Here is a 129593-nt window from a genome sequence, read left to right as displayed (position 1 = left end):
TAGGGTAAACAGGAGCTCACTTACCATTTTCTTCCCTATTTCAACTTGTGTTCCTAATCTGATTTTTGTAGTGCTGTTTTTGATAGGTTGGACTCTTGTATCCCTTTGTGTAAAGACAGATGCAAAACATGAGTTAAATAGTTCTGCTTTCTCCCTGTTGCTTGTCACCTTCTTGCCACTTTCTCCCAGCAATGGACCAATTGTTTCCTCAAGTTTTTTCTTGTTTTTAACATGTTGGAAGAAGCTTTTTTTGTTATTTTTTACTTTTGTGGCAAGCCTTTCTTCATTGTGAGGCTTAGCTTTCCTCACTTCATCTTTACATGCTCGGGCTATTTGCTGATATTCTGCCTTAGTTATGTGTCCCCCCCCCCCTTTCCACTTTTTATACTTATCTTTTTTGTCTTTCAATTTGTCAGAGAGTTCTTTATGCAGACATGCTGGTTTTCTTTGTGAGCTGTTATTTTTATTCTTCATTGGTATTGTGCTAGACTGGGCTTTTGTAATCTCATTTTTCAAAATTTCCCAAGCTTCTTGAGTTGTTTTCCCCTTGAGGATTCTCATCCATGGAATTTTTCCCAAGCTCTCTCTAAGTTTATTAAAATTAGCTTTCTTAAAAGTCTAAGACTCTAGTTTCACTTTGTTCTACTACTTGCGTTTGCATAATGTTGAATTTCAATATTGCATGGTCACTTGCCCCCAGGGTCCCTGTGGCTTCAACACCTTCTATCATTTCCTCTCTGTTAGTGGGAATTAAGTCCAATGTGGCCGATCCCCTTGTTCCTTCTCTACTTTTTGGGAAACAAAGTTGTCTGCTAGGTTTGTTAGGAACCTGTTGGATCTTCCACTTGGTGCAGAGTTTGTTTCCCAGTTGATGTCAGGGTAATTAAAATCCCCCACTACTATTGTGGTGTCCTTCCTACATACCTTAGTTAGCTGACTAGCAAAAAGTTCATCTACTTCCTCTGCTTGGTTGGGTGGCCTGTAGTATAGACGAATGGCAATGTCATTTCCCCCCAAACCTTTAATATTGACCCAAATGCATTCAAGATAGTTCTCATCATTGTTGTGCTCTATTTCTGTAGAGAGGTAATTATTTCGTATATATAGTGCAACTCCACCTCCTCTTTTATTTGGTCTATTTCTTTTAAATAATTTTAATCCTTCTAGCTATATCCCACCAAGTTTCTGTAATGGCAACAATATCATATCTGCCCTCTTTTTCTTGAACTTTTAATTTGCCCTGTTTATTCCTCATATTCTGTGCATTGGTGTATAGATACTTGAGTCCCTTTTGATTGACCCTGTGTTTACTGTCTACATAACCTGTGTTATGCCTGACTGCCCCTATTTTCTTGCCACCTGTATGATTCATGCACATGGTATTGCACTCACTATTAAATGCTTGGTTTTGCTTGACAGCGGGAGTGATAATCTTACCCGCACAAACATCTGTGTTACATTCACTGATAACCCTATGAATTTTAGATTGCTGAGGACAGAAATGTTCTGTATCAATTAATTCTCTGTCCCCGCTATTCAGTTTAAATGTTTATCCAGAAAATCTGTGAATTTAATGCCAAGTAACTCAGTCCCTTTCTTGGATGTGTGCAAACCATCTCTTTTGTACAGTTTTTCATTGGACCAGCTGAAGACATCATGACTAATAAAACCAAAGCCTTCCCTTTTACACCACTCCCTTAGCCACACATTAAACTCTGCTACACACTGGCCCTTCCCTTTTTGTTCCTTATATACTGGTAAAACCTCTGAAAAGATAAGCCTACAACCTATACTACTAAGTTCATACCCCAAGCTCTGGAAATCATTCTTCACAGAAAGTACATCATTTGTGCCAAGATGTATAATAGCATCAACATCACAGTCCTTACTTGCATTCTTGACTATCTTAAGAATACGCCTCTTGTCTCTGCTGGCAGTAGCACCTGGCAGACACCTGACCTCTTTTAAAATCTCCATATCCTTTCCTAAATTTACATCCCTTATGAATGAATCACCAACCAGAAGGTGACTTCTCTTTTTGCATACCTTGCTCTTCTTGTGCGACTGATGTATGATACCTGGTTCCCCATTTTGCCTTTCTGAAGTAAGTTCTTCATTTTGGACCATGATCCCCTGCTTATTTGAGTCATCATTATCACAACTACCTTGACCTGTCTCTTTAGTGTCCCCATTAGGGTCAGCAAGGGGGCTATACCTGTTACGCTGGGTCACAGCAAAAACTTTGTGTTTATGGTTCACAGCTCTTACCCTGCCAGATCCCATGGTAGTCCAGACTGCTCTTCTCCTGCGGGATCTTTGCGGGGGGGGGGGCTGATAGCATGGCATCTCCGTAGAGTGGAATGGTCAAATTGGACACCTAATTTCTGCTTGGAGAGCACAGATTAGAGTTTCTAGATAGATAATCTGTCTATGTAGACTAGTAGTTTATTTACAAAGGGGACAGTATCCAAATTTGAAAAGAGTACTGCGAAAGACAGGTGCAAGACAGCTATTATATTGAACTAAACCGGTCATTTTTAAATAAATAAAATCACAATTTCAAGCGCACTAATCCAGAATGTATTATTACTATTTTGGTTTATCAACATATGATTCTCGCACTGTTAGGCGCGCTGGACACTACCTACTCCTCTTTTTCTCTCTGCTTCCTCCCTTCCAGTCAGCAGCTCCAATCACCAGCTACAGGAAAGTTCAAATGACATAAATTGTTTCAACTTCTACCCTCAAAATGACACTATAGGCAGTGGTGAGATTCAAAAATTTTAGCAACTGGTTCTCTTCCGGGTCGCTGGGTGGGCATAGCTATGGTGGGTTTGGCCTACTCAGCCTCTTGCACCATGGCGAGGGGCGTTTTTGCCCTTCCTAGGCTCCAGAGCCTTTCCTCGAGCCTTCAGGAGCGCAAGAAGATCCTCCCCACCCCAGGCTCTGGAGGCCTTCTGGAAGCTGGAAATGGACCCATTTCCAGACTTCCAGAACTTCTGGGAGGCCTGTTTTAGCCTTCCCAGAACCTCCGCACAGGCCCTGCATTTACCTGGCATCCAAAATGGGATGCATGGAGACTCCTGGGAGATGTGGGGTGGGGCGGGGCCAGCCAGTCCTTGCAACTACTGTAAAATTAGCATCTGGTTTGCCCAAACCAGTCCGAACCGGCAGAATCCCACCTCTGGCTATAGGGCACTTCACACCAGAACAACTAGACACAAGGATTCCATCATTTTTCTAAACAACTAATTCCCACAATACTGTCAAACTATTTACTAAGATTGTATTACTATTATTCTTCTCATCCTTCCTAATCCCTATCTCTTCCCACTTATGACTATAACCATGTTGTTTGTATCTTTACAATTTATGTTGTTTTATGTGTTTCCTAGTATGATTTGATTGCTTATTAGTAACCTATGACTATCACTAATTGTTGTACCTTATGCTTCTTGATGAATGCATTTTATTTTTCTTTATGTAAACTGAAAGCATAATCAATAAAAACAAATTTCTTGTGTGTCCAATCACACTTGGCCAATAAAGAATTCTGTTCCGTTCTATTCTATTCTAAATATTAAAGTAAAGGAAAATGTAAAGACAAGTTAATAAATTGATGTATAATATAATTATTAATTATATAACTGAACTAAATATGATAGGATGATATTAAATAGTGTTACACTATTGATGAAGAAGTATGACATATTAAGACCCATGAAAAAGGGTAATTTATAATGTCTAATAAAAAGCAAAGTAGTGCCATATGGCAACAGCGGAATTCAATACATTCTAAGCATTCAGTCTAGATTTCATTCTGGACAGGAGGCTGAACTAAGAGTTCATTTCTAAGGATCTGTGATACTAAAAATTGAGGTATGTCAGTGTTTGTTTGTGTGTTTGTTTTTCTTAGTACCATCGCTGGATTTTGGTCATTTGAACATATGTATTCAACATTTATTTATTAAGTACAGTACTGTTTCCTTCTAATCACAGCCCAGGACCGAGGTAGACTTAAATCACTCTTAAATGATCATTTAATTATCTTTCAAAGTTACAAAAGCCTTGTAAAAAATGACTTAGGACACATCCTCAAAGTTACAACCATTGCACCATCCCTTTGGTCATATGATTGCAATCTGGGCACTAGGCTCACATTTACGATATTTGCAATATCATGAGGTTATATGATCATAATTTGCAACCTTACGAGACAGTTTTCCGCCAGGCAGTCAATTGGAGAAGCTGGATTTATTTAACAACTGTGGTGATTCACTTACTGACCATAGTAAAAGAGTCTGATCACATTATGACTTGCTTAATGATCATATTGCCTGGAAACTGAAATTCTGGGAGCATCTGTATTACATTGGAGATGAGACAAGGTAACTGATAGCAGGTAGAAGAACAATAGTCTTACTGACCATGTCATACAGATGGAAGTTCATCCATTCCTTCTGGCCATGCATCAATTTTATCCACAAAAATCAACTCCATGATGTCTCTCCACTCTGACAAGGAGACAGAGAAATGATGGTGCATGTGTCATGATGTGAGATACAATAACTGCATGGTGAGCTGCCATTTTTGACAACATCAGAGTTTACTCTGGATACTACTGGCCTCATCTGCTGCCATTCTGCTGTGCTCTCCTAAAGCAGTTAAATGGTGAAATGCTACCGGTTCGGGCCGGTTCACCCGAACTGGTAGCAAAATGCCAGCTGTTCGCCTGAACCAGTAGTAAAAAAAAATGCTACTGGTTCAGGCAAACCGGTTTTTCCGACAATCAACTGTGCTGCATGATTTATATTAGCTAGAAAGCAGGATTTCCTGCTTTCCAGTTAATCTAAATCACGTGACAGAGCGGATTTCCCCACCCCCTCACTATTTGCTTACTCGCATACGCTCAGTAGCAAGCTCTGCCCACCCTCCCAGATGTCATTTTGACACTCTGCGCATGCACAGAAGGTCCTGCACATGCATAGAGTACGCATGAACTCACATTGCTACTGAACTGGTAGCAAAGGTAAGTGGATTTCATCCATGACCATCACTACTCCAGGCCCATCAGGCTTGTATTAGTCTGTTCAGCCAGCAGTATTGTCAGGGTTTTAACTTTAAGCCCCTTCTCAGTTTTTCACAAGGTTAAAATAGCATAGAAGTTGAATTGTCTAACAGTGAAAAATGTAGGCTGAGAGAGTAAAACAGTGGAACACCTAACCCTCTGCCTCTCCTTGCCCGCTTGGCACAGAGGAATCTGGAAATCAGCATTTATTGATTTTTATATAAGGGAAGAGAAGGAAGGAGAGAGAAAACCCTAAGTAAAAGAAAATGTTGCTTGTACAGTAACTCAACTCTTTTCACGACTCCAATGTTCTTCTTAAAGCATTATTCAGTGCCACACGGGTGGCCTTGAGCTCTGGAGGAAAGGCAACTAATCAGTCTAACAAATAATAAATACTGTATCCTCTATGTCCATGTAACTCTCACACTGGGCTACAATAGAATGAGCTGCAAGACACATATTCCTTAGATTGAAACCCAGCCTTTGATCAAGAGCTCAAGGCTGCCTATAAAGCATTCCCTGCCCCTTTTTTCCCCACAACAACCTTCTGAGAAAGACCGGGTTGAAAGAGAGTGTCTGGTCCAAAATCACCCAAGGAGGTTCTTTAGCTGGAGATGAATTAGAGGCTGGGTCTCCCTGTTCTGGGTCCAGCATCTTCATCACTGCACTCCACTGGCAGTTGGCTAGAAGTACGGCAGCAGCCCGAAGTCAGTCATGGAGCTTACATGACTGATAGTAGATTACACTACAGTGGCTCTATCAGCATCCTCTACCTTTTAAAAATTAAACCTATTTATTTTTCTTATTTGTTTTTATTTGTATCCCAAAAACTTGTCTTATGCAAAACCCAGCCAGTGTGCTATTGCATTAGCTATGGAGGACTAGAGACTAATCATTCATTTTAGTTAGTTTGGTTTAGTTCTAGTCTATAAAGCTTATGTCATAATATATTCACCATAATATCATTATTGAATCCTCATGCAAACTATACAGTTCTATATAATTCGTATCCTTTGTCTTGCCTTTGTGAAGTTTATAATGCTAATTAGTATAATTGTTAATTTGGATTAAGCATGTCGCATGAATCTAGTCACTAGATCTGAAGATGCCAACATATCTTTTAATCAATAAATAAGGACTTGCCTAGTTGTCAATCTGTATTTTTATTTAATTATACCCACTTTTCTGAAATTATTAGCAGTACCAATGAAGCATATGCATGCTTTAATATAACTAAAGATCTGAATGCCAGGACATGAATATACCGTATAAATAAAACCATACTTTTATTTTACATTAAAATAAAAATTAAAGAATGTGACATCATATATATATATATATATATACAAGTAGTCCTAGACTTACAACCACAATTGAGCCCCAAATTTTTGTTACTACGTGAAAAGTTTGTTAAGTGAATTTGGGTCCATTTTACAACTTTTCATGCCACAGTTGTTTAGTGAATCACTGCAGTTGTTAAGTTAGTAACACAATTGTTAAATGAATCTGGCTTCTCCATTGACTTTGCTTGTAACAAGGTCCCAAAAGGTGCTCACATGACCCTGGGACATAGCAACTGTCATAAATATGAGTCAGTTGCCAAACATATGAATTTTAATCACGTGACCATAGGGATGTTATAATGGTTGCAAGTGTGAAAAATGGTCCTGTAAATTTTTCAGTACCAATGTAACTTTGAGCAATCACTAAATGAATTGTTGTAAGTTGAGGATTGCCTGTATATCATGCATACATACTCAACACTCATAATACTTACCGTTTAAAAAGCCAATGTTTGTACCAAATATTAATCTTCAAAGTTCCCAAATATTTGCTCCTGAAATGCATCTCCATCATCTCGGCTTACAGTGAGGAAAATTATTGGAGAGACAATAAATAGCTTGGAGAAAAATCTTGTCTCTGCCAAAGCTTTCCTTTGTGTTAGATTTGCCCAGAAAGTGTGAAAAAAGTACTTCCATTTTGCACGTAATATATTCACTTCCTCCTGTTGAGGCCAACAAAAGGATATATTTTTTAAAAGAGAAAAGGAGAAAAAATGTAAGGCTTTCCCCCACCCTGTTTTATTGTATTATAAAGATAACAGTACATTATATTTCCAGTGGCATTTAAACAATGTTGATTGGGGATTATAAACACTGCTGTTTAGCAATGTTAAAGAAAGAAAAAAAAGGAAACGTGAAGTCAAAATTTTAATATTGTTAAGCATGAGCTTTCTAAAGTTGGATGTGGCATTGATAAACAACTGCAAAATACATTACTTATTATTTAATAAAGCTTTCTATCTTAAGCTTAACAGTTAATACTAAAGTCTCCACTATATTGTTACATATTGTTGTTTATGCATATATAAAAAAAATAAAAAATAAACAGAAGAAAAAATATTAAGCTATTTGGTTTCTAATTTCCCCATGCTACCTTTATCAGTTTTTGATGTCTATAGCAGGGCTCTCCAACCTTGGCAACTTTAAGACTTGTGGACTTCAACTCCCAGAAAGCTTTGCTGGCTGAGGCATTCTGGCAGCTGAAGTCCACAAGTCTTAAAGTTACCAAGATTGGAGACCCCTTCCATATATATGTATGTATGTATGTATGTATGTATGTATGTATGTATGTATGTATGTATGTTGTGTGTGTGTGTGTGTGTGTGTGTGTGTGTTGTATTTGTGCTGATAAATAAATAAAGGGAGACTAGTATAGATCTATTTCAAGCTATTTAGCTCTCATCAGCTAGCCATACCCTTACTGGGATTCGAACCTGGACTGTATTACATATTAGGCAGATGTGTTAACCACTAAGCCACAAGGTTCTCCTCCCTTATCAGCTGAGCCAGGGAAATAGGTATGTATTTAGTGTCACAACCCCTGGTATGCCCAAATATGGGAAGACGTCTACTGCTTCCATTCTCTGTCTATCGGCTCGTCACAAGAGACCATCCAGACAGAAACCCAATAATTGTATTTATCAGCACAAATACAACACAAATGTAACAAAGGCAACAGTAAAAATATTGGGTTTCTGTCTGGATGGTCTCTTGTGACGAGCCGATAGACAGAGAATGGAAGCAGTAGACTTCCTCCCATATTTGGGCATACCAGGGGTTGTGACACTAAATACATACACACACACACACACACACACACACACACATATTTGTTATATTTGTGCTGATAAATAAATAAATCTATCTATCTATCTATCTATATCTATCTATATCTATATCTATATCTATATCTATATCTATATCTATATCTATATCTATATCTATATCTCTATCTCTATCTCTACCTCTATATCTATCTATATCTATATCTATATCTATATCTATATCTATATCTATATCTATATCTATATCTATATCTATATCTATATCTATATCTATATCTATCTATCTATCTATCTATCTATCTATCTATCTATCTATCTATCTATCTATCTATATATATATGGCAGGGGTCTCCAATCTTGGTAACTTTAAGACTATATATATATATGCCTATAGAAAGCAAATTGTGTCAATATTTCTTCCTATTAGGTAGAATCTCTATAATTAAAATAAATCTTGCCAAAGATACTGTTTTTATTTCTGAATTTCCTGATATTGACCACTGACATTCTATTTAAATAATGGCAAAAGGACATTTGTAAATTCATACGGCAAGAAAAAAAAAACCCAAGGTTAGATGCAAACTATTGCAAGATGCTAAAGAGGAAGTTTAGACTTACCAGATTTGAAAGAGTCAGTAACTCTCTAAAACAAGGGACTACTTGACTTAAAGGGCCATGAACTAAAATTTGGATGGCATGCCTTCTTATGCTGTGTGACAAGGTTAAAACGAATGTTGATTTTAAGAATACTTTTGTTAGGCTTGTCATCCTAGGGGCCTGGAATAAATGTAAAATGGATCTCTATGAAGGTACCTCTTTGGGTGTGACCTCAGGAAGTTTCTGTTAGAAAAGAAATTATGACGAGGCCAAATCACTGGGCTGATGGTCAAATAATATTTTTTAATCAAGGAGAACCTCCTCTCAAGTCCAAAGAAGAGTTAAGTCAGAAGGACATGTCTATTATTGATTTATTTACTTAAAATTGAAAGAAAGATTCAAACTACCATACACAAAAATTTATGATTTTATAAAAAAATGAATTTGAAATTATATTTTGTGGTAATGATTCACATGTTATTGTGAAGGTTTATAAATTGTTCCTGAAACTGAATTTGGAGAATGAATTTGGAGAGTGAAAGAATTTTGAGGACAATGTTTGAACAGTTGGAAAACATATGGATGAACAATCTAAAATTTATATTGAATATAATCTCCAAAAAACTTTTATAAAATAAAATAAAATGTACCATTGATATTTAACACCTGATATTGTAAAAGGATATATATAATAATATATAAAGGTATTTCAAATGTATATTGGAAATGTAAAAAAAGAATAGGTCCATTTTTGATGGACCTGTGACAATGCAAAGATGTACAAGGTAAGATTCATCTTTTAATACAGAGCAGTTTCAAAATAAATATATCTATTTTATATAAATATGTAAATAAATGAATATATAAAAAATAAAATAAATAAAAAATAAAAACCAAGCCAACACCTTTTTTTAGGTTTAAGGGACAACTTGAACAAAATGGAACTTTGTTGTTATTTATGTTGACGGCAGTGAGAATTGCTCTATGTGCAAAAATTGAAAGATACATTAATTCCCATATTGGAAGAATGTCTGGATAAACTGGTAGAACTAGCAGAAATGACCAAATCAACTACTTTATTGAAGCAGTTTAATCTTTTCTTAAGAAAAAAAAGAATACATCCAATTTATTTTCTACTTGGAAATAAGCAGATGAAAATGTAACCTTGACTTTGGGATTTGCTAGTTAGATAGGTTTATTATTATAGAAATGACTAGTATGTATTAAATATGCAAAAGTAAAATGTTGAGGCTGTATTATTATTATTATTATTAGTGGTTAATCTTTGGTGAATTTCACCGTCTTTGGGGCTGGTTGCTAGCTCAACAGCTCGAGTTCTAACCAAGGACCTAGGAACTGTTAACGTCGGAGGATATAAGCTGTTCCAAGTGGGTTTTTTTTGTAGAATCAGAATGTTCAAGTGCTATAAATTTAGAATTTCCTATTATTGCATGGTTAATCTTTGGTGATCTGGTGCATTTGGGCTGTCAATCTTTTGTGCACACTTGTAAGTGCCTTTAACCAGAAGCCATATATCACATCTGGTCCAGGTGCACTCCAGTTCTTCACTTTTCTTGACTGTCTTTGCACCATTTCTTCTTTTATTTTCACACCTTCCATTTTATGCACTTTAATAGAATCCTCAATCTGTTTGATCCATTTTGCATTTATGTTGTGGTTCTTGTTGTTTTCCCACAAATTCTTCCAGAATTTCAGAGCTTTCTCTTTTCCTATTATTATTATTATTATTATTATTATTATTATTATCATCATCATCATCATCATCATCATCATCATCATCATCATCATCATCATCATGATGTGGTTAATCTTTGGTGAGATTCACAGTCTTTGGGGCTGGTTGGTAGCTCAACAGCTCGAGTCCTAACCAAGGATCTAGGAACTGTTAAGGTAATGTCGGAGGATATAAGCTGTTCCAAGTAGGGTGGTTTTTTGTAGAATCAGAATGTTCAAGTCTGATAAATTTAAAATTTCCAAATAGCGAGGTAGCTCTTTAGGTATTGCTCCAAGGGCTCCAATTACAATCAGGACAACACATGATTTTTTTCCCCACAGTCACTCCACTTCAATTTGCAAGTCCCGGTACTTTGTGATTTTTTTTCTTGCTGTTTATCTTCAATTCATGCATCTCCAGGTATTGCAATGTCAATGAACCATACTTTTTTCTTTTTGACTATTGTTATGTCAGATGTGTTGTGGGCCAAGTGCCTGTCAGTCTGGATTCTGAAGTCCCACAAGATCTTGCCTTTTTCATTCTCTAAAACCTTCTGAACCTGATGTTCCCAGTGGTTTTTGCTGTACTCAAATCCAAACTTTTGGCACAATTTCCAGTGAATGATCTCAGCAGCGCGGTCATGGCGTTGTAGGTAGTCAGTTTGTGAAATTTTGCTGCACCCACTGATCAAGTGGTCGACTGTCTCGTCTTTCTCACTACAGAGACAACATTTGCAGGCACTGTATGTGACATGCGCGTGCGCGGAAGCGCCAACAGCTTTAAAACACAGTAAGGAGCTCCGGTGGACAGACGGGCCCTCCAGAGCACTGAACCGGAACGGTAGCCGGTGCTCCAGCCATGCTCTGGTATGCCCGTACTGAGGCGTACCACCTGCAACCCACCACTGCATTCCGTGTAGTGTTTGTAGTATTGTATATATGGAAACCATTCTTTCTTGAATTTGGTTAAACATCTGTTGTGAATATATACTGTTAATTTTGCTATTGCTGTATATATTTCAAGGTACGTTCTCAATCAGATACCAAAAGTATTATAACTGTCTTCTAATGTTGAGCAAAATGTATTCTCACTGCTGTGAGCATGTATATCAGGAAATTATATTTGTTACTGTTGCATTATGGCATAATTCTTAGTAAAATAAGTTGTGAATTTATTTCAAATTTAATTTCCAAATTTTTCTGCATTGTACTATAAGATTTGGATATACTGTGTATATATCTTTCTAGTACTTTTGCGGAAGTGGGAGTTAAGCATTTACCACATGTGATAAAATGTTCCTTCTCTTTCATACCATTTCCAACATTCATTAGTATAAGATTTATGCATCCTGAACATTATTCACAGAATTATATGGTATATCATCTGTAAAATGTTTGGTACTAATTTTCTTTTAGGTCACAGCTTGGAGTAAATTTTATGGATTTGATTTGTAATTCTCCCCATAGTTCTGCCATAGCTGTTCTTTTAAACCTTTGCATCCATTTTATCATGAAGTTATTTATATGTCCCATTTCTATGTCACACCTATGTAGGAATTTTATATGAACCCTAGCACATGGCATGAGTTTTAAATAAGCATTTCAAATTCTGTCATTTTTCTGTCATGATGCCCTAGGGACCTTCATTCTTAAAATGGGATTTTATTCTTCCACAAATTTGTAGATATACCAGTATCAGACGTGATATATTCCAGCTTGTCCTAAAACAATTCTTGACTACATCTTTAATCTTTTCAGTGATTCTGAGTGGGCCATAATTTCATATAACAGTTTCTGGTTTTTTTTTTCTTTCTGGAAATGGCAAAATTCATCCTTTCTCATTCCTAGCAAGGGAATCTGAAATTCCTGTTTCCATATATGCACCAGTACTATACTTTCTAACCCTCCTTAAATAATCATCATCCGTTGTTGTTGTTGATGATGATGATGATAATGATGCCTTATAAAAGACAGTCTTTTAATCCCTTAACAAAATGTATCATGCTGCAGATTTAGAAGAATTAGGTTCTTGTGCCCATCCAAAAGGTGTTTTTCAGTCAGAACTGAAAAAGCTTCTTAGATGAGAAGCGAAACACCTTAAAGGAAAAACAAAGAAAGTCCAGTTGCCTTTTGAAAAAGCAGCTTTGGGATATCCATGAACTGGATGACTGACAATCTCCATAGGTATTCTTATCAATATCTCCATATCAATTCAAGATGTTTGGCATACGACTCCAGAAGATTTAAGCAACTGGTTGTAAAGGAGATACTCTTCAAAGGATCCCGAACACAGGCCTTAAATGATTCAATGAAGGAGGAGGGGGGACTGTCTATCTTAGACAGGTTAAGACAATGAAAGGTCAGGCAACTATTTTCATCATTAGATTGCTTTTGTTCTTTCCCCACCAGACCTTCTGTAGAAATGACTCATTTGGGTGCTGAAATGTACACAAATTGTGGGTGCGTCTCCAAAAAGTTCTTCACTTATGCAAGTCATGTAGGGGGGAAAAATAGCTGTGGTAACTACTGTCCTCACAAATAACATTCAGAGAAGAGCTTCTTACTCAAAAGAATTGGGTTTAAAAGAATTGGGTTTTAGTATGCCTTCCATTCTCTCACTCAGATCAAGTCTCTAACAATATTAAGATATTTTGAACAAGCATTTACCTTGAATAAAGGGATTATAAATATATTTCAAGCATAATACGAGACCTGAAAAAATGTGGTTCCATTCTGGAACAACTCTGAGAGATCAAAACAATGCTTGAATAATACAGGACATTATTTTAAGACTTCTTGCAAAATGAATAGCCTGTCCTACTAGGAAAGCTGCCCCTGCTTTCCATAAGGATAGATTTGAATCTTATAATCATCTCACAAGTCATATAGTCCCTTAGTTCAGACAATGGAACTTGGCAACAAGCCAGCCTCCAGATTAAAAAAAAAACCTAAAACCTACCGACACAGACCTACATTTTGTGATTGGAGATCTGTCACCCAATCCAATATGTATTCACCATTCTGCTCCAGCTGCAGTTCCGTGATCACTGAGCATGACAGTTTACAGAATTAAACATGATGTTTAGTTAGTCAGTTATAAAGTACTTTTTTTTTTAAAAAAAAAAAAAGAGGAAGTAACGGAGTTATAAAGCAACCTGTAGATCCAGTTGCTGAAAATGGGGCTTTTTGCCAGTTTGAGCAGGAAATCCCTTGAAATCTGTAACAGGGACTCTTAAGCGGATTGAACATCGTTTAAAACAAAAACCGACCGGCTGGGAGTGAAAATCTTTGGAGGTGACATTAAAAATATTAAAGGCAAACTCCGCAGAATGAACGGCTGCTCGTGCTTTGTCTTTTATCCTTTTTTTAAAAAAAAACTACAGTAATGACGTGCATCTAAATAGCTGGAGAAAAGGGGTTGCTAAGCTAATCCAAAACCTATTAGAGTAAAACGGTTCGACTTCTTCGCGCTGACAACTACAGTTGTTGCAGCTGCGCGCGCGATCTCTCTCTCTCTCTCTCTCTCTCTCTCTCACGCACGCACACACACACACACGAATATATCACACACACACACACACACACACACACACACACACACACACACGAGTATATATATCTACATACGCGTACATACCCCCGTCTGCTCTACGCCCTCCGTTACCATGATCCGTCTATATTTAGGTCAGCGAGCCTCTCCTGCCCCCGTCTCTTAAGGAGGAATGTAGCGGGTCAGAAGTACACCCAGGGCGCAGTCAAAGACACTAATCCACCTTTATTAGAAAAGAGAAAGAGAGAAGGGGTCGCAGATTTCCTTCTGCTTTCTGGAAGCGAGTGAAAAGGTCCAACAGCGAGGAGGAGGAAAAAATGATGCAGTCTCTATTTGGCATCGCAGGGTATTCTGTTTCCCTAGAGTTGAGGCCAGAATAAGAATAGCACAAAGCGAATTAGCCATTTAGTAATGCTTCCAGACTGTAGTGAGGTGTAAGAAAAGTAGGCAGGCACTTCCCAGTATTATTGAGATCAGCCAATATGGTTCAGTGGGGATGGCAGAGACATGGAAAGAAGGATATAGACTAGAGGGAGGAAGTAGCACCACCAGGTTTTTTTTTAATCCAATGGGACCAGTTCTCAGCACAATCAGGGCAGGTTAGGAGACCTGAATATCTCTTATCAGCTGTCAGAGCACCCTCCCCATTAATTTACTTTATTATGATTGTTTTGTAGGAATGATGAAGGTTGTGAATTAAGGGGAAACAGCTCTATACCATGGAAGATCAAGGGTATAAATTAACTGGGAAATGTTGAGAATTATTCATCCAATTTATCTAGATAACATAGCATTCACCAGTAGCCATGGAAGGAGTTATAGTTGCTCAATTAACTCTGCTATTGTATTGTATTGTATTATATTGTATTTGATTGGATTTGATTGGATTATAGTCTAATACATCTGGACAGCAATGAACTGGGAGGAGCTGAGATGAAGTATGGAAGCTGAGTACCAACCTTTTGCCTTTCTGATGGATTGTGTTACAGTTTTCCCTGTCTCCAGCTTTATTACTAAAGATAATCCCATTTGAACTGAATTAGTTCACTTTTGAAATGTTTCCATATCAATGTAGCTGAGACCAAAGGTTCAATCAACCAACCAACCAACCAACCAACCAACCAACCAACCAACCAACCAACCAACCAACCAACCAAAATAGAGCTGGAAAAGACATAGGAGGTCTTCTGATCCAACTCCCTGCCCAAGCAGGAGACCCTATACCAGGGGTCTCCAACCTTGGCAACTTTACGACTTCTGGACTTCTGGGAGTTGAAGTCCACAAGTCATAAAGTTGCCAAGGTTGGAGACCCCTGCCCTGCACCATTTCTAACAAGGAGTGTCCGGTCTATTCTTAAAAACCTGCAGTGATGAAACACCCACAGTCCCACACCTTTTGAAGGCTAGTTCAACTGGTTGAATGTTTGTAGGTCTCAAAATCCTTTTCCCCTACTCTCCTTGTCTATGGTCTATGTTTCCTAGCTTCAGCTCCTACCTCTGCTCAACTGGATTTGAACCAACTATGACTGGTGCCAATATTGGAAATAAAAATGGGGGCTAGTTGATCATTCTGAATGTGACTATGGGAACATCCTGCAAACTTCAGAAGGTTTCCTGGATTCCTGCATGAAACACATCATCTTGAGGGCACTGCTGTCCAAGGGCTAAACAATCTAGATATCCGTAGCCATCCCAGTAACCGCTCATACATTATTTTATTTTATTCATAATTTTGTTCATCACTCATATTGTTTTTAAAATAACCCACTGCTCTGATGTTTTATGATGCTCATTTTATTTGCTGTTTTTGTGGATTATATGTGTTAATGTGATATTCTGTTATGGAGAGGGAGGGAGGGAGGGAGGGAGGGAGGGAGGGAGGGAGAGAGAGAGAGAGAGAGAGAGAGAGAGAGAGAGAGAGAGAGAGAGAGAGAGAGAGAGGGAGAGAGATCTTGCCTTGGTTTAGCAGCTTCATAGTTTTTGCGCCACCTAACTTTCTACTATACTCTCCCCAACCATGGTATGTGTATGATAAGTCTCACACAGCCTATTGTGCAAGAAAACAGGGTTTAAAAAAAGAAAGGCATTTTGAAGCACTTCTTTCTTGCTCAAAAACATTGAGTTGTATAGCTAATAAAATCAGCTCCTTCCTGCTTTGGGGGGAATACATTAATCTTATAAGGGGGTGAATAGAAATAGATTTTCTTTTTTAAAGGAAGAAGATGAAAGATAATAATCTTCTTTAACTCTACAGTTACATGCAGGACAACCAAAGCTGAATGAAATAAAAATATAGCCCAACCTACTTCACAGGGTTGCTGAGGTGGGATAAATATGAAAAGGAAAGAGTATAATAATATGTTTGCTAGCTTGTATTGTTTATAAAAATAATAAAGGTGGGATATCAGTAAATAAGACTGTTAAAAACACAAACAGCATTTTAAAGAAGATTCTAGCACAGACATATATCGGACTTCAGGCTCTGAGCAAATCACAAGATCATGCTAGTTTGTTCTTCTTTAGAACTAGCTTGGATCATAGTTCCACATTATAGAAAAAGACACAGTGATTGGATTAGATTGAATTGAAGAGACAATACTAGACATCCCAGAAACAATCAATTAGTTTTAAACAGAAAGAAAGAAAGAAAGAAAGAAAGAAAGAAAGAAAGAAAGAAAGAAAGAAAGAAACTTTAGTATAGTTCTTAGCTAATGGCTTCCTAATGCCTCTAGATTAGAAAACAGATCTTTAAGATGCATATTATCCTATATTGATTTGTTACCTATGGGAGACTGAAAAATCCTTCCATCAAATTCCAGTTTTAATCAGAAGTTGAGGAAAAGCTTAACTCTTCCATCCACCTCATCACAAACCTTACTTTTTTTAAAAAAATGAATTCTGCCTTTGTTTTTGTTTTTTTAAGATAAAAGCTCTTCCTTTCTAAGAGAAATGGGAAATTTCAGGCAATCTGACTTCATACATGACATACAGGACATACAACTGTCCCTTGTGCTGACATAAATTTTATTTCTGAAATGTGGAGTGTGTGTAGAAACTGTGATAAATCTTCATGTCAGAGAGGGTGCAATGGGAGGTTGGCTGTCCATGCAAAACTGCCTCACTCTGTTAAAATTTTCCTCCTGTAAAACACAAGAAAGTCAGCATTAGGGCAGATCTGTAGTGGAGCCAGAGATCCCCTTCCCACAATCCATGGTTGCAATCCAATGAATCACTGTCTGCATCAGCCTATAAAAACATATTTCTTCATCCAGCATTCAAGACCAAACTAGTTGTCCCTCTTTGTACAGATATTACAGGAGATAATTTAAGAGTACCATCTGTAGAATTATTTCTAGGCTTGGTTGAAACACAGGCCAGGTTTGTACTACATGAAATGGGTAATATGGCCTAGAGCAGGGCTGTCAAACTCCTGGCCCATGGACCGGATGCGTCATGCACTGACCAAAGGGGGGAGGGGAGTCCCAATATGTCACGTGATGCCACTGTAACACATGAATCTGACAGCCCTGGTCTAGATGAACTCCATCACTGTCTTTCTATGTATGCATCAAGCTATTCCAATACTTCATAATGGAGTTTATTGGTCTGGGCATTGCATATTGTTGAAAAACAACTGTGGGTATAATCCAGGTTTGTACCCAACATACTCCTAGTTCATCCTTACACCCAGAACAGACCAAGCACCCAAACCATTCAGTTCATTTAGCAAAAAAAAGTACAGTTTAATGTTCTCAGTAAACACCATAGCAATAAATTGCTACAGTGGAATGAAAGCCAGACTAAAGCAGGGAGAGAAGGACAGGAAAAACAATGGGAAGTTTATACGATGTATTGGTTGTTAGATCGGGTAATGGAAAGGCACACTCAGGCTAAAAGCAACAATAGCTCTTTATTGTAATAGAACAAGTATGTACAATCCAGTGAAGGTTCAGTCTGACAGCAGCCCTTTTATAGGGAGCTGTCAGACCCTTCGACCAATGAGATTGAACCTCTGTTCTGAGGACCTTGGTGGAAATCATTGTAGCAGTTGCTAGCATCTAACACCCCTCCCCTCTTAGATGGAATCATCCTACTGGTAACATAATCATGCAGGTAGGCAGGCTTTTTGGTAGCTCTGCCTGACCTGCGCAGTTTATTCGGAGGGTGTTCTTCGGAACAGGTCGGATGGACCTGTTTGCTCTGCAGCTTCACTTGGTGGAAGCTCCTGGAACCTAGAGCCGGTTTGCTTGGAGGACGCTGAGCTCCTGCAACACAAGTAGCTAAGTATCCCAGTGTATTCGGGTTTGAGTTGGCTGTGGAAGGAGTGACTTCGTGCTCCTTTTGGGTAGGGCTTTGGCTAACTCGAGCAGGAGTTACCTCTGGCTGCCTAAGAGTGGAGTTGGAGAGGCAGCCATGGAGTTGGTCATCGTGCCTTCTCCAATTCCATCCGTCCTCGAGCTCTACAAGATAAGAGCGAGGTCTGGTGATGCCTATCACTGTGGCAGGAATCCACAGTTCCCCTGGCGTAGTTGTGAAACTGAATCCCCTACGATAAAATTCTGAATTTTGCTTGTGGAGTCTGGGGGTGATGCGGCAGAATAGTTTGGGTGTAGTCGGTCTAAGTGGGAACTTAGCCGGAGACCCATGAGAAACTCGGAGGGGCTTATCCCTGTAGTGGCACTTGGCGTGCTGTGTTGAATTAGAAGATAATGGTCAACCCGTATTTGCCAATCTCCTGGGCCCATCCTCGATAGAGCCTCTTTTGCAGATCTCACCATTCTCTCCGCCTGACCATTGGAGGCCGGATGGAATGGCGCGACCAGGGCATGTGTGATTCTCTGTGCTGCTAAGAAGGTCTTGAATTGCATGGCCGTAAATTGGGGCTCGTTGTCAGAGACCAGGACATTGGGCAGGCCACATCGGGCAGGCCATGTGTGGAGAAAAGTCTCCATAGTACCTTGATGACTGCCTCTGCCGTAGTGGAGGTCATGAGGACTACCTCTAACCATTTTGAGTAGGCATCCACAACTACTAGGAATGTCTGGCCATGAATGGGGCCAGCAAAATCAATGTGCACCCTAGACCACGGTGCTTGAGGACGCTCCCACTCCTTAGCGGGCGTTTCTGGGGGAGTTGGTCTGGACTCCTGGCATGGTGTGCAGGTAGCCACAAATTCTTCCATATCCCTGTCCATGTTAGGTCAAAGACTTCATCCTGACAATTCTAGGATGCCCTATGTGTAAAGTCTCTAATAATGCAATGCGCAGTTTGGGTGGAACAATGATCTGGTCCCCCCACAGCAAATAGCCATTAATAACAGACAATTTATCTCTCTTACAATAATACATTTTGAAATCATACTCAACAGGCCCCTTGGGCCCCCCTCCATACCCAGTTCAAAATTTGTTTGATGGTGGAGTCTTTTGCAGAGTGGCGGGCAACGTCACTAGATGAGACAGGACCAGTCTCCAAGCAGTCAATAAGAAGGCCTGGCATCTCAGGGGTAGGGTCTGCAAGAAGTTCTGGCAGCAGGCAGCAACTCAAGGCGTTGGCATGCCCCAAAGTGGAGTCTGGTCAGTGGACAAGACAATAGGTGTTAGGCTGCTAGGAAAATAGTCTATCTGGCCATCTGCGGTGATAATGACTCAGGTCGGTCCCCAGCCAGCAAGCCCAGTAGCAGTTTGTGGTCCGTAATTAGTTCAAAATCACAGCTATAGAGGTACTCATGGAAACTTTTTGCACCAGCCACTGCAGCCAAAGCCTCATGGCCCAGCTGGCTGTAGTTCTACTCGGCAGCGGACAAGGTTCTTGAGTAGTAGATTATGGAAGCCTTGGTTCCATTGGGCATGGTTGAGGACAGCTTCAGCGCCAAACAGAGAATCATCACAAGTCAACACCAGTGGCAGGGTCTGGCAGTACTGCACCAGGAACGTGTCTGCTGGCAGAAGTCTTTTTACCACTGCAAATGTGGCTGCCTCGGCTCTGCCCCAGGACCACTTCATGTTCTTTGCCAGGAGACAATGTAAGGGCTCAGCAATGGTGGCTTTCTGTTTAAGAAAGATGCTGTAGAAATTAAGGAGCCCGAAGAACACCTGCAGCTCCGTTTGATTGCAAGGTGTAGGGGCATCCTAGATTGCTTTAATTTTTTTAGTGGTTGGGTGAGTCCCAGAGCCGTCTGTTGGGTACCCTAAGAATTCAACCCTTGGCACGTTAATTTGGCATTTTCCTTTTTTGAGACGGAGACCTTTGTCTCGAATTCTGGTCAAAACAGTTCATAAATGTTTGAAAAGTTGCGCCTTGTTTGCAGCCGATACCAAGATGTTATCAAAATAGGGGACGACTCCTGGAATCCCCTGCAAAAGCCGTTCCATGATGCTTTGGAACAGTCCAGGAGTGATACTAACTCCAAATTGCACGCGGTTACATTTGAATGCACCACTGTGCATCACAATGGTTTGAGCCTCCGCCGTAGCGCCATCTACAGCCAATTGTTGGTATGTCTGCACCATGTCCAATTTAGCGAATACTTTGCCGGGCCTAAAGAATGTAATAAATGCTGTACAATGGGTACAGCGTAAGCGCTTTGTTGTAATGCTTTATTGATTGTGCATTTGTGGTCAGCGCAGATTCGGACAGACATGTCAGATTTGACAGGTGTCACTATAGAGGTCACCCAGCATGTGTGATCAACCGGCTCTACGATTCCCTGGACTACGATCTTGTCAATTTCCAGATCAATTTTGGGGCAGAGAGCAAAAAGTACTCTCTTGGTTTTTTTCCTTATGGGGGCTATGTTGGGGTCCAAATTAAAAGAGATTGGATTCTCCACATACTTACCCAGACCAGTGCCGAAGATGTCCTCGAACTCCTTAAAAATTGCTTCAGTGCTCTTGTCTTTCTTTTTTTTACTAAAAGTTTTTTTTTCAAAACAGACACAACACAAAAAATCCTCTTTCTTTACATACTGTAGAAAGTGTATCAGTTGGTTTAAAAAAATTTTCATGCATTTCTTTCAGTCACATGGAGAGTCATAAATGAGGACTGTGACCTTCAGCTTTTTTGGCCGCCTTGTGTGGACTTGGCTGATTGAGATGTGGTGGCTGACTCTGGTGTCGCCCTCTGAGCACCGTGGTGGCAGCTGCCATGCCCCTTAGTTGGGACTCTGCTGGCAGTTAGGTCAGCTTCTGGGCTGCCAGGTCATCGTGCGGTGCTCGCTTCTGCAAACCTTTGCGATGTGCCCCTTTCACTCGCAGCGCTGGCAGATAGCATCGCGGAAATGGCAAGACGATCTGGCATGGTCTCCTCTGCAGCTTGCGCAAGGTGGGAAATGTGGTTCGAATTTGCGGGCCACCTTGGCACGGCTACTGTGCATGCGGCAGCTGTCACCTTCATCTTTTGAGCTCTCAGCCTTTGCAGCCTTGCGATGTATGCGTGCACTTTTTTGTGTGTCTTGTGGAGTGCTTTGGTGCTGCAGGGTTTCTGTAGACTTAACGGACAATTTGGATGCCCTGCCTTCGTCCAAGGCAATTTGTAGAGTGAGGTTAGATTTGGCAAGTAACCTCCTGTAAATTAATGTCCCGCATACCGCATATGATGCGGTCTAGTATAAGTTCATCTAGGTCACGGAACGTGCAGTACGCTGCAGCTTTCCTTAGTGCCGCAACGTACTCATTGATCAATTCACCTTCTTTCTGATTACAAATATTAAATTCATGCCGGCGGACGTGCTTAGACATCTTGGGAGCATAGTGTGTCCTCAGCGTCTGTTGGAGCACTGACCAAGCAACTGATTGTAGCAGCATTGGCTCAGATAGTTCTTTGGCTGTTTGAAACACTTCCTGTCCACAGTAACCAAGGAACATGTTCTTCTTGCAGCCTTCAGAAAGGCCCATGAGGTCGTTGGCTTCGAGGAAGCAGTCGAACCTCAGCATATACGAGTCCCAGTGCTCGGTGACTGGGTCATATAGAGTCGGTGGGGCATGCATGGCCACTTTGTGTTCTGTGGGCGTTTTGAGTTTGCTGCTCAAAAATGGCTGCTCGAAGCCGCACTGAGCTCTGGGCTGGATTTACTTGCTGGATTGCTACGCTCTTTTTGGTTTGCCTAGTTGCCTTCCAATCCCACCCTTGTTGCCAGTGTTAAATCGGGTAATGGAAAGGCACACTTAAACTAAGGGCAACAACAGCTCTTTAGTGTAACAGGCCAAGTATGTACAATCCAGCAAAGGTTCAGTCTGACAGCAGCCCTTTTATAGGGAGCTGTCAGACCCTTGGACCAATGAGATTAAACCTCTGTTCCCACTGGAACAGAGGACCTTGGTGGAAACCATTATAACAGTTGCTAGTATCTAACATTGGTATCTTTATATATCAAAAAGGGAAAACCTTTCAGGCTTGAAAAAACATCGTGGATAATTTTCATGGATCGTCCCAATGAGAGAAGCATTTGGTGTTACTGGTCTTAAGTCTTTCCCCCATATATAACAGCAGCAGAAAAGAGATGTAAAGTAGGACATTTTTGTCTCTTCTGCCCCATTAAAGAAACAATCTGGTGAATAGGGGTGATGTCTCTAATACATATTATGTAACCACAGCAATTAAGTTTTATTCACCTGGGTTTCAGTTTTAGCTTATTTTGTGAATCTAGCCATTGGGAAAATATGTTCTGATAATCTATGAAAAGAACAAAAACTTCACTGTTTAACATTTTATAAGAAGAGGAGAATAGAGAGGGGAAAGGAAGGGAGGGGAGAAAAAGGGAAAGGGAAAGGGAGAGAAGGAAGGAAGGAAGGAAGGAAGGAAGGAAGGAAGGAAGGAAGGAAGGAAGGAAGGAAGGAAGGAAGGAGGGAAGACATTTATAGCCAAGTACCAATCTACTTTCATATCAGTTAGTTATTATTTTTTCATGATTGCCTTGTCCTTTATTTTCTTTCTAGCACAATATTCAAAATTCTCTGGAGGCTCTGTCACCCTACTTCTAAATATATTGGACCTACAATAAAGCAATATATTAAAAAACTGACTGTTTGGAAGCATATCTAATTCTCTCTCATATAGGTAGAGAAAATACTCCAAGCTGCTTAAAAGAAAAAGAAGCAGGATGGTCTTGTTTCTTGAATGCACATAAAACCTGTATCATTCGTATTTTATTTTAATTGCATCTCATGAAATATTTGAATATTCCTCTGTCCCTGTTTTATTTTTGCTGCTCTATCTACTTTAAAAATAAAATAAGTTGGAGAAAGAGCAATCAGGATTCCTTAAAGCAATTGATTTTGGAGGAAGAATTTCAGCAAGATACAAGCTGAGGTCTAACTGCCCCCTCCCTCCAAAAACTAGATGAGAAAATAAATTAGTATTGGCTATTATCTCCATAGGGTGCATGTGAATGACTGCAGGACTGAAAATCTTGCATTATTGTGTTTCTACTGTTGTTTCTTAAATATATTGCGGTAACGCAGAATATTAGACCCTGGACAAACTGTTTCATTTCCACTTTTCTGATGGGTTATGATTACGTTTGTTTTCAATCACATGAACTCAAAAGGGAACAGTATAGAAAGCATAGAGGCCTGAATTTTAACGAGTTTGAAGGACAGTCTCAAATATTTCTCAAGAACTTAGAGAATGATAGAGATGGGCACAAGTTAGATACCTTCTGGGAAACTAAAAGGCAATGTTTTCATTTATATCCAAATGGCTACTCATAATCAAGGTGAATGCAAGTATTCTCAGACCAATTTCCAAGAATTTCACCAGTATTTTCTTTAGGAAAAATAGAAGAAAAGAAGCTGATTTCCTTTCCCATCAAATTGAATGAGAATTAAAGGCGGGGGAGGAGGAAGAGGAGAAGAAGGAGGGATGATAGTTATGATGATGAAGATGATTGATATATGTCTGCAAATATTAAATGTCCATTACTAACTACCAGGACAGAAAAAACAAGATATGAGCTCTGACATACGTATACTGGTGTATAATAGGGTATCTGTTATGATGTCACAATGTACCATATATTTTGACATTTGCCCCTCCTTCCTCTCCCTACTCTTCTGATACCTCTGGACACATGCTATGCATGATATAGGGTTCTTATATGATGCTTTATGTAAACGTATGTACTGATCTTTTTTTTAACCAAAACTATGCAGGAAAACTGTCTGCAGAAATCTTCAGAGATAATCCAACAATTATATAAATGTTGTGTGTGTGTGTGTGTGTGTGTGTGTGTTGTGTGCAGGCAAATGCTCCTCTCTGCTGCCTAAAGGGGATACCGCTTAGGTGGTATATTAAAAATGGGTATTTGAATTACAGAGCTTTGAGGGAAGGAAGGAGTTTGCATGAGCAGCAAAGCAGAAATTTCACTGTTGAGTGGGCGCAAAATGCTGGCAGCTACAAGCAAGAGTTGAGAAAGAAGAAAGAATTTTCCTCATGCTTTCTAAATTGAGACATACTCCTAAACCACTGGTCAGAAAGGAAAGACTTGAAAGGTGGATGACAGGCCCAAAGTGAGATAGTATCAATTTGTCCATGTTGCTCTTAGTCATGTTTGCAATGGCAGCATTGCAATTCCTTTTCCACTATCCTCACCCACATTTGCTGAACCAGCAAAATTTGGAATTCCTGTACAGAACTCATTGTTGTCTTCCAAGCATGAGTTATTAAATAATGCGTTTAAGATTGTCTTTTTGCCTTCCATGTTATGAGAAGTGGCTTTCTAGGCCAACAGAACATCAGATACAGAAAGTTAAAGAACAGCATTGTTAGAGGGCAGTGACCATAAACTCAACTATGGATGGGGCCCACCCAAGGTATGTCTCAGTATGTGAAACAAACCCAGAGACTGTTGATTTTTTTCCCCCGAGATAATAAAATGAATCAGAGTTGCAGCAGTATTTGGAGTTTCTAGCACATGTCCATCTAATATGTCATTAGTCAAACAAAGAAAAAGATTTCACTGATGTACATGGCAGTCAGAAGACAGTGCTGCTTCATAAACATTTTGGCACGCCCTGTTGAGATCCTGAACCCAGGCAAATTACCCAGATAACAACATCAAAAATATCAAGGTGGTAGGAAGGACTGTGAAGTTGAAAACACTAGGCAGGAGAAAGCCATTTCTTTCATGTTGCCAAGCAAACTTTAGGCTCATAGTGTGGAGTCCTATATTTCCATAGTTTGGAGTCCACATAATTCTTTCTGATAATACACATCTTCCTAGCATTTATAGATAGGCAGTGTAAATAAAAACCTGTTGTGCATACCCTGTAATGCAATTTAACACATGAAACAACACTACCCTCCCTCAGAAAGAAAAGAGGGGGAGGGGGTTGCATAATCACCCATCCATTTATAAATGCTTTTGCAGTCATTGCATTGCAGCCCTCTGTTCCCTCCCCAAAATTAATTATGACCCAAAAGATATCCTGCAGTAAATATGATGATGGGGTTTAAGTCATAGTGACTAATCAGAAAAGGAATCTTAGGTCTTGTGGTATATTGTTTAATAAAAATTTGCAGCAATCGTTTTTTTTAAAGGAAAGGTCCTATGGCAGAAAAGGAATTGGAATGAAAGTGACAATAATGCATCAATATTTGGAATGTTGCATACATTCCTAACCACCACTTTTTCAAAAGGGAAATACTGAGCTGAAAAAGAAGTAGAAAATAGCTTGAATAACACCCCACTAATAAAAATTGCAATACATGCTTTAACCATTTGAGTTTAGAAAAAAGGCAAATAGAAGTGGCTGTGATACCAGGATATAAAATTCTATACTATATAATGTGGAGAAACATTGTGGAAGTGCTTGATTATATTACTTGTTCTAGTGCACATTTTTTGCTTTTCCCATCAGGTCACACTGGTAAAATAGGCTTTGTACAGGCAACATGTCCAAGAGATTTATGAAGACTAGGAACTATTAACTGAAAAAAAAGGTTAGTTCAGGGTCTTCCAGATGCAACCCAATTCATTGCCCTGAGAGTTGTAATTTTAATGCTGTCAATGGAACTCTTTTGGGGTTATATTTCAAAAAGCTTCAGTGATTTAACAACGCTCCAAAACCTAAAATACATTCGCCTCCCACTGTCTTGGAAAACTCACCGTTATTTGGGGATTCCTTTCCGCCTGAATCTACAGGGTTAGGAGCAGAATGAGTTTGGTTTGGAGAGGAGCATGATTATTTGAACAGAAGCTTTCCTGTTTCCCAGGACTGGGGTAAGTGGGATTTTTGTGGTAAAGGAACAACTGCAACTATTAATAACTTGATGAATAATTAATTGTAGGCCGCTGCCGTTTATCTTGGCCCTTTCATCTTGACATCCCACTCAAGCTGTCTCAGCATATTCTTTTGTATCAACTGTTCAATCTGAATACCTTTCACGGTTGCTCCTTGGAATGTTTTGGAAAATACAAGTAGTCCTTGACTTACAACCGTTCATTTAGTAATGATTGAAAGTTACAGAAACAATGAAAAAAGTGACTATTTTTCACACTTATAGCCATTCCAGCAACCCCATGATTATGCAATCAAATGGTAGATGATTGGCAACTGGTTCATATTTATCACCATTGCTGTATCCCAAGGTCATGTGATCCCTTTTGCAACCTTCTGACAAGCAAAGTCAATTGGGAAACCAGATTCACTTAATAATCAGATTACTAACTAATCAACTGCAGTGATTCACTTAACAACTGTGGCAAGAAATGTCGTAAAATGGGGCAAAACTCACTTAAATGCCTCAACAACATAAATGTTGGGCTCAATTGTGGTCATAAGTCAAGGACTACCTGTAACATAATTTATCTTGGATTTCTTAATTATACCTTATTCTAATATTTTCACCTCCAACTGTCACAAATATAGACTAAAGTTAATAGCTTGGGGTGTGTGTGTGTGTGTATGTGTGTGTGTGTGCGCGCGCGCATGGAGAGAGAGAGAAATGTGTGCATTTATGTGTACTGTATATGTCTATGTGTTTAGAAAGAGAGTAATCTCTCTCTGTGTATTTGTGTGTGTGTGTAATTGTTGGGATATTAATCATGGAAATCAGGGACAGTTTGATACAATTTAAAAAGAGAAAACCTAGAATTAGCTGTCTCAGAAAATCTTGGCATGATGCAGTCATGTTCATGAACTTTGCCCGTTCTACTTCATTCCCATATCCACTGCAGTTATCTGCCCTTTATTACAACGTTAGATGTATCCTGGGGCAATGCCTGTACCTGAAGTAGACGATGACTTTCTTTCTTATATTTTTTTCCTGCTTCCAACCTAAGTTCTAGAAAAATATTTTAAAAACCATAGGTTTTGCATTATGCCCTGTGATTTTTACACATGCCACATAATATTAAAAGGGACGGCGAGGGTTCAGTAGATAGGTTGAAAGATGTAATTTTACTCAATATATTTTTGTGACTCAGAATAAACTTCTCCGCAGAATACTTTATCTCACCTAATATACCAGGAATAGCAAGTATGTCTTGTGTCTCCTTTTTATTCTTCCCTGTAGCTGTAGAGCAGCAGTTCTTAAACATTATGATCTCAGAACCCTTTTAGATACTTAAAAATGGTTGATGGCCCCAAACAGCTTTTGTTTATGTTAGTTATATCCACTGATATTTATTAGCAATTAAAACAGAGAAGTTTTAATATATTTCTTTATTTGACTTTGCAGAAACCTGAAAGGGTTTTGGGGACCCCTTCCTTTTGTCCACATTTTGAGAAGAACTGCTTTAGGGAATAGAGAGTAACAGAGTGACAGAAGTAGGATTCCTAGAAGAGCCTGTTTAACAGATCTTCTCTAGGATTTCATCTCTGTGTTCAAATCAGAGAGGGGCAATAAAACCTCAGTGAGGAACTTATACAACATGGGAGAAGTTAGGTTAGGTCCAGAGAAGATTTGGGCTATTTCAGGTCATTATATAATTAGTTAAGGGCATTTATATAATTAGTTAAGTCAGTGTCCCTGCCTTTTAAAGCATACTGTGTGGGCGAACCCATCATAAATGTTTCCTTGGCGCCATTGCATTTTTTGAACATTTTAAATATCTCTCGTTAAAGAGAACAAAATGGAACTGAACCCAAACTACAGAGAGCAGCAAGGTCAGACCACTTCTCTGGGCTTCAGACAATGGAGTTCACACCTCAAATGCATGACCTATTACCATGATGGTGAACCTATAGCACATGTGCCACAGGTGACATGTGGAGCCATATTTGCTGGTACGCCAGCAGGCAGCTCTGGCATGCATGTGCATGCCAGCCAGCTGGTTTTCAGCCTTCCGGAGGAGTTGTGCATGCATGCGTGGGGAGGGGGGCATGTGCATGTGCAAGTGGGCGGGGAGGATTGAATTAGTGTGGGCATGCATGCACACACAATAGCGCGCACACACACAACTTTGGCACGCCATAAGAAAAAGGTTCACCATCACTGACCTATTACAATCCCCGTTCAAAGAACTCATCATACAAGAGCCACTATAGGGGGCAGTGGCTCTGCAGGAAAATTATGCATTTGGAAAGCCTCTAAAACGATAAAGGCAAATGTGTCACAAAAGTTTGTGTGAGATGCCAGTGTTTTCCAACATCCAACAGGGCAGAAAGAGCAGTGTTCTCACACAGCCTCTGGAGCCTTTGAATATTAGTTTGTTTTATTCATATTTTATTTTTATAATTACTTGACGTATTTTATATAATACACAGCACCACAAATAATTGGAGTGTATTGTTTTAAAATAAAGGTGAATATAAAGAATTGTTTCTTTTTTGTTCCTGGGGGAGGGGCACTGATATGCCAAAGTGTCAAGTTAGGCATTTTCCACATTTCTGACACATCAAGCTCACAGGGTTTACTGTAGTTTCTCTAAACCCAGTTACAGCCAGTGGATTTTGAGAACACCTCTTTCTAAATTATAAAACAAGCACCTGGGAGTGATTGCGAGATGGTTTAAAAGCTGACAAATACGTTTTCTTTTTAAAAAAATATATCTGAAATAATCGTATCGGTGGCTAGAAACACTTGAATTTGAATTTAGCCCCACATTAGCGCTATTCAAAGGACACATTTATAAAGGCATTTGATGACCTCACAGCTGGGTAGTTCTGGCAACTGATGGGTACCCATCTTAAGATGGCCAAATTGAAAAACATGAATTTAATGTACTATGTAAGCCCAGAAAAGGGACTAATTCAGTAGCTAAGTTGAATGTGTTATATTATTACAGTCTCAAGACTCTTCCTCACTACAACATGAATGTGCATTCCTTCAGTCCTTGGTGTGGCAGAAAACTCCACCAGAATATTTTCCCCCACTTCTGTTCAATTTCCTGGGCAAGTCCTTGCAATTTTCTTGACAAAGTTTTTTCAGGAGTGGTTTGCCATTGCCTCCTTCCTAGGGCTGAGAGAAGGTAACTGGCCCAAGGTCACCTAGTTGGCTTTGTGCCTCAGTGTGAACTAGAATTCATAGTCTCCTGGTTTCTAGCCTAAGCTTTAACCAGTATGCCACACTGGCTCTCACCTGTAAAATTAGTGTTGTCCTAACAGCTAAGCTCTAATCTGCTTCCCTAATGAGGCTTGAAGGGTACCTGTCATTACAGCTTAGTTGCAGAACCATACAAATATAGAGACTGGTGGATTCTTTAACTTAGAATTATTTCCTATGTGTTTTCACCTGCAGTGGAAACAACACAACCAAACATTTAATAAGTGTGACTAATCATCAGCATGGAGATATTCTGCATTGGTAACTTGTAGAATAGAATAGAATAAAATGGAATAGAATAGAATAGAATGGAATGGAATGGAATGAAATGGAATAGAATAGAATAGAATAGAATAGAATTCTTTATTGGCCAAGTGTGATTGGACACACAAGGAATTTGTCTTGGTGCATATGCTCTCAGTGTACACAAAAGAAAAGAGTCAAATGGTACAACTCTTAATGATAGTCATAGGGTACAAATATGTACTCAGTCTATTTCCAAACATGAGACCAGTAGTCTTCTGAAAAGCCAATAAAGCTGTGTCCAAATAACCTGGTTAAAAAGCTAATGAGCAGTAGGAGTGTTGCAGTGAAAAACTTGAAGGGATGCATTAAAAAAGCATCCTTCTGCTTCAGCTTGGGTCTGTGTTCTGAGACATTGACAAGTCACCTAGGCTACTTTGCTTGCAGGTATACAGTACTGATCTTGCAGAAGACCAATATAGTAGACGCATGTACAGAAATAGCCTGAGTATCAATCACAAGGACAGAGGAAAGTTCTTCCTTTGAACGCGAGTCAGGAATCTGATGTTTTCTGCAGCTCATGGAACAATGTACCCAGTGACTTAAAGGAGAAGGGGGTGACTGTCTGCAACAAACCATAGTTAGTCATTGGGAGCTGGGCAGATCCCTGGCCCCTGATTTTATCATCACCTGTCTTGTCAGTGAGACAATACAGAATGTTTGCATGACTGAACTTGTGTCAGGAGAAAAGAAGGGAGGAGGGGGAGAACAGAACTCCTAAAGATGAACATAAGCTGCCACCGCAGTGGATTGAAAATGAAACAAAGGCCAGGACATGAAAGTACATTCTGTAAAATTGGCTGGTAGGACATTAGGATAAGCAGTTCAAATTCAAACTGAATTTGAATTTAGTTGAGCTTAATTTATCCTACCACTTTTAGTCAGCTTACTATAATTTTGACTAACTCAGTATCTAAGCAAGCACTTAAAAGGTATTTGTATATGTTGACTATATTAATTTTTTTGCCCCGTGCCACTGAGTTCTCCAAACAGAAGAACATTTTCTAATGCAAAGGGGCTCCTTCATCATTTGGCTGTATTATCACTTGCAAGAAAGATAGTGTAGGCGACTTTTCATTAATCCTGCAATAATTTCCACTTTGTTCATACTATCTTAGGAAGATCAGATGGAACGTAAGAGGACCCTCAATTTCTTTAATTTGCCCCTTGCAAGTTAGTGGACATAGAATGGAGTGGCATGACCCAACATCTCAAAAAGCCTTGAGTCGCCATTACTAGGCCTCTTTGCATGTTGGAAGTCTTCCAGCTCATGATGAAATCAAGAGCAATCCTTGGCGTTTCTTTAGTTTCTTCAAATAGTGATATTTTCATGGCACAGTTCTGCTGAAAGCTCCATGGAGATTTAATTTATGTGGTTTTTTTTGTTTTTTGTTTTGTTTTTAAGAAAAATCTGTCTTTGTCACAGATGGTTGAGTGATTGTATGTGAACAATGTGTCCTCTTTTTGAGAGAACCTGGATGGTGGGTTGAAGCTGGGATGACTGCATTTGTCCCCCCTTCCCGCTGTTCACTGGAAATGTAAACAGTACAAACCTCCATTCCCATCCAGGCATGTCAGCTTATATTGTGCTGCATCACCATTTCCTTTGGAATGGAAAGGAAGAAGCTGTTCTGTGACAATAAATTCTGTCTGCAGATTTTTAACAGGAAAAAAAAATTGCTTTTTGTAGGATAGATGCAACCTGTTTTTTCTAGTGGTGTTTTGAAGGTTGAAACCTAAATAACATTAATTACAATAGTAGCTACAAAAAAAAAAGCTTTTGGAGAAGTTATGTTCTTTGTAATGGCATTTTATTCTTTTAAAGGTAATTCTTCCCCCTTCTTTCCAACTTAGTTTTTAAAACTTGGACACGGTTTCAAGGAAGCAAGGGTGAAGTATGAGGTTATGTACAGGTAGTCCTCAACTTAACAACAGTTTGTTTAGTGACTGTTTGAAGTCACAGTGGCACTGAAAAAATGATTTATGACCATTTTTCACACAACTGTTGCAGCATTTCCTATGGTTATGATATTTACATTCAGAAGCTTGGCAACTGGTTCATATTTATGACGGTTGCAGTGTCCCAGAGTCATCTGATCATCTTTCCTGAGCTTTTGACCAGCAAAATCCCTGGGGAATCCTGATTCACTTAACCACTAATTTAACAGTTGCAGTGATTCACTTAATAGCAATAGCACTTAGACTTATATACCACTTCATAGTGCTTTATAGTCTTCTCTAAGCGGTTTACAGAGTTAGCATATTGCCCCCAACAATCTGGGTCCTCATTTTACCCATCTCGGAAGGATGGAAGGCTGAGTCAACCTTGAGCCAGTGAGATCCGAACGGCCAAATTGCAAGCAGCTGGCAGTCAACAGAAGTAGCCTGCAGTACTGCACTGTAACTACTGCACCACCTCGGCTCTTCTTAACTACAAGAAAAGTCATAAAATGAGACAAAACTCAGTCAACAAATTTCTCACCTAGCAAAATAAATTTTGGAACCAATTGTGTAAGTTGAGGACTACCTGTATTCTTTGTAATTCAGGTGATGATTTGAACAAATCCAGAATAGTTGCTGCTAATATTGGAAACTGTGTAAATATGGCCAAACAGCCCGGCTACTTTCTTGGGCAATAATATGGAAATACTTTGCTATTGTTTTCTACAGTCTAGCCTGACATTTTTTAAATTTCATTACAGTTTCCAATCTAAATATTAACCAGTCTGACTTCTTTAGCTTTTTCAAGGGCAGCCAGGGCTGCATAGATGCAGGCACTTGGTGTAAAAAGTTCAAACCAAGAAACAGCTTCATATAAGGAGTAAAAGCTGATGCCCTTTGAATTTTCTGAAAAGCCATTCCCTGCTGGTGATAAATTATGTTGCATTAAAAAGCCCTGGAAAAGTAATTTTGTGCTTAGTGGATGTGCAAAAAAGCTAAAAAAAAATCGCATTCAAATATATACAATGATTCGGAAGTTTTTAAAATTCTTCCTCTTTGGACTTAGAATAAACATTTGAAAAAAGAGTATGGAACTTTGTTTTTATGTATGATAATCACAGCGGGATTACTATATGCACAAAATGGAAAGATTTGGCAATACCTACAATGGAGGATTGGTTAAGCTGAAACAACTAAATCGACTTGTTTGATTAAAGATACATTTATTGGTGACTTGAAAACCCTTATGGATGTTCTGTGTATACAGAGAGAAATAAACTTATGGTTCACAGTTTGATCGGCTACATTATAGAGAGAAGAAAGTTGTGATATAACTTTAGAGAAAAAAATAAATTTATAATTTACTTATATCTGCTGTAAAGAGGATCAGAAGCCAATTTATATATTTTTCTTTCTTTCTCACACTTCAGCTTCTTCTTTGATTTTTTTTTCTTCCTATATTCATTTGTATTAGTTTTTACCTTTGTTTTTAAAACTTTCAATAAAAGCTGTACATATAAAAAGAAGTAACTGTTTGCTATCTGTCTGTCATTGGGTTATGAATTGGACCAAAACCCCAACAAAGCAAGAGAGGATTTTGTTCTCACAGACTTTCCACATTTTTATGCACTTGTTATAGCCACATGTACCACATGATTATCTCAGCATGAGATAATGAGATGTCACAAGCACATATTTCAAAAAAGGCATATGTTTTTCATTTCTAGATAACTTTATAGCTCCTTTGCTTCCTGCAGAATATGAAGGACTAAATGCTGGTTCATAAAGTTTGGGTTTTAATTTCTGAGTAGGCATAGTGTTTATTGTTATTTTAAAAACAGAACTATGTTCTGTATCTGAAAAGCCTGGGATTGGAGCAATCCAATGTTCTAGCGACACTTAGGTTGGTTGGCAGTGTCTGCCCCAAGGAACAGCAATCCCTTTGAAATCTAACCAACATTGATCCTCGGGTGCTCATAAAACCTTTGAGAGTTGGCTTTTCCAGCACACTCTGAATGGGTTATGATACAGCTCCCTCATATAAAAAGAAGTCCTCAGCTTATGACCACAACTGAGCCCAAAATTTCTGTTGCTAAGTGAGTCATTTGTTAAGTGAATTTTGCCCTGTTTTATAACCTTTCCTGCCACGGTTGTTAAGTGACTTACAGCAGGTGTTAAGTCAATAACATGGTTGTTAAGTAAATCTGGCTTCCCCATTGACTTTGCTTGCCAGTACAAAAGGCGATCATATGACCCCAGGACACTGAAGCTGTTATAAAGGCATGCCAGTTGCCAAACAGTTGAATTTTGATCATGCGACTATGGGGATGGTCATAAGTGTGAAAAACTATCAGAAGCCACCTTTTTCATTGCTGTTGTAATTTAGAAGGGTCACTAAAGTAAATGAACTGTTGTAAATCAAGGATAACCTGTATACAGGAGGATATTGCATTACATTTGAAATGTTATAATTGGTTTCATTTTTATCCTTGATGTGCTTAGTAATTTTTTTTTTATCATAAGACATTTTAAAATTTATTTACATTTGAAATCCACTCAATATTTCATCACTTCATCTTTCTTATAAAGTATATTTAATATTGTGGATGTTGCTGATATTAGCATTTATGCTGCTACAACACTGAATAAAAAAAAAGAAATAAAAATTAAAATAGAAAATAAAATGTTCTAAGGCCAACTATTGGTATGTTCATTTTGGTTTTAAAGTTTGATTTTTTTTTAAAAAAGCAATATTTTCCTAGTTTTCATTTCAACTCTGTCTGAAAATACCACTATAGAAAATATATCAGGAGATAAATGTCAGTGAAAACAGAGTCTCACACCCCTAGTCTTTTCAAACTATGCTGGAAACCAGTCATCATGTAATTGTAATCAGCAAGATCTTGCTCTTAAATCTTATCCCCCCTTTTTACTGCAAATCCCACGGTGGGTGGAAGAGAAGGGGAGCTGTTATGAATCACAGCTGACTCAACTCTTTGATGCCACTCTTTCCTACCACATCCTGAAATGTTTCTCCTTGTAGCAGTCCTATTACTCTGGAAGATATAGAGGTGAAATCTCCTTCAGCCAAATTGGACTCCTAGAGAAGACAGTGGTGAAACAGCCAGTTTGATGGCAGAGGTAGGTGGATATCTTTTCTGAACCTTCATTCAACATCATTCTAATTCAGACCTGGATTAATACACACAAATCCTAACTCATATTGCAGATTTGGAAGCTTCATGGAGAAACAACCTATTGATGACCTACACACCTACTGACTTACTGATCACCTACAATCCAGAACTGAACATTCAGCCAGGTGAGAATGATTGTGATCACGGGTCCAAGAAATGGAATTTTGAGTTAAAAATAACATAGGATTTTTTCTTGAAAAATACAGACAATTAGATATTAATGCCCTTCTGTATTTCATGCTTCCCTCTCCCGGATTCAGAATGTTTTGTAGGTTTTGTGGAGAAGGAAACTTACCCTTCTGCACTCAGAATGTGTTTGCTTGATGAAGATCCAGAGTTGTCAGTTCCATGAACTAGTACAGGAAGTATCAAGACTTTGGAAGCTGATTTTGTCCATTTAGCTCATGACTCTCTTAAGCAGCCTTGGCCAACGTTGGGTCCACAAGTTGTGATGAAACTACAAATTCCAAGATTTCCAGCCAGCAAAGCCTCCCCAATGTTCTGATTACCAGATATGTCAGATGACAGCTATGGAAGTTGGAATCCAGTGCTTAATGATCACCACTGTTAGCAAAGATGAACAACAATGAGAGGTAATCATTTTCCAGCGTCCCAGAAGAGAACTGGTCTCTGGAAATTCCTCAATAGTTGAATTTGTAGCCAAGATTATTCCTTCTGTTAAACATTAGTAGAAACTAATATGATAAGACAAATCCACCCGCCATTAAGGATTTTTTTTCAGGCTTTTTATCTTCCTCGTGGTTTCTACTAATGTTTGGCACCACTAGGTCATGATAGTTGGAGTTTACTGGAAAACACACACAAATCCTGCACTCTACTAGTTGCTGGCTAATTTTGTAGATAAAATAACTGAGAGGAGTTAGAAGGTCAGTGATATTGGAGCTACTGACACAGCCCATCATTTTTGCTTTACCAGTCTTTCACCTGTACAATCTTTTAAAGTAGATTAGGTGGGGATATGAAAATGTTACACATTGCACTATAAAGCTGTGGTTTATAAGCTACTATAGCTGGATCCAAATCGCAATATTCTAAGGCTAACCCTAATGTATCATTGAACAGTGTCCCTCCAGGTGCCTTTGGATAATTATAACAGCAATGAAGACAGAAATTACATTGCATCAATAGTGGCTGGATGATGCTAGAAGACTGAGACATTAGTAGGAAAATGATGAAATCTAGAACCAAACCACAGAGCCTATTTTAGCTGGACAACTAATAAATCAATCAGATTTTGTGATATGTAAGTCTCGCTAGTGACAGGCCACATTTCACCTACTGAGTGACACTTATTGAATGACACCTACTGAATGACATACATTTAGGCAAGAAAAACCAAATGCACAGGAATAGAATATGTGATACCTGGCTCAAAGGTAGTAACTGCGAGAGGGATGTTGGAGTCCTAGTGGACAATCTCTTAAAGACGAGTCAACAGCGTGCTGCATCTGCTAGAAAAGCCAATGCAATCCTAGGCTGAATTAATAGAGGGATAGAATGAAGATCATGTGAAGTGTTAATACTACTTTATAATGATTTGGAATATTGCATCCAGGTTTGATTACCACAATATAGAAGATGTTGAGACTCTAGAAAGAGTGCAGAGAAGAGCAACAAAGATGATTAGGAGACTGGAGGATAAAACATACAAAGAACAGTTGCAGTAATTGGGTACAGCTTAATGAAAAGAAGGAATAGAGGTGATATGATAGCATGTTCCAATATCTTAGGGTTGCCACAAAGAAAAGAAGGTCAACCTATTTGCCAAAGCATTTGAAGGCAGAACAAGAAGCAATGGATGGAAACTAATCAAAGAGAGAACCAACCTAGAAGTAAGGATAAGTTAGAACAATTAATCACTGGAATGACTTGCCTCCAGAAGTTGTGCGTGCTCTAACATATTTTTAGGTTTTTAAGAAGAAATTGGATAACCATTTGTCTGAAATATTATAGGATTTCCTGCTTGAGCACAGGATTGGACTAGAAGACCTCTAAGGTCCCTTCTAACTCTGTTATTCTGAGCTTCATCTATTCCATTGCTACAAAGAATACTCATAAGCCTGATCAGCAGCCATGGCTTGGAGAAAAGATAAGGTATTTTCCCCCAAGGGTGCTTTTTTAAGAAGCAACTGGACTTTCTGGTTTTCCTTTGAAGATGTTTCGGTTCTCATACAAGAAATGTCTTCAGCTCTGGATTCTTGACGCTTCTTGGATGAAAAGCGAAATGACTTCAAAGAAAAAACAAGAAAGTCCAGTTGCCTCTTGAAAAAGAACCTTTGGGACACCCATGACTTAGATGACTAAGAATATCCATAGGCAGTAAGGTTTTTGAGTTTGCTGTTTCACCAGATTTTGTTAGTGGGTAGGGCTAAAGTAGGGAGAGCTTAAATGATTTGTCCACAGCTTAAAATAAAAGGGCTATTTTAAAAAAATTCTCCTCAGTCCAAGAAAATGTTAGAAATTGGGCAAAGGGCTTCTGAATTCTGTCATCAGGATAATTCTCTGAAAAATGGACAGAATAAGACCAAAATTGAGGTATGCATGGTGATGATTGTGGATGGAAAAAGCCAGCAAAAGAAAGTTCAAATATGAAAACAAATCAGATCAGGATGTAGACAATGGAAAAATAAATAAATAAAAATCCTTTCCTGTATCTTTATAGGCTGGAAAGAATACCAGAAATCATTCCTAATTAACAGAGCCCACAAATTTTAAATGTTGAGTTCCAGAATTCAGAATAAGGTCTTTATTCCCTTTGATATGGAAAAAGTAAAACATCTCTAGATGCTTCTTCTGTCGTATGTCTTCAGATTCCTTGTACAATTAGTTACATTGAGACTAGTAGTAGCAGAAGAGACTGCAGTAAAAGCATCAGTGGTTTTCACTTCCTCTTTCAGAGTTCCTGTTTAATGCAAGAATTTATTAGGATGGTGAAACATTAGGGCTTAACTCACTTTGAATGTCCTTTTTTAAAGGCAGTTTCCCTCAGAATACTACTTTATGGATTGGTTGAAAAACAAATGCCATCACTGCAAATTCATCTGAGGATAACAAAGTCATAGCTTCTACTGTTTAAAAGGTGCAGGTTGGAAGAAGCTAACTTTAGGCTGCTGCTTTGATTGCCTCTCCCACTCACCCTTCTGCTTTTTGAATAGGTTTTGATGTAAACAAAGAATCTCAGTTGAAAGGAAAGTGTGGTAATAAAGTGAAAGTGAACTTTGCTAAAAGGAAAGAATGGGATATATAATGGAGGAATATAATTTGAAATCTTTAGATTGAAAAGAAATTTTCCAAGTTATGAAAGCTGTATTTGCTACCCTTTCAATTTTCACATCCATTAGCATCAGGGTAAATTTTCTGAACTTCAGATTTCAGGATTCAAACTGAGGATTTGAAAGAGCTTCCGGTCATATGCAGAGGATTTCCCCTTTGTTACAGGAGTCATCTAGAAGCATCACACCGCCTCCACATTTCCAGAAATTCTAGCCTTTTCCTGGGATGAAAATAATTCGCAATCATGAGTTCCTCCACAAGATCTCTTGTTGGAATGATTGAAGGAAATGTTTGAACTGAGGAGCACAATGAAGAAGCTAGAATAAGATTTTTTTTCTGGCATGTATGCATGAAGGAAACCATAAACATAAAAAGGAAGTCTGCCTCCTGCTCCTCAGGGTCCTGGTGCTCCCCCTTTTCATCTTCCTTCCCTGTCTCTCTCTCTTTACCCTTCCTTTCCTCCCAAACCTAGGCTCAAGAACAGGATATGACCTTGGATGAGCTAAGGCTCAAAATATCTTCTTGATGTTCGGTCCTTCTTTGAGCCTCAGTAAGTATTTTCTTTACTTGCTTGTCTCAACAGAGACCCAAAGGCCATAGCCATGTGTCAAGCAGAGTGGCAACAAAGCACATGGTATTCAGCTTGTGAAGAGGGTGTGCCTAACCAAGAAGCTTAACCTACATGTGATCCCTGAAAGTAATGCATTAATGCCTTCCCTCCTCCCCTTCTAAAGCAGCCTCTTTTGCAACTAGGATGTTCCCCTGATGTGGCCAGTTACTTATGTCTATCTATGGATTTCATTCTCCACATGCATGATGATAAATGGGTGTGATCTATAGGAGGACTGACAGATATGAAACATTTGTGGTTAGGCAGGAACTCCCAGAAAGAGCATAACATGAAAACTTTTGAGGAAACCAAGCACTTTGTCAGTGCAACCAATATGCATTTGTTAATGTATTTGTAATGGAGGTACAGCAAGTCCAATAAGGTTGGGTTCATATTAAGTTCACAATGTTAACTTTTTTTTTTTACAACTTATAATGGCTTAGCTCAAATAGAATGTTTAGCCATTATGGGAAAGTTCATTTATCACACTAAGCAAAAGGCCGCCTTATGGATGCAGTGTTAGGAAATTGGCAAACTAAATTCGCTACTGAATAATATGCGAAAGGGCAATGAAGTGGAAAGGGTGCAAAACCTAGCATATGGCCAATCAGATAACCTAGGGAACTAAACAGAGCTGGTTCAGGTTACCATTCAGATGGGAATCTGTTTGGAAAGATCAGGACTACAGGTTAGATTAGGGAGTTGAAAAGCTACCCTGAAAGAAGCCATTGCTAAACTACTAGAAATCTGTATCCATGTAAGGCAATTTTACTTACACTGCATTAGTTCAAAGGCTGTCTTTTCCTCATTTTGTATCATTGTTCACCGATGACACATTTCAGCTGAAAAAAAGAAGCTGTGGATTCTTCTAAATGGTTACGAGGACTAATTTAGATCTTATATGTAATTTCTGTAATATTAGTAATATTCCCAGGAAAGTGTAAAAGTAGATGTAATCCAGCTATACTTATAACAAGCCAAAAATGAGCACCATGTCTCCAGCCTAAATTCGCAATAAAAAAAATATCATGGCAGTGATCAGTGCTTTTCAAATTTGGCAAGTTTCAGATGTGTTAACTTCAATTCTCAGAATTTCTTGGTTTGGGAATTCTGTCAGTTGAAGTCCACATATCATAAAGTTCCTGAGATTGAAAAACTCTGCTACATATACTAAGGAAATCAAAAGAATATTGGTAGTAGCTCTTCCAAAACATACTATGTATGCTTCAATGTAATTGGAAAATGTATAGCCACAAAAAATCTTAAATACACTGTTAATAAAAAATACTACATTAAAAAAGGACATTATCCATGTTTGTTTGCTAAGGTTTCTTTTGTAAATACCTATTGCCATATGAACATCCTTGTGATTATTCTGCTTTGCGGTCTCTGTACTAGGAAATGAATAATTTTAGAATGGTCATCTGGTTGTAGCCTTTAGGAGTAAAATAAAAGAACTTCATCGATGGTATCACTTCATCACAAAAATTGATGATAGGCCAGCAGCAGTCCTCTTTGTTGCCATCTTACAGGTTTGTTGATGAGAATTAATGAACGACTCTATGAATTAATTAATGAATCAATAATCAAAATGTTAGAAAGCAATTAAGGTGCTGTTCAGAAGTTTATAGATAATACTACATTTTTCTCATAGGTTTGGGCCTTTCCTCATTTTCCCCTGACTATGGCAAATACATGGTATCTTGGTAACTGTTTTTAATGCCATATCATCATAATATTATCTTCATTTTATACTCACTACCAGCTACACTGGCATCTCTTCAGTTAGAGTCATGTTCAGTTACTCCAGATTTAAAACAGAATTTTCCTATTTTCCCAATATAATTTTTGCCATAGATATGTTCTGACAAAGATACGTTCTGCTTCAGATATGCCCCTTCCCATCTAATTCCTAGGAAATCCCTTCCATGACAGGTAGTCTTGGATTATAAAAGAGAATGGACAATGCTTATCTAGCACTTTTCTAATAGTTTGCAAGTTCTGAATTGGCTCTTATAAATATAGGTTTAGTGGTCTTTTTCAAGCAAGCTAGTCCCAACATATATAAGTTGATTAAAACTAAAAAAAAGGAGCCATATTTTGTGTTGTTTTGTTCATTTTGTTACTGTTGGATCAGTTTCAGCTTTCCATTGTTTTTGCCAGAGAGAAATTGTACACAACTATACTGTTTTTATTATTTTGGGGATAGATTTTGCTTTATCTACATGATTTTTGGCAGGGATAGAGGCTATAGTGATAACTAATTTCGCTGTATTTAAGTACAATGACAATAAAGATTATACTTATACTTATAATCTTGTAATTACTATGTGCAGGTCAGCCACTATTCTGTGTGCCACATAGCCATCTAATGATGTCTCCCCCCCATGCTGCTAGCAATGAAGTCAGAATTGAACTCACTGCCAGCAACACTAGTTGAGAACAGAGCTTGTTCATTATCATTGCGTCCTGCTTCATTTGGGGCTCCATTTTTTGTGCTACCTCTTACACTATTTTTACATGAATTTACCACTCTTTCAGAAGTGTACTAGATTCATGGTTAGCCTGACTAGTAGGTCACACATTAAGATGTGAGTTTGAACTAAACAGGTTCACTTGGGGTGCACAGCTTGCTTCATCATATTCACTTCTCCATATCAGTCTTGTAGGTCAAACACTTGACAGCTGGCTAAATGTATTGTTCTCAGCACTCACTTACATATGCCTCACCCTACCCCACTTTACATTAAGGTTAAATCAGTACAAGGGTGGATGCATCATGTCAGTTATGCACTACGTATGACAAAATCAGCACCTCTAGTTGAAAAAAAAACTTTTAGGAATCCCATTGCCAGTCACTCTTGACAGGTTGGAACCTAGATAATCTCTTGGCCTGATTCTGTTTTTATTCCTAATTCAGAACATGTTCATTTCACTATCAATCATAATTATTCCTGAAAGCACAGGATATTGTACTGAATGCTTTTGCTTCATATTTTAATATGGAAAATTCTAATTTATAGCTTCATTAACAATAATATTTTGAATAACTGCTAAGGATTATCAGACCATCCTACTGTACATTTTCTTTTATCAAATGAAGAAATTGAGCAAATGCTAGTTTATGCATACAGACTAACAATGACACCAGGAAAAGATTTGTAATTTATTTTCTGGAGTTCTCAATGCAGAAAGTATTGTTGAGGTAGGTGATATTCATTCTGTGTGCCCATATTCAGCAGTAGCATCAATGTTCAGGCCTTTCCTGTTTTATAAACTTAGAACCTTCTCATTGGAGTTAAATATACTGACTGGATTTTTTTTTTCTATAAGCATAGTCATAAAACACTTTCCACTCCACCCCCACTCCCCATATATTCCATTTGTAAGCTCACTTACAATACTTAAATGCTCTGTATTTAAGTATAATCTTTATTGTCATTGCACTTAAATACAACAAAATTGGTTATTTATCCAAGCACACTTTGTAATAGTGTAAAGAGAGCATAAACAATTACATTTGGCCAAGACAAAGATGCTAGTAAAATACACAGACATGGTTGCAATGCCTTTATAAGAGTCAAAAAAGATTTTACTAGAAAATAGTAGTGGTTATTTATGTACTTCTTTTTTTCATAGGCCCAAATAAATTCATTGTGTTGGGCAGAGGTTTTGGCTATGTTCAGTTAACATGTTGGCAGCTGCTTTGCACAACTTAAGTGTATTGTGGGACCCAGCAAATGGATTATTCATGTCTATCCAGATTAAAAGGACTGTATGAATATAAACAATCTTTGTGGACCTTTTGGGTGTTCAACCTTTTGGCTTCCGTAGGCCACATTGGGTGAAGAGGAATTGTCTTGTGCCAGATATATAACATAGTTAACCTATGCAAATCACATCATAATAAATTTCTGATCTCGTGGGGCCACATTATTAGCTGTCCAAGGCTGCATGAACCCCATGGGCCAAGGGTTAGACACTCCCTGTGGAAGGGTTAGATAGTGTCCCCTTTCTACAGATTCAATAAGACAACTCAGCCTTAAAATGGAGGTGAATCCCCCAACAGCATCAGTGTCACCACCCGCGATTCGGAGACAACACTGCCCCCAAAGAGCTGGAAAATATCAGGGTGGGCCAATGTCTGGGAAGAGGCGTCCACGGCTAATCCAATTTTGGAGCAAGGACACGTGAGGTGGGTGCATATGTGTGCGTAGACACGAGGGCTTAAACCGCTCCCCCCCCCACAACGCCAGTAAGGCGTGAAACAGACGACACGCGGAAGGGATTGGATTACATTGTCATGATTATTATTATTTTTTAATTATTCATCGGCGAGGTAAATCCAAAAGCTGGCGTTAGCCGAGGTTCCCTCCCCACCGCGTCTCTTCCTTCCTCTTAACAATTGGATTGATGGACTCATTTTCGCTTATTCGGTAAAGAGAAAGCAACGGGGGGTTGGGGGGGCGGAGAAAAAGAGAGGAAGAACGCGTCGCTGCCCTTTTTTTTTTTTGGCTTCCTTTCCTGCCATAGCAGAAAACGAGGGAGGTGCAAGGAGTGTGATCACTTTAAGACCCAGAGGGGTTTTTTTTCCTCCTCTTTCTCTTCATTTCCCCCTTCTGCTCTCCCCCCACCCTCCACTTTTTTTTTTTAAGGAGCGACAGGCTGTGGCGTTTGCAGAAGGGTTTGGTCTCCGTCATCGCGCTGCAAAAAGCGAGCGAGCGAAAGCGACAAGGAGGGAGAGGAAGAGGAGGCGGAGGAGGGAGGGGGATGAAGGGGAGGTGTAACACATCCGACGAGCCGGCTGCAATGGGCCTCAGCTAATCCAGACCCTTCGGAGGACCTGCCTTCCCGCTGCCACCGCCGTGTGTCAGAAGCTCCTTGGATTCGGTTCTCCCCGCCGCCCCCGCCGCCGGTTGACCACATTTTTTTCCTTGACACACAATGAGCGCCGCCTGGTAGAGGAGAAGCGGCGTGCCGTGCTGCCTTGCCCCTTTCGGGTTCTCGCGATGTGATTCTATTGCGGCTGCTGGAGGTGAAGGAGGAAGAGGAGGCAGCGTGGCCCCGGGGGGAGGAGGAAGCCTGAGGCTATGTGGTGTCAGCGACACCAGAAGATTTGGTGAACCATGATGAAGACTGAGTCCCATAATACTTCTGGCGGCAGCGGCAGCAGCAGCAGTGGGGGCAGCAGCACCACCGGTGGCAATGGGGCTGGAGGCAGCCTGAGGAGTGCCTCGCCTCACCGGAATGCCTACGAAGCTGGCATCCAAGCTCTGAAAGCCTCCAAGGATGCCTTGGGCCAAGCTGACAGTGAGGAGGCCAAGAAAGCCAGGAACAAGAAATATGGGTCCAATGTCCATCGGATCAAAAATATGTTCCTGCAAATGGGCACTGCGCCGCCACCAGGGGAGGGAGCAGTTGATCTGGCCAAGATGAAGGAGAAGCCGGTCCGGTTGTCCTTGCCCCGGGCCAGCAGCCTGAACGAGAATGTAGACCATAGTGCATTGCTGAAACTGGGCACCAGCGTATCCGAGAGGGTGAGCCGGTTTGACTCCAAAACAGATAAGCCATTGTCCAAGCTCCAGGAGACACGGAAGATCTTCGAGAGAAGTCTCCAGGAGAAGGAGACCACCAACAAACTGCTTCTGAGGAAAGAGAGAGCTGGCTTCCAAGACCGGAAGTTGGATGTGGTGGTGAGGTTCAACGGCAGCACAGAATCCCTGGACAAGCTAGACACAGAGGCTGTGTCTCCCACTGTAAGCCAACTCAGTGCTGTCTTTGAGAAAGCTGACCTGAGGAATAACCTCCATAAAGCCCCTGGCAAAGTTGGGCCCCTCAACTCCAAAATTGTTAGCAAAAGGTCCAGGGTTTTCCTCCAGGCTCCAGAAGGAGGTGCCAAGGTGGAAAACAGGAATAGTGATGGGGCTGCGCCCCAAGTGAGAGCAAGGTTGCCCGAGACTGACAAAGCCCAAAACAAGCTGGTGCCCGGGGGTTCAGTAGCAGCAAAGCCAGGAGATAAAGACTCTAACATGGGGCTACGTCCTCAGAAGGTCCAAGAAGTGCGCAAGATCAAGCCTGTGGAAGTGGAAGAGAGTGGAGACTCTGAACAGGAGTTTGAGGCAGCTGAGGTGGCAGTGGCGGCAGCAGCAGTGGCAGATGAGAACAGCAAGGCCTCTAAGGGTTCTGACCCTCTCAGGGCAGAGGTGATTCAGGCTGAGGTCACAGTGCATGCGGCCTTGGAAAATGGCCAGCTGGGGGGTGAAAGATACCTAGAAACTCCAGGCCCATTGGCAGACACTTACTGTGAGGAAGTGGCCAAGGCTGAGGGACCAGAGGAGAATGACCTGGGTGATGAGTCTAAGAAGGAGGACTTCTCTGAGGCTGACCTGGTGGACATTAGTGCCTACAGTGGACTGGGGGAGGATTCGGGAGGGAGTGGGCTGGATGAAGACGAGGATGGTGATGGACTGTATGCACCGGAATCTAGCTGTGTCGAGATCCCTGGGCTGTCAGAAGAGGATGAAGCTGCCCCTAATCGCAAGATCCACTTCAGCACAGCCCCAATACAGGTAGGCCTTTGAATCTAGTATTTATTGTGACATCTGGATTCTGGGAAGTCTGGTGGTCCTTGGACATGGTTGTTATTATCAACATGAAAGATCCAATGATCTGCTCTGGGGCCTAGTTTTCACAAAATAGCAATTGGGACTAAAAACTTATTTTCTAACTACAGTAAACCTATTCAAGATATCTAAATAAAGAAAATTGGGAAGATTCCTTTTTCATATAGGATTGCTGTTCATTCATTAAGTACAGTTCTCTGTATGAAAGGAACTAGCCTATCCAGAAGACATTTTAAAACCACAGATTCTCTCTGGTGCACTTCTCTAGATGGGGAAGTTTGTGCAAGGGAGATTTTTGCAGGGAGGATCTTTCAGATGTGTAAATCTCCATCTTCTATCTGAAATAGCTCCAAGTTATAGGTTTACTTCTTAATTTTGGAAAGGCCTACATCTCCTAGGCAAAGAGGACCTTTTCACCTGCTCCTCACTGATGCCTATTCTTGTAAGGCCTTGATTTTTCAACACTTAAAACAAATGTCCCCTTAATTCATTAAAGCTTGTTAGGAGAGTGTTTATATTGGGTTTTGTTTGTACATTTAAATTTTGAAGAGAAAATGTAAAACTCTTCTATCCTAGAGGTAATGGAACAGGGATACTTTTGATGGGATTAGCCTTTCACTTGAGTTAAGAACTGAATTAGTGAATTGCCTTTGTAGGTTATATATCAACAAAGGTGATTTTAGAAAAAATGTACTAATGTCATGACTGAAAGTGCCATCATGGATCTCAACAATGTCCCCCCCCCTCTCTGTTTTATGTGCAAAAACCAGGAATAGGAGAAGCAGGGAAGGGATGGTGACTTCAAACAGCATTTTCTTGTTTGACAATCCATCAGACTTAGAGATGCTGAAGAGACTTGATTTTACAAAGGAGAATGGGAAGACAAACACAGTTCTTCATCTATTTTTTTGCATGGCTTTTATGAAACAGTGAAGTAGGGAAGGTATATAAATGGACCAGTTTGCAGCAGGCTGCTGGTAATAAGAATAACACATTTGATGTGAAATCTCAGTTTCTCACATTTCATCTACTGTGTTGGAGCTATCCACCTCTCTCTCCTTCTCCCTCTCCCTCCCCCCCTCTCTGTGTAGTGGTGGGATTAAGTCACTGACACAAATCAAGGAACATGCACCATTGTAATCTGTTTCCCCCCTCTCCTTCCCCCCGTGGACTCTTCGATTAGCTACATCCCACCCCAAGCCAAATAAATTGGAAGAATAAAAGGCATACCAGACATAATTTCCCAGATCGAACTGGATTTCATTTGACACTGTAAGACCCATTTTGCCAAGGTAAATCAGAGATGGGTGGGCTTTTGCTTTTACACAGGAAAAGGCAATTGAATTGAGAGAAAAATGGACTCCCATCCAAAAATAGTACATGCAGGGATATAACTTTTGATGGAATCTAAGGTGAGATTGCTCAGGTTTATACAAAGCAGGAGGCCATAATAAGGTTTGTTTGATTTCAGCTCAGTGTGATGAACTGAGTGACTGTAATTTGTAAATCATGATTCAATTTTATTATGGTAAGATTTATACAAGACCGGGTGTACTAATTATGTTAATCCTTAAACCCAGGTTAATGCAATACAAATGTGTACAACATGTAGTGCCCAAATAAACTATGCTGGATCATTGTGGATGGTCTATTTCATGTAATACACTAAGATAATGATTGGGTTCCCAAAACATGCTGAAATACCAATTATCCAACATCATATTGGCCTAGTCTAGCGTATTATGTGAATCCAGTTACTGGATTCACATAAACTTTAGTAACTAACAAATCAAAATGTGATTTATTTATCCAGAAATTATGTGAACTAGGGCACTATGTCACCATCATTAAAACATGCCATAGGTTAGCACAATCTGGACAATATATATAGATAAGTTAGAGATAAGAATCTGGAAGTTGGGAGTTAACTTTCTGCAAGTTAGAAATGGGCATGAATTAAGTACTTCACTGCCAAAGGTAACTTGTCTCCTGTCAGTATAAGCACCCTGAAAAAGTCGAATGTTTCTCAGTTAGAGGTGGCACAAATATTGGATATTTGAAAGATATTTTGTTGTTTATTGTTTTGTGACTGTCATGGAAGAAGGGACATATCTGACATGCAAGCTTTTGTGAACAATAAATCCATTCAAGTTTCCAGGGGATGCAGAACAAAAATGGATTCCATATGTGAGCCTATTAGTCAAGAAGGTTGAGCAGTTGTAGTTCAACATGTTTGAATAATAAAAGCTGGCCATTATGAACTTTAGTTTCGGAATACATCTTTCTTGGCACCCATTCACAGCCCCAATAACTTACATTAAATTACATATAATTTTTAAAGTAAGATTTTTTAAAAAAGGGGGAAAGTTGGCATACTACAAAGCAAAGTATTCTTATCCAACATCAGTATCATGTTAATTTCAAAAATATCTCTAGATTTTCTAAGGGTTGAATGTAATTCATTACTTAGAGATATATCTCCTTGTATACAAAAAATAAAATCAGGCATAGGTGGGAGCATTTTGCATGATGTGGGTAGAGAGTGATGGTAAGTAACATGCTTGTAAATCAGTGCTTTATAACTGGTTATATTCTTCTATTGCAGCCATTTTGTGAATGGACAAGTGTTCCAAATAGCACAAAACTTTTAGGGACCCTTGCTGTAGAAAATTGAGGACTGCCAACACCAGGCTGCTTGATGACATTTGTCTTTCCTGTAGTGACTCTGGAAGGTTGTGATGTTAAGCATGTGAAATATTGGAGGTTGGAAAGAATTTTTCCAAATTATATGAAGAGACCCTATATTAAAAGTTATATCTGATTTGTTTTGTGCTATCACAATTTTACAAAATACTAGCTTGTAAAAAAGAAAACTAAAGGAAGATACGGTAGCAGTCTATAAATATTTGAAAGACATTTACATCCAGGTAGAAATTGCCCAATTCTTTGTTGAAACTGAGAATAAAATAAGAGACCAACAGACTGAAATTAAAGAGTTCAGACTGAGTATTAGGAAGAATTTCCTAATGATTAAAGCTGTTAAAGCAGTGAAACAGCCTACTTTGAATAATGATGGTCTCCTGTCATTGCCCATTGGAGGTTTTTAGCTGGAAATAGATGGCCACCAATTTAGTAGTCTTTAATTTTTATATCTCAATGAGATATAAGAGAAATGAGCATTTCTCTTAGGCGAGACTATCTTAGATTGTCAAATATGCTGGTCCTTGATCCACTCTTGCTGTGTAGCAATAGTACTTAGACTTATATACTGTAAATAGACTTATTTACAGTTCTCCCTCAGCCATTTACAGTGTCAGCATATTGCTCCCAATAATTTGGATCCACATTTTACCCACTTTGGAGGGATGGAAGGCTGTCAACCTTATATACATATAGGTTGGTCTGTTTGTGGATGGACTTCGCTACATGGAGAAGTCTATTCAGAAACAAAGTATGTGATCCCAAACCCTTAGAATATGCTAGCATATTCTTTGTTCTGTTCTATGCTGCTCCAAACACTTGATGATGTTAGAATCTTTCTGCCATGCAGCTAAATATGGGCCTAAGGAGGAGGGAGTGATTTGAGGACAAGGTTAGTAATGGTTCTACTTTTTACATATTCAATCAGTGTGCATCCTGTCTTTCTATTTGTTTCAATAGCATTGGGGAGGGTGATGCAACCATGTCAACTGGCAGATTGTTGTAGATGACAGCAAAGTATCAGAGCAAAAAGCAGTGTTCAAGCACACTTCCTTCTTTTCATTCTGGGTAAAGCTGCCAGGGGTACTTGCCAATCTCCATTACATATGACCCAAATCCCATGGAACTGAATCGTGATATGTGAAATCAAAGGCTGGCCCTATAATAAGAGTGGCAGCCTTTCATGCTCCATTTGCCAGCTACTGTCTAACATTTAGCATCAATTCTAGGTTACAAGGACAGACCCTAGGGGAAGAGGACTCACTGACTATTGCTCCCTTTCACCTTTCCCTCACTTGCCATTTACTTTAAATCAAAGGTCAGCATATAATGTACACAGAACTATGTAATCTCATCCAAGATGTAGCTTAATTTGGACAATCTGCATGGGGTAGAATTTAGAGTGCTGTACAAGAATATAAAAAATAAAATGCAGTTGATTCAGAACAAATCATGCATAGCTCCTTGTTTACAATAGTGATTATCTAGAGCTGGGGTGTCAAACTCAAGGCCTGGGGATCTGCCCCATGGGGCTCTTAGATCTTGCCTGTGAGGCTGGCCTGGAAACAGCAAAGGACCGGCCCCTGGTGCCGCTAGTGAAAATGGAGCTTGAGTGGGCTGCACATTTTTGCTGGCAGAGGACTATCAAAACAAACTGAAAACAAAACAAAAGGAGAAACGTCTCCCCTTTTGCATTTGAGCATCCAAGAAGGGACAGAAAAGGAGAAGGGAAAGAGGAAAGACAAAGAAAAAAGAAGGGAAGATGGGAAGAGAGCAAGGAAGGAAACAGAAGGAAAGAGAGGAAGGAAGAAGAAAAGAGAATGAAGAGGGAAGGAAAAAGAAGAAAACGAAGGAGATTTTAATGAGGGAGGATCTCAGGGAAGTTCTGCCTTAGACCTAGGCCGCCACACATGCCCCTGAGAAGAGTTCTGTGTCACGCCCACTATGGTCGTGCCCCACGCTCCCTCCCCCCGGCCTGCTGAGATCAAACACAATCCTGATACGGCTCTCAATGAAATTGAGTTTGACATCCCTGGTCTACAGGCTGCTACCAAATAAAGCATATAGGTAATACCAATCCTCGACTTACAGCCATTCATTTAGCAGCCATTCGAAGTTACAATGGCACCGAAAAAAGTGGCTTACGATCAGTCCTCACATTTATTACCTTTGCAGCATTCTCACAGTCATGTGATCAAAATTTGGGTGCTTGGCAACCAGCATGCATTTATGATGTTGCAGCAACCCAGGTTCTGTGATTGCCATTTGTGACTTCTCAACCGGCTTCCAATAAGCCGGGTCAATGGGGGAAGCCAGATTTGCTTAATGACCAAATGATTCACTTAGCAGCTACAGTGATTCTCTTAACAATGGTGGCAAAAGGGTCATAAAATTGAGCATGACTCACTTAGCCCAGAAATTCTAGTCCCAGTTATGGTCATGGATGAAGTATTATTTGCACTGTTATGTGGCTCCACCATCCAAATGTATAAATGTACATTGCTGCTGCATATGATGATTCTAGTTACAAATGTTTTACATGCCTTTTCAAGCCATCTAAGATGCTGCCCATCCTTATGTCATTTTTGGCATTGAATTCTACAAGTATATCAGCCCAAAAGGGGAGACAATCCTAAGTAAATGGGAGACTTGAAGCTATTGTTTATTATGACTAGGGGAAAGATTATACCTGGCAGAGGGAAACTTTTAAATTCAAACTGGCAATCCGCTGGATTTCTGGAGTACAAATGCACAATTGTGCATGAACTATGTACTGGACATACAGTATGTGGCTTGATTCAAATGCTGCAAACTTCATTGATATTGGGACCACAAGCAATCCTGAACTAATAAAAAAACAGATTACCATGCCATAACCTATCTGTGAATCATGGACAAATTCTGTTACTCTCACAGGTATCAACAAGGAATGAAAGGACGTATCTCCAGGAAATGCAGTCCTAGCATCAACCAAATGAATTCCCACTCAGTGGGCGGGGGAATGTGGATAGTGCAGTATGGATGGAAGGAATATTATCAACTATTATCAAGCAAAGTAGGAGTTTATTCAGTATATAAACGAAGTTAGAATTTGAAAGGGAATAGTTCTTCCTATTTATTCATTTTTATTAAATGTATATCCATCTTTCTCCAGGAACTCAAAGTGGTGTACATAGTAGTGTTTTCTCCCCTTCCCACAACTGGCTTACGGTGTCAAAGTGAGAATTTATATAACACGCTTATAATGGTCAATTCAGCCATTCAGATGTAATCCAATTGAGTACAGTTGTACAATATGTTGAATTGAGCCACAAAAAAAGGATATAATGTAGGTGCACTACTAGGTCTTAATGAACCTAGTTAAATATGTTGTGTGAATGTAGCTAATGGATGGCCTAAAGCTGAGGATGGATTTGAACTGATATCTCGCTATTCCTAATGCAACATCTTGCTCATTAAAAATGGGATTACTTAATCCTTTTTTTATCAGTACCCCACTGCTGTCAGGACTGGCTTATAAATTGAAACTATGTAAAGGCCTATTAAAATCGTAAACTAGCATTAATTTCATACCAAAAGAGAAACTTGCTCTTTGCTAGATAGGGAGGCCTTGACTGCGAACCATTCATTTAGTGACTCTTTGAAGTTAATGTTTGGCACTAAAAAAGGAATTTATGACTATTTTTCACATTTACGACCATTGCAGCATCCCCATGGGCATGTGATTAAAATTCAGACACATGGCAACTGATAAATTCATGACAGGGTGCAGTGTCCTGTGGTCATGTGATCATCTTTTGCAACCTTCTCACGAGCAAAATCAAGAGGGAAGCCAATTAACAATCATGTTACAAAGTTAATGTGCAGTAATTCACTTAACAATTGTGGCAAGAAAGGTCGTAAAGAGGGGAAGAACTGTCTTGCATAGTAATGGACATTTTGGGCTCAATTATGATCATAAGTCAAGGCCTACCATATTTGAGATCCAATTAAAATGAAAAACAAACACACTTGACAGAAGAAAATTGCTATATGTAGCATTGTAGCCAATCTAGTGATCATTTGGGGGTGTGCTAAATGCATGTATTTTCATTTCTAATTAAAATTTAGGTTGAAGTGTAACGGTAATGACAAGAAACTGAAAGAATTCCTCCAAGAAGTTTGGTCTTTCTTGGTTCAAAAAAAAAAAAAAAGGCAAGGAAGGAAGACATTTATTTGATGCATAAATGTGAATGGATGCACAATGTACAGAAAATATAAGGAGATAATATTCCTGTACCTACCTGGGACATTCAGTGAAGGTAGAATGGAATCCAGGATAAAATGGACACTTACTACTTTTGTGATTTCATTCCTGGCATAAGAAGAGTCACTAGTACTTTTGTTTTTGAGTTCTAGATGAAACTTCATATTATGTTCACCTATCAAAAAGAAATGCATTGTTTACAGCTCCCATCTTGAAACTAAATTTTAGGTCTCATAGCTTTAGATTGGGCCTGCTTTTGGACGTCCTTGTTTTTCCTCCAATTTTTAACTTTTTGCAATATTTAATTGCTGGAAACCTTGAACCCAAATATAAGTAGTCTGTGCTTAACAACCCCAATTTGGACGGGCAATTTTGTTGCTCAGGGCACAATTACTAAGCAGTAATTGTGGTTGCTAACAGAAACATTACATGACTGCAATTTACGATTTTATTTCCCCTTTTTCTGTTAACCTTATTGGTGAAACATACAAATGGCAATCACGTGGTCACATGATGTTACGTCAATTATAAATGAGCAACAATTGCAAAGCGCCCAAATAGCAATCATGTCACTGTGCAACTTGTGATACTCATAAATACGAGGATTTATAAATGCGAGAAATATTTATTTTTAGTATTACAGATTCAAATAATCACTAAACAAGGAATTTGGTAAGCAAGGTCTAACTACACGCTACATTCTTCTATACCATTTTGGTTGGTCCTAATAAAAATATTACTTGACTATAGAATTTGATTTTCTTTTTGATGAACAGACCATTATGTTCTTTTAATTAATTGGTGAAATTTGCTATTGTAAGCAGTCAAACAATCTTTTTTATGATTATAGACTAGCATAAATATCACACATTGGCTGCTGAAACAGCTTTAAAAGAGGACCAGTTGATGCATGCATGCATATATATACAAACAGTCCCTGTCCCTCCCTCCCTCCTCCCCTCTCTCTGTGGGTGGGTGTGTTCAAGTATGCATTTGGATACCAGTTGCTGGGATATTTTAGTGAGAAGATAGCTATTCATTTATGCTCTGCTTCTAAAGTGTCATAGGATATTGGTAATTAGATTGGACACCATGGTAAGAAAAAGCTAGGCAGATGGACCCTTGTTCTTGCCTGAAGCCTGCCAAGGAATTCCATATTACAGTAGAGTAACTCTATCAAAACCCAATCATTACACCACAATGGCTAATTATTTAAGTCAAGAGTGAGCAACCTGGAGCCATTGTCCCAATTTCTAAAGCCCTCTGTAAGAAATCACTTCAGTTCTCTGGCAAGAAAAACATGTCTATTCTCCAGGATGAGGAAAAGTTTAGGTGGGAGTTCTGAGAACAGAAAAAAAGGAAGTCTGAACAAGATTCTATACAATCTGCTTCTGAGTAGGCATGCTAAGCTTGTGCTGTACTCTCCAGCCAGCACACAATATAAGAATAAGCATCTTCCTTTTTCTCCTCTTATGGATAATGTTGCTATTACCTCCTGGTTAACAAATAAAATGGGGGTTGTTATAAGTGTACCAGAGTAAATTGCATGATAATGGATAATTCAGTTTCTACAGTTCTCTTCATCAATTTTAAAACTTGAGCCAAGCACAAAGCAGAAAGAAATAGCAAAATTTTGACATGATACTGTGGATGGTGTCACTTCAAATTAAGTATAAGGAGAGGATAAATTATTTTTTTAAAATAAAAACAACCTATTCTAATAGAAAGATAGTACTTAAAGGAGAAAAGATCTATCTAGATTATATAATAAATCATGACAGTGTCTGGAGGTGATAAGATGTATGCTATTTTGATAAACGCCATGTATAAGTCCACAACTTTGATTTAAAATTAAATCTTACATGATTGAAATTTCACAAAACTATGGACTCTTGCAACTTGCAAGATATTGGCATTTCCACAAAAGATTTTGCAAAATGTCATGGTTACTGAAATCCTGGAAACACTGATATCTAGAATATTATATTAAGAAGAGGCCATACCTTAGATGTATTATTCCATGTGGATTTTTTTTCTCCCTTTATATCATAGTGGGGTGTTTTAAAAATGGAATTTGCCATATAGAGTAGAAAATGGAGCAATCCATGGAGCAGTGCCAGGATGTTGATGGGAGTTGCAGGGTATTCTGTTTGGAGGACATGTCAATCAATGGTCAGAAGAAGATTCAACTTGAATCTGCTAAAACACAAGTAAAAATAAGGATATGCCCTTTCAGCATTGCAATACAATCAGTGTAGATTTCTGAACCACATTCTTAATGGGAGAATGGTAACAAGCTGTTTAGGAATATGTGGTCCTTTGGTCCTTTCTATATGTCTAATTTCCACCTCCAATTTCTTTTTCTGTTTTCACTGCTTCAGTGCCCTCACTCCTGTGACTAGCATATGTCCCCTTAGTTACTTTTTCATACACCAAAGGATTTTATCATTTACTCTCCTAAAAAATTAAAAGCAGTTACATTGACCTCTACTCCTCCACCTCTGACCCCCCCCCCAAAAAAGCTTAAAAGGTTTTCTTTCATAAGAACTGAAATAATACTTTATAACAGAACCCACTATGTATTATGCTGGCATGGTCTCATCTGCCAGGATAATAATATGGCAGTAGGAAAAGTCTGCATTAAATTCTTGCAGAATTGTACATCATTCTATTAGTAGAGCCCAAACAGTTTCTGCCATCCTAGCGCAGGGATCTTTTTTCTTTTTTTGTTCAGGGTACAATCAGTTAAGGAATGCATTCCAATGGTTGGCAGGACTGAAGGATACATGAGGGGACCAGAGCCAGAAGTAGATGAAGGCATTAATTCTCTTTTTCAGGTATCCTGTTTTTCCTCTCTGAACCTCTTCTCTGTCTGTCTGTCTCTCTCTCCCCTCTCTCTCCCCTACTCTGTCTCATTCTTCTTCTACATAGTGAACTGTAAAAAAAAGGGCAAAAATTAGAATCATTAGTTTCAGAAAGCTTTTGAAATTAGGCCAATGGTTTCATTAAAGAAAGTGTAATAGTTGCCAGGAGCTAACTGATTGCAGGTTGGCCATCCATATCTTAGAGCAGTGATTCTTAACATGAGCTATATGCCTCCTCACTTCAGGAGCCATGTTGTTTTTCTAGTGGGGCATGGTCTTTATATGACACATTTTGGATTAATAAGCATTGTTGATTATAAAGTACCATCACAGAATTAAATAAGGTTTAGGAGCCCACAAACAAACAAAAAAGATTGAGAATCCCTGTCTTCAAGTATAATCTGAACAAAATTCAATATACAGATAGGCCTCGACATCAATTTGTGAATTGGTACCAGAACCTCCATTATTAAGTGATGTGATTGCTGTGAGTCATATTCGATTTTATGATTTTTTTAAAATGTCAGTTAAGAGAATTTGGCTTCTCCCATTAATTATACTTGTTGTAAGTCATCTGAGAAGTTTATAAATTGGACCATGTACATGGCAGCCATTGTAAATTAATGCCAGGTGCCAAACAACCAAATTTTGATCATGTGACCATAAAATGCTGTGATAGTCATAAGTGTGGGGACCAATTGTGTCACTTTTTTCAAAGCTATCATAACTTGGACCAGACGTTAAACAAATAGGTGTAAATCGAGAGCTACCTTAGCTTGTTCTAGCCAGAATATCTGCCAGTTTGATAGCACAGCATGATGTAATAATGTGGTCATTGGATAGCCTGTGAAATTTTGTTTGATTTGGTTTATATTCACCAGGAGGTTGATGCTTCTATACATGTAACTCTGGACTTACATTACTTTTTAAAACCCAGGGTTTTATCTGTGTTTGCTTTCTAAACAAAACGGTATCGAAGAAATAATATATCTTGTCCTATGAAAGCAAGGTTACCTTCTCACACCAGTATCCTTGCATATATCATAATACTTTCTTCATATGTTCAGTTTTTTGATGTCCTGTGCTACTTGTCACAGATGAAGTGAATGATCCTATAAAGCTGGTTACCAATATCATTTAAGAATCCAGATTCCAAAATCATTCAATGACTGTTCAATTAGTGAGGTTTGGATTGGTGGTGTGATCTTGCCTAAATTTAGTAAAGTTTATTTTTCTCTGGTTTGGTACCTTCCAAGCTGCAATGTTGACTTGGAATTTTGAGGCTTGCGGTTCCCAAGGCAGGAAGCTGGGATTGGTTGGCATGAACTACAGTATCAAGATGATCTAATCCTGAGATGATATACATATAACACAAAACAATAGTAGATGTTATGAGGCAGACATTCGGGCATTGGAACTGCCTAGAAAGAAAGTGGCATTTCAAATGAATGTGAAACAGCTTTTCTTTATATTTTTATCCCACCTTTATTACTTTTTTATAAATAACTCAAGGCAGAGAACATACCCAATATTCCTTCCTCCTCTTATTTTTCCCAACAACAGCCCTATAAAGTAAGTTAATCTGAGAAAGAGTGACTGGCCCAAAGTCACTCAGCCGACTTTTATGCCAATGGTGGTTTCTAGCCTGTTGTCTTAACCACTACATGAACTGCCTGTCTTCTGTCAGGAATTTGAAAGACTGAGCTTAAGAGCATAGGAAGTGGCCTAATGCTGCATTTGGGCACTGGTTGAGTGTAACCTGCCATAATAATTAACCCTGATTCAGTTTATCTGGGTCAGATCTAGATTTTTCTTCTCTAACTTTTCTTCCCTAAGGGTTTTTTTTGGGGGGGAGGCAACATCCTGTAGGAAAACATATTCTACATTCAGTGCTACAGTGCCTCTCTAAATTTAACTTAGAGAAGGACCTTTCATCCAAATAATATAAAAGTAGTACACAAAAAAATTAACAAGCTAATCTTATTCATCTTTCTGTCTCACTTTCTGTTGACCTGGCTTTATTTCTAGGACTACATGAAGTGATTTTCCACTTGGTGGAAAATAACAAGTTAATAAATAGGAAATGAATCCACTTGAAATTAACGTAGTTGAGGGTTTTCTATGCGAGGCCAATCTCTTTGGCCATCCCTGTTTGGAGTGGATTTCCCAGTACAATAATCCTTAATGTGCATCTGTCTCCTCCAGATAGCTTTAGGCATACTTAAGACTAATACACATAAAAAAGGTGCTCTTAAGCCTGCACAAAATTTCAGGATTGTGAAGCTGTAAGCTGCCATCACAACTTCACTAGAAATCAAAACCGGGGCTTTCTCGAGAGAAGTAAAGGACTATGCTTTAACATGCCCCCATATCTTCTTAGAAATGAGCTTCCTTTTGATCTGTCCAGATCATCAGAAAACCTCACATAAAATAAATATACTCAAGCTTTCCAAACTTGCTCTGTCTGGAAATGTTCAGCTGAAGGTTTTATGGCAGAAGAATATCTTGTATTTTAAGGTTTGAATTACTTATTTTTACATTGTTTCAGCAAGCTTCAAATTCAGTCATCTGGTAAATCAAAATTCAGCCACCTGTAGCTTTTCAGAAGTTGGGGAAATCCAACTCCCAGCAGTCAAGCTCAGTATTTCCAGTGGTGTAAGATACAGCAAAATTAAGTTTAACTACATGGGAGAGTCACAGATTTACCATCTGTGCATTAAATTCTGTCAAATTCTGATTACTGTAGTATAATAGACATCAAACCTTATTTGATTTTAAAATATACAAACAAATTCTATTGAGTATGAAATCTTGTTCTCACTAACAATCTAAACAGCAAAATGTGTTATCAGTTGTTTTCACCTGGCCACCCGGGAAAGCCTGGCTATTTTAGGATTTTTTTTCCACCAAAAGAGACAACAGAAATGGGCAGATTAGCCTTTCTAAACTGAGAAAAAAATCTCTATAGTATGACATGTCAGGGTTGCCTGTGTATTTAGCTTGCAATGAGTCACAGATACAGTGAATTTTAAAACAATGACTCTAATGTGCAGGAACAGCTTCAATTTGGGAAAAGAATTTGGAAGAGTGCCACCTAATGAGCCATCCAGCCACAGGGTTTCTATCATTGAAGCAGCTCAAAACCTTACTCTAAAATTTCCTCACATTTTAAAAACGTTGCGTGTTTGGAACATTGTGAGAAATAAACATTTGAAGCCTTTAAAAAAATATTAAATGGTTTATAGATCTTGGGTGGTTCCACCACAAAACCGCGGACGACAAAATCGCGGTCGACGAAAGCGCACATTTGACGTCATCACAGCGCGACGAAAACATCGCGCTGTGATCGAAAAATGTAAAAATAAAGCGAAAACCTTACCCTAACCCCCCTAACCCTAACCCTTAACCTAACGCTAAACCTAACGCTAACCCTTAACCTAATGCTAAACGTAACCCTAACGCTCTAAACCTAACTCTTAACCTAACCCTAAACCTAACCCTTACCTTTATGTGAATCGGCTTGCTTTAATTTTATTTTTATTTCAATTTTTAATTTTTTTCATCGCGCTGTGATGACGTCAAATGCGCGCTTTCGTCGATCGCGCTTTTGTGGACCACGGTTTTGACGGGTCACGTCTTGGGTAACCCTGGAACCTTATCATTAGCCCAAATATTGCATATGCTAGCACCAGCCTAATAAGTTTCAGGAGTTCCTTGTCAGAGCAACCAAACTTGAAAGCATCTCCCGAAATAGAACATTTTAAGAAGCCACCTACACATCAGTTATTAATAAGATTGATATAGTTAAATACCCAAATAACCCTCCATTTTAATGATCAGTGCCAGTTAGACATATCAACTGACATGATGGCACTATGTAAATAAACCAAATAAATTGGGATATCAAATACAATCTGTCTATTTCAAAAGTAGCCAGAGGATATTCATCTGCAGGTTTTATAAATGAGAATCCAAACAATAATTTTAGGGAAGAAATTTGCTGTGGCTCTCTAGTGTCTGGAGCAACAGGTATGGGAACTTAATCTTTGAGCCATAGAGTCTTTTGAGTGATGTTGCTGCCTTTAACTCCTGCTGTTATAATCCTTTCCCACCCCCTCTTCAAGAGATAGCCTGCTTTATCCCCTTGGTTAGTAGCTTCTATTTGCTGGCTGAGAAGCCATCTGTTCACTTTTGTTCCTGAACATGAGATGGACATCAGAGGAAGGGAAACAATTATGAGACCATCCCTTTAAAAACAATTAAAACGTAGAATGCCATGTTTTGAATTTTGTCAAGCTTTCCTACTATTTCTACAGCCAAAAGAAAAGTAACAATAGGGATATGTGATGTGTTATAGGGATATGTGTTGAACTCCAGAGTACGTTAGTACATAGGTAAGTGAATAACATTTTCTATTATTTTGTTTCTTAAACACATTTGTGTTCATAGGCAAGTTAACTAATTTTGTGAGCTGATTTTCTATATGAGCCAAGGTGGCGCAGTGGTTAAATGCAGCACTGCAGGCTACTGCTAGATCAGCAGGTCAGCGGTTCAAATCTCACCGGCTCAGGGTTGACTCAGCCTTCCATCCTTCCGAGGTGGGTAAAATGAGGACCCAGATTGTTGGGGGCAATATGCTGACTCTCTGTAAACCGCTTAGAGAGGCCTGAAAGGCCTATGAAGCGGTATATAAGTCTACTGCTATTGCTACTGCTATTGCTATATATCTGTAGATTGAGAGAAAGACTCTTGTCACATCAAGTCAGAAGGACAACAATGCTGGCTGGGGGATTCTGGGAGTTGGAGTCCAGACATCTTAAAAATTGTCAAGATGGAAACACTGTCACAGACGATAATCTGAATGGTTTTAACCTGATATTTGAATTGCCATAGCATGATTTGCTGGTTTAGAGAGCAAGTCATGAGAAAAAGGAAAGGATACCGTATTTTTTGGAGTATAAGATGAACCTTTTTTCCTGAAAAAAAGAGGCTGAAAATCTAGGTGCGTCTTATACCCTGAATACAGCAATTTTTTTGCCTCCCGAAGCCCTACCCCTTCACCATAATGACCGTGCATAGCCTTATGGAGGCTTTCAGAGAGCTCCTGGGCCATTTTTTGCTCAATTTTGTCCCCTCTCCAGCCCCCAGGAGAACTCTGCAAGCCCCCCCCCCAATGCTATTCATTCCTCTCTTTTTTGGGGTGGGGGAAACCCAGGCCCGTTTTCATGAAAAATGAGCTGTTTTGGGGAGGTTTGCAGAGTGTAAAAACTTTTTTTTTCCTTTTGGAAAGCTCTTTAACTGATTGATGAGAATTACATTGATCAAGTGCTGTGCCAGCAAAAACTAAGTCTTAGGTGCTGCAGATTGTCAGCAATTTCCTTCTCCAGCACATGGATAAATACACCTGGAAACATACTTATCTACCTACTCTCTCTCCCTACCTACCTACTATATTTCTCTCTCTCTCTCTCTCCCTCCCTCCCTCTCCCTCACTACTCACACTCTCTCTCTCCCTATCTCCCTATCTATCTACTGTATTTCTCTCTCTCTCTATTTCTCTCTCTACCTCTACCTACCTACACACACACTCACTTTCCCTACTTACCTACTGTATTTATCTCTCTATCTCTTTCTATTTCTCTCTCTTTTTCTCTCTCTATCCCTTTATCTACCTACCTACTTTTTTTAAAAAAAAGCCTCTTCAAAACCTTGGTGCGTCTTATACTCTGATGCGTCTTATACTCCGAAAAATACGGTACTTCTGATAACTGTTCTGCTTAGATCCAAAAACCATTTTCCTTTCCAAAGTGACTAAAATGTGCATCCAGGAAGCCTTCAAAGTTAGTGTGAAAGCAATCTAACTCTCCACTTGCTTTTCCCCATTAATTCAGGAATTGCACATAGCCACTGCATCTAATTGCCATTGGCAGTCTGATGAATCTAATTACTTTTCAAAAATATTTGACCTAGTGGCTGTTATTGCATCCCACAGCAATGGATTGTCTAACTGAAATCATCTGCTAATCACTGTTATTGGGAACTGAAGCTTAAGGATTATGGAAGGAAGGGGGACTTTTTCTGCCTACTCTCTCCACACATCATTTTTTATAAAGTATTAAAGACATCTTAACGTCGTGCTTTCCACTTTCATTTGGCCTACTAATCTCAAAATTCACTGCCAGGTTAGATTACGGTCTATGCTCTATGGTTTATTGAAGACTCTATCATTACGACCATAGAAATAAGCCTAAGCAAGAAGATGTGCTTGCTATATTTTGCTTTATATTTTAGGATCAGTTTCTTTAGCACATGGCGAAGCAGCTCTCATCCTATTCAGAGAAATGTGAAAACTGTTTCTTAGCATTTAAGAGGGGAATTCAGTGCTATCATTTTGTTGCGTTCTCATCTGGCTTTGAAATCAAGCTTCTCTCAAGAGAGGGTTTTTTTGGGGGGAGAGGGTGAAAGAAATAAGGATTTTGGTTCATATCCTAGTGGTTTAGAAGAGATTTAGCCCAGATCTGCTGACAGGAATGGCAGATTTCCTTCCTAGCCATTACGGAGGTGAAGGACATCTCCTTCATAATATTCTCTTCATGCAGCTTCTAAAACTCCCAGCATCCCTACTTAGTGTATCTAGTGGCTATGGCAGCTTGACTTGTAATCCAATATATTGAGGTTGGAAGGATGTAAGTTGCTTATTTCTGAACAAGGAAGAAATATTTTATTACTGCTTTGTTATTTCATGCATTTTCTTCAGATCTCAAGATAGCAGAAGGTGAAGAGGGAATGTTGTTACTGATACTAAGAGTTCTAGCTGGTTCAGAGGCAAAGAAAAGTTTGAATGTTTGAAACAGCAGATGCTTATAGAATTAATCTTTCTGCTCCTTTTCCTCTGCAATTCCCCTCCCCTCTGGTTTTTGGGGTGGTTGTGTGTGTGTGTGTGTGTGTGTGTGTGTGTGTGTGTTTTCATTTGATCAGTTCTGATTGTAGCTATTTCTGCAGAGGTTCTACAGCTCAGAAAAAAGATCTCAGCATCTAAGGCTCACAGTTCTGGATAGGACAGATTTGTTTAAAATGTATGTATTATAAGGTTTCATTTATTTGAAGAGCTGTCCTGCCTAATGTTGGTTTACAGATAAAGAGAACTATGAGATTATATTCAATTAACATGTTCACTGGTTAATATCACGATAACAAATTAAATCAATATAATTCCACTACATATCTTCATTGGTATATTCAGCTGAGAATTCTGAATAAGGGAAGAGAAGTGATCTAAGAATGCCTAATTCTTTACTACCAGCTCTCTTTTATATACAAGTGCTTTTAATTCTTTTTACGCCAAAAAACTTTCATTTTATTTGGGGAAAATTCCATTCTTGTCTTTCTTTTCAGCCTTTATTTTGCAAGTCCAAACAATGATGAATCAACCCAGTTACAATGTGAATTGTGCTTTGGTATGATTCTCTTATGTGACTCTCCCATGTGAGCTAATGTTCTGCCTGGTTTAACCAGTACTTTAATTCTGTTATTAATCATCATTCCGGCAATAATAACTTTCAGTTTGCTAACTGGTGTGGTAGCTGATGCAGTCCAGCAGCATTTAGTTGAAAACAAGCTCTTTCCACCTGAGCAGAAGGGAATTTGTCCAAATAGCACAGGAACAAAAGATCAACATCTAATTGACAAGATGATTTTGGAAAACTGCAAGAGGAGGAAGACCATCTTGAATGTGGTTTGGATTGATTACAAGAAGGCATTTGACTCCCTGCTACATGATTGGGTAATTAAGTACCTAGAAAAACAAGAGTTAGTAGGAACATCTGTAGTTTTGTGCAATGATCAATAGCACAATGGAAGACATGGTTGCTTATCAATGGTGATAGCTTGGGAGAGGCTAATATCAAAAGAAATCTTTCAAGGAGACGCATTATCATCACTATTGTTTGTCATTGCACTGATTGCTCTGTCAACAATACTGAACAAATCATGCCATGGCTGTAAAACATCAAAAACATCTGCCATGCTATCTCATCTCCTTCACAGGGACAAAATGAAGCTGTATGAAAAGAATCTGACCATCTGAAATAGAATTGCTACTCAGCACTCTTGGTCTGTATAGCTAGGATATGGCAATGGAATGTGGGCTAGACAAATTTTTTCACCGTTGCATCAGTAGGGGATAAATAGTGAAAAACTAAAAGAATTATGAAGCTTTTCCAAAATAAGATGATGAGTCTGGATGAAGACAATCACTACAAATGCCTAGGCATCATGAAGACTAACAAATTAAGCCCACTGAAGTCAAAAAAGTTAGAAATAAATACATCATGAAAGTAAAGAAAATCTTAAAGGCCAAACTCAGTGGAGGAAATACCATCAAGACAATTAACACCTAAGCAATTCCAGTCATTAGATAACAGCTAGAATAATGGACTGGACTCAGGCAGAATTAAAATCCCTGGATAGAAAGACCAGAAAAATAGTGACAATGAATCATGCCCTTCTTCCACACAGCGATGCTGACAGGCTCTACTTACTAAAGAAAATAGGTGGGTGAGGATTGTTGCAAGTACACCAGACAGTTGAAGAAGGAAAAAGGGGACATTAGAAGAATATGTAAAAGACAGTGTAGAAGATACGTTGAGACTAATATACCATAAAGGCATACTGAGTACTGGAAAGACCAAACTGGTCTACAAGAAAGAGCAAAAGAAGAATAGAAAAAAATATGGCAAGGCAAAGTATTATATAATCATAGCAATAATAGCCATCGTTGGAATATAAAAAGTAAAAGCTTGACACTGATAACAGTAGCTACCCTAGATCATCACTTGACCAATGGTAAATGAATTACCATTATGAATATCTTTGAAATGAGCTTTTTGGTTGTCACCTAGAGAAATTCCCAACAAAGCTGTATTTTTTTTGGGTTGTTTGCTTTAAAAAAAAATAGCAGCTAATTATAGTGTGGTAAGTGGTAGCTTTTCTTAATATGTATGTGGACATACTTCTGTCCAAGACCCACCAAGGATTTTATTAGATAGATTACTGTAATCAGCAATATTTTGGCTTTTGGGCTTTTGAACCATTCTGCAGAATACTCAATAATTGCCTTAGTTTGTATGACCAGACAATAAAACAATACATAAACATAATCCCTGAATGCAATGCAAAATTCATTTCTAGGTTCCCTTTTATCAAAACTGAGAAATTAGTTATCAGCACTAGAAAAAAACAAGACATTAAAATGTGGTTGAAAATATATTTACCAGTCTGGCTCATACCAAAGAAAAAAGCCGTATATTGATTATTTTTTCATTATTTCAAAACAAGTAAGCTACATTTTTTTTTGCCATACTAAAAAAAATTGTTTATCTGAATAGGAACAAGGTATTTCCAATATTCCTATATAGAAAAAGTGAAATGTGTGCCTATAATGCTGATCTTCTACCTTATTAAGCCATAGAAATACTATAGAAATATTATACTAATGTGGCTGTTTTGAGACCATTAGCAATCATTCACCCCTCAGCATGTAACTAAGCAATACTGAATTAGCTTAGCCCCTTCATATTTGGAATAGTTGTATCTAAACTCAAATGGTTTTCCATGGTTAGACCAGTAGAACGCCATCAGTGATGTGAACCATGTTAGCAGAGAAATGTCTAAGTAGTTCCAGATATAGACCAAATGATAGCTAATTACAACTAATTGCCAATTACTCATCTTTTGTCCCATACCTTATATTAAATAGAAGGAAGTTTCTGGGCTTGACTGAATCATATATTCAACAGTGGAAGAGTGAATATAAATGAAATATTGAGAGCTGTAATATAATTTGAAAATATCACCACATAAATTTAAAATATAAATCACAGCTCTCAATATAAAAACACAGCTATTCCATCCCCCCTTTTATGTTTGCTATAGGTACCATTTGGAAAGAGAAGGCTAAGTATATGTAAGATGCTTTTTTTTATTAACTAGTGCTTATATATCAAGGATAAACTTTCCCCAAATTCAGGAGCATTTTTGTAATGGTTTTTGGGTATGTGAAATAGGAAGAGCACATGCATTCATACTCATGCTGGCCTAAATTAAAACAAAGTAGAAAGTGTAACCAATCTAGTTTTATTTGGTCAAAAATATCATAATTTATTCCAACTATTTTGGGGATCTGTAAAAAAATGTGCTTTCAAATCAGTTTTGACTTCAGGCAACTACCCCCTAGAGTTTTCTGGGCAGCATTTTTCAGAACTGGTTTAACTTAACCTCCTTCGTAGTGCTGAGAAAAAGGGCATTGGTACTTACCTGATACGCCTCTTCTCATAGTGGGGGGAGGAGTAACCAGAATGGGTTGACCTTGTCCTCTCATGATTGGATGAGTCAGATAAGCTCTTTGGGCAACGCCCCCTGACCAGCAGATATTCCCCATATTTGATGAAGAGCTCTATCCGACTCGTTGCACCATTCACTCCAGACTCTTAATTCAGTTCTTAGCTTTATCATCTTCGACATCAATATTTATATAACTTCATAAAACAATGAACATAACACTTAGTCGTACAAACATAGTCAGGGAGGGACTGGATACTCATCCGCCCACTATGAGAAGAGGCGTATCAGGTAAGTACCAACGCCCTTTCTCCATAGTGAGAGGGGAGGAGTATCCAGAATGGGACATACCAAAGCCTGCACGTCCCTAGGGAGGGAGACCCCTGAGGCCCCATGTCCCCCCTCATGCCAGTTGAGGCGTGGGCCCCGCCCTGTGAACCGCCTGCAACACCCTGCGGCCAGAGAGGCTTCTGCCGAGGCAAAAGAGTCCAGTTCATAGTTCCTAGCAAAGGGAGAGGGGAAAGCCCATGTGGCTGCCCTGCAGATTTCGGCCAGGGATGTCTGCGTGGCCCAGGCCGTGGATGTGGCTGCGCTCCGCGTGGAGTAGCTGTGATATGATTGGTGTCTGTAAGCCCTGCGATTGGTATGCAGTGGCAATGCAGGTTCGCAACTACCTGCCTATTGTGGTGGAAGTCACCTCGTTACCCAGGACCTGGTTGGAAGGAGACAAACAAAGTTTCAGATTTCCTGTTTGGCCTGGTTCTCCTGCGGTAAGTCCTCAGAGCCCTCCTTATGCCTGGAGTGTGCCACTTCTTCTCCAACGGGTGAGAAGGGTCTGGGCAGGAGTTGGGCAAATCAGTTCCTGGGCTCGATGGAAGCAGGGGCCCACCCTGGGGATAAAGGACGGATCCAGTCGTAACCCCACCCTGTCTTGGTGGAAGACGCAGAGATCCTCCCTGGTGGACAGAGCTTGCAGTTCGTATATTTGCCTGGCGGAGGTGATGGCCACCAGAAAGGCCACCGTAAGAGTCAGGAACTTAAGGGAAACTGTTCATAAAGGCTCAAATGGAGTGCCTGTTGGAGCGTCCCCTACACTGTGTAAGTCCCAGGAAGGGTACCTGAACACCGTGTGCAGTTTGGGGTTGGAAGCCCCCTTGAGGAATTGCCTGACCATAGGATGGTGAGTCAAGCTCTGGCTCCTGCCACGCAGGAGAACTGACGAGATGGCTGAAACCTGTCTCCTAATCGTGTTAGGAACTAAACCTTTGTCCCGGCCTGCCTGGAGGAAGTCCAGAATCTGAGGCACTGAGGCCTGGATAGGATTGTACCCCAGGGAGTTACACCATGAGGCAAAGGCCCGCCAAATGGAGCCATAGATACGCTCTGTGGAGGGTGTGCGGGCAGTCTGGATAGTCTGCATCACCCTGGGGGGGGAGAGGTCTTTCCCCAGGATGCTCCGCTCAAGAGCTAAGCGGTCAGCTGGAGCCATTGAGGGTCTAGCTGCTCCAGCGACCCCTGGTTAAAGGATATCCCCTCCTGGGAGATTCTCCAGGGCCTCTCCCCTGAAAGTGACTGGAGATCTGCAAACCACGGCCTCCGGGGCCAGTGAGGTGCCAACAGAACCTCTTCCGCCCCCTCCCGAAGGATTTTCCATATGACCTTGGGGATCAGGGGTAAGGGCAGAAAGGCATACCGACAACCCCCTGGGCCAGGGGCTTCGCAGAGCATCCACCCCTTCTGCCCCCCCGTGTCTGGTACCTGGAGAAGAACTTTGGGAGCTGAACGTTGAGGGGCGTGGTGAATAAGTCGACCTCTGGCCATCCGATGCACTCCACCAGCTCCTTGAAGATTGCTGACTGCAGCTTCCACTCCAAATTGTCCACCTCGGTCTGGCTGAGCCAGTCAGCTCTGATGTTCTCCACCCCTGCTATATGTTCTGCCCTCAGCAAATGCTGTCTAAGATCATAGGCTATCTGAGGTGCTTCTGCGATTTCTCATAGTCGGACATCCCATTCTGAGTTTGTGGTGGGTTCTGGCATGGGGACTGGCCTGTCTGACCCTTTTCCCCCCGGCTATAAGGGTGCTATGATTCTATGGCTAGGATTAGCGCAGAGATATTCTGAATGTAAACACAGACGGAGTTCAATGGTCAGCCACTAGAGTGCGTGTAAAGATGAAGTGAGGGAAGCTAAGGCTCACAATAAAGAAAGGCCTGCCGCAAAAGTATAATAATAATAATAATAATAACAACAACAACAACAACAACAACAACATAATAATAATAATAAAATACAAAAGGGGGCATCTTCCCACATGTTAAAAACAAGAAAGATTAAGGAAACGATTGGTCCCTTGCTGGGAGAAAGTGGCCAGAAGGTGACAAGCAGCAGGAGTGACAAGCAGCAGGGGTAAGGCAGAACTATTTAACTCATGTTTGGCATCTGTCCTTTCCCAAAGGGATAAAACAGTCCAACCTATCAAGAACAGCACCCCAAAAATCATCTAGGAACCCAAGATAAGATAGGGAAGAAATGGTAAGTGAGCACCTGTCTACCCTAGCCAAAGTCCAATTCCCAGGACCGGATGGGTTACACCCCAGGGATCTGAAGGAACTGGCAGATGAGATCTCCCAACAACTGAACTATATCTTTCAGAGATCCTGGAGTACCGAAGAACTACTATAGGATTGCTGATGTGGGTTCCCTCTTCAGAAAGGGAGAAAAACAGATCAAGAGCCCAAAGCCAACATGGGTTTGTCAAAAACAGATCATGCCAGACTAGTCATATTGCCTTCTTAGATACACTGTACTCCTCGATGGAACTGCCTCTTCATGGAAGGAAGAATGCAGTGGAGTACCCCAAGGCTCTGTGTTGGGCCCAGTACTCTTCAACATCTTCATTAGTGATTTGGATGAGGGTGTTAGGTGTGTAAGCTAACAGTTGGGTTAGCAATATATATGCCATGATAGTAGTACTGTTTCTTTAAGTACTGCTGTTATCTCAAGCAGTCATAAGAAGGAGCCAGAATGACTGTTAGCTCTCTGTTTGTTAAATGCTGATCGGTGGGGGGACTTATCAGATTTGCAGATGACCCCAAGCTGGCAGGAATAGCCAACACTCCAGAATACAGGCTAAAGATACAGAAGGATCTTGATACACTTGAACATTGGGCACTGTCTAAGAAAATGAGATTCAATGAAGTAAGGTTCTACCTTTAGGCAACGAAAACGAAATGCACAGGTACAGAATACCTTGCTCCACAGTAGTAACTGTGAAAGGGATCTTGGAGTCCTAGTGGACAACCCTTTAAATATGAGCCAGCAGTGTGCAACAGCTGCCAGAAAGACCAACACAGCTTTTGGCTGCATAAACAGAGGAATAGAATCAAGCTCCCATGAAGTGTTAATCCCACTTTATAAGGCCTTGGTAAGGCGACACTTGCTGCATTCAGTTTGGTCACCATGATGTAGAAAGGATGTGGAGACTCTAGGGAGAGTGCCAAGAAGAGCAACAGAGGGGATCAGGGGACTGGAGGCTAAAGCCTATGAAGAATGGTTGCAAGAACTGGGTAGGTCTAGTTTACTGAAAGGAAGGATTAGGGGAGACGTGATAGCAGTGTTCCAATATCTCTGGGGTTGCCACAGAGAAGAGGTAGCCCTACTATCCTCCAAGGCACTTGAGTGCAGAACAAGAAGCAATGGGTGGAAACTAATCTAGGAGAGAAGCAACTTAGAACTGAGGAGAAATTTCCTGACAGTTAGAACAATTAATCAGTGGAACAGCTTGCCTCCAGAAGTTGTGAATGCCCCAACACTGGAAGTCTTTAAAAAGATGTTGGATAGCCATTTGTCTGAAATGGTATAGGGTTTCCTGCCTAGGCAGGGGGTTGGGCTAGAAGACCTGCAAGGTCCCTTCCCACTCTGCTATTGTATTGCATAGTATTGTATTGCATTGTATTTTGCTCTTTGCCTAGACGCCCCCACCCTTGGAAGGCCTTCAGGGGTAATCTCTTAACCTGATTGGAGGCACTTCTGTCCCTCTATTGAGAGCTGCAACCTTTAGCTGCCCCCCCCCCCGCTCTGCTTGTGTTTTTCCAGGCTGCAGGGGGCTGCCATCTTGGGCCATGTGGGGCCTCTCCTCCCCCTTTTTCCCAAATGGCTCTGTGGGGCAAATACCATAGCCCCGCCCTCAAGAATTAGCAACAAAAAACACAGCTTGTGCTACTAAGAGCTGTTGGCCGTTAACTGTGGTCTCCTGAGAGCCTTCTCACCCCCCCCCTCTTTCTCCTACTTAAAGGAGAGTGTTCTTAAGGGGGAAGGCTTCTCCTGTTACTTGGCAGTCAGAAAAGGGACAGAAACGGGCTTGCATACATCATGAGGCAAGGTTGCTGTAACACCGGAGGACAAGCCGAAGGGGATCCTCCCTTGGGGGGAATAGTTCTCAGGTTGGGGGGGGGTTCTTCCTGCTGCAAGCCTTGTGGCAGCTGCCTCTGTGATTCATCTTGGAGGTAGGCTTGGAGGGGGGGATTGATCCACTGCCTGCCTCTTTACCCTCCTTGATAAGCCTCCTTTTGGCCCTTTGCTGCCTCCCCTCCCCCCCTTGACTAATGGCTCTGCGATGGTTTCTCACCTTTTTAATGGCTCCTCAGAGCCTCTGGAGGTGGTTGTTGCTGGAGGGCTGAGAACTAGGCTCCTGCCAGCCTCCTCTGAGCTGCTGGGGGCCGCCATCTTGGACCACGTGGTTTCAAGATGGCCCCCGGCTCCAAATTCAAAAAGCTCCTCTTTGCTGGAGCACATGGAGATGGCTTGTGCCTTTGCAGTCTGCCATGTGGCTGCCGCTGCCGCTGGAGGCTGTCTCTCTCGCCTCCCCCTGCTTCCCGCAGCTTTTTCTGAGCCTCTCCGGTTCTCACCTTGTTCACTGGTGATAGCTGCCAGCGCAGGCTTTCCAGGGCATTTTAACAACCCGTGGTTCATGGCTCAACCCCTGAAGGGAGCGGAGGAGCGCTCCTGCTCCTGAGAAGCCTCTGTGGCAAGGGCTTGCCTCTAGGAAGCATGTGCCCTGTCCTCCTGCTTGCCCGGCAAAGGTCCTCACTGAGTGACTCTGACTCGCTCAGTGGCCAGGGCAACGTGCCACTCCAGGGGGCTTGTGGCAGTCCAGTCCTTGCAGGAGGAGGCTGTGCGCGATGTAGGGAGGCAGGATTCGCCGGGTCCAAGTTTATATTCCTTAATCCTTTGTAAATTACTGGAGGTCCAGAGTGATGCAATCTTTCCAGTGAGTGGATGAGTCAAATATGGGGAATATCTGCTGGTCAGGGGGCGTTGCCCAAAGAGCTTATCTGACTCTTCCAATCATGAGAGGACAAGGTCAACCCATTCTGGATACTCCTCCCCCCTCACTATGGAGAAAGTCAGTGTCCCCATCTCAAAATGGTGTGTGTAGGTTTTATGGTAAACTTCTCTCATGTTGGTTGCTGGTTTTGTAGTACAGGATTGTGGGAAAGTTACTGAAAGGATCAGTTGACTTTGAACAGTAAAATTTTTATTTAATTTATTGGTGTATGATCGTGTAGGATATACATTATTTTTTCTTAGAATGGTAAGAATCTCCTGGATGCTTAATTATAGAACAATTATCAGAAGAAGCTATCAATGTTTTCCTATTTAAAAAAACAGATTATTTCATTCTCCTTTTTTATTGTCATCCGTCCTCCAAATCCTAACATTAAAATCTCGTGAGTTTTCTGCCTTTATTATTAACGCTGTCCTTCCTTTGATGCAGTAACTACAGTCCATCATTTCATTGTAGTTTTGATGCACAAGTAAAACCGCAAAGCTGAATCATAATTCACATTCTAGGGTCTCTATTAAAAGAGATCGCAGAGTTCTATGATTAATATTTCATCTCAAGTTTAGAGTTTGGCTTAACCCCGAACTCGGGTAAACATAACACATAAATGTTGTACTCGCATAAATCGCTGTGCTCAAGCAGTAAACAGTTGTTTTTAACTATTTAGTAATGCATGACTCTTGGTGACTTTATAGGCAAGTGCTCTCCATGCTGCCCAGTCAAGCACAGCTTCTTTCAATTGTTGTATATTCAATTTTGTATCAACAACCAGTTTGTTCTTTGCTTGCCAGTTCTTCTTTGTCTGCTACCATGTCCTAGCATCATTGCCTTCTCCAATGAATTTACACGCATAACTTAACCAGAGTAAATCAGACATAGCCTTATGATTTTAGCTTCCAGTGATGTGTCTGATTTTATATGATTTAACACCTCTCTGTCAGTTACTCTGGCTGTCCATGGTATATGCAGTAATTTACGCCAGCACCATAGTTCAAAGGCATCAATTCTTCTTCAATTAGCAAGTAGTAAACTACATCATGGCTTTAAGTGACAATCGCCTGGTTCGCATAAGAAGCTAAGAGAATAACTGGTTTCCAGCAACATTCTAAATTACTAATTACCCAACAAGGCCTTACATTAGTCTGTTGTTCTTATAATCATTGATGATGTTTTTAAAAAAAAAAATCTGGCACTCTAATGTGGGTATTTGGAAGCTGGGGGAGCTACCATTTTAATTTTCAAAAATACTTCAGGTATAATGATACTCTGGGTATTGTGAAAGTTTAATAATGGCAGCCAGTGGGATCTTCATTGTTATTTTCCATAAAATCACTTCTCTTGTAAAACTCCAGGGAACAGAGCAGATTAAAACTTCAGTTAGGGATTGTTGCTCTGTGTCATTTATGAGAAATATGAGACTGTTTCTGCTAGTCCCCAATTTTTGAACAGCTGTGATGTTTCATGTTTTTAAATATTACTAGTATGTTGATGCACCTTTAATTTTGTAGACTTTAAAAGTAATTGTAAAGAACTGGTATAACATACCAGTTGTGAGTCTGATCTATGAATGTGATAGTGAAGGTTCTAATTTCACCTTTATCATGAATTTGCCAGCTGAGCTTCCTTATTTTCAGAGTGGGGTCCAAAATGGTGGTTATTGTACAGTATAGTAGCATGTGTTACTATATCATTTTAAATGAAAAAAGAACCTCAGCTTCAGATGACCTGCTTGGTCTCCCTGATTTCCAACAGTGGATCTGTTTCTTTCAAAGAAAAGGATGACCAAAGGGGTGGGAGTGGGGAAATGCAACCCACATTACTGACTAAGCAGTGATGGTGAACCTATGGCATGTGTGTTAAAGGTGACATGCCACAACGTTTGAGGTGACACGCCAGCATTCAGTCACTTCCAAAACCAATTATGATAGAAAGCAGTGCCCTTTTCTCACACAGGTTTCTGGGGAGCACTGGACCATGGGTCAATTTCATTGTTCTCCAAGGCTCACACACCTTGAGGTATGGCATGAAGCAGCCTTTTTAAGTGGCTGCAGTAGAACTAAGGCTGAAATTGAAGTTCTGCCCTCTACTTCAGGCCCAGATTCAGCACTGCTGCAGAGTGCCCCCTGCCTAAATTCTTCTTTATTGGGGGGGATGACACACCAGCAGAACCAATTTAGGCATTTTTTCAAATTTTTGACATACCAAGTCCAAAATGTTCGCCATCACTGTACTAGAACCACCGCTATGGAGGAATTTGTTTAAGACAAATGAGTATTTGTAGAGGTGCAAGAACTGAGGAGCTTTCAGCATGTTTAAACTCATTTCTTTTTGTCACTAGAAGAAGGGAAGGAATAGGCACTGGGCCTGAATAAGATGATGAAGGTTATCTGTGGAAACTGAGGCAAAGAAGAATTGCAACAATTTATATATTCAAGAAAGAAAGATAAGGAATAAGAAATGGGTAAGGGAGAAACAAAAAATGGGAGTGAGGCGAGGAGAAAGAACAGTTTTCTTTTATGAAATTAAGTATCTGTCTATAACTACTTGCTATAGTTTTGTTAGAGGCACAAGTAGATGCTTAAGATAAAATGCACCTGTTTGTTTCTCACTTCCCACATGGAACCATATATGCAATTACACAAAAGACAGCTTATATGTGTATTTAAAGAAAAATAGCTAGGGCTTTGTCTACATTGGCAGGATTAGTTTTGTGGGATTTATGTGGCTCCTGTGGCATGTTTAGAACTGTTCCAGATCTACAACTTCAAGTCGCCCATTTTCAGGTAGATAAGTGTGTTTTTTAAAGGAGTTCAGCATACGGTTGAAACTTTTGTAAGGCTTAAGTCATCTGTATTACTTGATACGATGCTCCCCAAAGTCTGAAGAAGGAAAAGTTTTATGGGAACTATGAGGGCTACAGAAGAGTTGTTTGCAAGCCCCTTTTTGTAGCTTTACTCCTTACATCCAAGGAAATTGCACCCTATGTAGATAAGCTCCAACTAACCCCAGACTAAAACACATAGAGCTGGAGAAACGAAGGTAGAAATATGGCTATTCTCAGAAGTGTTCTTGATCATGATCTCCATTTCATGAACTCTAATATTTTAGAACAGCTTCATCCAATTAAGAGACCAATTCTTTTGTAGAGATATGCTAGAATGCAGTATCCTCACCTTGTCTAATACCTCTAACTTGGCACAATCCCTCAGCCTGTTTGTCACTCCCTAGAGCACCTGAAGATCATGCTACTGAAAATAAGGTACAATTTGCAAAACTCTCCCCCCCCCTTTCTAAACAAATGAAATTCCAAACCAATATGCCATGAGTCTCAACCCCCCACCCCAAAACAGATTTTTTTTTTTTTAAAAAAAGTGTCCCATCCTAATTGTAGATGTCTATGACTATCTAAGGCAGTGTTTCTTAAAATGTGATTCTGGGAACCCTGCCCCAACAAAAAACTCTCAGAGGTCCATAAAAGGAAAATTATTTGCCAGCCCATGTTGAAAAATAACACAATATTAAAATCCCATAAAACAATTATGAAAAATAGCAACAGTGAATTTTATTTTTAATGTAATAAATATCTATTGATATCACCCATACAGAAGAAGCTCTTGTGGGATCCTCCATAATTTTTAATAGTGCGAAGGGGTCCTGAGGGGAAAAAGAAATGTTTAGAAAGCACTGAAGCAAAGGATTGTTCTTATTTATTCAAAGCAACTAAAGGATGCACAAAAATAATTCATGATAGTGGCTTCCGCTCTCTCTCTCTAAAAACACACAGTGCACCAAACCAGGCCTTATCCCAAAGATGAATCTAATGATCTCTGATTCAAATGAAGTCTTAATTAGTAACCTTAAAAATATTCTGTACAATCTGTCCTGACATGTGTTAGAATATTCTGGGCAATTTTACAAGGATACTTTTTTTTTCCTGTAGAGAAGTAATTGCTAGGGGAAATCCTCTTGTGAATTTAATGTCTGTTTTGTTCTGGTTGTTTTGGGGAGGTTTTTTTCTTCTTCTTCCAAATCTATTGCTATTCACATGAACTGACAAAATGTAGGTGTAAAATTCAGAGCAGAATCATCCTACAGCGTTTTGTGTTGGTGATAAGGGAAGTGGGGTGGAATAGTTCTATTATTGGAGCATATGCCCATTAACAGCTGGATTAATGCAATACCCCCCTCTTTCAGCCCTTTGTTTGGGTTATGTGCAATATATCTATCAAATACAAAACCCTGCAGCCCCATCTTACTTTATCAGTAATATCATATATCCAGTCCTAGCTCAGCTGGTTCAGTTGGGAAACCCTTTCCCCAAGAAAAAAAAGCAAGTATACAGAAAAAATGTAGGGGGAGGGGAAATGAGGAAGGTCACCTAAAGGTCACCCACATGGAATATAGAAAGACTTTTGAAGCATAAGGCCAGCCCTATTGAGGTAAGCTGTGCAAGCAGAATGGCTGATGCTTCTTTTTAGTACTTCATTGATTCTTGATCAAAATGAACTACAACTTGCAAAGTGCAACTTCTTCCTCTTGCTGATGAGCAGGTGACCATCATGATGTTGCACCTCAATGTTGCATGTTACTGTGGAAAAACCTATAGAAGTATTGTCAGCATCATGTAACAAGCACAAACACATGGAAGAAGGAAGGCCAAATGCAAGGCTTTATTGTTTGGGCAATATGTATGGTTTGAAGATCTCATAGAGCCTTTTAGTTTAGTACACAATATTTCTCTTTGAAATATTTCATGCTTTCAAGGCAGAAAATTGCAAGATCCATTCCTGGTATCCCCAGGCATAAATGGAAAAGAACTGTTTAAAATTCAGAAAATTACTACCAGTCAGTATAGATCACCTTTACAGAAAGTGCTGCATTTGGCTGCTTTGGACTATAACTCCCATCATCTTTGAACACGAGCCATGCTTGCTGGACTGATTGTGCTTGAAGTCTCAAAGGCACTAAATTGGAGATGATGTGAATAGTGCTGATCAAAATAGCAGAGTGATAATGCTATTTGAATGTAAACTGCAGGAATATAGCTATTACAGAAGGATCAGAAATGATCATGTTTTTTTCCCATACATGATTGATCTAACCAATATCTGTTCCAAATAATATAATATGCACCTTTGTGCTTTTATCTTATTACTAAATTTGTACTCATGGAAATCTTGGATCAGGGTTTATATATCTTCATAATAAAAGTATACTTAGTGTCTGTTGGAAGCTCAGCATACCAGTTCTCTTTTTTATATATACATACATATCCCTCCCAAACATATTTCTTTCATTCACACTTGAAGTGAACTTGCATGGGAAAACTTGATAATATTTTTATATTTCATGCAACCATTGGAAATTCCAATTAGAATAACAATGCACACAAGGGCCTGTTTTTAAAACCCTTTCCTGTAGGTGTACTTTTCTCAAATTAAAACATTTATCCAAATTGCGAAATCCATGATGAAAAATTTATATGCACATCTTGGTTCAAAATATGACAATTTCCACTAACAACTATCTTGAAAAATAACCAGTAGATGTAGATAGCTTAGGAATTTCCTGCTTCCAAACATCCCAGTCAACTGCTTGTAGTCCAAGCACTGAAGGCATCTCTACATGGGACAGCCCTTGAAGAGTATTCGGAGACTTCAACTCGTCCAGAATGCAGCCGCGCGAGCGATTGTGGGTGCACCTCGGTACACCCACGTTACACCTATCCTCCGCAAGCTGCACTGGTTACCGATCAGTCTCCGGATACGCTTCAAGGTGCTAGTCGTAACTTATAAAGCCCTTCATGGTATTGGATCTGGGTACTTGAGAGACCGCCTGCTGCCAATTACCTCCCACAGACCCATTAGATCTCACAGGGTTGGCATCCTCCGGGTGCCATCTACCAGCCAATGCCACCTGGCTATTACCCAGGGGAGGGCCTTCTCTGTGGCAGCTCCGGCCCTCTGGAATGAACTCCCCACAGGGATTCGGACCCTCACCTCTCTCCAGGCCTTCCGAAAAGCCGTCAAAACCTGGCTTTGCCGGCAGGCCTGGGGGTGATGAGTTCCCTCCCCTCTCGACATGTATGGTTGTGCGACTGTTGTCTACTTTTATTATTTGTATTTTGTCTTTTATGTTCCCCCTTTTTGCCCCTTTTGAATTGTTCGCCGCCCTGAGTCCTCCCGGAGAAGGGCGGCATACAAATAATAAAATACCAATACCAATACCAATCTGCAGAAGCAGTTTTGGATATTTCTTCCCAACTTTGGAATTTTCTTAACCTTTTATCAGTAAAACCCTGATTTGCTTTCACTTGATGATCTTAGGATGCCTCCATATGTATGTAATTCCAATTTTACAAGCCTTCCTGGAAAACAAGGCAGTTTTCCAACTAACATAAAGTTCAAGGAGAATCTGTTTCTGCATTCATAATTGTCAGTCCCATAAGATAGATCAAAACAGGAAATGTATCCTTACCAGGATTTGTGGAATGCTTCTGTTCTTGTTGTAAATGTAACAGTTTTGCAATATGTATTTCCATAGATTTGTACAATAATCTGCCAAACAGCCAGCATAATATAGGTTTAATATACTGGATTTGACAGATTCAAGTTCAAATCTCCACTTGATCATAAAGCTCACTTGGTAACTTTAAACTAGCTATTCTCTTCTTGTATAGGAACAAACTACTTGAGCAGAATATTCTAGAGTTTGTCATTCAAAATAAATAATCTCAAAAAATGAGGGAAAGTTACAATAAAATAGAAGAGAGGCAATCTTGACATTTGCTCCAGAGCTGTGTATATTCTTTGACCAAGCAGAAAATGGAGAAAAGATCTAGCTAATATCCCGCTCCTAATTTCACTTCACCTGAAGTTCTACTCCAGTGTACTTCCATCTTGTTTTTATGCAGCATTTCAGAAATATTCTCTCTATATAAAATAATGGTGAAGTTTGAAAAAGCAATTCATTATTAAAACTGAGCAAATGATTTTTAAGGCAACAGGTATAGTATAGCAGTTTTGTTTTTATTTTATGTGGTTCTCGCTTGACATTTTTATGTAGTTCTCTCTTGACATTTGTCCTTCTGCATAGACAAGGCTAATCATTCAGGTAATTAGCAGAACTATTTCAGGTATTTATTTAGTTGGCACTGCATGTCTACTGAAAAAGTAACCCGTGTCAACGTAAGTAAAACATATTATCATATAAGCATGCATAAATTATCACTATCTGATATTACTAAATTACAATTTCTAGCAGCCCAACCAGCATAGTCAACTGTGAGACATGCAAAAACTAGTGCCGTAGTTTGGGTAATTTTTGGAGGGTTACAAGTTCACTATTTTTGATATTAAGATGTCAGTGAAATTATCAAATAGATAAAATGATACAATAGATAATGGGCAATTGTGTATATGTAGTGAGGTTTAGCACATTTTTATATACTACAATGCAGAACAAGCAAGTAGAGTACCCCCCACCAAAAAGCCAACATTTTAATCACTTGAACATAAAAAGGGGATTTCTCAAATTATTAATTAATTGACCAAACATTTAAAAGTGAAATATGCCTCTATTTCACTGGGAAAATTATCAAGAATGTGTCCTAGTTGCTGCTTTCCATACTTTTATCAGTTTTGCCATCAAAATTTAGCACAGGATCTGTAGTTGAGCTCTTTTTTTGTAAAGGCTCATCACAAGATGTAATTTTCCAAATTGCAATTGCTGCTTTTGGATATGCACAATAATGCACCTGTTTTTTGTTTAGAATTTAAACATCAACCACATATAAAAATTACTGATATGAGTATGTGTGTGCATGCGTGTTTTAACATCATCCAATTTTCTCGATAATAAGCTGAAACCACCAATTCTACATTTGTCTGTATTTCAGGTAACTTCTCATATTTGCTGTTGAAGGAAAGTGAAATCAAGAGGGAACATATGGCTTCACTTTGGATACCATTTAGTGCTTTGTCTTTTCCTTAATCAGTTTCATAACAAATACTTTTGTATAGGGGATGAGCAATATTCCATCCATGAGATTTATAGCAGAGGACAGGACATATTTCATTGTAATAGCCCCATTCTAAATGCAAGTAAATCTATTGATTTTGATGGAAATAAATTCCAAGTAAGCATGCTTAGAGTTTCACTTTAATTTTTTATTGTGATTTGAATATGAAACGTGCCTTTCCTTCAGGGAACCACAGGGGAGTATTTTGGGTTTATGGTTGAACTAAGTCACTTATTATACATATAGGCCAAAAGGATAAAACAATAAAATAACCCACTTTCCCCACCTGGAAGTCTTCCAGATGTGCTAAACCACAGTCTCATCACTTCTAGCCTATGTGATAATTGGGCTTATGGGGTTTTTAATCTAACACATCTGGAAGGCAAGGTTGGAGTAACATATTAATAATAAGTAAACCAAATAAATAAACATTATTTCCTGCATAAATAAGGAAAGAGCAATTAAAAATGTAAAGTCCAAAACTAGGTTTCAAAATAAAGTGTGTGAACTTGAACCTAATTGTTACTAAGAAAAAATATGTGAACCTTAAAGATGAAATCATATATTATAGCAATAAAGGTGAGATAGGGAAAAAAAATCTTTGTCCCTCTCCCATAATACATAGAAGTGAACTTGATTACTAGTAAATTCAAGAGAGATAAAAATGAATACTTTGTTATACAAAGCTGTATGTAAGAACTGTTTTTTCCCCTTTAAATTAATCCGATAAGTCCCTGTAGTTTTTGGAAGTGGTTTGCTGTTGCCTCCTTCTTGGGGTCAAGATTGCCCAGGGGGCTTTGTGTTTATGGTTGGACTAAAATTCAGTTCCTGGTTTCTAGCCTGATGCCTTAATCATTGTACAAAGTAGGCTCTTTGTAAGCTGCCATATCATCTAGAATATTAACTAAAGGTAAGGTTTGTTAAATAAAAGATTAATCCAGACTTTCCCAACCTGGTGCCTCTTCAAATAAGATGGAAACTGGAACTCCTAAAATTTGTAAACCAGCATGGATCATTAGTCAAAGAAAAAACTTTGGCAAGGCTCAGATTTGACTGTAACAGTATAGGAGTAAAGGAGAATATTTATAGCTGAGTTTTGAAATGATAGGTCCTTGGTGCTCTCTGAACTTGGTTGTTTTCTTGCGGATGTTTCATTACCCAAACTACGTAACATCCTCAGTGCTGGTAATCACTAGTAATCTCTAGCACTGATGATGTTTTCTAGTTTGGGTAATGAAACATCTGCAAGAAAATAACCAAGCTCAGAGAGCACCAAGGAGTATAGGAATGTTGCTTGTACAAGATACAGAGCTTCGTTGTCGTCATTCTGTAGTGAAGGAAATCTTTCTCTTCTTATTTATCAGATAACCCAGTACTGCATTGTACTGGAAAAGATTGAAGGACTCAGGCTTGCCTCCAAGTATTCTGGATTTTTGTTCCTGAATCCAACAGTCATTTTAGAAAAGTATACTATAGGACAGGGATGTCAAACTTGATGCGTTAGGTGGTGGCCCCACCCCCACCTGGTTTAGCAAAGGGGGGGGGAGTCCCAATACATCATGTGAAGATGCCATGATGACACGAGTTTGATACACCTGCTATAGGAGTTGAATGATTTCTAAGTAGTACAGTTGTTTCCTCTGAAGGCTGCTGTTTTGTTTTGCCCCATACATATACAGTAACTAGGTGGAAATCCTATTGAATTATGACTGATATGCTGGCCTTGGCTAGTTTGCATGTGTGACTTCCACCATATGCATGCCAGTTGAGTCATATACTGTTTAGTAGGTTGACATGTTCATTGGTAGAACTTGGCAGCTTGCATGTAGACATAATTTTCTTTGGTACAGCTTGGTTTGATTCTTATCTTTATCTGTGTAAATCAAAATAAATTTACTGCCGTGGTGGAGGTGGAAGACAGAAGGTAAAGGCTGAGCACCAACCAGATGGTTTCAAGTATTTTGACCAAGCATTTGAATCTCAGGTCTTTAACTCCCAGGGCTTTGGAAACAACTACTTAGACAAGTTTCACTAGAATGACAAGTTATTCCTAAGGTTTTTTAATGGGATGGGGTGGATTTTGTGCTTTAAATTTATGGCTTGAACAGAATTGATGTGTCATCTGATCAGTAAAGGGGACTGTATTTTTATTGTAGGCAATCCTGTCTCAACTGGATAATGCTGAATTTTGAGTTAATCTTTAGAGCAGTACAGTTCGCAGCCATGCTGTTTGGGGATTACAGGGTGTTAGAGCCCATTTGGCAATCACTTGGTTGGAGAAGGCTGCTATAACCACCGCAGTTATCTTGTCTCTGCTGCTAGGGCACATTAATGGGGTGGGGATAAAATGTGGAAGGAAAGTTTTAAAGGATATGTGATTGTACCAATTAAGGGAGTATTTCTTTTAGCTGTTAAAAATGTTAACCAAGTTTATACATCACATAAGTTTATACATCACATAAGTTTATACATCACATAAGTTTATACATTGCATAAGAACCCTAGTTTGTCTAACCTTTCGCAACAAGTTATGTTGGCTGGATTCAGTGGATCACATTTTTCAACCACAGTATCAGGATCCACCCAATGCAGCCCATTTTTCTGGTAAAGATGCCTACATTTTGGCAAATCTCCTTAACTCCCTATTAAGTCTAAACATCCTTGTTTAATTATTTCATTTGCCTGGGGGGGAAAAAGCTCGAGTTTCTTCAATAGTGGAGGGAAACCTTCTAGGTATGTTGGAAATATAGTTCTGAGATTTCCATTTAGCATAGCCAAGGGATTATAGTCTCAACACTTCTAGAGGGCTGACACCAACTTGGGAAAGTTAGGTTTAAAATATGAGCTGATACCTCAAAAATCTCAACAGAGTTGAACATGGTTAGTATATGGGTAAAAGAAAACACATACCATAATATACGGTCCCATGAGTAAGGTAGAAAAATTGAAGAAAGAAGAGAAAACATGCAGAGCATGGCTTCTGGTATTCTGTGCAACTTCTTAATTGCTTTGCAAATTGAGATGGGTAGCATATAAATTAAATAAATAAAATCTCCACTCTGAATAGAATAAGAATAGAATAGAATAGAATAGAATTCTTCTATTCATATGATCAGAAAGGAAGAATGCTTAAGAATAGAACAGTCACCAACCTCCTGACTCCTGCCCTATCGCTTATCCCCTAGGAATAGTGATGGGTCTCACTGTGTGTGTGTGTGTGTGTGTGCACGCATGTGTGTGCACGTGTGTGTGTGCTTGCACGCTCACCTTCAAGCTAATCATGATCTCAGGGGAATGTCTGGAGTAATCCCTGCAGGTTTCTTGACAAGATTTCAGAAGTGGTTTGCTATTATTGGTTCTTCCTAGGGCTGAGCGAGTGACTTGCCCTATTCATGAAGCATATCATGATAGCAGATCCAGCAGAGCAAATGTAGATGAGCAAGATTCCATCAAATAGAGTATGTTAAGTAGGGTAGGAAATAAAATAAAACATAATAGGTTTTGGACTTTGTTTCTACTATGGTTTCTTGAATCACCACAGTTGGTAATTGTTTCTCACTATCTTCAATAAATGGTTCTTATTCTCACCTTGGACATTCTGCATTCATCTCCTATTCTCACTTGAAACCTGAAATGTGTTGGGATTTTTTTCTCTCTCTCTCCACATCTCAGCCAAATCCGGCCCATTTCTCTGTTCAGCCTCTGAGCTGCTGAGGTCGACTATCTCACACTTAGAGGATTTATTTAACTTTAATGGCCTGTTGCTCTGTCAGTCAGTTTATCCTCTGTGACTGTTCCTCTGTGCCTTTAGTGAGTTTGCATCTGGGATATATTTATATGAGTTATATACAGTTATGGATAGAAGGGAATTCAGTGCGTGATGCAGGCCACGTTACACTATATTACAGAGCAAGGGAGCATATGTTGTTTAGAGAAGAACTGATATTGAATAGGCTTCATTTTCATTTGTCCTGCAATGAGTCGAACATTTATGCATGTAAATATATATATTTCAAACAAGCAATATATTAAAAAAGGGATGTCCAAACTAATTACAAGCCAGCCTAGGAATTACATGGATTCATTCTGATGGATGAAAAGGAAGGAGCCCCCACTACCACATGCCATCATTTAGCAGTTAACCAATTGCCCAGAGTCCACAGCTACAACTAAATCCCGGCCTGGCTTTCCACTGTATCACTGCACATTTTGACCTTTTAAATATTCCACAAAATGCCCCAATGTAGCATTGCTGCAGGGCTCCGTGGGAAATTGCTATTTTAAATGCTTGCAGTTCCAGGGAATGATTTAAATGGTGGCTTTAGACTGCTCAGAACAGAATATAAAGCGACTGCTTTCCTTATGCTGCTGGTGCTTGATACATCCCCCAGAAGATTATCAACATAAGAAGAACTCCATTTAGAGGGAATTTTGTTGATGGCCTCTTAGGAGTTGCCTGGGTTGTATGGATACAATATTTTCCTTTGCTCAGCCAATATCAGTAGATTAAATCAGTTGAGAATTTAGAGAATCCCTGAATTTGGGTGGCTGTAGAATAGCAGGCAGAATCTGCATGAGGCTTCCTAATTCCAGGTTCTCAATCCCTTCCAAATCACATTGGTCAAGGTCACACATCATGTTAGGCCAAAAGAAAACAAGTGGTGGCTTAGTGCCCTGTGTGTACCCATCTCTTTTGATTAGAGGAAATATTTCTCCCTAACTACATACATATAAAGAGGAGGATGTTGTGGGAGGATAGGAGTGGGGTGAGATGGGAAATAACATTTTGGAAGGTTTTTGTTAAGAAATAATAATTTTCAGCAGAGTAGAAAGAAAAGAACTATGGAAATCATGCCTAAATATATTTATCTCCCCGCTGCTAAGACCTTTCTTCTTGTTTCTCTCTCTGCAGATGATTTTTTTTTCTTGGCAGGTCCACTTGGTATAGTATTTCTGCATTCAAGAAATGTGAAAAAGGTTTTCTTAAATCTAGGGTGGCTGTGGTGGGGAGATGAGCATTTCCCCAAACTTCTGTGTCTTCCCACACACAAGTCAGGCCTTGGAGGTGGTGCAAAGATGCACTGGAATGGCAGGGTGAAGGCAAGCAGGTGGCTACCCTGGCAACTTAATTAATGCTGTAGCAGTTTGGAGGAAGGGAGGGGGGTGCTGTTCTCTTGCTTTTCTTCACTGGCTGTGACAGCCTGTGTGGCTCAATTACAGGATAGAGATTGAGGATGGGGGCGTCAGAGAATTGAACCTGCTGCTGTGAATGCTGGTAGAAAGAGCTAGGAATGATTCCCTCCAGCAGGAAAAATTAAAATAGGGGAATCAGTTAAGTCAAGATTTTGTGAAGAATTGAAAGTGGGGCAAGATTATATATGAAACAGAAGCAGAGAGCTGTTTGTCAGAGGAAGTATCTTCAACAATACATGCCAGTAGTTGATGGAGTTGAAAACATGAATGGGTGGAGCTAGAAATAACCCACATTTCCCCCTTTTTCTCTCTTGTTTCCATCTTTCTGCCATCTCATTCTTTCTGACTTTCTCTCTTTTTATCCTTTCTTCTTCTTCCTTGCCAGGCAATGTTGTAAGAGGAACACATTGCTCTTGCTAAAGATCTAAACTAATGGCTTCCAAAAGACAGCTGAAATTGGGCCAAAGATCACAAGCAACTCTAAGAGTGGCAAGTTGCCCACTTCTGCTTAGAACAAGAAAAGATGGAGAAAGGAATATTTTCCTCTTTATTTGGGAAGAGATGGGGAAAGGAAAAGGAAGAATATCTCATATGGATAAATAAGAGACATGTGGATATATAGGTGGATGCCAAGCAGTGGTGTTGTTCCTACCGGTTCGGACCAATTTGGCCTAATCGGTAATAGTTTGGTGGCCTGAGTCGCTGGAACTGGCAGCGACTCAGGCATGCCACACCCCTGAACCGGTTCTCTGGGAGGCGTCATAGGCACCGCCATCTTATTTTTTGCTTTTGCATATTTGCAGAACAATTTTTATTGCACTGTGCATGTGTGCAAAGCGCGCCCATGAGCAGACTCATGCTGGAATCCTCCTCTGATGCTGAGTCTGGATCATCATTGGTCCCATGGAACAAGAAAATATAAAGCAGTATAAAGCTTTAGGCACACTGTATTTGGAGTAATTCAGGAGCTGCTTTTGAGGAAGACAGACGTATGAATTCTCATAGGTCAATGCATACTTTTGTGCACATATGTACAGTATGTGTTTTATGTGCTGATCTATCACATTATATATATATTGTTATATATTGCAGAATGAGGGAATACAAATCAGCAGAAATTTATCATATTATTATTATTTATTATTAAATTTATTGACCACCCCTCCCTCCCATCTTAGTACAGAGTGACTCTGAGTGGCTTACCTTATTAAATGTCTATACAGAATCTTCTCCTAAACAATGTTGGAGAAGTTATTGGTCCTAGATTTAGTTATACATAAGATAACTCATTTAAATCAAAGGTACTTAAAATTGTAAACAGATCCTTTGAACATGTCCATTAGCTTTAAGAATAAACTTGGATATAATGGATAAAACGAGGTGGGTAAAATGAGGACCCGGATTGTTTTGGGGACAATATGCTGACTCTGTAAACCGCTTAGAGAGGGCTGAAAGCCCTATGAAGCGGTATATAAGTCTAACTGCTATTGCTATAATTCCTTTTGCTTTTAGATATAAAGTCATCTAATTATGCTGTCAGAATTCACATAATAGGGAAAAACATGGATTGGATTGTCCAATTGTTTCATGCTCTTCCTTGCAACATTACAACTTCCCAACTTTCCTTATAACAATAGGCAATGTTGGTAGCTGATGACAAAGTGCCATGGAGAAAATAGTGAAGTACTGTTAATTTCAATATTATATTTATAAGTAGGGGGCTGCTGGCAAAGAGAGAGGAAATGTCTTATCATTTATTCAGGTAACACAAGGCTTTTGGGGTATAGAAAACTATCTTTTCAAATGGTAAAAAAGAAACCAGTGATGGATATTCAGAATCTTGAAGATGGATTCTTCCTTATCATTGTATGCTAGCTTTCTATTTATATGAAGCCAGAAACTGGTGGACTATTACAAGGTTTGCCAAAGGATATATGTTTAGTCCTCCTGAGGATTACAGTGATATAGAAAAATTCTTACGTGTTTAAGAGTATCTATAGAGCAACTATTTTTTTTTCATTAGGTTTTCAAGATGGGAGTATATTTTGCCACCTCCCAAAGCTACATTCCATAGTTATTTCATCACTGAAAGCAGTTTTAAACCCAAGTCATCATTCTTGTCAGGCATCTTAAAAGTTTTACCATGTATTTTGTCATAGGAAAATGGTCAAAGGGTAAAGGGAAGAAATAAGATAAGAATTGGGAAAATTTGAAACAATTGAAAGCAAACATAATCAATGACATATTAGGTTGATTATAGAACTGATTCATTTTCTGGGTTTTTGAAATATACCAGTCTCTAACTCTCTTGAAATGGACATTTAACATTAGAACCATCATTAGCAAGGTACAACAAGGAATGTTCTCCCTGCTTCAACTCAGGAAGTTCAGACTGCCTCAGGAGCTGTTGATACACTTTTACAGAGGAATTATTGAACCTGTCATTTGTGCTTCTTTCTAAAACTGTCTGCTTTGGTACAGCAACCAAACAGGACAGGTACAGACTTCAATGTATTTATTAAACTTGTATGCCGCCCTATTCCCAGGGGGACTCAATGAATAGTTGAGAGTGCAGAAAAAAATTTGCAACCAGCCTGCCTTCCACTGAGGACCGGTATATTGTGTGGGTCAGAAAGAGGGCTGAGAAGATATGTGAGACCCTTCACATCCTGGCCATAAACTGTTTCTATTCCTCCCCTTGGAAGCCGCTACAGGGCATTGCATGCCAAAAAACTAGTCACAAGGACAGTGTTTTCCCTCCTGCCATCACTCTGCTGAATACCTAATTCTCATAGTGCTGTCTATGTATTTGTCCATGTAATACAGAGGTAGTATTATTTACCTTTATTATCTTTTTTATTCTTGCATTTTATTGGTATTATGATAATGATTATATCATTATTCAGTTGCTTTCCATGTATATTGAGAGCTTCTGCACTGGAGACGAATTCCTTATGTGTCTAATCATACTTGGCCAAATAACAGATTCATTTCAAATCAGTATGTTGGACTCACTCAACAGATTAAGATACAAAATAGGTTTTAAAAAGCAAACTTAACTTTCTGGGTAGTTGCAGCTGCTAAGTCTTTGACAAAATTAGACACTTATTTATACATTTTGATATTGCCCAAATGTGGGCAGTTCACAAAAAATGTCATAGAAATATAGGGAAAAATTCTAGCTTTGCCCCCTCCTTTAATGTAAGGCAAATACGTACGTACGTACGTACATACATACATACATACATACATACATACATACAATCTGGGCACAAAATTACAGTGTTATGTAGCCATTCCCTTCTTTGAGTTGTGAGCCGCCCTGAGTCCCCTTAGGGAAAAGGGCGGCATACAAATGAAATAAAACTCTAAACTCATTCAATTTTTGCAATAAACCCACAGATTTTTCTTTCAAGAATTGTTATGACTAGTTAAAAGCAAGTGAAGTGGCAGAAGACAGAATAATCCTTGTGTTTCTCACCAACCTCTTGGTGCATTTCTATTGAAGTCCTAGTTATCTCAACGTTTTTGCAAATGCAAATTAAGCTAGCTAATTTGCTAGATCAATTTATGATGCTTTCTTTGTTTATCACATGAAACTGATCCCCACTTACATCTGTCAAAAATGGATGGTCTTTTACAGTTTAGTAAATTACTTAATTTATACTCTTTAATATTTCAGGCTCACAAAGCAGCCTACTGGGGAAACAAAATATTATAAATATATATTCAAAGGATGATCCTGGCGTAAAAGTTAAAACTTCACAGATGCATGATAAATTTCTCCTGGCAACAAAGTCTGTCTCCTATAAACATGAGAAAATGTATAAATATGGCTTCTGATTTGAAGTAAGAATTGAGAACTGAAACTGATCACACAAAAAGTAAAGCTAAATATCACTTCTTAGTCCTTCATATTGCTGACAGCCTCTGTAACAATGAATTCTAACTCACCAATGTGATATCAAGGTGACCTATCTATTCTAGAAAATACTTGGCAAGAGATTTTAAGCACTCTTTGTTTTAGCTGTTACTGGGAACTTTTACCTAATCTTATCCAAATACATTGAAATAAATTCCATTGTTTGGTGTCTAAAATGTGAGATACTGAAATTTAACCCTATGGGTTAACAAATTTCTGTAATCTAGACGTACATTTTTGGATAGAAATGCAAGGAAGAAAATTAAATTCTTCAGAATTCAAGAGCATTAAATATTTTCGTTCCTAGATATCCAATCATCTGGAATTTCATCAGTTTTATCAAAAAGTTACAGTTAGTAGATTAGTTTGGGAGTGGCCACTTCACTTAATGACCAAATTGCAGATCATTATTGTGGTCACTAAATACTCTAGCAAATGATGGAAACTGCATATTGGAGACTATGGTTTGCAGATGGCTACATTAGTTGATCCATGACTTCCATTTGCCTGTTTTTTCTGTTTCTCAGTTGTAATTTGGTTTTTAATGGGGCTTTTGGTTTTAAAGAGGATTATTATATTTTTACTAATTTTTGGATTTTGTTTATTGATTGTTCTTATTGGTTGTTTTTAATTGTGTGAATCATCCAAAAATCACAAATGTGAGATGAGTGGCCTTACAGATTGATTGGATATATAAATAAACATAATCAGAAGCATTAATTTCCATGGCCCATGAGCTAGGTTTTAAGTGAACAAATTCCATACTAGTCATTAATCATTTACTAAAAATCAAAGTATTTTCACATCTGTATTATTCATTTTTCTCTTTTAAAATATATTTCCAGGTTTTCAGCACTTATTCCAATGAGGAATATGACCGTCGAAATGAAGATGTTGATCCTATGGCTGCCTCAGCAGAGTATGAACTTGAAAAAAGAGTGGAAAGGCTGGATCTATTTCCTGTGGAACTGGAAAAAGGTAATGGGAAAAATGTGTTTGGCGATGAATTTTTCCTTTTCAGAACTGGTAGAAATGGGATGCTGTTTGCATGAATCAAGAAAGAACATAAGGCATTTTGAACAGATATTCCTGAGCATGAGCTCTTCTTTTGTATTTTCTACACATATTTTAAGAATAAGTTGCTGTAAACTAGTTTGTCTATGAGAAGGACCTTATTTTCAACTTGCTATATATTTTGCTCATCACCTTTAACTGCTTCCTCCCAATCATTTCCTTTTATCTTCTTGCCCTTCTCCTATCAGTTATTTTCCCCTTAGGAAAGGCATAGGAAAAGCAACAAGAAAAATAAGCTGCTTTGGCAGATATAGGCTACTTTCGTTCATAAGGCTGTAAGGGCCCTCAGCCTAATTTTTAAAAACATGTTCAGCAAGAAATCAGTTTAGATCTTTGATAAGACATATCTCTCTTTTCCTGCAGTCTGCTGCATAGGAGAAAAAAGAAGAGAACAATAACAGAGAAAGGGAGAGAGAGAGAAAAAAAACTGAGTTTACAATACAATGTGGCTGGAATCATAATCATGCTAAACCCTAAATCAAAGTGAATAAAGTTCTCTTTCTGTGTATTATGCCTGGAAAACATAAGTAGAATTATGGCATATCAGGATATCCTAGTTTATATACCATTCTAAGAGAAGGCTGGCTTTCCACAATAAACTGAATCAAAACTACGCATTTTCATCTAGTCCCCACTTAAGTTTGGCTATGATTTCACCCAGTGCTTGTTTCACCCTGACCCACCATGTGCCCTGCAACGTTACCCCTGGGCAGTCCTGGATAGATAAGCTACCCATCTTTATATTAAGAATTTTTATTAATTTAAGAATGATTGATATCCCCTACCCCATTAGTTTGGTCTTCTTTGCATTTAATTGTAGGTCCATTTTTACACTGTATTCCTTGACTTTTATAACTAGAATTTTCAGTTCAATTGCATTTTCAGCTGTCATGACAGTGTCACCAGCATAGTACAGATTGATGGTTTTTTCCCTCCAGTTTTAAAACCTCACTGATTTTCTTCCAATCAGCTTCTCTTAATATAGGTTGCCCTTCTTTTATGACTGGATGCTTAGAGACTGTTCAGAATTGCAATGAACACCCCTCCCCCCAAAAAGCTAATTACAACCCAGTTTTGAAATTCTGATATCTCTTCCCTTCCCCCCACCCAGCAGTCATTTGAATGTATTTTGGGCACTTACAGCACCCCACAGTCACATGCCATGCCATAAACTAGTGTTTCATTGTGGTTGATGGCAAAAACTGACACACAGTGAACAATGATTCATTTAACAACCACCATGTTTGTTTTCTTTCACAATCATTTTTAATTCTATTCAGAAAGTTAAAGTACAAATTCCAAAAAAGAAAAAAAATTACAAAAAGAAGAAAAAATTAGACATTAAAAATGTGCATTAGACAAGATTTAAGATAAAAAGCATATCTACATATATTGTGCCCTCCTACTTGAACACAGATAAGTATATTACAGCAATAATAGTTTTCCCTCCTTGCAGAGCATGCCTATAATTTATTCTATACATCGATTTGCAACTAATTTAACCTGCCATCTATTATATATAAGAAAAGGTAGTTAACAAGTAAAACTAACAGCAAAATTAAACTTCAAAGCCCTTTGTTAATAATCTATTGTTATATTTAATTCATAGAAAGTCTACAATGGCTTCTTATCTACCACAAATCACTACAATCATTATCTCTTATTTGTCCATTTTGATTGTTATCTTTGTTTGATTCTTAATAATAAAAAAATTCTTTAAAATTTTGCTTGGCAGTTTTCCCAACAGTTGCATCTCATTTTCACTTGGGGAATGGATTTATTATGTTTAACAAAGAAATAATTGAAAGAGATGCTGTAATTTTATTTACAGGAAAACTTTCTGAACAACATTGTAAAAAATATTGTAAAATTGGATCTGATCACATGGTGGTGACCTGCTTTATGATCATCATAACCTACCACTGTAATTGCCAGGCTCAGTCATAAACTGAGGACTATCTGTATTTATCCAGCATATAGACTGAATAAATAAAGGAAGAATCTATATCCTTGTCTCATCCTTTGCCAACCTGGAACCAGTCTGTTTCACCATGGTCTATCCATACTGTGGCTTTCTGATCTGTAGGTTGGGTTTTCATGAGGACAGTGAAATGTCCTGGGAATCCCATTTTCTGAGCATGTTCCACAGCTTGATATGGTTGGCACAATCAGTGGCTTTTTTATAACGAATGAAGCACATATTGGGTTCTTTTTGATATTCTTTAGCTTTCTCAATTATCCAGAGTGCATCAGCAATAATGTTGCATGTTCCTCTTCCTTCTCTAAAGCCAGTTTGAACATCTGGCATTTCTTTTTCTTCACATAGAGCTCTAATTTGTGTTGGATATTCTAAGCATTATTTTGCTAGCTTGTGAAATTAAGAATATTGTATAATAGTGTGCACAGTTGTTTAAGACCCCCTTTTCATATTGTAATGTATATTTACCATTTCTAATTTCCTAGCTATTATGTCATTCTCTAATTTTCTAAGATACTATAGTTGGAACCTTTACTTCTGTTGCCTGCCATATTCCTGTATCTGGTAACCTTATGACTTAGTAATGACTGAAGTGCTGATCTCACTTCATCTTCTAGTACTAGAGGTTCTTGTAAAAAGGAAATAACTACTATATTGGATGTTATCTGGCCCAAACCCAAAAATGACACAGCGAAATCCAATCAAGTCCAATGCTTTATTTGCTTGTACTTAATCAACAGGATCTTGCCAAACTAAAGCTATAACCTTGTAACCTACTAGATATATTCTGAGATACTTTAGAATGTGGCTACTCTAAATATCTTGCCTCTCCCCCATCCATTTTGGGACTGCACAGTGTCTTAATCTTGACCTTTCTCTAATGAGATTTACTACCTTCTCCCTGAAAAAGATCTGTATTGCCAAAACTTCTATCCACTAATTCTCCTGGTGCACATTCCCTCACAGATATTGGCATCTCTACTATACAGTATTTCAGTATATTCCTTCTATCTTTGATCTCCTTTGATTTTGCTTTAATGTACCATATTGAGATTGAAATCTCCTAGGTTTAGACATTTTTAGAAACATCTTTATTTTTCCATGTTTTTTTCCATCTTTAGTGTCTTTATAAATGTTATTATAATATTGCTTCTTGTCTCTTCTGACAGATCTCTGAAACTCTTTGTAAAGCTTCTTTCTGAGATTTTTATCTTTTTTAGTTTCGTTTCTCTTCTCTTGCTAATTGCAAATTTGTTCTGGCATCTAGTTTGCTCTCTTCTGTTTCTCCATCTTTGGCAATCCCTTTTCACATTCATTCTTCTTTCAGTTCATTTCCCAATTCTTTGGTTCTCTAATGAAGCTCAGGACTTCAAAGAAATTCCTATTGTTTTCCTTGTAAATGATTAGTGTAGTTTTACCACGTGTTGTGGAAACTGGTTGACTTTCTTCTTTCTTACATATGAGCTTTTGTGATCTGTTCCAGTCAGCTCCTATTCATGTCTGATGTTATAATTGAACTTTTCCACCTTCTTTTAGCAATAATATAGTCAATTTGACTTCTGTATTCTCCATCTAAAGAGATTGTATACAGATACTTTGTTTTGGTTGTTTGAAGCTATGAAGAAGTAATTGGAATATCTGAAATTAATAAGTTAATGTCGCGCTTTTCAATTTCATAATTAAGTTTAATATTTTCAACTCACACATTCCATCTTGATTGGATGTTCTATTAGTTTCAAATTGAACTTGATCATAAAATTCATTGGCCACCTCTTGTTCTGCATGAATATTTGGACCATAAAGTTGAAGGATCATAAAGGGCTGCCCCCAAATTCTGGTTTACAGTATTTGTCCATTGATTGCTTTGTAGCCAAGTATTATTCTTGCTATACTTTTCCTAGCTATAAAAATAATGTCACTTTGTTTTTAATGTCCTGAATAATAAATATCATAATCTTCTGACTCTTCATTGATGCCTAAGCTGTTTCATTTCATCTTTCATTGTATGACCTTGAGGAATGAGGGAAGAGATTCTGCCTAGGAAACAATCAAGGGACTTGATGGTCAAGAGAAAGAAACTTAGGAAGGACCCACCCTAATGGACCAGCAGTTAAAAGTCATAGCGGGAACTTTCTATTTTCAGACTTGCAAGTAGACAAGACTCTGTTAATGTAACCCTATAAGAAAGTAAATTCTGTTAATATATCCTTACAATAAAGTAGAATTAGCTCATCTAGTCATGCTTTCTGTCTGATTTTCCTCACTGAGTTGAATTTTCTGATATTCATACTTCATATGTTCCATGTTCACAAAGTAATTCTGACTTTGCAGCTTCTGATTTTCTTTTCCAGTATGGCAACATCGGGAACTCAATGTCCCAAAGGCTTTAATCTAGCCACTTTATAAACACCATTAGAATTCTCAAAGTTCCTTGGCCGTTTCTAAGTAGCATGTTGAATGTAATCTGACCTGAGGGGCACATCATTTAACATTATATCATTTTATATTTTCTATTCATGTGGTTTTCTTCATAAAAATATAGAAGTGGTTTACAATTACCACAGTATCAATTGATACTGTTGCTATTGCACTGAAGTGATTATCTATCTCCAGCTTCTTCCTATATAACTGCTGCCTAATATAGGTGCCTGCTTGTTTTAACTAGGCAAGATGTAGTTACCTTCATGCCTTGGGTGATGCTGCTAGAAATTCTAAACTCTGTTTGTGGATTTTATGCTGAAAATGGACAAAAATGAACTGATGATTTCTCAGTTTGCTGATTAAGAAGGGGTAAATATGAGAAAAGGGAACTATAATATAATTCTAAAGGGGGAAAATGAATATAGGAAAGTAATAAGGAAAATTAGAAGAAGCATCCTTTTTTCCTTTGTCTGTACTATTTTCTCATCTGTACTTTTTCATTTTGCTCTTTATGTATACTTAATTATTTATCTTTTAATTATGTAAAACCTTAAAAAAATAAACAAACTATTTCCCCCTTTCCTCTTCCTCTCTTTCCCCTTCCTTGATAATGAGCCAGCACAGCAGGAATTGGGGGTGGGTGGATTGAACCATAACCAAAAGAAATGAGCTGATATTGCACAACACACTAAACCCACTATCCCCCCTATAAACTAATCAATGAGAGTTACAATAAAGTTTAGCATGTTGTACATATATATAGCTGCTAGATTTTTAACTGACCTGTTAAACATGTTGAATGATGCACAGTCAATTTCTCTTTAAAGAGCCAGGAAGGATTCCCTTCTAACTGATGAAGAAATTTGCAGTAGCAGGTTTCATTGGATTTATTACCAGATTCTGGTAACCTTCAGACTTGGCATCTCATATTTTAATTCAATTCACCTCTTCCTTGTCTCATGCAGATTCTGAGGGTCTTGGGATCAGTATTATTGGAATGGGGGCTGGAGCTGATATGGGTCTAGAAAAGCTTGGCATATTTGTCAAGACTGTGACAGAAGGAGGAGCAGCTCATCGAGATGGCAGGTCAGTAGGACTGATATTACATTGGGAATGAAGCTTAACTTGGAACAAGAATTTACCAAAACAAAAACTCTTACTTTATTGATCATAGCCAATCTCTGTTTGCAGTAGAAAGATGGTTAAAATCCTAGATTTCTTTGTTGTTTTCTGTGAAACCTTTGACAAAGATATATATCTTTTCCTCCCTAAAAGCTCAGGATCATAAGATGCCGCAACATAAGGTTAAAAAGTTACCTCCCATATATTATATTTGCACCATCATTGTCAATGTTTTCTCTTCGACAGATAGTGAAAAATCATACCAACCCTAATTGAGGACCATTAGGCTCTCTTTTTCCAACCAGGATTTATTTTTGGCTGTTTTCCCCTCAAAAGAGTGACAAACTCCCCTTTTATTATGTCTCTGTGCATCTACTTTTTATTCTGCTACAGTGCAGGCAAACATTTCAGGTGCTGGGGAAATTCTTATAATGTGAATATAAGTACTAAGAAATTTACAGAGTGATTTACTCAGAAATAGAGTTCATTAAGTTTACCAGGAGTTAGGCTTTACTCCTTTGCTCATTTGCATAGGATCAGTATGACTTATGTCTGATAAGCACATAGAATTGTGTTCTGTGTTTTAATAAATTGCCAAGTTTAAGACCACAACCTTAGTTTGTGTGTAATATTTCCTAATGAGGTGCATGGAAGCAAGCATAAAAAGCAATAGTTGCTTCTAAGATTAGAAGAAGCTTTTAGTCAGTTTCTTCTATTTTACAGGTAGTCCTCAACGTATAACCACAATTGAGCCCAAAATTTCTGTTAAGTTGTCTTGATACATGTTATGATCTTTCTTGCCATAGTTATTAAATAAATAATTGCAGTTGTTAAGTTAGTAACACAGTTGTTAAATGAATCTGACTTCCCCATTGATTTTGCATGTCAGAAGCTTGCAAAAGATGATCACATGACAACAATAAGCACTATAACTGGCTTAAATATGAGCCAGTTGTCAAGAGTCTGAATTTTGATCAAGTGACCATGGGGATGTTACAATGGTCAGAAGTGTAAAAATTGTCATAAGTCATTTCTTATTGCCATTGTAACTTTGAATGGTAATTAAACCAACTGTTGTAAGTCGAGGCCTATCTGTATATGCACATTATAGCATTAAGAAAAGTAGTTCAAAAGGTGACAGGTTTTGTTTTATATTGACCTTTTTGTCATGTCCTTCCAGTCCTTTTTAAAAAAATATGCTTGTAATTAAGCATAGGATTAATTTCCTTTTAATCTATATAAGTTATGACTGTTTCTCTCCATTATATGCACATGCAAATATTACTGCAAAACATGAAACATTAGGAGTGTGGTTCAGATTTGTGAAAGAAGCTCTGGAATGCGCAGAAGTCCAGATATAGAACTTCTTTGTACTTCATTAGAAAAGTTGAAGCATTAAAAGAGCTGAAGCAAAACAGCCCTATAAAATGTAATAAGAGGTTATATTTGCCACTTAGAAGAGCAGGCAGGAGTGCCAACATTCAAGTAATTTAGTTATAAGGTGACTACATTTCACAAAGCAAACCAAAAGATGTTTCTCATCTCTCTCCACACATTGATAGGAAAATCATGGGAAATTTAATCTTTTTAAGATGTGGTTCTTATTTACCAAGGACAAAAGCACATAATAATAACTAATAAATTGAATGTGATCAATATGGATCATATGGGGAACCCCGTTGGAATTTTATTTAAAAACCCAGATTGCATAGAAATACCATAAGATGTGGTCCTCCAAAGCGATCTAACTCATGTATTTATTATTTGCTATATTTTATAGGAGAAACTGTATTTAAGCCATCTGTGTTCCCATCCTCATAACAGATCATGAACATGTTAAAAACAAATTAAAAATGGAAACATTAAATATAAACAGTATTATGCAACAAAAGGCAGCCTTTGTTCCTAAAGAATTGTTAGGAAGACTAGATACATTTTATATTGCAGCTGTAGCTTCAGCAGCTCATTTTCCACAGCAAACAGTCCTTGGAGAATTCAGTTTGTATTAGAAAAATATGCTTTAACCCATTACCTGACAGCTGATTTGCCCTTGAAAAATTTGTCCAAATGCTTCTCATTGACGATATTTTAGTCCCAATCACATTGTAAACCATCTGGAACCCCCATGGATGAAAAGAGCAATCGAAATATTCAGCAAGGAGGTAGCAGGCAGAAGAAGGATTAAACATTTCTGCCCCCCCCCCCCCCAAAAAATTTCTGAACTCAAATTGAAAAAAATTAAAGAATTATTACATATGATTTTGATGTGATATGTAACTTGTCTCTGAGACTTGTTCTCACTCACAGAGTATTAAAATTAGAGACTTCAAAATCAAAAATTGTATTGCGGGAATTTAAATTTCTAATTTTTCTAATTCTATAAAAGTTAAAAGGGTGTTTTTTATTATTCTGCAGTATGTTAATTTGCTAAGGCTTAGCTATCAGTGCTGCAAATCGGGTGGGGAGCTTACAGTATTCTAGGTGTAAAGGAACTTCCATCAGTCAATGGTGAGAGATTGAAGTTTAAATTCAACATTTTGTGGACTATCATTCATTCATTCCTGCTATCTATATTTTTTTATTATGAAATCTAACTGATCTTGCCATGCTCATTACACTAATTTTTGAATGTGCATCGACTGCTGTACTCATTTTATTTAATTGCTACATTTTAAGCTTATTATAGAAGATTGTAGTCTTCATTCATCCAAAATAATCTGATGTAACGTTATTATTTGATGACAATTGTAAATAGGAATTAAAATGCTTAAGGAAGAAAAAGAAAAAAAAATGCCAGTATCAACTTCAGGTACATACAATTGAGTGATAAATTATTTGCATTCAAATAGAAGAGACTATTTTTAGTATAAGTTTGAACTCTGGCATTCTTGGTATTCTCTGAGATGGTTGTTTCATTACCCAACTAGGGAACATCAAGAGCATAAGGCATGTGGGAGCTAGGGGCATTCATAACGAGGGATGAAAAAAGCAGGGTGATGATCCCAGCAGCAGCACAAATAAAACCTTGCCTCTTTTCTATGTGTCTGTGATGTGATGTTCATATATGAAAGGAGTTTAATTTAATTATGCTACCTGTGGCTGCCATCTTCAGGTTTTTTGACACAGACACAAATCCTGCACATGTGGTGGGTTGGGCTGGACAGCATAGAATATATGTTTTTCAGAACGTTGGCCATTTTCCAGAACAATGACTATAGACTAATTAATTTTAGCTAATATTTGAGAGGAATTATCAGAGATATGGTTTACTTGCTAGATTTTCATTCCACTGCAATCATCAGCTCTGGTTTTTGTGGAGGCATCTTCAATCCATCATTTCTGCCTCCCCGCCCCCAGAAGTTGTGAATTTACACATTCTTGTACAAACTTCAAAGCTTCAGTGCTTGCAATGATAAACACCTGAGCTTCAGTATGTGCAGGATTATGAGAAGTTTATTTTTATCTTTTAAACAGAATGCTCATCAACTAGTCTAAATACTGATAGACAACAAATATATTTCTAAATTTACATGTGCTCTGTTAACTGTAGGAAAAAAACAGGCAGTAAAAATACTACAAAATGTAGTGTTTCAGCACATGATAAAAATTATCAGTAAACTTTTTCCTTTCTGAGTCTTTTAAAGGAAGGTCAAGCTGATCATTGTATAAACATTTTCAGTGATAAAAAGTCACCTAGTTCTCTTGTATGTGCCCTGTAGTTGCAACTGTTGCTGTATATTAACCTGATTGAGATTGAGAAGCAATCATTCAGATGCTCTAGAGCTGACCTTTAAGAATTGTTTTGGATTGTTTGAGATGCCTTAGTTTTACAAATATTATACCATTATTCTTCATGTACTTCATTTATCCAGGGTGAAGCATTGTGAAGGGGTAGAATATAAGCTGGATTCAATACATTTTAAAGGTCTTATTAGTCTCCTAAGCGATTGACCTCTGAATTTGGCAGACCATTAATTTAAATAAAGAAGGAACTGCTATCTCTTTGCTGAACTGGAATGCTTCATTGTTGCCTGTGTATTTTCATGGAAGTGAACTATTCAGAAAGGAAGATAGGATGGGAGAGAAAAGCAGCCCTGGTACTAAATGCCAGCAGGGCTCCTGCATGCTGTCATGGCAACCAACATGGCTCCTTGCCCAGTACCAGAACACCAGCAAAATATAAACAGAGGCCTTCATGGGTGAAAGCTCAGTAGAATCTTAGAAATTGTTCTGCACATTGTACCCACCAAAGATCCTTTGTGTATTTCTTCTCTACCTGATGTTCCTTTTAATTTTATAAAAAGGCTACAAGTTTTCTTCAGAATCTATCAAACATTATTCCAGTAAAAATAGCCTTGGCCTGGTCCCAGAGTGATACAAATAAAAATAACATTGTAATCCTTTCACTGTCACAAACTTGTATAGAAAGACATGCATACTTCAGTGGATGAAATTTGAATCGAAGAGTCCAAAATTTATGTTCCCAATTAGCCATAAAGCTTATTATGTAGCGCTGTAGGAGATCAAACTGCAATTTAAACCAGATGAAGATAATATTAAACCCTTTAAATATAGGTAATCCCAATATAATGACTGATTACTTAATATTGTTCAACATTACAATGAACTTGAAAAAAGGTATGCTCTATCTTTGATTAGAACTCCTACATACCACTACCTCACACAATCTCCAAGATCATGTGATTGCATTTATGACTATGGTTGCAGCATCCTGTGGTCACATGATCACAATTTGCCACACATTGCTATTTTCTAGCAAAAACAAAATGCCCATTTGGGAGAATGGATCTGCTTAATCATGTATTTACTTAATGACTGTGTTGGCTCACTTTATGACCATTATAAAAAGTTTTTAAAAACCAGTCAGGTGACATGGTGATCCACTTAATGGCTTCAGTGACTTACGATGGAAATTACAGGCTTAAGTGTGGTGGTTAAATAAATGCTACCTAAATTAAAAGGGCGTGTTGTAATGTGATGCCAAAAATAAGCCATCTTTTTCCATTTCTCCCAAAATGCAAATATAATCACTTTTAATATGATAGGTTTTTTAAAATTAGTAACTTGATAAAATGATGTTTTTTGTTCATTACTGAATACATAAGCTTGACATCCTTTGACTTTGCAATAAGTCTACTTTATTGCAGTTGGGTAGGTGATCTATGTCTAACTTTCTCTTTTTCCTTTCTTAGGATCCAGGTGAATGATCTTATCGTTGAGGTGGATGGCACCAGTTTGGTGGGCGTGACTCAAAGCTTTGCAGCCTCTGTGTTAAGGAATACCAAGGGTAGAGTCCGGTAGGGGAACAATGTGCAGCCTAGTTTTCTGGTGGGACCAGAACATGTAGCTAGTTTATCTATGTAAAAAATACAGAAAAGGAAACATATGATCTCATTGAGAGTTGTACTGAAGGATAGGAAAAAGTTCTATAAGCAGATATTTTTGTTTCCTGTGTTACCATTGTAGGAGTAAGAAGGCCACTGATAGGTTTTCCTGCCAGCCATGGTTTTGCTTTTTCTGTTTATATTTCAAGCAGATAGATAATATTGGCTTAGAAAATTTATTACATCATGGGGCAGCCAAGAGGCCATAATCTTAATGGTTTTAAACAATACATTTGGTTTTCATTGCTGTCAATAGAACCTTTATTTGCAAATCAAGAACAATGGAGACACAAAGGAATTCACATGAAAAACAGCATGAATCAGATAAGAATAAAGATTCCCTTTATTGCAATATTTTTTACTGATCAGACAAAAGAGAGAAAAGGAGCTAGAAGATTACATGTGATTATGGCAGAGTTTATATCTTTCATCCTGGCAGGACATAAAGATCTTAGCTACTTCCTATCAGACACAAATTCAACCATTTGGATGTGCACTGGTGGAAGCTCACTTACTGAATTTAGTATTGTTTCACTTTTTTTAAAGACACAAGCATTTTATTGCCGTGCTTTAAAATAGAAACAAAAGTACTAATGCTGAAGATGCAGATGAAGCTTATAAGTGTAATCCTTCCCCATAATGGAAATCTAGTGCTGAATATCTGCCTGTTACCCCCAATTGAAGGCCAACATTATATACATCAAGTTATATTTTTTATTATAGTATTACATATTACAGTAAATTCTCAATCGGTGTTTGAATTTAATAACTTACTTAAGTATAGTCCTGATCAGATGCATTTTAAAAATATAACTATTGTTTTTTAAGAGAACATTATAGAGTCACGGCAGCTTTTAAATTTCTATATTCTCTCCTGCCCTCACTCCAGCATGATTACCCTTTTCTTCTTCAAAACCTACAGTCCATCTGGTAAAAAAGCAAATGGGAGAAATAGAGGGAGATTTTAGAGCATAGGGAAAAGAGGAAAAATCATCTCACCACCAGATTAATGATGAAGTTTGTAGATTTCTTTTGTGTGTGCGTGCATGCATGATAGATAGATAGATAGATAGATAGATAGATAGATAGATAGATAGATAGATAGATAGATAGATAGATAGATAGATAGATAGATAGATAGATAATATGGATGGATGATAGATATGCAGAGAAGCCAAATAACTGTGATCAGAACTTGAAGGGAAAAATAGGTGGAAGTTTTAGGTTTTATTTTTTAAAATATCTCTTTAAGGAAAATGGTTTATGAAATAAACATTTTGTTTAATGAAATTGACAGGAAACGTTACTTGGCAATGTTGCCCTAGTGGGATTGGGTCCATTTTATAGAGGCACCACACCCATTATCTCAGAATATGCATCTTTGTATCATAGAGAAGTGTTCCATATTCAGGAATGTTTGATTTTCTACGAAATGAATCAAGAAGTTTAAATGGACTTGGAGGGTGGAAATGATATTTAGCTCTGTGTTCACTGCATTTTCCTGTCAGCTGTGTTTCTATCTGTCCTTTATCCATACAGCTGCCTCTTTGGCCTTTTTAAAATCTCACCAGAGGCATTTGGCCTGCCTTTTCCTGGCAGTATTAAGAATTCAAGGTTTGGCATTAGCCCAGCATCCTTGTAATGTTGGTTTTAGAAGAATGAGCTGCTTGAAAATGGTCTGTCACCAAACACATCTAGCACAAGCAGACACAGATGATGAGTGATTACAGCATGCACTTTCTATCAGAAGGCCTGTACAATATAGGGACTCAGACCTAGAACTGAGTCCATTACTCCGAGATTTACGTGCTGCTCTGTTCCCAAGCGACAGGAACTTCAACTATGAGAATGGGTTGCTAGGCAACTAGTTTCTTCCATATTGCATACCACCCATTCTGCGTTTGCAGGGAAAAGATTGTGTTAACCAATAAAGTGTTTGATAATCAATTTAATAGTTGCACTGACACAATTTAGCCACAATTTCCTCTGTTTTTAAAAAAAATTACACTGTTCCACAAAATTGAAATTTCTGCCTAGAGGTTAATTTGTGAAAGCAGAAAGGGTGGAGACATTTTTATAAGTCTGATAGTAATTTCCTGCAATCTGGAAGCCTGATGCAACTATGCTGGGAACCTTGTGTCTTTATGGAGTTCTTCAGACCTTTATTCTATATGTGTTCAGAAGCCTTCGGGTTTATTCTCCCAATTCTGAGCCTTGAATAACAGAATTAACACAGTTGGAAGGGACCTTGGAGGTCTTCTGATCCAACCCCTTGCTCAGGCAGGAAACCTGGCTGTCCAAATGGTTGTCCAATATCTTCTTTAAAACTGTTGGAGAACTATGAGCGTCTGCAGGCAAGTCTTTCCACTGATTAATTGTTCTAACTATTAGGAAATTTCTCCTTAGTTATAAGTAGGTTCTTTCTTTGATTACTTTCCATCCATTACTTCTTGTCTTCCCTTCGGGTACTTGGAGAATAGGTTGCCCCCCTCTTCTTTGTGCTATTGGTCTAAGATATTGAAACACTGCTATCATGTCACTTATAGTCCTTCTTTTCATTAAACTAGACATACCCAGTTCCTGCAAACATTCTTCATATGTTTTTGCCTTCAGTCATTTTTGTTACTCTTCTCTGCATTCTTTCTAAACTCTCAACATCTTTTTTGTACTTGGCAACCAAAACTGGATGCCATATCCCAAAGGGTGGTTTACCTAGCCATTTTAAAGTGATACTAACACTTCATGTCATCTTGATTCTATCCTTCTGTTAATGCAACCTAGGACTGTGTTGGCTTTTTTAGCAGTTGTAGCACACTGCTGGGTCAGATTTAAGTGACTGTCCAGTAGGACTCCAACATCCCTCTTGCAATTACTACTATTAAGCCAGCTACCATACCTGTGCATTTGGTCTTTCTTGTTTAAATATAGAACCTTAATTTTCTCATCATTAAATTTCATTTTGTTAGATAGGGCTCAGTGTTCAAATCTGTCAAGATTGTTGTGGATCTTGATCCTATCTTCTGGAATATTGGCTATTCCTGTCAGCTTGGTGTTGTCTGCAAATTTGATAAGTTCCCCTTCGATCTCCTCATCTAAATCATTGATGAAGATATTGAAGAGTACTGGGCCTAAAACAGAATCTTGGGGTACCTCACTACTTACTTCCCTCCATGTAGATGTGATGATGATGTTCGTCCATCGTGTTCGAAGAGGACCTTGACATCTACAGGTTGTGGGCTGTCCACGATGTGTCAGCAGGTGGCTGGTAAGGCCTATACGGGCACGAAATGTTCTGCTACATGTCGGGCAGACATGTGGGGCACCATTGTTGCAGCATTTGCGGTTCTGGTTTTGCAGAGCACTCACTTCTCTTGTGAACTACATCTCCATCTAGATGTAGTTCAATTAAGGACTACACATTGAGTGGGGTTGGTCAGCCAGTTATGAATCTAATGATGCTATTTAACCCATATTTTTCTAGCTTACAAAGAAATAGGTTGTGGTCTACTTTGTCAAATGCCTTACTGAAGTCCAAGTAAGCAATATATTCATAGCATTACTCTGGTCCACTAATTTTGTCACATTGTCAAAGAATGCAATAAGATTTGTCTGGCCTGATCTGTTTTTGACAACTCCGTGTTGGCTTCTGGTTATGACTTTGTTTGCCTCTAAATGTTCAGAAATTCATTGCTTGATTATCATTTTTGGAATCTTCCCAGGTATTGATGTCAGGCTGGTTTCCAGTTTCTTGGATCCATTTTTTTTCCTTTTTTGAAGATGGGAATTATAACACTCCATCTTGAAAATCAGCATTAAGAATAGCTGTGTTAGACCTAACTCAAATTAAGGTCAGGCTTGAAAACTGTGCTGCTTTTTGCCTCTCTATTTCTGGGACTTATCTGGTTTTTGAGTCAACTTCTTTGAACTATATTTATGTTGGAATCTACCTCCCCTGTTGTTGGTGTGAAAAGAGAGGCATCTCTATTTTCCACCAAGATGAACAGAAATGGTAGTCCTGTTTAAAAAGGCATACTAGTAAAGAAGAATGAACAATTCTTCTTTACTAGTATGCCTGTTGCTAATCTAATTAAGAAAGCTTGGTAGCTGATTTTAAAAATTTAAAGAAAAAATCTGATCTCATATGCCTGAATATTAAGACCATTTATTTTGGTTCTGAGAATTCTCTGATGTGTCCATTTAGCACTGCAATAGGCAATCTATTGGTAATAAGCAGCCCATACTTAGGATTCTTGCTTTGTTTGCATTCACTAGGTACTGCGATCATATCCCCCAAATTCCCACAGCAAACCACCAAACAGTGGCAGCACAGTTCCCTGTAAGCAAAGGAACACTTAGGTCATAAGCTTCAGATAAATTTAACATACCTAGAACAAGCTCTTCCTTGAATGATTGTGGGGTAGGGAGGTTTCAAGCCTGACCCCGCACATTCCAGTGAATTTCCTGTTTTCACAAGAGTTAATATTTGAAAGGAGACTTTTTTCAGACTGAAATTAGCTTGCCCAATTCTTGATGTAAACCGTTTCAGCATTACCTTAGTGTGAAAACAGGAAATGTAATTTTCTTGTATGTACTGCTTTCTTTATTCCAAAGAATTATTTGAAGTAGTCATCAGTTCTGTACTACCTTTGTAAACAGTTGGGATTATATCTATTGTGATCTTCGTTGCAAAGAAAAAAAAATACAACTCAGGCCTCTAAACGTTAATTTCCTCTGAATTAATAGAAAGTAGTGTTGGTGTGTTAGTCTTTGCTGCTCGTTATTTACTCTGATTGAAGCATTTAGAGTAGAAATAACCAGATCTATACATATTTACTCAAGAGCTAGAATACCTTTCACTTTGTTGTAGATAGAGAGAAAGAGAAAGAGATTGAGATAGAGCCTGATTATCTAACTCCAGATGCTATTCGACCATACCGAGATTTCCCTTATTACATTAATGCCATGCATTCATTTATTCATTTTAATTTCCTTTAGGTTCCTCATTGGCAGGGAGAAGCCAGGAGAGCAGAGTGAAGTGGCGCAACTGATCCAGCAGACCCTGGAACAGGAACGATGGCAGCGAGAAATGATGGAACAGAGGTATACCCAATATACAGAGGAGGATGAAGAAGTAAGTAAAATCAATTTCTCTTTGCCTGTGGGGAGGAGAGGAAAGTAGTAGAGCTTCAACCTTAAATTTGGGGAAGCTGAACAGCTGTTGACATGTTTGAAGAGCATTTTAGCAACCGTAATGAAACTATGCTTTGACTAAATTTGGATTACTCATGAATTTCCTTAGGCCCCCAATTTTTTCTTTATAACTGGTGGAGGTCTCTTTCTCTTCTTGGTATTGTTTTCTGTGCTGTTTATTACTATATTAGCACCTCACATTGAAACTATAGTTATCCAGAATATTTAAACATTTTCTGTATTTTGCTTCATAGATGATACTGGCACAGAAAAAGCAGAAACAAGTTGAATGTCCTAGTTTTATGTGATGTGTGATTTGAAAAGAATTGTAAGAAAGAGATGTACACATTTCAGATTGAAACTAGTTTGCTCATTTCTTTTGTGCAAATCATTCAAGCTTTACCCCTGCTTCAAAACAGGAAGTGTAATTTTCTTGAACTTATACTTACTTCCTGAATTCTAAGGAATTGTTTTAAGTAGTCCTTAGTTCTATACTTAGTGTGCTGTCAAGGTAAGTATCAGTATGTCTAATGATAAAACCTGTTTTTGTTATTTGCAGACAGGAGAATATGCTACAGATGAAGATGAAGAGATGAGCCCCATGTTCCCCAACAATGAAATGGCTATTGAGGTTTTTGAATTGGCTGAAAATGAAGACATGCTGTCTCCAGTGGAGATGGATCCTGAGAAGCTAGTGCATAAATTTAAGGAGGTATGTGGCTTTCTAAAGGAGGATGGGTGGGAAGATAGCTGAAACTTACAACTTACGTTAAATGTGTGTGTAGCAACACTACCACTAGGTCTGGATTTTAAAAAAACTTATTGAGGAGTAGCTGGATAGGAAAGAAGAGGAGGACTTAGATCTCATTGCAATGAATATTAGCAGTGATTTGGTAATACACTGACAGGATGTAGTGAAACCAGCTGCATTTCCTCCCTTCTTGCTCTGATTAGAGAAATAATATAATCCACAGTTGTTCATTCTTAGATCAGTTAAGGTAATTAGTTCAGGAAACTATTTTATTAATTCTAAAATACATTTTGACTTAAGCCAGTAATACTTTCCCCACAAAATAATTTTTATAAGTATAAAACTTACCCACCCACCCCCCAAAAAAGCAATATTGAATTTTAAATGATCATACTTTCACTTAAAAGCTAGACTAAAACCAAGTTAATCAATCTCTACTACAGTATTCTCAGGAAAGTTTTTTTTTTTTTAAATCACATTTTAGAACTGCCCATCTCCCTCACAGAGGGATTCCGGATGCCCTTTATTAAAATATTAAAACATAGAAACAATATATAAAAGTTAAAAAGAGACCAGAGTTATTGAAAACAATACTAAAAATTAATTAAAAGATGAAGGGAAGGTTTTCAGGGTGCTAACCAGCCCCTCAGTTGTGTGCTTCTCCCCTGCGCAAAGCAAGCAAGGCCATAGAACAATGTTTCTACCCCTGTCTGGGTGGTCAGGAAGGGGTGAGGTTTGCCTCACCTCTGGAGGGAGAATGTTCCACAGTGACAGAGAAGGCTTTCTTTCTGGACTCTGCCTGTCAGAATTCTTTAACTGGCAGGGTCCATAATGTAGTTCCCCTGCCTGACCAAGTGGGATTGGCCAATGTAATGGGACAAAGACAGTTCCATCGGTAGTCTTACGTTAAGGCATTCCTCCTAGGTAAACAATAAAGTATTACTTGGTGGGAGGGGGAATTAATGTTACCTATAAGTAGATACACTATTTCTGTAAACTACTGCTTATGAGAGGAATGCCTCATAAAAGATGAAACACTTCCTTCCTTCAATATTTATTACTTAATAATTGCTTGTTTTATAAAGGGATAGCCTGCATCGTTCATAAAACAGTCTCTGCCTTCATGTTTGCTTCCTGAAGAAGGAAAGAAAAAGAGATAAAGAAAAATGGATTGGATGGGAGAAGAATAATGAGGGAAATAGCTTGTTAAGGACCATATTGCTTAAGAAAACGGGCTTTAAAAAAACCTTTATGCCCAGCAGTTCTGATGTAATCATTGGCCTTTTTAGCTGCTATTTCTAACAGTATAAATCAATCTTTCCCAACATGGTGGTCACCAAAATGCTATGATATGAAGTCTGGGGGAGGAATGGCTAACACTCTTGAAATGCACTAGGCTAGAAAAGGCTATAAAACAACCTTTGAATGCCTTTCACTTCTTAATACAATAATACAATAGCAGAGTTGGAAAGGACCTTGGAGGTCTTCTAGTCCAACCCCCTGCCTAGGCAGGAAACCTCTTCTGCAAGGCAGTCTTAAATTTAGGTTCTGAAGTAACTCCATATTTCTATTAGGATCACCTGGTTTTAATGATGGCATGAGTGAAAGAAAAGAGTTATTTTCTGGAGGTTTTGAATTTTTCAGTACTCCAAAAAGAGTGATAGCACATTACAGCAAACAAGATGTAATATCAAAAGCAAACAAGTGAAGAAGAAAAATAAAAGGTAAACATCGTTGATTGTGAGACATGAGATGAGAAGTAAGTAGATCTAATAGAATTAGAAAGGATGGTTTAAATCATGGCATATAACTGCCTGATTTAGTGCAGAAGCTAAATTGTCTCTAATGGACTCCTGCCTAGCTTCCATATGAAACAATCCCATAAAAGGGAGATTACCTCTCTTGAAGTGTTTTTATTATTAGGACATTTCTCCTAACATTTAATCAGAATCTGACTTTCTGTCAAACAGGACTAACAGTCAAGATCAGATATGACCAATGCAAAGCATAGTGGAACAAATATTTCTTATGATTTAGAAAATTTACCTTCCAATGCATCTTGTAATTGCATTGCTTCTTTTCCAGCCATTGCAGGTTCATACTCCGTTTGCAACCAATTATAATTCTAACATCTTTTTCACAACTACCAAGCCAGATATCCCTCTTTATATGCCTTGCACTTAAAGTTTTAATCCATTACATTTAAATTTATTATTTTGAACCTATTTCTCTAAATTGTTTTCAATTGTATTCTTACACAATATCTGTTTTCACAACCAGTTTTTGTCATTTGTAAATCTAATATGGAGATTATTTGCTAATGGAGAGTTTTCCTGTAATATGGTTTATTTATTCATTGGATTTGTATCCTATCTTTTAAGTATTCCTACCACCTCCTCATCCCAAGTCATTAATAAAAATATTACAAAATTCAGGATTATCCCCTTAATACTTCTCTCCAATTCAATGCAGAATCTTTTTTGAATATGATTTCCAAGCCAACAGTATATCACTTTCTTGTTACATATATTTGTTAATCAGCATGTCTCTACTGAAGTTAAAATAGGTTATGTCTATAGCATTTTCAAAATCTATTAAGGAAATTGCCTAATTAAAAAGAAGAGAAGATTAGTAATCCAAAATCTGTTAACAAATCCGTGCTGATTTCTAGTAACCACCATATTGTATTTAAAATACCTATCACTTTATTTATGATGTACTCTAAATTCTTCCCAAGCATCAATAGTAGACAGATTGGGCTGAAGTTCTCTGCATCATTATTTTATAGCAATAGCAATAGCAGTTAGACTTATATACCGCTTCATAGGGCTTTCAGCCCTCTCTAAGCGGTTTACAGAATCAGCATATTGCCCCCAACAACAATCCAGGTCCTCATTTTACCCATCTCGGAAGGATGGAAGGCTGAGTCAACCTTGAGCCGGTGAGATTTGAACCGCCAAACTGCAGCTTAGCAGTCAGCTGAAGTAGCCTGCAGTGCTGCACTCTAACCACTGTGCCACCTTGGCTCTGTAAAAAGGGACCTTTCCCCTTTTTACGAAGGCAGAGACAGCATTTGCCCTTTTCCCAACTTCTAGCACTTTACCAGTTTTCCAGGATTTCTTTAAGATAAATACATAACTAATCAAGTGTCTCATCAGGCAGTTATTTCATTAGCTTAAGATGCAATTAATTTGGCCCTTCTTGAGTTTCAAGGAATAAAAATGCCTCTTTGGCCATGTTCCTATTTCTACCCACCTGCAGCCTGAACATTTCCTATCAGCAGCTTTTTTCCCTTCATATCATTTTGTTCATTTGTTCTCCAGTCCACAATGGGGCAGTCTTAAATTGTTAAGTTGTTCTATGTAGAGCTAAAATTATGGACAATTGTTTAAAAATCATTCAAAGTTACAACAGAATTTATAAAAGTTAATCCATTCCCTAAGTTACAACTGCTGCACCATCTCTGTTATTTTATGATTGCATTTCAGCGCTTGGGAAGAGACTTGCATTTATGATCATTTGCAGTGTCCCTTGATCACATGATTGTGTTATGCAACTTTTCCATATTTTCTAACAAAAAACTGCAAAAGCCTCCATTAGATCAGTTGTTCTCAACCTGTGGGCTGGGACCCCTTTGGGGGTCGAACGACCCTTTCACAGGGGTCACCTAAAACCATTGGAAAACACATATTTTCAATGGTCTTAGGAACCGAGATACCAATTTTATGGTTGGGGGTCACCACAACATGAGGAACTGTATTAAAGGGTTGCGGCATTGGGACAGTTGAGAACCACTGCATTAGATAAACTGGATTTGGATTTATGAACATGTAATTCACTTAATGAAAATTGTAAAAACACTCATAAAATCGAGTTTGGTCATTGAGAAATGAGAAACTCAACCAGCAATGTCATAAGTGGTTTAACTCTGTGATCCTTAATGATTTAGTGCAATGCTGAAATAGCATAACACCAGAGGTGAAACCAACTTACCTTCACTACCAGTTCACAAATGTGAGCGTGTGCACACATGCGCAGACTGTCAAAATCAGGACATGATGGCGTCCAGGCGGGTGGGTGGAGCAACTGCCGCCACCATTACTGGTACACCTGAACCAGATAGAAACAGCTGAATTGCACCACTGCATAACACCCTTCTCTATTGCTGCTTCCACAGAACATGAGAGCACTTGAATTTGACATTTGTTACCTTTATAAAGGAGAAGGTGCTATCTTCTGATTCAGATTTCTTCATGACTGATCTTTTGCTATTAAATCCAGTTTGAATTTAACTCAGATTATGACAGGAGATGGTAGAAAAAGAGGAGCAAAGGAAAGAGCCTACTGATGACAAATGGTATCGTGTAGATAGACAACTTCCATTTCTATCGAAGTATTCTGATTGGCATTTTTCTTTTTTCTGCTGGTTGGTAATATGCAAAGGGCATATTGATGTATGTAGTGATGTGGCGTAGTCATAGTGGTAGTCATAACCCTATTTTGGGGGTGAATGGTTTTGAAGTATAGAATATAACACTTCAGAAGGATTTTGTTTTCTCCTCTCTTAGTTTTACTCGTCAGAGAGTAGGACATTTCTGGAGTCCTTGATTGTTTTCTTGCAGATGTTTCATTGCCCAACCAATAACATCTTCAGTGCTAACAACTAAGCTCAGAGAGCATCAAGGAGTCCAATCCTGAGCTACAAATATTCTTTACAGTTGGTACCAGGACATGTGATTTAGTGCTGCAATCTTAATAAAACTATATTTTCTTCATTCCTACAAAAGCCAAGAATCATGCACTTTAGATTAGTCTATTCAAGATGCCTTCAGACATACATCTTGCAAATGATAGTGATAAACACTAAAAATTGGGAATGAGTCATAACAACATTTGCACAGCTCACATTGCTGCTTCAAATACTGTTCCTGGCGTTCTTTGTGCACAAAATAGCTATGCATCCTTTTTGAATGATTTCTATAGGTCTGGTAAGCAGATCTGGCACATCTATACCTATCCCCCTTTCCTCTTCAACTATAGAAAGGTGCTATGAAGAGCTGCAGATGGTTAGCTCTCAAGGCCAAGCATCTGCAGTGTATGAATGGTAATTTAAAAAGGGAAGGATTTGGAAATGATTGGTTGGAAAACATTTAATGTTTAATGTTCATTGCTTCACCAGTAATGTGTGAAGTGGTCCCTCATCAACCCTATAATGTGTGTCAGCAAGTTTTCATTTAAGCAATCCAGTCGTGGCTGTTCAGGGTTGATTTACTGGCATGGTGAAAGACAGAGAAGGAGAGTTCATATAAATAATTATCACAGCAATACTAAATTGGGGTCTTAAGAAGACTCAGGGAATACAGGAGGAGGACAGGATTCTCTGCTCTGATTTTAGGATGTGGAGAAAGAGCAAAATTGAGCCCACGCCTGCCTTGGGGTGCCCATCTGTTTGTTCTAAGGAAGATTAGAAGACAGTAAATGCATGGATAGTACTACATATCTTGCTTGCTCAATTTTCTCTTTTCAGAACTGTGAGATGCTGGTGGCTTTAGCAAAGGGTACTTCTAATTCTTGATAAAAACTATTCATACCTACAGGCATGTGTCTTTGTTGAAAAAGATATTGGCATGCAAGTATTGCTGTGGTGCAAATTACTCAGATAAAGCACACCTCACAGAAATTCTGCAGAAGGTAGTGATTGCGTTATTGTAATTTAATTCTTGTCCCTATAGAAAGATGACCGAAGTCAAACAAAAAATATTTTGTGCAGGAATAATAAATAGACCAAAATGGCAAAGGGCATGATTTGATTGTTGAAGTATTGCAGCCTGAACACGACTAAAATTAACACTCATCAGCATATTGGAAATGAAAGCTGGCCTCCTAATTTGTTTATTTATCTTTAGAAAATGTTTTGCCTACTTTTTATTTTTTAATAAAATAAATCCTAAAGCAAACCCTTTCTCTCTGTAATGCAATCATAAGCTATGGGGCTTCTTGATTTATGTATGAAAACTAGGGAAGGAGTTAAACTTGCTATGTCTTCCTTTGGCAGCTCCAGATCAAGCATGCTGTGACTGAAGCCGAAATACAGCAGCTGAAAAGAAAGGTAAGAATGAAGGCTGTGCGGACAGCCATAAAATCCTTTGCTTCCCTTGGAGACTTGCCAAAATCCATTCTTGAGAATGTTTTCCAGAAAAGCTGCAAGAACTGGCTTTGTAGATGTGCCTTGTAATAGTTGAACTATTTTTAATAGTGCTGTGCAAAGCATTTGAAATGGGATGGGCAGAAGAACAAATGAAGGACTTCTCTTTGAATTTTCAAAGGAGCCAAACGGGACGACATGGCCATCATCTATATTTAGCTTTTGTTCACTGGGTAGTCCTTGGCACTACAGTTTTTGTAAAAAAGGAGTTTTCGTATAGTTAAAATGGAGTGGAATCTCCCCCCCCCCAAGCTATATAAAATGCCACCATGACAATTGTATTAATTCAGTACAATTTTTTCATGGATAATTCTATTGTCTTCAGTGTTTTGACTTTCCAACTGAACTGCTAGGATGCTACCAGTTGGAAATTCTCTCTTGTTATGACTTCCTTCCTTGTTTCCCATGGTTAGATCTTCAATAGTTGGACAGCATCTCCTACTTTATTGCGTGGACATTCCTTCTGGCCCCTTTGAACTTTAATTGGAATATGCTACTTGTGCTTTTTCCTTTGCCCATCTTTGATATGAGCTATTCCAAAGATTTAAAAAATGGTTTCTAAAATACAGTTATAATGGCAATAAATCATAGCATTTTTTTTCTTTCCATAGCAAGAGTTCTGCTGTGTAAGTTGCTAGCTGCCCACTTATAACTTCCTTTACACTGTTTTAAGCTGTAAGGCTCTTAAGTCAGCTGGTTTGGTATTAAAAGAGCTGAAGCAAGAATAATCCAGCTTGCAACAAGACTATCTTAGAGTCAAGCTTAGAGTACTAATTTTCCCCTTTCCAATTAAACTAACACCTGTTCACTGTCATCCACGTCTGAAAGAAATATTGCAACTTTTGTATGAAGCTGCTTAGGAAGGAATTTTAAGCATAGCACAACATATTTCAACTTAACATTCTTCACTTTTTTATTGTAATTTCTACTATTTTCCATTATGGCAGATGGACAGAATTCAGAAAGAAATTGAGAGCATCAGATTCCAGTTGTCTAGTCCATCCAGTCCTACATTACAATTGGATGTAAATTTGTAAATTTATGTCAGCCTGGGTTATCTATCAAGATATGTTCAGATTTCAAATACAGTTCCTGACTTTGTAAACAATATGAATTTCTCAAGCTTTCATTCCAGTGTAAAGATATGGAGCTGTGGGTGCCTTATGAATAGTTGTTCGATTTGTTCTTTGTTTTTGTTGGTTTTGTTTGTCTGGCCTTGATTTTCATTAAGATAATTATTTGTTTGGTTATTTATTTTATCCTACACCAAGTGAAATGAATGCAGTGCAACTAATTAACTTATCAATTGACACATAACTATTTCCTCTCAAATTCTCTATCTTCAGCTACAATCAATTGAACAGGAGAAAGCTCGCTGGCGCATTGAGAAAGCCCAGCTGGAACAGAGCGTAGAAGAAAACAAGGAGCGGATGGAGAAACTGGAAGGATACTGGATGGAGGCTCAGAACTTATGCCAGGCTGTGGATGAGCACTTAAAAGAGACCCAGGCCCAGTACCAGACTCTGGAAAGGAAATACAGCAAAGCTAAGCGACTTATTAAGGAGTATCAACAGAAGTAAGAATTAGAACACCAGATCTGCTTCATAATTCTCAACCTCCATCACTTCTGTTCTATCATAAGCATGCTTACAAAGCCATTTCCCAAAGCCAGGATACTTGGATTAGCACTGTACCATCCAATGGGATTGGTAGGCATATAGAACAAATCAAAATAGGCAGCATGCCTGATCAAACCACATATCAAAATAAACATTACTCCACACGGTTTCTTAAAACACCTTTAGTAGTTTTAATATGGTTTTTAAAAATCAAGCTGATAAAGGATGTGAGACAGATAGGGAAAATAACTAAGCAAAATGATCCTCCCTCCCTTTTTTGTCTATATATGTTATATGTGAATTACTAGCTGAACCATTTCACAGTTTGGTGACTGGTAGTGAGCGGCTTTTTACAGAATATTTACTCTGTAGGCAGAAACTATAGTCTAATTTATATAAGTGGGATGGAATTGGGAAAGAGAGCCAAGGTGGCGCAGTGGTTAAATGCAGCACTGCAGGCTACTGCTAGATCAGCAGGTCAGCGGTTCAAATCTCACCGGCTCAGGGTTGACTCAGCCTTCCATCCTTCCGAGGTGGGTAAAATGAGGACCCAGATTGTTGGGGGCAATATGCTGACTCTCTGTAAACCGCTTAGAGAGGCCTGAAAGGCCTATGAAGCGGTATATAAGTCCACTGCTATTGCTATTGCTATAAATGATTGAAAATGCTGGTCAGTTTCAAAAGGTATGGAATTATATGCTTAATGCATCTATCTATCTATCTATCTATCTATCTATCTATCTATCTATCTATCTATCTATCTATCTATCTAATTTATCTATCATCTACTTACCTACCCTGTTTCTTGCAAATAATACTTCAAGAGAGAAAAAGATATTATTGTTTTTGTGCCCAATATATGCATTTTGAAGAATGTTCACTTATGGTGAGGATTTTTTACACAGAGAAATTATTCAAGTGTCTGTTAGATGTGTTGAATAAACTGCTTTTTTTAAAAAAAGCAGAACATTCATCTGAACTAGAGGGTTCCAGAGTCAAATATACTTTCCTGAAATATTTAGGCATAGTTTGCACAACTTTTGCTGAAGTTGCTACTAAATTGCCATTTCACTTAACAAAAGGGGAAATTATTATTTAAATAGAGACAAATACTTAATAATTTAAAATATAATTGATATATAGTAAATAAAAAATACTTTTTATATTGGGCCTGCTTACCTTTTTGTACCTTCTTTTAGCTTACAACATGTCATTCAAATGCAAATATCATTCTTTTGCCTAAAAGAAGTTGTGATCCTATGCTAGCATGGTCCATCCTTTTCCGCCATTGGATAGTTTCTGCATTTTTGACTTTGATTTTTAACCTCCACCTCCTTTTTCCGCCTGCAGAGAAATTGAATTCCTCAAGAAGGAGACAGCTCAGCGTCGCATCCAAGAGGAGTCTGAATTGGCTCACAAGGAGGAAGTTGACAAGCTGCAAGAGAAGGTGGGCATCAAGGACAGTGCTGGGGGCTTACCATGACCCCAAAAGGAACGAGAAAGAAGGAAAGGGATGGAGAGGCCATAGTTCTGCCTCAGGACGCATGAGAAAACGCTTGCTTTTAGAAGGACCTAGCTGTAAATATGAGCACTTGTCACAAGGCTGACAGAAGGGGGAGGAAGAGGGGGACATGCCAGCCTTTCTGATCTGTTTTATTGCTGGGCATGAATGTTTTTATCTTAGAGGATTTCATCTGAAGCAACCAATCATTAGTTAAGCAGTAGCTCCTGCAGCTGGGAGAGGAGAGGGGAATATCTTTAATCCTTCTGTCTGATTGATAATTTCATCTCATACCCTTTTCACCCAAGGATCCTATATTTGCATAGTGGAAATCCTTTAACTGTATCTTTCTGAAGCTTCTATCTGAGAACATTTCCATCAGATATTAAATCTATTGTTCTCCCCCTCCCCCCCAGGTCCTTCAGTCTGAGAAACCTATCTGATTTTACATCAAAGCACATCAGATCCATATAGATCTCTACTATTCAATCTTAATTTAGGAATTGTCTCTTCTTCATGTACATTTTCTCTGAATGGGACTTTCAGGCCTCATTCTGCAACAGATCTCATGGTCACATAAATACATACCAGGAGTGGGTTTCAACTGGTTCGTGGCGGTCCCCGCGAACCGGTTGGTCGGCGAACCCGGAAGTAAGTAACTTCCAGGAACGGCGAAGGGCCCGCCCGCCCGCGCTCCTTACCAGTCTTTGAAGGCTTCTGCGCTTCCACGCAGGCGCATGGCACATACAGCGCCTGCGCGATTCTCCGCAAGCAGCTGGATGGCACATACAGCACCTGCGCGAGTCTCCGCAAGCAGCTGGAGCATCGCGCAGGCGCTAAGACGCATGCATGAACTGCGCACGTGCACGAGAACACCACCGGCCCCGTTCCAACCGAACCGGTTGGAACGGGATTAGCAACCCACCCCTGATACATACATACATACATACATACATACAATGATTTTCTTACTGAGCCATGGGGAATCTGCCACATTTTAGATCTAACATCAGGCAGAGTTATCATATCAGATTTGTCAGGGTGTTTTCATGCTTTTGTATGTTAAATGTTGGTGCACATGCATGTACATTTCTGTGTGTGTGAATGGCTCTGAGTTTCTGTGATAGTTTCACAGATAGGAAACACTGATATGGAAGCCAAAACCAAAGTGAAAACCTTTTCTGTGAATATCTTAAAACTCTAATGGCTATTTATTCACCAGCTCCCTCTGCAGTGCATTGTTGGAAATTCAGCCCCTAAAAACCTATGTCTTTTTGAAGTGGTCTTTCCCCTCACTCACCATCCTGACCCTGATCATGGAAACAGACCCATTGATTATTAGTTACAAATGAAAAGAGCCAGGTTCACAGGTATAAAAGCTGAAGTTAGCAGTAGTCAGCCTTACTTTTTTGAAGGAATTAAACCCTAGTTTTACATAGATTCATGCAACATTTTTTTTATTCCTGGGCTGCCAGATGGAAAACTAACAGAATTGGGAAACATTTGCTATGATTGTGGTGGCTGGAGAAAGTAAGAGTATGACCTTAGTATAGACCAGGCAAGCTGGTATATATCCCAGAGAGAGTACCTGTGTGAAAAATAATAACCTTGCCTGGAAGTAGACCTGTGTGAGGTAGTGGTTGATTACAAAAATGATAGAAATGAGCTGCCTCAATCTAGATTGTAGATAATGGATTTTTTTTTAAATCACTCTGTTTTCTGCTGCGATATTCAGACTTAGAAAAAAGGCTTAGAAAAAAATAGATTTATGGGCAGAGGGAACTGGTTATGCTTAGTTATGTTAGATCTTCCTTCTTTTACAAAGTTGAATTAAGTGTACATTCCCTGACTGTTTTTGAAATCTGGACAGTCTAATTTTTATCTAACAAACAAAAACATTACAAACCATTATTATTAAAAGTACAGGATTTCACTATAATTCCATTCCTTTTTTAAGGAGTTTAACCTTTCTTTAAGCCACAAAGTCAAGGGTTGACGTCTGCTTTCCCAGTTGTTGCTCCCATGACATTCTGTTTTTCCCCAAACGGTTCTTTCATCATCATCGCTCCATTGATTTCTCCTTGACCTGTTCCCCATGTATGTTGCTGATCAACATTTTCTTCTCTCCTTCTGTTTTGGCACAGTAGCTAATTGTTCACAAGGTTTCTAAAACAAGTACCTTGATGGACAGTGCTGGTGAAATTGGGCAGCCTATAAATAAATAAAGGGCACAATGACAGAAGTGTTGGGACAAGTGTTAGAAGGAAGGATAGCCAAAATTGAGTTTCCAAAGATGTTGAATCTATTTACCTACTGCAGTAATGTTTCTAAGACAATAGCTTTGTGATTGTTAAGTCCAAGCTTGAAAACAGAACACATCATTGTGATGTTGTCTTCCATTGGCATGCCAAAAGTCAAGGATTATAGGCATAGTCTAACATCTAGATGTCTGTAAAGTTCCCTACTACTTAAACTTTAATTGAAAGGGTTGTTTAGCCATTTATTCCAGATGTGAGCAAACAATGGTTCATGAAATGTACTACATCTCACCGGCTCAGGGTTGACTCAGCCTTCCATCCTTCCGAGGTGGGTAAAATGAGGACCCAGATTGTTGGGGGCAATATGCTGACTCTCTGTAAACCGCTTAGAGAGGGCTGAAAGCCCTATGAAGCGGTATATAAGTCTACTGCTATTACATACCCTAAGTCCCATTTTTGAGGCTCTTCAGAACTTTTCTCCCAGGACTGTGATATTTGGCAGCAAAGCCACATTTTTTCCTTTGTAAATTAGGAATAGCTTTAAAACAGATTATGTATTTTTTTTTAAAAAAAAAATCTAAGTCTAATTTAGGGAGCTCATTGCCTATATGGGTACCTCCATTTTTTTTAATCAATGGAAGTTTTTCATATTCTTCAGAGTAGTCTCACTGCATTGTAGTAGTCTAAATATGATATAATTGGTAAATTGGTGCATTGGTAAATGTTGCCAAATTACATCAATTCAGGAAAGTTCGTTTCTAATGCCGAAAGCATAGTTGTGTAATGTCGCGTAGTTGTGGCATTCCTTGCCATCTCTACTACCTGAAGATCTACAGTTGCCATTGAATCAGGTAGATGGCCAACCCACAGATCTTTTGTGGATGTGGATAATACAACCCACTTCTTTTAATAGATGGAACTCTTGTCCCCAAGTGTGGCCCCCATATCCAAGTAATCCATTGTTACTGTCGAGGATTTACATACATCCTCTCACATATGATAGTTAATGATCTGAAAGTATAATATCACCGTTATGGGAGGTAAGTCTATTTATTTTATTTTAGTAGACGCTCATTTCTTCTCTTTCTATTAATGAATAAGAAACAGAGTCATCCAGAAATATCTCTGCCATGTGTATAACTTGCAGTCCTGCAGATTTTTCTAATTCATGCCTTCAACCCCAGTCAGCATGTTTAGTAATGAGGAGTACTGGGAAGGTAATTCCGCAAACTATAAAGAACTTGATGTATAGCAATGCAACAGGAAATGAAAATGACATGAAAAGAGATTACAGACTTAAGCTATTTGAAATCTGCAGGAAACAAGGTCTCCTAATTTGTATTCATATACATTTTAACATTATCTTCACTGCCCTTAATTTTTTTTCCCCTCACCATTTTTTCCTTTAGCCATTTCATATTGCTATCTGCCAATCTGAGCCAACAGACCATTGGCTCCAGCCACATTATCTGCATTTCTTTCCTAAGTCCACCCTACCTCTTCCCCATCCCAAACGCTCCTTACTCTGCCTGGAGAATTTCTCTTTATCCCTTTCTGTTATGTGTTTTTCAGATCTCTGAACTGGAGGTGAAGCTGCAGACTTTGAAAAATTCCAACACGACTTAAAAAGAGAGAGAGAGAGAGAGAGAGAGAGCAGAAAAACATATAAACCAACCAGAGAAATTAATTCATCTTATTATTAACTATTACTATTATTCGCAAGGGACATCTTTAGAATTTTCTTCCACCCATGCCCAGTCTTTATTCTTCCTCATCCTGTGCCTCGTTCCCTTTATTTTACTGCAGGGAAAATACTGTAAAGCCCAGCACTGTCAGAAGAACTACTGCAGATGACCTTGCCATCTGTTGAGTATGAGGCTGTGAAAGACCAGGTGGGGTGGTGAAATTCTAGATGGACTGCAGAGACACAACCCACCTCTTGATGGTGATGGATCATTTTCAGTTTCTGTGTCTGGTGTGCATCTTGTGTCAACTGGAGAAACAGATGATGGAGGGCGGGAAGGTGGTCATCTGTGTACAGTAATGTATGTCTTCTGTCCCATCTGCCTGATGAGAACCTTTATGGATTGGGACTGATGCCCCATGTCTATACATTGACTTGTTGGCTCTTCAGTGGTGCAGGCAACTAGAACATAGAAAGACTCTGCTGGTGACAAATAAGACCAGCGGTTTTCATTTTGCTTCCTGAATCTTGATCTTATGAGCTGGGTGGGGTGGAGGGTGGGACACTTGTCTAGCTTTGAGATGGGAAGATCTTTAGTTTTCCATCCTTTGGGCAACTTGGAATCCATTGTTCTCTATGTTTTGTGGTGAGAACTGTATCTGTTTCCTAACGAATGAGCCAGCAGGAGGTTTTGCTGGCCATCTTTGGGACATCCCTGCTGGCAACTGACTTTTACATCAGGGAAGAAGTATCAGCCTGTTTTTCTTTTCCTCATTACATTTTATTCCTATTTTTTTGGAAGATTCCTGGGAATCTACATTCTGGAGACTAACAAACTGGACTCTCCCAAAGGACTTGAGGGTTCAGACGTAATTGCTGAGAGCAAATATATCAAGGCAGCTGTAGCCAGGAAATGAAGCCAGAAACTTTAGAAAAACATGGAACTGCCATTCTGTATTTGCATCTCCAAAGGCCACCAGTTTGTGCTGGATCCATCTCACCACTGTCAGCATCAGGGTTTGCTGGGGAAATTGGAATCTGGAACTAATTAGGAGCAAAACATGAAAACAAAGCCCTGGTGGTCAAAAGCAAACTGTACAATGAATCTTGTCTTTTTAATTTAATGGTAAGGGTTATTGTGTTTTGTTTTCATTCATTACATCAGGTCTGAGGACCACTGCACAGATCCATTTAGTGCTGGGATTTAGAGTTCATCTCTCTTGTTGGCATACTGCTCTCCCTGGCAGTGACACAATGTCATGTGTCGCACATGTGTTAACCTGTCAGTATCTTAACTTCAACACATTTCTTTGCTGAAGGAACAGTTAGTGTAGACAGTAACTACAGGAAGGTCCAAAATGCTGCAACACCTTAGCTACCTGGGAGATCTTATGCCGCAGCAGTGTTGAGTTACATCAGATGCTGATAGTGAGTTACAAAAGCTGTCCAAGGTGCCAGAGGACTTCAACTTTTTTTGCCTCCTACCCTTTCCCTCTATTTAATGAAGCAAAGCGGAATGCTATAGTTGTTATTCTATGTTCCTGCATGCTTATGAATCATCAGCTAGGAAACAATATTCCAAAAAGCTATTCATTCAGAATCAAATATTACACCACAGAGAAGAGATTGCAAAAGAACATTTCTTGGCACCACAAGTCTTGAAATCTTCTGTATTCCATCAGTTTCATGGTCAATTTATAAGCTACGCAATGTTAGTGTGAAGGATCTATGTAACTGGGATTAATGGCCAATGTTTTATGCAGGGATAATATTAAAGAGAGTAAGGAAAAAAGACAAGACTTGTGAAGTGTAGCATGCTGAAACTCAAGAAGGATCTCCAAAAATGTTTTCTCTATTAATGGGCTTGGTTCATACAACATACCAAGGCATACTGTAGTTTGTTGGACATTTACCATGTGCAAATCCAGCACAATTGAAGGTTAGTCAATAAACTACAGTAAACATATCATAGTGTACATGATGTATGAAACCAGACATGTCTATCCTTGTTACTTTCTTAGACAGAATATTTCTTGTTAGTTACTTAGACTTATTCTTGTGCCTGGATTTTAGTTGAATGTTGTATTATTTAAATAATTTTTAAACATGCACCCATAATCAAGTCCCCGTATAAGATTTTGCATATAAAGTAAGTTCATGAGAGTTGAAAAATAGGAGAGTTCCTTCCCTTGCTGGTGTTCTCCATGGATGAAGTTATAATTCATATGGTTCCAAGCCAGCAGATGAGCGTTGTAATTCAGGACACCCAGAAGATACAGGTTGGCAAAACTTCCAGAAACAACTGTTCTAGATTGTTTTATCTTGTTGTTTTAAAGTATATAATGTTTTAAAGGGGGGGGAGGGTCAAATCATGCAATTTCTCTCATCAAATCACAGCACCACCTATTGAACAATGCCAGGTTAATTCTGGTAATGTTAAGTCTTTTGACAGTATTTTTAACGGCGTTGTTAACTGCCCTCGGTTATTTATTTAATATCTTCTATGAGAAGTGGCAGTAGAAATATATTTTGTAAAGTTGCTGGAAAAGTGACTTTTTTTGTCAAAAAGAACTGAACTATATTACTTCAAAAGCTTGGAATTAATTATTTTAAAATAGTATTCTGTCAGGAAAGTTCTAGATGGTTTCCTTTAGAATTGTCATGTTCTGGTCCTTGGGTGCTCATGCACTTTTCACTGTTGGGAGGAAAATCCCAAGATATTTCCTTCCTATAATTTGAGAGAGGTGTTCTTGGATTAATACTGCTGTGGAAAATAAGATACTGGTGATGAAAGAGATTGAATACCAGGGTCGGCATTATGAAGAAGTTGGTTTATTTGGAAGGATGATGATTTCTTTCACTTATTTCTCCAGGATTCACCTAGAAATTTCCAGATCTCGTCATGAGGACGTGTAGTTTGTTTGTGATAAAAATCATTCATTTTATCCTTCATTATTTGGAATTCAAAGGTTTGATGTGTGAAAACTGTTCACACATAAGATGAGTATTCAAGAAGATCACTTCCCAAAGTTAGGTTAATCTTTGCATATTTCCATGATCTGCTTATATACTCACTTTGGTCAAAAGTGACAATTTGGTGGGTTATTTTCCAAAGTTTAATTTATATATGGAATGGGTATTCTATACACATGCCATGATTTATGAACAAGGACTTCAGTATGGCAAATATTTTGGATTCATTAATCAAAAATAAAAAACTGAAAAGTCCAATTTTTTAGCCTAGAAGTGGGGAATCAAATGATTTGGGAAAGGCTACTTTCCTATCTCCTCTACATAGAAAGGGTCACATTGTAAATGTTCTCACATATCTATCCTAAAACTCACTGCTCTTAAAGCTAAAGGCATCATACTGTATGTTCATGCACATATAACGTGGGGAGTATGCATTTTAGTGCTCTGTGAATTGCTTAAAAGTTTACTGCAAGTGTAGTTCAGCCAATTTACAGCCTCAGTCCCCTTTATGTGTTATATTTGTTGCAGTACATTTTCCATCAACTGCTGGGGTGATAATGGAGTTGGTTGTCTGGCGCTTGAAGGATCCAGGTTCGGTAGGAACTTACATGTGTATGATTGAGTGATGTCATTCAAAATAACACGTCCTATACTATGTTCTCTTTATACATACAGATGGAAGAAGTTGCAGAAATAGCCACAACAGGAGAAATTGTGCCATTCTCCTAATAACATGGGAATTCCCATACATACAAAATGAAAACCATGGAAAGTAGCTCGAAAAGACTCTCCTTCATCTCCATACTGAATTGCAGCAGATTAAGTAGATCTGCATCCAGCAAGATAGTATAAGAGATATACAAAATGCTCTAACTGGATGAAAGGTGGACAGGGAACTGTAATCTCCTGAAAAGCAGATCAGATTTAAAACAAAACATCTTAAATTTAATCTCACAAGTATAAATGTATATGTATATAATATATATATATATATGTATGTATGTATGTACGTACGTATTGTTCCTGGTTTTGTATTCCAATTGTCCTACCATCTGGTCATATAAATAGCAAGATTTTGTTTCCAACCCTGTTCAGTTTTTCAAACATTGCAGGGGAGGAACTTGCATGAATGCACTTGGCTGACGTAGCTAAAAATGTTCTTCAAGAGAGTCCTTATAGAAGAGCAAGAGGAAATTTTTGTATAGATAGGTGGATAGGATGTAACCCATTAATGAGGATTCAAATATAAAATCCTCTTTTCATCGTGATGTTGGCCTTTTTTCTTCTCTCTGTTTCTTGAACAAAAACTATTTAATCCCTCACCCAACAAGATAGCCAGGTATGGAAAGGTGGCATGGAAAGTATTTTTATGGTGTCTGCAGTGTATGAATACAAATGGATAACTGCTCCAGAAATTCATACACTGAGAGATATGAACATGATTTCAAGAAGGGGTTGTATAACTTTCATTAAATTCCATTAATGCCTTTTATAGGCCTCCCATTTGGATTGCAGAAGAAATGAAAATATCAAGGCAGATTAATGTTATAAGAGTCAAAGGAGCAGCTTAGAGAGGGGAGTTGCACTTCCTTTAAAAATTGTTCTGCATCTGAGAATCACTATTGGTACACAATGATGTTTCTGGATGAAGTGGGATTGTAATGTTCATCCCTATAGGGAAATTGGGAATAAGTTTATTGTTGCTTTTAAAGCAAAACAGGTTTTTAAAGCTTAGGAGATTTCACAAATAGCTATGGTATTTTTCTAAATGCAAATAATAATAATAATACCATAATTCAACGAATTGCTAGAGAAATTTGTCAACTGAAGGGGGCTCCAGGAAGTGCAAATAAAAAAGATGCAAGGTTACATATGACTTCATGGGCCAGAAATTGCCCATCCTGTGCCATAGGACAATCTTAAGAGTAAGTGAAGTTCTCAAAAAATAGTGGGGGTGTTGTTATATTCAATTCAGAATTGAGCTATTTGATTCTCTTAACTGTTTCAAATTTTGCCTTGATGTATTCATGGAGAGGCCATTCAACATCATTGGGATTGAAAATGTTTGGCTGGGACTCAGAAAGCATGCCTTCAAATAGAAATAGAAAAGTCTACCACATCAGAAAGCCACAATAAAAAGAACAAGTTTACCAAAATTAGAAGCAAAAGGTGTAAACAAGCATGAAATGTATTAGATTTTTAAAGCCGCCTCTATTACTTTATAAATAACTCAGAGTGGCAAATGTACATAATACTTCTTCCTCCTCTTTCCCCCCACAACCTTTGAGGTGGGTTGGGCTGAGAGAGTGAGAGAGTCTGGCCCAAGGTCATCCAGATGGCTTTCATGCCTAAAGCAGAATTAGAACTCACAATCTCCTGAATTCTACGCCAGTACCTCCACCACTACACCGAACTGTCTCCCTTTTAAAAAAATTAATTTGGGTTTAACTATAGATTTGCCTGTGAAAATGTAGTTTGCCATTTGTGTTTCTAGGCTGTTGCCATGCAAAATGGTATTGTGAAGGATCCTTGGTGCTCTCTCTGCTTGATTGTTTTTCCTTGCTAGTCACTAACATTGGTGGTATTACCTAGTTTGGGTAATGAAACATCTGCAAGTGAACAACAAAGTTCAGAGAGCACTAAAGATCTCTCACTTCAACCCTGTGCTACAAATATCCTCCTTTAAAGTAGTATTGCAAATGTATATTTCCAAGACTTGACTGATTCATCATTAAAAACAAAGTGTTTGGCTTGATATTGGAAGACCTGAAGGCTGAACTTAGTCTAATGTGTATATTAATAAAAGCTAATCAATCTGCCCTTCTTATAGCAAACTCTGGTACTGTGGCTAATGGCTGTATAGTGAAATGGCAGTCAACGAACAAGATGAGGAATGCAGTCATTTAGAAGAAGCATGTTGTTAGATGGGTGCGAGGAAACAGCCCAATAAGGGTGGGGCTGTGCTCCATCATTATTGGGCTACAAAAACATATATGAGTAAGAATGGAAAGGAGCACTCTGGGATGGACACGGTTAACTGGCAGGAATGTTGCCAAATTGCAAAATTCACTTGCAGCTTTTCTTGTAGTGATAATAATAATATTTAAATTACAGCTTTTTTTGTGATTCATTCTCCTGAGATAAATGATACAGGTAGTCCTTGACCTATAACCATTCATTTAGCAACTGTTGGAAGTTAAAATAGCACTGAAAAAAGTGGCATACAATCAATCCACACACTTCTTGTTGCATCCCCACAGTCATCCTATCAAAATTCAGTTGCTTAGCAAACAGCATGTATATTCTAAGGCTTCAAGATCCAGGGGTCACATGTTCACCATTTGTAACCTTCACAACTAGCTCCAACAAGCAAAGTCAATGGGGGAAGCCTGATTCACTTAGTGTTTGTGTGACTCACTTAACTCAATATGAGAAAAAAGGTCATAAAATCAAGTGCCACTCATTTATCCATCACTTTGCTTAGCAACAAGAATTCTGGTGCCAATTGCAGCTGCAAGTCAAGAACTACCTGTAAATGAACAATTTAGATGATATTGGGAGATGAGTTGCTAAAAATAAAGGATGATCCATTGTATGAAGACAGAAGACAAGTCTGTTGGCCAATACAAAATTCTACATAAATTTTGTGTGTGCGTGCGTGCGTGCATGCGCATATTTCTTTTTTAGGGTAAATAGATAATTCTGTATGTAAGCAAGCCATTTGCTAAATTAGGAGTGTGATGCTCATTGAAATCTTGTCTACAGTTCCTATAATTCTTTGTCATTAGTCATACTAGTCATTGGGAATGCTACAGACTCAAATCAATTGTGATTTAGTCGGTAATTTAGTACCAGAGACTTGCTGTACCAGGCTGTTGATTAATAGCACCACCTCTTTGAATCTAAGCATGTATATTAAAAAAATAAAACTCAATGAACGCCTTATAATGTGTTCCCACTTTAATAGTGCAGTCTTGATGGCTTCACTAATTACATTAGTTCAGGGAAAGAATGCCACTGAAGTATCTTGTGTTAATGAGTCCTGATTTTTAGAAACACATTTGCCAGACAAATTTCAACTCTGGTACATTTTGAAAGCTAAGATCTTGAGTGCAGGATAATGCAGAACTTAAAATGATATTCACCACCAATTGCAGAATGATAATTCCCCAATTTCCTTTCTTTCTTTTTCTTCAATATAGAGAAATAGATATTACAGTGAGGTCAAATTTGGATTAGTCACCAGGACTGACCCAAATTCAATCCACATCATTATCCTGGGAAATGTATATTTGCCTTCATTTGTGAGATATTATCATATTTAGATTATGGACATGCAGCCCTGCTTTACTGTGAATGAGAATATAGGCCCCTTTTACTAAACACAATTTCCTGATTGGCTTGTCTCTCTAAAAGTGGAGAACCTTTCTGAAGCTCAACTAGTTCAATTGATGAAATTATTGTTAGCCTATCCATCTTTTTTCACCATATCTTGCTAAAGAAACTAGGAGAAGAATCTGTTTCTTGAGAAAAATAGAAAACTAACAGCAGAAAAAGACCTAATGGTCCATCAAGTCTTTGAGGTTTTTTTCTTTTTAATGTCTTTATTATCTTTATTTTTTAATTTTATCTTACTTTTAATTTTTTGTCAGGTGATGGGCAAGTTTAAGAGCCGAGGTGGCGCAGTGGTTAAATGCAGCACTGCAGGCTACTTCAGCTGACTGCAGTTCGGCTGTTCAAATCTCACCGGCTCAGGGTTGACTCAGCCTTCCATCCTTCCAAGATGGGTAAAATGAGGACCCGGATTGTTGTTGGGGGCAATATGCTGACTCTGTAAACCGCTTAGAGAGGGCTGAAAGCCCTATGAAGCGGTATATAAGTCTAACTGCTATTGCTAAGTGTTTATCCCAAGCACGTTTCAGTCAGTTACTGATGACTGACCCACTACCTCCACTGAAAGCTGGTTACAAGCTTCCACTATTCTTTCTATGAATTTCTTTTCTGAAGATGTAAATTTGACATAATTTGAAATAGATTTTCTTGAAGTGGAAAATCACTCATAATTAAATCTAGTAACTCTGTTACTATCATCTCTTAACACCACATCCGGATTGGCTGAGGAAGATGAGAGTTCAAGATGTGGGCTTACTTATCTTGAGAAATTCAGGAGCTAATGAAAAAAACCTATATTTCACACACTGCACAAACAATTTCTTAGGAAGTTTGGTCAGCTGCAGGAGTATATTTAGCTTTTGTCTACCTGCAGTATTGTTAAAGCAACAGACATTGATGCATTATGAATGCTTTCCAAAGCATGATTCCAAACAAACTGAACATAATTTAACCTCTTCTCCCATTCCATTTTAAATATCTTCAGTCAGAACTGAAGAAGCTTCTTGGTTAAGAAGCAAAATGTATTCAAAGAAAAAACAAAGTCCAGTTGTCTTTTGGAAAAAAAACATCTTTGGGATATTGCATTTTAATTATGCTATTTCTGGAAATAAGGGAAGCCATGCCAAAGGTAAAATAGTCATGGAATAGGGGACTACAACCACTACTACAGTATAGGATTAGGTAAGGAGTTGGGTGGTCATTTAAGCTAGCCTCCCTGAGTTATTGCATTCCCAACAAATGGCTGGAATGTCCTATCTCAGATGAATTATCTCCATCAAGGGAGAGGCCATCTTCTCAAATAGCTTCAAATCCCAATAGCAACTTTGGAAAATTACCCAAGTCAACATCTCTAAAAGTAAACAAAAGTTACATCTGAGAAAACACACGGGCACTATGGAAGAATTACATCAAAATCAAACTGATTTAAACAATTAGTATCATGGTGCACAGCTTAATATTGCAGGCCAAGTGATCCCCAAATCCTTAAGGGCACCCCAAAGTTTCTGCTAAACGAAAATGTTAACTCTGATAGAAAGGTAAATTTATTAAATAATCTTAATCATTAATTCAATTTATATAGTTGCTCAACTCAAACCAGTAGCAAACTGGGTAGCGAACAATCATAAAAACAAAACACAGGACAGAAAAGAAATGAAAAGCAAATAACTGATGAACTATAAACTATATTTACTCAAGAAACAGATCCCTCAGGCGCTCAGGATCCCAGACTAAGGCACATACCCAGGTTTTTAGGAGGAAAGGGGGGAAGAACCTGGGCTATAGCGGGAAAAGGTCATCTCCCAGTCTTCACCAACTGACATTCCTTTCTGAAAAATTTTTACTATTAAATGAATAGGAAATACTTTACTATACAGCAAAGCATTAGCCTCAAGCATATTCTGTAATTACAACAATACCTCTGGGTCTCAAGTAGGCCATACAGGCAATCTTAAAAACGTAAGTATAGCGCTCTGCTTTATTCCCTTAAAGTACATAAAATGTTTTATGATTGACCAAGTGCAACATGGCAAACATTTAGTGGCAATCATTTAACAAGGGAAGGAAAGTTCTAGAAGCTGAAATCCACCCATTTTAAAACTGTCAAGGTTGAGAAATGCTGATTTAATGAAATTAATGACAACATGCCTTCAAAACTCCAAATATGCACATTGCCACAAAAAGGCTGGGAAATCTTGATTTATGATACATATCTGATTGGCTAGACATTTATCAGCAGTTTTTTAAAATTACTTTCTAAATGAGCAGGGATTTTATTGCTTCAGTGTTACTTTTTGTTTATCTGGAGCTATTTATCTGTGAGCAACAGTGCTTCTCTTTATGCTATGATTAGCTATCCTAGAAGATATAGGCTTATTGCATTATCAGATGATCTTATCTATTTGGATATCTAGTTATAATGGAGTGGATACAGATTTGAATATACATAGGAAATACCCTGTTATTGATATCCAATTTGAATCCTATTGATGACCATATCTGTAATATGTGCAATGTCTTTTTAATATTAATTATCTCTGCATTTCAGTGTCATTAAAAATCTTTGAAAGAGGTGTAGTTTCATAAAACTATAAAACACTGATATACAGTATGACTTAAAAAATGAATACTTTTCATCTGTTAGCACTCACCACACAATTTTTAAACAATGAAATAGCTGTACTCTACTGTGTAATAAAATGACTATATATTACTAAGACATTCAATTTCTGTTGGCCTGAGGTCTGCATCTATTTTAAAAGTAGCCGGGGCTACAATTTATTTTGGGAACAGGCTTCATAAGGGCTGAAACAGGCAACATCTGTAAATGTTAAAGCAACCTTTGGTCAACTAATCTACCCCAA

General features: G+C 38.5%; 1 protein-coding gene and 1 long non-coding RNA gene across 5 annotated transcripts; both read left to right on the top strand.

Annotated features, from left to right (window-relative positions):
• Nucleotides 1-34778: 34778 nt before the first annotated feature.
• Nucleotides 34779-40152, top strand: LOC148046009 (uncharacterized). Its single transcript, XR_015696264.1, has 3 exons — nucleotides 34779-34944; nucleotides 35033-35125; nucleotides 38767-40152. It is a non-coding gene; the product is annotated as an uncharacterized LOC148046009 (long non-coding RNA).
• Nucleotides 40153-43670: 3518 nt separating this feature from the next.
• PPP1R9B (protein phosphatase 1 regulatory subunit 9B) lies at nucleotides 43671-123610 on the top strand. 4 transcript variants are annotated; one of them, XR_001313285.2, is made up of 11 exons: nucleotides 43672-45473; nucleotides 89002-89134; nucleotides 94595-94715; nucleotides 99965-100069; nucleotides 105152-105287; nucleotides 105906-106058; nucleotides 112153-112206; nucleotides 113649-113878; nucleotides 115272-115368; nucleotides 119253-120490; nucleotides 123013-123610. XR_001313285.2 is itself a non-coding variant. In XM_087713624.1 (10 exons), the coding sequence occupies exons 1-10, from the start codon at nucleotides 44031-44033 to the stop codon at nucleotides 123064-123066; spliced, it is 2526 nt and encodes an 841-aa protein (XP_087569750.1). In that variant the 5' UTR covers nucleotides 43671-44030; the 3' UTR covers nucleotides 123067-123610. The 4 variants fall into 4 exon arrangements, 2 of the variants coding, with proteins under 2 accessions (XP_087569750.1, XP_013917143.2); XR_001313286.2 differs by having other exon boundaries at nucleotides 122238-123610; XM_087713624.1 differs by lacking the exon at nucleotides 119253-120490 and having other exon boundaries at nucleotides 43671-45473.
• The last annotated feature ends 5983 nt before the right edge of the window (nucleotides 123611-129593 follow it).

This window comes from Thamnophis sirtalis, unplaced genomic scaffold, assembly GCF_051295495.1.
Source record: "Thamnophis sirtalis isolate CommonGarterSnake01/CBP01778 unplaced genomic scaffold, rThaSir2_p1.2 scaffold_4, whole genome shotgun sequence".
Lineage (NCBI taxonomy): Eukaryota > Metazoa > Chordata > Lepidosauria > Squamata > Natricidae > Thamnophis > Thamnophis sirtalis.
Note: the sequence above shows the minus strand (reverse complement) of the source record. Positions and strands in the feature narration are given on the sequence as shown.

Coding starts and splice junctions, on each gene's coding strand:
- PPP1R9B (XM_087713624.1), top strand. CDS start 44,031: ATGATGAAGACTGAGTCCCATAATACTTCTGGCGGCAGCGGCAGCAGC. Junction 94,716..99,964: donor GCAGCTCATCGAGATGGCAG/GTCAGTAGGACT, acceptor TTCCTTTCTTAG/GATCCAGGTGAATGATCTTA. Junction 112,207..113,648: donor TACAGCAGCTGAAAAGAAAG/GTAAGAATGAAG, acceptor CTCTATCTTCAG/CTACAATCAATTGAACAGGA.